Genomic DNA, 144,179 nt, shown 5'->3' on the forward strand with positions numbered 1-144,179 from the left:
AATCAACGAGCACTAGGGAGGTTATAACGGCATTGAAAGATTACTTTAGGGCCTATAGTAGGCCAAAATGCATAATTTCAGACCGGGGTAGTTGTTTTACATCTAATGTGAAGCACATCAAGATAGCCACAGGCTCACCACAAGCCAATGGTCAAGTTGAAAGGATTAACAGGAGCCTTGGACCAATGATAGCAAAATTAGTTGATCAAAGTAAAGGTGTATACTAGGACAATGTTATAGATAAAATAGAACATGCTTTAAATAATACGTTACACAGAAGTATAAGACAACTTCCGAGTAAAATGCTGTTTGGAGTAGAACAAAAAGGAAAGATTGTGGATGAACTTAAGGAAAAGCTAGAGGACATAAATGAAAATAAGAAATTAGATAGTTTAACAAAGATAAGAGAAAAAGCTGAGGCCCACCAAAAGCAAGTTCAAGAGTATAATGAAAATTTGTATAACAAAAGTCGAGTAAAGGCTAGAAATTATAAAAAAGGAGACTATGTAATGGTGAAAAATTTTGAATCGACTGTTGGAACTGCTAGAAAACTGATTCCCAAACATAAAGGACCATATGTGATTGCAAAAGCGATGCTCAATGACAGATTCTTATTAAAAGACGTCGAAGGTTTTCAAGTAGCACGTAGTCCTTATTTAGGTGTTTGGAGTGCGCAAAATTTAAGACATTGGATAAAAACTAAAAAAGCTAAAAAACAGAAATAAAAATGTAACTTATAACGAGAAAATACCACTTAAGTATCTATATATTGTAAAGATAAAATAAGCATAACTTTTAAGTCAATATGTCTTGATCAGGTGATCAACCGGTCAGGACGGCCGAATTGTAGTAGGATAAGTGACTTGCTATAAGTATAACTATGTACAACTCTGCTATGTATATGTATAGGTAACTCTAACCTTTCGATGTAAGTGTATATTAACTAGTATTTGAATGTAACGGCTAGCTATTCAATAGTCTCTAGCATCTACAAGTATAAATAAGAAGTGAAAGAGAACGGTCAAGTTTAATAAAGTTATTTCATTCGTGTAACAGTTCATACTGCTATATAAGGAAGGACGCTATAGTCGAGTGCCTAGTCGATCAGATGCTTAGAATAAAGGAGTAAAAGAGAAATGGAGATATATATCCAGCAAAGCGATATTTTAGGGGGCCTTCTACCGGCTATTTCAGTAGATGTTATGTGGGCGGCAGACAGATTTAAGCGTTTAAGCCGTTTGTGGGTGATAGAGTGGGCGTTGCAGATTTTTATAAGCAGCAAAGAGATATTATATGGCGCGACCTACTGGCTATTTTAGCAGATGTTATGTGGGCGGCAGACAGACTTAAGCGTTTAACCATGGATATGGCTACACCGAACAAAAAATCATTGAGTGTCAATTTGATAAGTGTGGTTAAAAATGACAATACACCTAGAATCAATTTTTTTTATCAATTTGATCCTAAATAATTGTTAAAAGTATACTACATCGTATGAAAAATAGTATTTAACCCTAATTAGAGTCATTTTGACCAAATCCAGGGTCTTTTCGATACCAATAATTGTCTTTCTATTTTCGAAATTTGAAATGCGCCTATCGTACAAGAAATAGTTATCGATAAGTCAATGTGAGCTCAATATTGTGTACAAGACAACAAGGAATTTAAATCGCGTATCTGGTCGACGGCAGCAAATTTATAGGATTAAAAATATTATAAAATACACATATAACTTCATTACAAAAAAAAAAAATTGTATTAAAAAAAATGAAAATAAATTATTAGAGTTTTTTGGGTGTGAAATCAACCATTATTTCGTGTCATATTGATTCTAAAATCGTATCAAGTTGACACTAGAAATGACCTTTTTTACCCCGAATGAGTGTGATATTCTTACTAAAAAATGCCAATGCACAGTGTCTTTTCGACACCAAAAAGTGTCAAATTGATATTTTCGACAATGACAGTGTCAATTAGATTAGATTAGATTAGATACTCAATAGTATCACATTGACACCTGAATAATGGCATATTGATACGATTTTTGTTTTTGGTGTATATCTTCGTAGATCACTGGAAAACAAATTTTTCCCACGATTCTCTCCTATTGTCGTCAGCGGCTACTACCGCTGTGGCCGTTCTAAACCAAAATACGTAGGTGTAATTCCCTTTGGGGTTCGCGCTTAGAAGAGCCGTGGTTCAGTTGTGGCGACTCTTGCCCGTAGCTGCCACAATCCAGGCTCGTCACCATAGTGATGTTTTTTTCGTGGCAAATCCTCGTCGTGGCTATCTTCAAGGTTGTTCCTCCGCGTCCCTGTCGCTAGCAGCTGCGCCACAAAGCCAAAGTTAGCACCTAATCTAAGGAGGAAAAAAAGGCATTAGACTCACCCTTTGAGAGCCACTGCTATTGAAAGGGGCTTAACACAATCATCACCGGATTTTACTTGAAATGGCTAGGCTGAAAATGGAGCCACTTTAAATTGGGTTAACCACAAACATTTTCCACGCACTCCGAAATGCTCTTGTTATGAGCGGCTGACGTTAGTGGGCTGCCATTTATACCCGAGCAAGACGCCACCAAACCACGATTTCTCCACTCCTCTATTTAGCCACGAAGACGGCGCGAAAATCTTTCCACTCCTTGCTCTCGATCGGTCTCTCCTAGCAACCCACACAGCCACAATTTTTCCGGACCTACTAGAAGCGCAGCAGTTGCCTTGTTTTTGGTTGAATGCCCTTTCCTTTAATCCTAAGTTGTAAGTTATCGCGTTTAAACGTCTTAATAAGTTTAATTTCGTTATTATAAACGTCTTCATCTTCTTCTCTTTGTTTTTCGTTATTAATATTAACTGCATTGGCGGCAGCCATCTCGTCTTATTATTCGTTGTTGTTGTTGTCTGCATCTCATCACCAATTTCGTCAGTAGACTTCACCTTTTCCTAATACAACTCCGGAGCAATTTCAGACGGTAGTAAAGTGGGTAATAAACTCCGAGAACAGTGCGTCTTTGTTTCCCTTTGAGGTATTTGAATTCGCCAATTTACCGCGTGAAGCCATGTTAACTGGCCTATTGCGATTTAACTTGCTTAGCTTTAGTTACCCCTTCTGAATTATAGTGTTCTAGATCTTTATTCTCTCCTTTTGCCACGCTTTTTCTCTCTTTTTCTGCTCTCGACCTCCCTCTGTTCGTACGTATGGAACATATATCATTACCTTATAGCCAGGGATAGCACAGACATATATCCAGGGACGATTATGACGATCGATGGACTCAAGAAAATACTGAAAGTATCTGCCATGGATGAAACTTCGCTCCGTGCAAAGCTTCGCCATCGGTATTAATATCCGCTTACCTATCGATCAGGCGCCGATATTGGGATCGGAAGAGTGGAAGGAGATAACCGCGAGTTCGGAGGGAATATCCCTGAGCGGGGAAGTTTGACTATCAACGGCAACAGTGAAGAGTTAAACCACGAGGGCAGTAAAGCTCATCATGGAGCTGTTGGGCGTTGAGGGAAGGATCGCAAGGTCTCAAAGACTTCAGGATACACAGGATTGTAGCCGGAAAAAAGGAACGAGCTCGTTTTCGTCACCCGAAAAATGGGGAAGTGTGAGAAGTTAGGTAACTCCATACGAATTTAAGATAGACTGTAAGGAGACCAGCCAGTTGGTGGACGCAGTAAATACGCGTAGGGAAAAGAGAGTTTGAAGAATAGAGTTGAAGCAAGTTTGGAAAGAACGAGGAAAATCAATTTGGAGAATACAGTTAAAAAGAGCTTGCAGAGTGAAGTTGAAGAGAGGACTTAGTAGAGGTAGAGAAACATCGATTTTCACGGACATGTTTTCCATGTCTTTGGCAAAAAAGATGAGAAAAAAAATTAAAATAAAATTGTTCATTATATGCACGTTCAATAGTAATTATACTCTCCTTACTTTTTTAATAAAAAGTAATCATTATCATCATGGACAAAAAATTATATACATGCTTCAAAGAAATTAATTCTTCTTAAGTATATTGTACTATCTCTACTATATTATCCTTACATTACTGTTTTTATTTTACTATCCTTACTTTACTATCCCTAACTTTGCTTTCTATATTTACATATTATTTACGGTGTTTGATTTGTTTAAAAAGAGGAGCTTATCGACAATGGTCGATGATAGCAGCGTGCGACGCTTACTTAAAAATTGTCAAGCCTGTCTGAAAACTCCTTCAGACTCACACGAAGATATTGGCATCGATGTTTCTCCACCTCTAGTAAGTTAAGTACGAGGCGAGACAGCGCTCCGTGAACGACAGGATACCTGTTGATCGCCGCTCCTTAGACCCAGTCGGCGAAAGCAGTGCGGGGGAAGTCTACAAGGAGCAAGATCGTTACGTCGAGACATCAGGAATTGAGACATCAGGAATTTTCGAATTGAGACACAGGTATCTGAAGTCCAGAAGGCGTTACGTGGCTAAATCAAAGCTTTTTTTTATAACTTTGTCACGACCACACCCTGGAGTATCGCCTGCCTATTAGGTGTCGTGGCCTGCATTTTGCGCAGTGTAGATGCCGGCTAGTCATCGACCGTCCCAGGGAGGGGAACAACCAACAATGTTGTCTACGCAGCAGACACAACAAAAGCAAAACGGAAATTCAAAACTCGGACAACGGCAATCTTCACGACGGCTTTTCCTTGAACATCTGGACTGGACAACACAGATCCTATCGTGGTCCTGGAGTCCCTCCCAACCATGAGTGTATCCTTCGACCTTCTTTTAGACACACCTCCCAATTCTGTTTTGTGGGTCGTGCTACCTCGCCTGACTAATCTCACCCCCAACACGAATTTCTATTCATAACACTTCATTTTTTTTCACATTATAATTCAGAATTACAACTTAAATTTTAACATTTAATAATCCTACCTACGGTACCGAATTTTTACAGGGAGTAAATGTATATATGAATCAATAAATAAATAACAATAAACAATGTTCCAATAGTTTTGGGTTTGTATGAATAAATAGGTTAAATTAATAAACCATTTAAATAGATATAAGTATGCATAAATTAGTTTATGCCAGTTACATAATCTGAGATATCAGTCTTAATTTTTATATATTAATTTTCGGCTTGCTGACTTGGGTTGCAGTTTGCAGTTTTCGGGAACAAGTTTTATTTTTCTGTGATAAATTAATTCTAAGGGGCGAATAAAAACCTGTGGCCACCCGGGGATGAGTGGCCAATTTTCTGGTCGAAAATGTAGATCTCCTCCTGGTGGCTGGACTTCGTCTCTCCTTACGTAAGTCTCTTTTCCTGACCCAGGCTTATCCCTCACGGAATATACTACAAATATTTATATTTTAACTCCACTCACATCAACAGGTATTTTTTTTTCACTCACTGGGTAGGAACTTAACTTCTGCTAATATTATATTTTTTCCAACAGAACCGTCTGCGACCAATTAGTTTTGCCCTCTAATCACCCTTGCATGTTTTACTTTTCCAAGCTTCTCTCCGCCAAAAACCACTCAACCTTTTCGAATTTAGACATTGGTTCATTTTGGAGTTATCCGGGTTAAGGATCCAGTTCCATAGCTTGATTAAGCTGCACGACTCCCTGAGCTCACGAGTCGTCGATAGCCGTGTATCGATTTTTCGCCTATCGTTGTCAGTCTTCATGTACACAGCTTTGCTAAATTCACAGTTTGTACAGATTTTTGTCGATTGGCACACTACGGTTTCGATGCTCGTCTTGGAACAGGAGTGGGGATGTGCGTGTGCTGCTGGTTGTACTGCTCAACGTAGGCCAGCGCCCACAACCCTGAGATTAATGCCTAGTGAGTGTGATTTGCTAGCCGGGCACTATTGTTTCAGATCCTTTGCATGGAAAACTCCCAAAGGATTGCCGCCCAAGTTTTCCAAAGCGTACAAAAAATTTCCCAACGATTTTGTGACTCTACATTTGGTGTAGTTTCTGCAAAATTTAGAATTCTTATTCTTGCATGGATTGGTTTACTCTCTCCGAAGCATTGAATTGTGGTGCTTATCTCCCCGTTTTCATGTGTGTAATCCCCTATGTTTGTAGCATGCTCTCGAATTCCTTGGAGATAAACTGTCTTCCGTTGTCCGTGTTGATGGTTTCCTGAACTCTGATTCGTGTGAATATTCCTTCTTGGAGAAATCGGATTACAGCTGTCGATGTGGCCTTCGGCATCGCTTTTAACCACACAAACTTGGTCAAGTGATACAACGCGATAAATAACATGGTATTTCCTCGGCGAGACCGCGGATACTTTCCTAGAAATCCAGGTACAACTTTTGAATGGGTCGATCTGTCCGTTCTTCCTTCCCCATAATTGGTCGCTTTATCTGCGTTGTGTGCTTGTTCTTTTTGCAGTTTTCGCATGCTGCTACAAAGTCTCGGACTTAAACTATTATTTTGGGCCAGTAACACATCTGCTGAAGTCTCGCTAAGGTCTTTGCCGTGTCGCCGCCGTGGGCTTGCTGGATTACAGTGGTCGTCAAAGTTTCCGGAATCCATAGTTTACATTCAAATTCGTCACTTTCGTCCCTATCAAATTGTGATTTCTTGAAGAGAAGTCCTTCTTCCACACGTAAGTCCGGAAATTTATCCCTTCCTTGGTCTTCAACCAACTGCAGTCTTTCCAGGTATTCAGGACTCTTAAATTCCGTTGTTTCAAAATCGAAGGACTCTACTTCGGCGGTTTCATTCGGCCGAAATAACATGTCGGCCACGATGTTGTCTTTCCTTTTCCGATGCTCTGTGTTAAAGTCGAATGCCTGTAGCGCTAACGACCACCGCGCCAGCTGACCTCCCATTCAATTACTTAAGCGTCATTAGCCATTGCAGGCTTGCATGGTCGGTAACGATCGTGAACGGCATCAACTCCACATAGGGACGGAATCTTTCCACGGCTTTTACTGTTGCGAGACACTCTTCTTCCGTTACGCTGTAATTGAGTTGTGCTCCCCTCAGCTTCGCCGAAAAGAATGCTATTGGCCGGTCCAATCCTTCTACGTCTTGCTGGTGTAATACTGCCCCAATTCCTACATGGCTGTCGTCACACTGTATCCAGAAGTGTTTTCCAAAGTCTGGATGAGCTAATACAGGCGCACAGGTAAGTGCTTTCTTCAGCGTTTCGAATGCCTTAGTTGCTTCCTCCGTCCACATAAATTTTGGGCAGTCCATGAGCGGCGCACTTACACCGGAGAAATTTCGGATGAATCTGCGATACCAGCCTGCAGTTCCTAAGAAGCTGCGTAGTTGTCGCGTATTTTTGGGCACCTCTATCTTCATAATCGCCTCAACTTTCTTCGGATCCGTTCGCAAGGCCCCTTCACCGTTTATGAATCCCAAATATCGCAAGTATTTAAAACAATATTTTGACTTGTGTAGGCCGAAATTGGCTTTGTTTAAACACTCTGCCACTTCGAAACTGGTAAAGTGGCCTTCCAGTTATTGTGAAAGTGGTCAAAGGACGACTTTTCTCATCGAGTTCCACTCGATACTGCTGATGAAAATCGTCTCATCCACCCGGCTTAAAATCGACTTAATGTTCTATAGTGGGTAAGCAACCTTCACTGTAAATGTGTTTAGCACAGCCTATTCTTTCCAGGTTTCTGTATCAGCGTCGTTCGGTTGTTCCAGGGACTTTCACTTAACTCGATGACTCCTAACCGTAGCATCTCATCGACTTCTGCGAACAGCAGTTGTTGTTTCGCCGGAGACACTGAAGAGAATCTCTCTTTGACGGGTACGGCTCCTTCAACTAACTGGATCGAGTGTTCTTCTACCTTGGTAAGTCCTAATCCTTGACTTTCGTAGGTCAGAAAACGTCCTTTTGCTTCTTCCAGTTGCCCAGTCTGTTCGGGGGATAGGATATGTGCCTCTATCGGTTCACCTCTGGTGCCAATTAACTCTCTTTTCCGACTGATTCTGGACAAAGCTCATCGATCCTCGGACGGTCTTTATACCCCCGGTGAGTTTCGAGGTTGCTTGAATGTCAGGTCCATCGAGTCTAATATTCTCTCCGCATCGTGGCATTCATGTCGGAGTTGATCCATGTTCGTGATGTATATCGGGTATATAATTCTCGAAATCTGATCCCTAATGTTCATTTTTATCACTTTTATCAGGTTGAAGTCGGAAAACGGCATCTCTAGTCGAGATCTGAGCGCTAGCATGGCCTGGATGTACGCCTCGATGGTTTCTCCTGGCTTCTGCTTCCGTTCTCGCAGCTCATACTCTCGCTCGAAGTTGTATCGGTGACTCTGAAACTGCTGCTGCAGCGCGTACCTCAGGTAAGTCAACTCTTGCTTCTCCGTCGACCTCACGTACATCCAGTACCATTTCTTGGCTTGTCCTTCCATTAATACGTGAAATTCTCTTAGGACCTTTTTCCATGGCACCTGGTACGACCTTTGCAGATTTTCGAGGCGGAATATAAATTCTGACACGGGCATGCTTCTGGGACTTCCATCGAAACTGAGCCCCCACTTCCACTTGATTCCTGCTCCATCGATTAGGAGGTTTGCCGATACCCTTCCGATGCGTGACGATTCATCTCCTGCTTCTCGGACAGCGCCCCAGATGTTGGCGGCGGGAGTCCCATATGGGGACGTACCCCTGGCATTATGATTGGCGGAGGTTGTTGTAGCATTCTCGGGTCGAATGGTGGCATCTGACTCGGATTTGCACGCGGCTGCTCTGCAATGCCTTGAAGTGGCGGTATCGGCGTCCCCGAAGAGGGTATTTGGCCCTGTCCAAATTGTTGTCCTTGGGCCTGGCGAACCTGCGTAGATGCCTGCCATGCTGCGTTTTCCTTTACGAAATATCGGCGCCACTCCGCCATACAGTCATTAATGTCCTTTATGAACTGAATCATATCCTGCTGCATCTGCTGTTTAAACATTTCGTATTCCTTCGACATTCCCACTTGGTACGTATGTTGTGCTTGAACCAGTGCTGCGTTAATCCCTGACTTTATTTCAGATGGCAAAGACTTTGGTATGGCCCCGGTTTCGCCTACCGACTGAATGCCACTAGCTTCTCCTGGACTTCTGCTTCCCATTCCTTCAGGATTCTGTCCCTTAGCGACTCCATACCTTCGGGTGCCAATATGTTCTCCAATTTCTCCTCTTGATTTGCTTGTGAGCGAGTTACTGGCGGAGTCATACCTGCTGGTCCCCTATTCCGGATGAACTCCAAACTTCTCCTCAATTTTCTTCCAATTTGAACTCTATTCCTATCACTATTTTACATATTCTAATGCCTTTCTAATTTATATTTGTTTTCCTTATCTCTTTCTTCCAAAATGTTCTAATCTGGGGGGATGAGACGTAGCTACTTACGTTACCCACTAACTTTTCTCTCCTTTCCTTCCGTTCGTGTCAATTTTTCATACTTCTTTAAACGATTTCATTAATTTACGTACTCTTCATCTTTCAGCATCAACCTGAAATTTGTCGAGCAACGATGTCACACTTTATTCACGGTGTACATGGACCACACCAACTCCAAACATAGACAACAAATTTAGATAAGTTTTTACAAATTTACTTTACCACAGACAACATGTTAAAAAGACAGTTGTTTTCTTTTTCTTTCATATACTGATGAACCTCCTAGCCCCGGTCATGGGTTCACATCTAGACGGTCTCCTCTCTCTCAACAAGGATTATGATAAGCAGAAAGGACCTTTCGGATGCCGTCCCAGGGAGGGGAACAACCAACAATGTTGTCTACGCAGCAGACACAACAAAAACAAAACGGAAATTCAAAACTCGGACAACGGCAATATTCACGACGGATTCACCTTGAACATGTAAACATCTGGACAACAGAGATCTTATCGTGGTCCTGGAGCCCCTCCAACCATGAGTGTATCCTTCGACCTTATTTTGGACACATCTCCCAATTCTGTTTTGTGGGTCGTGCTACCTCGCCTAACTCATCTTTGTTTTCACATTATAATTCAGAATTACAACTTAAATTTTAACATTTAATAATCCTACCTACGGTACCGAACTTTTACAGGGAGTACATGTATATATGAATCAATAAATAAATAACAATAAACAACGTTCCAATAGTTTTGGGTTTGTATGAATAAAGAGGTTAAATAAATAAATAATTTAAGTAGATATAAGTATGAATAAATTAGTTTAAGCGAGTTACAATTATATTAATTTTCGGCTTGCTGACTTGGGTTGCCGTTGCAGTTTTCGGGAACAAGTTTTATTTTTCTGTGATAAATATAATTCTAAGGGGCGAATAAAAACCTGAGGCCACCCGGGGATGAGTGACCAATTTTCTGGTCGAAAATGTAGATCTCCTCCTGGTGGCTGGTCTTTGTCTCTCCTTACGTAAGTCTCTTTTCCTTACCCAGGCTTATCCCTCACGGAATATACTACAAATATTTATATTTTAACTCCACTCACATCAACAGGTATTTTTTTTTCACTCACTGGGTAGGAACTTAACTTCTGCTAATATTATATTTTTTCCAACAGAACCGTCTGCGACCAATTAGTTTTGCCCTCTAATCACCCTTGCATGTTTTACTTTTCCAAGCTTCTCTCCGCCAAAAACCACTCAACCTTTTCGAATTTAGACATTGGTTCATTTTGGAGTTATCCGGGTTAAGGATCCAGTTCCATAGCTTGATTAAGCTGCACGACTCCCTGAGCTCACGAGTCGTCGATAATCGTGTATCGATTTTTCGCCTATCGTTGTCAGTCTTCATGTACACAGCTTTGCTAAATTCACAATTTGTACGGATTTTTGTCGTTTAGCACATAACATAGGTCAGAATAAAAAAAAATTCGTCAATGTCTAACCCTGTATCTGGCGCGAAGGACGAGCGGTCGATCGACTTGTCCCGGAGAAGCCCAGAAGTTCAGCAAGTCCAGAAACAACGGTCCCCCGGACCCTCAAGAGCTAGAGGCCACGATACATCACAGAAGCACCATGGGTCGAGCTTGAAGCCTAGAACCTAGAGGAAAGCCTGAGAATCGACAAATTGCAAAAGGAAGCTTACAGGATAGAGTTTAGCCAGGACTGGAAAACGGAAGCGATGACCTCGAGACCTAGCCAGTCAGTGGTGGAAACGGATACTGGGTTCGAGGATGTTGAAACCAACGGCTGTTATTCTGCTGTGCTTGCTGCAAAGTAAGTGTCAGGAGCGTCGAGTGCGGTCAACGATCGGAAAATGGACAGTGCAGAGAGGAGTTGCACAGTGCTACCTCTTCAAGCTTACTGGCAAGATAATCAAAGATAAGGAGTAGCAGTTGTCAGCAGCGGTGATGATTGGTGTGAACAGATACAAAGCCACAATCGGGTCCGGGGCATCGACAAACTTCGATAGCAGAGAACTGGCGGACAATATAGCTGCTATAGGATAGACTACAAAGACCAGACGGCGGCATAAATGCACAGCTCGAGGGTGACCCAAATTCGGAAACAAACAACTGACCATGGGCCTTGATTTTACCAGGAAAAGTGGATCTGTTGTGTTGGAACGGAATTTCCTTACACGTGTCTGAACCGAAATAAAGTTTGCTGGAGATGAGATCATAATCAAAGCAGCCAAAAACCGACATGTTGGATGGCTCGATAAGAAGCTAGCGGTAGAAGTTATTCAGTTCCTGGAAACAGATCTAACAAACCTCAATACCATGACGGGAAGACCAAATACGGCAAAGCACTAGATCAAAATGTAGGATGACGAACCAATCCAGCAGAGATTATACAAGCTTCTCCAAATGAGAAATTCAGCGATGGTGAAAAAAAAGACAGGCCAGTGGAGACTATGCATCGAGCTTAGACAAAGGTCTATTCCAGGCAAAGGTCTTTTGCAGTGTAGGGTAGTGCCGTTCGGACTACTACTCGGCGTCGGCAACCTTTGACCGGCTTTGGACCAAGTAATTGGCCTCGAAATGTAACCTCACGCATTCGCGTACCAGGAAATAAATGAAATAATAGTGAACGGACGCATGCTAAAAGAATACAAGGAAAACCAATGATAAGTGTTCCGACGCCTAAAGAAAGAAAGCCTGAGACTGAATCCGGAAATTTTTTAAAAAGGAACGGTAGTTCTTTTCCAGTTTTCCTGGGACTTTGAGAGACTAGCGATGGAAGAGGATCAGATTCGGAAAAAGTAGCCGCCATCGCTGAAATGGAACCACCCTCGATCGTCGAAGAACTCCGAAAAACCTGGAGTAACGTCGTGTACCGCTGATCCATGCCACATTTTTCCAGAATTGTCCGGAGGCGATGGCTTTAATAGCTTCAGGAGGTTACAGCTGGATCGATGACATGTGCGAAAAAATAAAGACCCAGCCGCAGAAATACCCGGACTACGGAAAACAGAGTTGTTGGAAAACCACGGCGCACCAACGGCGCGACACATATGAGGGGTGGAAACGGACCGAGAGGAAGAGCGATATATCACAAAGAGAAAAGACGTGCTTGTATTCGTCACCCGAAGAAAGGGGGAATGTGAAGACTTAAGTAACTCCAAACAAATAAAAACAAAGATCGGCTGTAGGAGGCCTGCCAGTTGCTGAATACACATACGTATATTCATATACGTATACATAAGGAATACTTCTGCGCTCCCGCATCTTCGTTTGAGTCTGAAAGAGTTTTCAATCAAGCTGTACAACTTGTAACTAAAGGTCGCACGCGGCTATAATCGACCATTGTCGATAAGCTCCTTTTTTTAAACAAAATCAAACATGTAAATAGTATGTAAATATATATAGCAAAGTTAGGGATAGTAAAGTCAGGATAGGATCAAGTATTTTTTCTTTGGACCATGTATATAATAAACAATGATATTAAATTTGTTTTATATTTAGTTTAGTTTTTATTTACAAAGTAAGGATAGTATAATATACTATCGAATTGGACAATTCATATAATGAACAATTTTATTTTGTCCTGTTTTTTCGTCTTTATTTTAAAAAATAATAATAAAATTGATCATTTTTTTGATGAAAATTACATTTTTATTTTTAAACATTACAAATTAAAATAAAGTTGAAATACACTAAACAAAAACTGCTTAATGTTTTATTTAAATCATCGATGAAACATCGAAAACCTCGATGTCCGTCAATATCCTTGTTTCTCCACCTCTAGTGTCGGCGCACTATGAGCAAAAAGATAACGGAAGAAGACTCTAGTGTAGGACCGTGGGCAAATGGTGAAAAGTGGAACGTTAAAACCGCAGGCTTTGGACCTTAAAGTGGTGTCGCGCGAAGGGATCGAAAGTCAGAGTTAAACAATAATGTAAAAATAAGGACAAGCGGTTGATCGATTGTGAGTTGTGGCGATGTCCTGGAGAAATTTAACAATCCAACACCTCAAGAGCCAGAGCCCGCAAAACATCCGGCCTGCAGCAGAGCAGGAAACATCGAGTCGAGTCCGCGATAAGGAGCAAGCATCCCAAGACACAGGGAGGAGTCAGCGACCACCAATTCAGCGCTCCAAGGGCAGCTTTGTGGGGACAAACCCACAACCTACTGAGCTAGCCGCACGACTCTGTGGGTAACAGACTTTTCTTTTATCTTTTATTTCTTTGAGAAGGTTTTATGTAAGGATCTCCTGGTTTGAACGTTTATTAAAACTTTTATTGGTATTCACCATTGCAAATATAGCATTATTATAAAAAAACACATGTAAAATAACAATTTTAAAAACTTAAGATCCTATAATTTTAGTTCTTTAAAAAAATGCACTGTGAGAGCTTTAGACATTATTTATTTTGGTTCATCAAGAGCTCCCGACTTTTTGTTTTTTTTTACTTGGGTGTATAACGAAGCCGCCTTGTAATTGATAGGTCCATAATGTTGACTTTCCAGATCGGCATAAATAAATTCATCTTCAAAGCTGTTGGCATTTAAGGGCTGTGTGTGTGAATATGGAAAAAAAGAGCCATTAGAATGACTTAAGAAATCTTTTTGATAATCCGTGGTAATGCTAAGCTAGTCATGCAAATTAAAGAGAAAAGCCCTGGTTTTAATTTATCAGTCAAGGCAAAACCCTCAGTCGGATACAGAACAAATTTATAGCATATAATAAGCAAAAAAAAATTAAATATTAAACAACAAATTAACAAGAATGATAAAATTACCTTTTTTCTAGTGGGATAAAATATTTGATCTCTTTTTAAAGGAAATTTAGTCAAATAAAAATTTAGAATATATATGTATTGCTGCTTTTATAAGGATCCTCAAAGTCGAAAAGGTGCTAAAAAATTACAATTGATTTTGTTTAGGTCAAGTGAAATAACTTATTTGTAAATAATAAAACCATGTATGTATGAGTAAAAAAAAGACTCGTGTGCCGCCAAAAAAGTGTTTGAGTTTTTATACCCTTGCAGAGGGTATAATGATTTCAGTGAACAGTTTGCAACACAGTGAAGAAAACGTTTCCGACCCCATAAAGTATATATATTCTTGATCAGCGTCGCTGGACGAGTCGATCTAGCCATGTCCGTCTGTCTGTCCGTTTTTATGCAAACTAGTCTCTCAGTTTTGAAGTTATCTTGTAACTGCAAGGGTATACAAACTTCGGGTTGCCGAAGTTAACTTCCTTTCTTGTTTTCTTATAAAACGTTAAAGTTATATTTCTTTTGCCTTTGCTTACTAAAGTATTTACTTTGATAATATTTTAACTAATATAAATGTGTACATTGGCCGAGTCAATTGGTCTATTACGGGGAATTTAATCACAAAAGGGGCGAAATTGCTGAGCAAACTTATCGTCTGAAACAACCCCTTCCACCAAACTGGAATGAAAAATACTAATCTTTTGGGCAAAACATCATAGTAGTCAACATAGATATGTAAGTGAGTTTCAACTAAGAAGGAACGCTATATTCGAGTGCGTCGACTAGCAGATACCCGTCACTTATCTTACGGGAGCAGCTCAGCAAAAATGGAAATGTGGGTGGCAGACACATTTAGCTGTTTTGGCCATTTGTGTCCGCGGGAATCTTAAATTTGGAGGCAAACGTAGCTATCGTAGTTTTGCGCTAATTGTGGGCGTTAGAGTGTGCTTAGCACCCTGCTATAAAAGTAATGGACAAGTTCACATAGCCTATAGCGCCTGACTTTCTGCAAGTGGTTTGCAATCTTGCTTGCACTTGCTACTATTCCCTATTGCTTTTTAATTACTAGACTGGTTTGAGTTAATTTTGGTTAAAAACAAAATCTAATTAAAAAATGCTTCCTCCTACGTGTTACAAAATTTCCCACAAATCCAGCATACTCCTTTAAATCTACAAGTATTAACATGTGTAGATATTATTGGTATATTTAGTTTATAATTAAAATTTTTCGGATTTTAACTCAAATTGTACCCCTAGGTATATCCCTTAGCAGGAAGAAACGGCAAAAGGTTAAAACATTGACTAATTGATAACAAAAACTTTCCGAAAAAGTTCCGAAAAATTAAACGCAGAAGTGAAGTGAAAGCCGGAGCATGCTTGCATATTGTTTTCTCTATTAAATTGAAATGTAATATTACCTTAGTATTTTTATAATTTTTCTTTTTTTTTAAAGTGGGAAATTTTGTGTATACATTGTTCATATAAAAAGGACCCACCAAAAAGAGCCCCAAAATTCGAGAAAAAAATCATCGGTGGATGATTTTTAAAGAATTTACTTCCAAAAAGAACTTGTTAGCCTTGGTTCTCCTGTAATTGATTTTTAAAGTACCCAGTTTTGCTTTATTAAACAAAGGTGTTTTTCTCATATTTTAAATTAAAGTATTTTAATGAGTTCCTATAAAATTAATTGATTTTTTATATTTTTTTTCCTATAATCCTAATTACCGTTGTAAATGAATTCCTGTAAAAATCATGTATGATCTTTTTTTTCATTTTTATATAATTTGTTTGCGAATTTCGGGTTTGAAACCCGTAATCTGGGGTATTACTAAAATACGGCTTGCCGACTTTTATAGATCATCAGGCTCACTTAAGGTTTAATCATAAGTGTCTAAAATTTTCTATTTTCTTTATTTTACAGCAAACATAGAAAACGTTTGCGTATATTACATAACCAAGATAAAAATAACACGCTTATCTTTCAGAAAATCGTATATTATCCGGACTTAATATTTTTAACATTGGCTGGTTATTTGGTGTGAAATGTGAAAAGGAAAAATAACAACATTGTGAATATTCTACTTATTTCATATAAAATGTCAATGTGGATATGTCGTAATCGGCTAGAAAACATCAGTCGGTTATATCAATTAAATTCTAAATAGTCGAATGCCTCGACTACATAAAATCTAAAGCCCGTTACTCTGTTATTTAAAACTATAAGTATTTAAAAAATAAATGCATTTCAATTAAAGCGGTACCAAAAAGTTCCTGTAATTTTTAAGAAATTTGGTATTCTTTTTAATCGAATTCGAGTATTAAAACTATTGTAAAAACTCAGCTGAAAAAAATACCTGCACGCCTTAAACCAAATTTATATTTTTTATAGTTCCCGAGATCTTACCGTTCATCCGGAAAGATATACAACTTTCAAACATTTCAAAAAAATAAGGCTCCCACTCTAAGAGTAACAGGCATAAACATTTCAACTAAAATGTGTCAAACATTCTTTAATATTGTTCGACCGACCATATTACAATTGGGATTTGCTTTCTAATAAACAGTTTTTACACATTTATTGTTTTATTAAGTACTAACTATATTTATTATAAAATACCTTGTCTGCGTCACTTAGGCTTGTTTTACTGGATTTAATTTTATATCTAAATATGAACTTCACAACTGTTTTGATATAAAGTATGCCAGAGCACCTGCATCGTTTTAAATAGCTTTCGATGTAATGTAGCTTGAAGGAGGGACACTTCTACAATTGTCCGAGGTGGGATTGTATTCATTCCATACATTCTTCTTCACAGAAACTGTATCCAAGATCTTCATCATCTTCTGCGGCTTTCATATGTCCGCATTCATTTTTCGAAACAAGAAAGTCATTTTGATTGTGAAACGTGGTATGCTGCTCTGTCGAAGCTGTCAATGTAGATATTGGTGAAATAGGCTTAAAGGCGTGTTGTTCACTTAACTCCAGCGGACCAATTGCAAAAGGTACCTCTTCTTGCTTGAGCTTAGCTCTTTCTCTCAGCTGGAGTTGCAGTAGCTCCCGCAGCTCCTCTAGCTTGCCATTGGCTGTCTGTGTGCTTTGGAAATGAAAGGTGTGATGTTTACGCAATGGTAGTCGTATAGGACGTCGAGCCATTACGCAATCATATTTCCCACAATCCGGAGAACCTTTTACGACGTTTGAAGAAATCCCGGGCACAGTTAACACTTGTTGATCGGCATGACTTCCGATCTTTCTGCTGGGAGTTTTACTTGCATGGCTGATAATTTCCATTTGCTCTGCTGAAGCTGTTTCTGAATCACCTGATTCAAATTTGGGGCCAGCACTGTGAATTTTATGGGCATCTGAACGGAAGCCTTGCTTTTCTCTGGAGCGATCACAATTGTTGCTGGGGCCTGCATATTGATGCTTTTGGATATGTTCATACGGGTTACTGATGGTTTTCCGTCGCAGCTTCCTGTTGTGGTTTTTACCGCTGACAGCGGTATTGTTTCCATATTTGACTAGAAATGGATTAATAGCCAACAATTGTTTTTTCTGCCGTTAGTATAATTGGGAAGTTGTTAAAATTCATGCATCAAAAATTCATGCATCACGTCGTGTTTATTCCATAAGTAATAAATGTCATGTAAGTAAATAAAGAGAAAAATAATAATCAAAACAAGAATTGTATACAAATATATACCTAGTGCATATATTTTCTCACATTTATACCCTAGATACCCGTTACTCAGCCAGACGGACTGCAAGAAGGATAAAGAAATGTTTAAAGAAATCTGAATTTTTGACTAGCACACCTAAAGCAACATTGAGCAACAGAGCCTTTAGGAAATTATTGATTATATATTGTTCTTTCTTTTAAATGATTTTAATCATATTGGCATGTAGATGGGTATTGACAATAAGAACACAACCTCATTGACATTTTTGTAAAATAATACAATTACGCAATAATTTCCGTTTCCCCCTTATTTCTGAAAAATCCACGGGTCTCCCTTTTGAACCACGCTATTATTTTTCGTCCAAGCGTTTGTTCCTCTGATTTTTTTTGAATTTTTCTTAACATTTTAAAATGTACAACTCAACAAAGATTGCGAAATTACGTGTTTATCGTAAATCTGTATCTTTTTTTTAAAGATATTTAGGGACTAGCTAGCTGTGCACATTACCTGGAGTAATTGTATTGAAATAGAGTATTCAAAGATTCTACACATAATTATAAAGGTAATTCCTTTAAATTTATTATTATTTAAACTAAGAAAAAAATTATTGTTCGTGTTTCCTTTGGAAATGGCTATTACTAAATTTCTCATGTCAACTGAGCTTTCAGTGCAGTCAGACCTTTACCAGGTTGGGTCTGCGCAACTGATTTTAATTTTTTAAAACGTCTTCTTTATTTATTTATATCAAAACCAGCCGGATTAGATAACTATGTGTTATAGCTCCCATAGAAATAATGAGGAAGATAATTAAAGAAATTATATCTTTGGTATTTTTTAACATATAAAAATGCGTAATAACGATTTTGAATTTGTTCAGAATATTGAATTAAATTTGGAAAAATACGGACGGCTTGTGTGCTACTATTGAGAATATTATTTTTTATATTTTTATGAATTTCGAATTCAATTTAATAAAAATCGGACGATTCTAACATAGCTGTCAACAAATGGGTTAATTTTAAAAAAAAATTTTCTTTGTTGTTTAAATGTTACTGAAGCTATTAACAAGTTAACTTCCTTTCTTTTTTACCATTCTTGATAGACTTAAATAAATATTTCACGAATTACATCATCAAACAAATTCAAATTGTGTTTCAATAAAAAGTGTTCGGGCTGTAAAATAAAGACTCATACGGGTATCCATCTTTCATTTGCTTACTTTAGCCGAATAAAGGGTATCTGATAGTCTAGGCACGCAACTTAGCGTGAAGTAAGCTATGACTCGACGTGGACTTATTATATTTAAATAACGTTGCGCTTTTACATATCCCGTACAATTTTACTATAGCCAAAAGTTTGAGAGTTGCAACTATATTTTGTTACTGGCAAAACAAAAATAAATTCGAATATTAACAAAATACTGGGAACAAGTTTGGGATAAAAGTGTTACTATATAGGAAAAACATACTTATTTAATCGATTCATTTTGTCGTTCTATTAAATACGAACCTTGTTTGGTGTTTGAACGCTGGAGGATACCGAATTCAAATAATCAAAATGTGAGTGCTGCACAAGGGGAGCAGTAGTAGTCCAGTCCTTGTACTGAGTTGATGGTGGCTGATGACGGTTGCATTGCGATGAGGCAGCAGGCTTTTTACAGTGCGAAAGCGATGTTAAATTATTAACTAACAGTACCCCGCCTTCAGAAATTTTATTTTCAGAGGACAATACGTTAGACGAATCAATGTGTGTCAATACACTTTTTGGAGCTTCCACCTTTTTATGAACATGATTTTGTATTAAAGGGTTCCCAGATCCTTTTTTGGGTTTTGATGGTCTCATTTGTGATAAGGCTATGGGGAATTGGGACTCGTAAGAGCTATTGGATATACCGGAGTCACTGCGATAAATGCTGTTGCGCTCAGCCTCCATAAGCTCTAGATCAGCAGCAATCTCGTCGTTCTTTTTTTCCTGGCTGTGGTGATGGCGGTGGTGACGCTTCTTTATTATATCATTGCCTATGTGAGGGTGCAGCTGAACAGACGCCAAGGTTTGATGAGAACGGAGAATGTCGTTGCTATCTACTTTTACTGATTCTGTACTTTGATCGCCTTTGTCGTCAACGACCCTATTCTCGTTAGCCGGCAGATCAGAGAAGTGCGTGGGCTGCGTACTCGGTTCAATATGGCTTTTACTTTTGCAAGCTAAGGAATTATGCCTCTTGCATGTTGATGAAAGGCGAACGTCAATAGCGGAGTGTATAGGTGATGTCATGGAATCTGATGATGAGTTTTTATTATATGACTGATTTTTAGGTTTGTGTCCGTATGGGAACTTTAGCGAATAAAACTTTTTCTCCAACTCCTGTGCGTTTCTTCCTTGTTTTTCACGCGGCACGCTTGCGGACAGGTCCTCTCCCATTTTATCGTATTTCTTAAAGTTGGTAGCAGCCAGAAAGGGGTTAGTGTCAATAGGTAGTGGTCGGTTTGTTCCGGTGTAACTGGGGAGATAATCCTGATCTGGGGCATTGTTTGTCTGAACGTTGGACAAGGAACTTATGCTTATCTTCTGATCCTTTGCTGCTGGAAACAGCATCAGCTGGGGCTGATATTGATGGTAATTCTCAACGTAACTTTTAGGGAAGCAATTGCTTAAGTTATGCTGAACTTGTCGATTGGAATCTAATTCAGTTACGCATTTATTATGTTGATCGTTTGATAATGTGCGGTAAATTTTTTGTTCCTGGTATAGATTTGGATGTTGGGAAGTCTGACGATCTTGATGATGGTAGATCGATTCCTGATTTATGTTCCCATTGGGTCCCTTGATATACTGAGTTCCATGTTCCGTATTTGCATTGTTTTTAAAATTTGTATGGGTAGTAGAACACTGGGATATAAATCCATTGCAGAAGCAACATGAGTTAGTTTGGGAAAGCACACGAGAAAACAGAATAACATACAAATCGAAATTAGTTTGATTGTAAGCTTGTCAGTAATATGTTGATATTAGTTAAAATAGATTTATCAAAAATAAACCAATTTGAACATTTTGTTTACAATTTTGAAGTAATTGCTAGCGAACAACAATAAAAATCTAGATAATGTATTAACATACACACTTATTTTGGTCTTAGCCTAAATAATAATATTGTTTAAACTAAAAAAGTCGCAATTGTTTAGAATAATAAAACAAATACAGAAATTAACTAACTATAGAAATACTTTTTGCTTACTTATAAAAAAAAAAATTGAAAACAATTTTTTGGCGGCAGGACTTATAATTTTGTATTACATTTTAAATGGTGTTTCAAAAAAACTAACGAAATATGCAATAGTGTAATCAAAATTAAGTATGAACCCCAATGCTCTATTTTCAAAGCAATGAAACCTTATTAAATATATAATGAAGTTGGTTATTAAAAGAAAATTGCAATGCATAATGAAAACAAAAACATAACAACTCAAAAACGAATGCTATAGTCGAGGGCTTCGACTGCAAGATACCTGTTACTCTGTTAAATAAATTCTAAATAAACATTCCTTCAAATTAAGATTTAGAATTTAGTCAAGATTACTGAACGCGTTAATTTGTTTTATAATACACTTTTTAATATCATGTAAATCAATGATTTAATTAAAATTTTTTTATATTGATCGAATTTTTTATACAGACAAAAAATAGACGGACGTTGCTCAAGGGGATAAATTTGCTCTTTAGGTCCGTGTTAGTCCTATAGAACTAAACAGTACTACATTACTTAAATTCAAAGAGAGTTCATTCATATGAAAGTCGTATCTTAAAAATTTCCAAAATCCCTGGCTACGCCGTTGACATGGTTTCTTTCAACAAACTAAAACTTTTCAACTCTACGAGTAACGCATATAGGTTTTTAATATATAAGTGTAGTTTTGTTTTTGTGTAAGTCTATTAATGTATTACATTTTTATGCTATGTAAGAAAGATCATAAATATTTTAATTATACCTTATTAGGTGCCGTTTGCAGACCATGAAATGGAAGATTCTCATACTCGCCAGGTTCCGTCAATGGTTCCCCCAGTGAAGACGACTTATCGTGTACTAGAGGCAATATGGTACGGATTTGTTGGTTTTTAAAATATTTTTCAAAGTATTTTTTTTGATTTTGTATTGGAAACAAACGAGAGAAAAAATAAACCAAATAATTAGAATCAAATGTATTAATAACTTTTTTTTAATTTTTACAACATAATTCTAAAATATATCTTTCATCGATACTTATTATTATTACTATTTTTACACACGAATTGATTTGGAAGCAAAGCAGTGCTATTATATTTAATATTGTGTGTACATGCTAGCAACACCAAAAAATAAGCAAGTTATAAAAGATTAAATGATTGATAGATTCAGTTAATGATATGATCGCTAAATTCAATGCCTATAGCTAAAAACTTACGATTGACTTAATTTTACGACCATTTTTTTTTTAAACTTATCTTACTCAGATATGTGAGCAAAAGAAGAGATATACAAGCTGCAAATCGAGATTGTAAAACGCCACCTACACGTGATTGTAATATACTATAATGTGGGCGGCAGACACGTCGGCATGGTTGAGGGTTAATTGATAGGTATTGACAATTCCAAAAGAATGAAGTTTTCCCAATATTTGTATGTCTATTGCAGGTAGTACATAAGTTGGAACGAGCCGGATCAAACATATATAACTTCTATAAGATTGATCAAAATAAATATTTAAAAAAAAAAATGATATGGAATTATATTTTCTACTCGTGGGAATACGACGACCAAATCATATATCTTCCATATGAACGATCCGATAATTTAAATCAAAATAACCATTAACTTTTTCACCAAACATATACAATGGTAAATTAAAATGGGACTTTATCTTAATATTTGTGTAATTAGTCTTTAGTGATCTAAAAATCGTAAAGCTCTCAACTATATAGAAATTTCGGCTTCCCGGCATCTTATTGTACATGTTTATCAGTGTAATTAGAGCCGATACTGTTAGAGTAACGTATGGGGAAAAGTATGTTACGACCTGTTAGGTAGTGACTAAGGCAAGGGAGCATTATGAACCATTATGGACTTCTTGACTTAATAAATAATACTTTAAATTTAATCTCAGCGATATTGTTTTTCCCTTCGACGAAATTGTGGACCATTGTTTTTGTTTTTAATGTTTCCTTTTCCATCAACTTTAAGTGACGCGCTTAAAATAAGCGTAAAGTAAGCGCAAGCTTCCGAAACTCGCTTGTACAAAGCCTGAAAATTTTTTATCACACCGGGATTTGAGAGAAAAACAAGGAAGAACGCTATAGTCGAGTGCCTCGACTACGGATACCCGTTACTCAGCTTAAGGGAGCAAAAGGGAAATAGAGATATATAAGCAGCAAAGCGATATTCTATGGCGCCACCTATCGGCTATTTAAGTAGATGTTATAAAGTATATATATTCTTGATCAGCGTCACAAGACGAGTCGGTCTAGCCATGTCCGTCTGTCTGTCCGTCCGTTTCTACGCAAACTAGTCTCTCAGTTTTAAAGTTTATCGGGCTGAAACTTTCCAAAAAAACTTCTGTTCTGAGTTTCGAATTAAAATTTATAAAAATTGGACGACTATATCATATAGCTGTCATAGCTATAACGATCGGATAATTGGTGGGAAATAATGTGAAACAAATTATAGCTTTGGGGCTTTTTGACATATTATCTTATAATATTGGGAATATAAATTTCTATATTTTTAAGAATTTCGAATTCAATTTAAAAAAATTATTGATTAATTTTTATAACTGCAAGGGTATACAAACTTCGGCTTGCCGAAGTTAACTTCCTTTCTTGTTTATATATGATTTTGACAATAATTATCCGATGGTTTCTAAGATAAAGTCATCCGATCGAAATGACCGTTATTTAAAGGTCATATATAAGTTCTATGAGAGAAATATTCCCTACGTTCTTACTCTTCGAACATATTCTGAGATTCTCAAATGACGAGGTGTGACAATGACATGGGACTGGTGGTTTACAAACAAAACTGAGTTTGGGAAATTTTGGTCTTAACTTGAAAGTTTTTATAGTTCGAGTTCAAAATATAGGTTTTATTTTTCAATCAGAAAAAAATTAAATAGTATGCGGTTTTTGACAAGCTTTAAATAATTGATCAATATTTTTAGAAAAGAATTTAAAACATAATAATCATTATTTTTTTAAAATTAAATAAAACTTGAAAGATAACCATTAAGTCCCCGACATAAAAATTCAAAAAATAATCTTACTTTCAACATGTTTAAGTTTATTGGATTGGGGCAACGTTGAATCGGGGGAACAGCTCCAGTTGACTGCATTTTGCCTATTCCCTTTTTGATATGTTGGATCCGTATTGCACCGATTGTGACAATGTCGCAAAGGGCTTAATCTCGTGCTGCATGAGGCGACATTACACGTAAAGTCTTCTACCTTCTTGGAAAAATGTGTTTTTTTTGTAACTTTTTCAGCTGCATCCTTGTTTAATAAGCGCACTTTAAGTGTCAAAGGAGAATGTGATTTACTAATACTGGGTTCATTGGATAAAGAAGATTCTCCAATTGTTGGGTTTGTCGTTCCATGAATCGGCTCTTTGGCCTTTTTGTAGGTTACTATATTTTGTTGATTGATGCAAATAATTAAGTAACAGAATAAAGATGTAACAAAAAAACGTAATAGTCGAGGCCATCGACTATTGAATACCTGTTACTCGGCAAAGAGAATTGCGATGGAAATGGAGATATGCAGCAAAGCAACTGCTTACAATTGCACACACCGCATCGGCACCATCGTTGATTTCTTTTTCGTTTATGAATTATTAATGAAAAGGCCGATTTCGATAATTTTTGCTAAACAGAAATAAATAAGAATATATAACAATGTCAGCTTATTAGATAACGAAATCTTAGCGTTTATACGGACGGACAGACAGATGGCCAGACTGACATGGATAGATTGACTGGGCTAGTGATCGTGATCAAGAATATATATATATTTTAAACGGTCGAAAGCGCTTCCATCTGTTTCAAACTTTCCGACGAATATAATTAACCTTTTTACTTAACGAGTAACGGGTATGAAAATAAATGTTATTGTGCAACTAAGAGTCACTAAAAATACTCTACCGCTTCCGCTGCATCGAATTCCTTTAAGACGATGCTGAGTTCCGAACTGCGGGGTGCTTTCATTAGAAGCCAGCCCACGCCAAAACGTCTGTAATAAACCAACATTGCTCCGCTGACTATCCCGAGTGCAATCATCCGAAGACTTTTTTAAAAGCAGTGATAAAATACGATCCAATTTGTTTCGGCCAGAAGACGATGTTGTGACAGGCAAGGCATCCAATGGAGCTGATTCTGTGTCAGACTCCTTCTCTTTTGCAATATTCACTTGAGGGGCTTCAAGTGTAGACAGCTGTAAGGCTGCGTTTTGCTCAAAACCGACAGACTCATCGGTGAGGATCGTACTATCAGATTTGGCGTGGCTTTCTCTTAAAACAGCACTCAATTGTGCGGACAGCTGGCTTATGGGGCCACCACTACTAGATTGATTCGTGTTTAACGTCATTCGATTCACAGCCAGATTTTCTTTTGTATTGCTGTTTACGTGGAGCATCACTCCAGGACGAATTGGCCAGCGCGGTGGCGATTTCGGCGGACTTGCGTTGAACGGCGCGGATGACGGGTTTGCTGAAAACTCTCCATATTTACCATGTTTTCGAAGGCTCCCACCCGTTCGTGTCTTTTCTTCCTGATCAGATAATACACTAAAATGTGGTGTGCGTGATAAAGAAATAAAAGTGCAGTTTTACGGGTTATGCGGTAAAAAAAGAATTTAGTAAAACATCATAAATGAAAATACATACGGGTACATGCAAAGGTATTTTACAAAAGTTGACAGTGTGAACACAATAAAGTATTTTGCGAATATTAATCAATTATATTCTGGTTTGCCCTGGTTTTCACTCCACTCTCGCATTTTTAATAAAATTATCGCTTTTGTTTATGATTTCGTTTCCATTTCTTATTAACAACGGTTTTGGTATTTATTAATACGAAAGATGTTGGATAAAGCAACTTTTTCGGTATCAAATTTAACGCGATATGATCATTTCTGATCCTTGATAAAAGGTTAAATGTAAAGGTGCCTGCTCTTCTGGTGGTGGCAAATTAATGTTAGTGTACCAAAGATTTATGAGAATATCAACCGACTATAGAGGGATAAGACATCGTCATGCCTCCCATGAATAAAAATCATAAAAGACCGCTTTTTATTATCTTCGTCTGTAAAAACTAATGCTCTAACAACCGTAGCTATTACAGCATTCGTTTCTATTCTGTTTAGAAGTGCAATATACATTTTTTTTTATACAACATTGCCACGTTATTGATTTTTTTAAGTTGGCTTAGTTATTGTTAGGTTGAGTAGTAGGCCATAGCATAAAAAAGTTATTTGTTTTTAAAATCAAAAAGTTTTGCATAAATAAAAAACATTTTTTGAGTTTTCTAATATAATGCAACAAATTGGGAAAGTGAAAACAAGAGTATTCCCCTAAGTTGAACTGCCATACGACGAAGAATAAATCTTTCTTCAATAAAATTTAATTGGGTAATAATAACATGAATTTTAAAATTATGAAAATAATTAAAATTTTGGAAGAACAAGAATTAATGAGTTAATTGATTATGTGTCAAGACAAATTAAAAGAAACAAATAATTTTTTGGAAGATTTATATTGAAATTACCTACTTTCTGATATGTTTACCATTGCATGATGTTCATATTCAACCAATGCATACATTGGCTGATCTAAAATTAATCTGGTTTTGACTTACCTTTTAGAACTTGTGAAAACTTCCGTAAGATCTGTACATATAAGTATAGTTGTGTATAGGTGGGATGAACGTGGAATTGTTGTAGCACCACAAAATGGTGACCATTTCATGCGTTTTATATGTTTAATGCAGCGTGCAATGATGTCGCCCAGGCATTGTGAAGCAAAGCGTACATATGTAATAGATGTATTAAGAAGTCAAGCAAACATGTTATATATGTTAATAAAAGTTAAAAATATATTAATAAACTATTGTAGCTTTCTAATGATATACTTTGACGAAAAGCTTCTTAATCTCAAACTTTTCATTTCCACGTTGTTTTTATCAAACAAAAACACCTCTTTAAGAGGTAAAAATAAAGTGATATAAAATAATAAACATAAGTTCTGACATCACGCTTCATTAAAATCAAATGTAGAAAATGGATTTATTAGTAGATCTTACAATACATGTTCTTCACAAAAGTTGATATCAGACTGTTTGTTTGTTGAAGATGCGATAGTCACTATATTTTTCCCTCTTTAAGAGGTGTTTTTGTTTGATATCAAAACTTTTAGTTTTAAACATAAATCATTAAATCCATACACTTGTGCAAAGTTCGCAGAATACAAGTTTCTTATGCGGAACTGTTTATAAGAATTTAAATAATTTCAAGAACCTTAAATAGAGTATGAATACGCACAACAAATTCAATGCTCAGGCAGTTTCAGATTTTATGAGTTGGTAAATGTTTCCATTTTGTTGACTACAACACTTTTTGTATGTCAGTTGAGAAATCCCAAGGTCAGTTTTGAATGAAAAACCTTTTGCCAATAATTTTTAGACGGTGGTATTTAGATAAATCAAATCAAATAGTTTTTCTAAAAGTAAAGATTCTGCTATTAACCTTTCTAACATAATTTTACATTTTAAGAACCTACAAAAAGTGTTTGGATACGCACAAAAAAATTAATTTTTTTATTAATAACTTTGTGCTGTATAGAACATTTTAGGACTCTAAAATAACGGTTTGGAACAAACTGACAAACAAAATTTAATTTTCATTTTGAGAGTTCCCCACATCTTGTTTTACATAATACTTTTGAACTGAACTGATTAACCTTATGAGTCACATGTCAGCTTGCTAGAGTAAAAACAAGTGACAATATACAATTATATGGGATGTACGCTTTTTCACTTTTTTTACTTTTTCTATAGGTATACTCATTTTTTGTATGGCCTGTCACATGAAAATGCCACTTGTGAAATTAAAATTATATCCAAATTATATAATAAGTGAAAACTTTTAAAATATTTAAATATTGCTTAAAATATGTATTTAAAAGATATATAAATTATCCAACCCGTGAAACCAGGCCACTTATGGCTTTTATAAACAATAATTTTAATCTCTGCATTTGCCTTTTTCTTTGCCCTTGGCTTTGAGGTCCGATCTTGGTTCCACAGCTAAGTTAAACAAATCAAAATTAAAGTAAACATCAGCTTCCGTTTGAAGCCCAATCAATTGCGCCTTTTGCGTTTCAAGTGTCCGACAAATTGCACCGGTCAGCATAATTGAATTTCACAATAAGATGCGACAGTTTCATCTTAAGCTTTAATCTAAACATAAATTAAAGTTCAAAAGTTCTTAAAGAAAAGCTCCTGGCCGAGGTTCATTGGATTAGATTCGAGATTAGAAAAGTCAGTCCAGTTTTGAAGAAGACCGCGATCGGTAATATATAGTAACGAAGAGTGTTGTCTAAAAATTGTGTTGATAAATTAATCAATAAAGGTTTATCACCAAAATAATATTTTAAAATAAAAAATAAATTTTTTTATTTAAATTTGCCCAACGTGGGGCGGCGTCTAAAAAAGTTCGTTTTAAAAAATTAGTGATAACAAATTAATCAAAACCAAACGCAACTCGCGCCGCCAAAAACTCAAAAAATTTTTAGTGGAATAAATTTAAAAATATTCCATCACCAATCGACGATACATAACATTATGACAGTGATCGCAAAATTTAAATGGAATTCAATTAATGTAATAATCCATTTAAACCCGGAAATATAAAAAAGGTGGACCGAAAGATAAATTATTAACACAAAAACAAAACAAAAAAAACTCGAAGAGAATCCAAACCAAAAATAAACAGTGACAAAAAAAAATAAAGGCCACAGCTGGCGGCCTTACAGTGGAGTTAATTAATAGATTAATAAATGTTCAGTTGAATGAAGTAAGCAGGAAAAGCAGGTTTAGAAGGTAGATTAGCCACAGATGCAAACACTGTAGAGGATTATAAAATTCAAACAATCGACCCAACTATAAAGTGCGATACAACACTTAAAGTGGTAAAATCTTTACCAAAGTTCACCGGGGAACCAACACAATATGTAGGTTGGAGGGAAGCTGCGGAGACTCCTATGAGTCTTTATAAAATTCAAAGCGAACAATACTTTATTGCTTTAACAATTTTACGAAATAAAATTATGGGAGCTGCCCATGATGCTCTTACCAATCATAGCACCGTTTTAAATTTTCAAGCAATCTTATCTAGATTGGATTTTACATATAACGATAAACGACCAATACATATCCTCGAATCTGAACTAAGTATTCTCAGGCAGGGACGAATGACAGCTACCGAATACTATAACGAAGTATAAAAAAATGACTTTACTAATAAACAAAACCATTATTACACACGGAAAGGACAGTGTAATCACCAAAGAAACAAACAAAACAATAAGGGGCAACGTTCTACGAATATTTATATCCGGATTAAATGGATCTATCTCAGAAACTCTTTTCTCATTAAATCCACCAGATTTACCCAATGCTTTGGCAAAGGTACAGGAATTAGAATCAAACAATTTCCGTGCTCAATTTGCGAACAGGTGATGGGTTTAAAAATGAAAATAAATATCAGGGAAACAACTTACGATTTGATCAAGTACGACAAAATAATAATAAAACGGGCAATCATTGGGGTAATAACCAAAATTATAACTGGCCTCAAAAGGAAAATTTTTGTCAAAACAATAACCAAAAGAACACTCAACAGCAACAAGCTGTCGAGCCAATGGATGTTGATCCATCGATTCAACTCCAAAATAAACCCAATAACAATCGGCAGCCGAATAATAATTGGAAGTCAAATAAAAATCGATGAAGATATAATAATAATTATTATCAAAATAATAATCGATCAAATTACTGTCGCCCAAACCAAAATAAAGAGCAAACTCAAGCTCAAAAAAGGGAACCAGAGGGAATTTTAAATCAGCCAGCGAATAAAGTAACTAGATTAAATAATATTAATGAGGATCATTTTTTAGACGAGACCCCTACAGGGGAATGCCTTGTTTAATTAGGACAGACAGAAAAACCAAGAAGCAGCTAAAAATTTTAATAGATACAGGAGCCACTGCTTGTTATATAAAAAAGGGAATTTTTGAAAATAAAAATGAGTTATCTATATATAAAAAGGTAACTACAGTTCATGGGTATTCAATTATTAAGTATTATCATATTATAACTATATTTGGAACACGACATTTATTTTATCTGATCTTCTAATTGGATTCAATTTACTAGGAAAAATTATAGATATAATAAATATAGCAAAGGGAGTATTGGAATATAAAGGGAAAACTGAAAAGTTATAATATTTCGATAATGAGGAAAAAAATGAAATTGAAGAAAAAAATAATATTCTTCCGTTAAAAGAATTTATTATAAAAAAATATTTTGATGATAAAAGTAGAGAAGACACAGATTCATTATTTGTGGAAAATAGTGAGAAAAGCTTGGGATTCGAAAATCCTGAGAACGCCGGCGTACAAATATCCGTCAATAAAAATACCAATATCTTGGGACTAAAAAATCCTGAGAACGCCGACGTAGAAATATCCGTCAATCAAAATACCAATATCTTGGGATTAAAAAGTCCTGAGAACGCCGACGTAGAAATATCCGTCAATCAAAATAAAAATGTCTTGGGAATTAAAAATCCTGAGAGTGCCGACGAAGATAATACCGTCAAAAATCGAATAAATAAAAATCGTTTAAAATGTAAAAATTTCAAGCCCGCCGTCGTTGAGGAATGCGACAAACAACAGATAAATAATATAGGTACAGATCAATTAGAAGAACTAAAAAAAAAATAGTTCACTATATTGAAAAAGAGCATTTGTGAATAGCGAAATCAGTAGAATGTTATCAGAAGAAATTATCAGGCCTAGCCGAAGTCCTTACAATTCACCAGTTCTGGTAGTACCAAAGAAAGGAGAGAATCAAGACGGGAGCCGTAAGTTAAGAATCGTTATTGATTATAAAAAATTAAATGAAAGCACCATACCTGACAGGTACCCAATGCAACCACCATCAGTAATTTCATCTAATTTGGGGAAAGGAAGATATTTTTCAACAATAGATTAGAATCAGGTTTTCATCAGATACTAATGAAAGAATCTGATGTCGAAAAAACATCTTTTTCAATAAATAATGAAAAATATGAATTTTTAAGAATGCCATTCGGATTAACAAATGCACCTAGAATTTTTCAGCGAGCAATGGATGACATCTTGAGAGAACAAATAGGGAAAACATGTCATGGCTACATGGACGACATTATAATATTCTCAAATTCGATTGAACAACATTATAAAGACTTAAACAAAATTGTAAATATATTATTAAATGCAAACATGAAAATCTCTTTAGAAAAATCAAAGTTTTTTAAACGCGAAACCAGTTTCCTAGGATACATCGTATCTTATAACGTCATTCCAAAAACGGCTTCCAAAAAATATTCGGGAACTAAGAAGTTTCCTAGGCCTTACGGGCTATTATAGAAAATTTGTTTTAAACTACGCATTTATAGCTAAATGTCAACAAAAATGTTAATTCAGTTGGATGACCCAGCTATTAAAGCTTTTAGCGAGCTGAAAGAAAATCTCATTGCGCAAGTAGAATTAGTTCAACCGGACTATAATAAAAAATTTACCCTGACCACCGACGCTTCGGACGTCGCAATTGGTGCAGTTTTATCTCAAGAAGGTAAACCGATTTTATTTATTTAAAAAACCTTATCCAAAACAGAACAAGTTTGTGCAACTAATAAAAAAGAACTTTTAGCTATAGTATGGGCTCTTAATTACTTATACGGAGTGATTGGAATTGAAATTCAAACCGATCATCAACCATTATCTTTCGCAATCTCTTAAAAAAATCCTAATATAGAAATGAAACGCTGGTATTCTTTCATAGAAAGTTTCACTCCAAAAGTCATTTATAAACCAGGTACCACCAATGTAGTTGCAGACGCCTTATCAAGGATTCAGATTAACAATTTAACTGAAAGTAACGAATCGGTCTCAGATCAAAACACTCAGCATTCAGCAGAGAGTAGTTTTGAAAATGTTATACAAGAAACCCGAAAACCCTTAAACCAGTTTAAGCAACAATTGCTAATAGCAACGGGAAGGTATACAATACATGAGTCGATTAATGTATTCGAAAATACCAGACATATAATAGAATTTGATACTCCCGAAAATTTGATATCAATCTTAAGAGAATACATTCCTCCTAATATAACAGTAGGTATTTATTGCACTTTAGAGGACTTTTATAGAATGCCACTTAAAGAAAATTTTATGAATAAATTTTTGTATACTAGAATATTTGTCGAAGATGTGCAAAATTCTGAAGACAGAGCACTTATAATCGAAGAAACACATTGTAGAGCACACAGGGGACTTGACGAAAATTATAAACAAATCAATAGATTGTATTATTGGCCAAACTTACTCACAAAATTAAAAGAATATATAAAAAATTGTAAAATTTGCAATGAAAACAAATATAACAGGCATCCAATTAAAATTCCAATTGGAGAAGCCCCAATCCCAAGTAAAGAAAGAGAAAATTTATACATTGACATATATTATGCGCAAAGTCTCACTTTCATAACTTGTATTGACGCTTTATCAAAATTTTTAGTAGTAAAAGAAATTCAAAATAAATTAAATATCGAAAACAAAGTAATGAAATTACTTCAACAATTTCGACAAGCCAAAGTAATAATGACCGAGCTTTACCTCGCCCCAATTTAAATCTTTTGCACAAAGGTGCGGTTTGACTTTACATTACGCAGACCCGAGGCACAGTACCTCAAACGGACAAGTTGAAAGGGCACATTCTACATCTACAGAATTAGCTCGATGCATTAAAGAAGAATTTAATTTAACTGACTATTCCGAAATAGTAATTAGAGCCGCTCAAGAATATAATCAGAGCATTCATTCATCAACGAACCAAAAACCATTTGACGTACTATACAATAAAATAGAGCACGATAATATTCCTCAAATTTCAAAAAAAACACAAGAGAAAATGTTAGAAACACATAATGAAAACAGAAAAGAAAAACAATATCATGTAGGACAGATAGTTTATGAAAAGAAACACGGGGAAAGAAATAAACTTAAAACTTCATTTTTATATCAAGTAGTTAAGGAAAATATACCTAACAAAATAATTATCAACAGTAGAAATATAATTATTCACAAAGATAATATAAAATTCTAAATATTTATATATTTCTTTTTTTTTACTTTTTCCAGAAAATGTTTTATCAGGTGCTCATACTACACCTTATTTTATTTTCAAAATCAGAAATAATTGACTATACAAGTCACGAGTACATTTTATTCAAGGACAATAAAGACGTATTGACGTATGATTCATACGCAGACTTATTTCACGTAACTAAATTAAGTTTTTATAAAGAAATATTAAAATTGGAAAAAGATAATATAAAAAGGGATACTAATAAAACAATCATCACAATGGGAAATTAAATATGACTTAGAAGTAATCGAATTAATTTTATCACAATTAATTTCAACTAGATCAAAAAGGGGAATAAATGAGTTAGGCACTGTGTGGAAATGGTTAGCTGGAACTCCGGATCATGATGATTTTATTAAAGTTTAGAATAAAATAAATTAATTAATTGAAAATAATAATAAGCAATCTATTATCAATTCCAAATTGTTTAAAGAAATAGAATCACTTTCTGATGATTTTAACCATGATTTTATTGATCAAGATTTACCACTGCGAAAACATCGCTTACGATTATTAACATTTGATTTGCAAAATTTAATTGACACAATCACACTTGCAAAAATTGACGTTTTTAATACCAAAATTTTAAACAATGATGATATCATGGAAATATTAAAAAACGAACAAAAACCAGTAATTATCGCTGACTTAATGGACATTTCTGTTTTTAAAATCGCACTTCATAAAGAACTTTTAATAATTTATATAAAATATCCAATAATAAAAAACAGATGCGAAATATATCACGCCAGAGCGATTTCTTAAATAGATGGAAAACTAGTATTAAGCAATGAAGTCGCAAAATGCGCAAATATGTTTTATGAAATATCTAACTTTAAGAACGAACTTTTTAATAATTATTGGCTTTTAATTCTGTGTGAGTTATCCAACCCGTGAAACCAGGCCGATTATGGCTTTTATAAACAATAATTTTAATCTCTGCATTTGCCTTTGTCTTTGCCCTTGGCTTTGAGGTCCGATCTTGGTTCCCCAGCTAAGTTAAACAAATCAAAATTAAAGTAAACATCAGCTTCCGTTCGAAGCCCAATCAATTGCGCCTTTTGCGTTTCAAGTGTCCGACAAATTGCACCGGTTAGCATAATTGAATTTCACAATAAGATGCGACAGTTTCATCTTAAGCTTTTAATCTAAACATAAATTAAAGTTCAAAAGTTCTTAAAGAAAAGCTCCTGGCCGAGGTTCATTGGATTAGATTCGAGATTAGAAAAGTCAGTCCAGTTTTGAAGAAGACCGCGATCGGTAACAGATAGTAACGAAAAGTGTTATCTAAAAATTGTGTTGATAAATTAATCAATAAAGGTTTATCACCAAAATAATATTTTAAAATAAAAAATAAATTTTTTTATTTAAATATTCGGGAGGGCATTAAATAAATAAAGTTTGCAAAATTAATTAAAATGTATTATATGTATATAAATACAAAAATAAATACATTTTTATTAAATTTAAATAAATAATAATAATTAAATAAAAAATAATAAACTAATTAAAATTATAAATTGTGTTTTAGATTTACTGTTGAATGACAATTATTGTTTGTTAATTTGTTTTTAACATTCTTCATTGCCTTCCCTAGACATTTGTCCGGGCAATAAGGGCATGTGTTTAAAAAAATCCCCCTTGCGGAATTGGAACATTTCATCATGCCACCTTCGGGTAACGGAACCAGAATTTTCTAAAACATCTTAAAAATTTAGGTACTTTAAACTTAGATCAACGCACAACCTCTTGCATTTAAGGTAGCACATACCTGTCATTAGTATTCTCAAAATATGTCACTTTTTATGATAGAACAAATATGTTTCGCAGCGGACTCTTTAAACAGCCTGCTGCTGGACTCACCGAAGTTTGTCACCCTACGTGCCGCAAACTGGCAGATTATAAGACGCAGAAAGAGAGGAAAATCTCTTAAGTTCTGCCTTTCCTTCACTCATAAAATTTTGTTTCTAAATACTAGAAAAATCCACCTATATGCAATTGCCCTAACAATAAGAAAAATCGCCCTAGGTATAGGAAAAATTGCCAATGCTCATTTTTCTAAAATTACACATTTACTGATATTCAAGCAGAATTTTCCCGAGAATATTCTAATAATATTTTCTCATATTCAGGGCAAATCCCCATGTTTCATAGAACAAAAAGTCATTTAAAAGCGCCTTTTGAATTTCGGTGCCTCAGCGGTCTAATTCGTTGACCTTTCAAACAGGAGTTCAATCCCACAGAGAGTTTTTAGAATTTGATTTTTAAAAAATGTTGTGTTTAAAAACAAAAAAAAAATTAAGAACACGTTATTCGTGAGAATATTTCTCAGACCCCAACAGTTTGAGATATGAACCATTTGGTGCATCGGTAGTGCTCTCGACTGCGACCGCGAAGATTTTTCTCAAAACGTAAAGTTGCTTACATATGTTCTTTCCCTGATTTTCTGTTTAATGACTACTTCCTGCTCTTATGGTTATGATTTGCAGTTTACTAAATTGCGTTGAGCGGCCGAATAATAACCTTGCCTTCTCACCCTCACCCTCTCACTTTGTTATAAAATCAATCACTAAATATTCATTAAAATAATTCCAGGAAAGGTACCGCACAAAAAGTTTGCCGCAGAACCATGTTTCTGTAAAAAATACAAAAAATCACCGTAAAATAGTTTACACTTTCTTGAATATTTTTAGCACTTGTATGATTATTGATAATAAAACCATAATCTCAAATAATAAGATTTGTGGGTCGTTTGTGTTTTTTTTTTACAAATTTGTTTATATTTTTGTGGCACTAAGGAGCTTTAAAACAATAAAAACACCATGTACAGACTAGACTAGATTCGTCGGAAAGTATGTAACATGTAGAGAGAAGCGTTTCCGACTCCATAAAGTATATATAGCCGAGTCGAAACGCTTAAATCTGTATGCCGCCCACATAACATCTACTGAAATAGCCGGTAGGTGGTGCCCTAAAATATCGCTTTGCTGCTTATATATCTCCATTTTTCTTTTGCTCCGTTAAGCTGAGTTACGGGTATCTGATATTGGAGGCACTCGCCTAAAGCGTTCTTTCCTTGTTCCTTGTTTAAAAGTAGTTTACCTATAAAAATAGCAATCTCACCGTAGATTGTGAAAAATCGCCCCAAATGTATGACCATTATATGCCAATGCTTAGAAAAATATGCTATTGTTTTTTTTCTAGTCCCCATTGAAATCTGATTTAGGGCGAATTTCCTTCTTTTTAGGCGGATTTTGCAATAAAATTCCATGCGATGAGTTTAGTTTACATAATTCACTTTTTAATCAACTTATATATACATGGAAGTTGATGCACTTCGAACAGTACGAACAAGTGGCCCAACGACACCAAGCACGTGCTTGATACGCGCGGGGCCCTTTTATCAATTTGGACACAAATGAAAATAAAAGGTACAACTAAGAATGAAGCAAATGAGTTAAAATATTCGTTTTTAATACCGGGATAAAAGTTGAAAAGCAAATTAAATGATAAAGGTTGTTATAGTTATTACATAGAATGCGAAAGGACTCGTGCAGACAAAAATTTTATGTACATCGTGGCAAATTTAGAGGATAATAATTTCGTGTTAGTCTAACAGGAACTTTGAATGTTAGGCGGTTTAAAAGATCTGCAGAATCAATTTCACCTTTTATAAGATTTTGTATAAAAATAATACCAAGCATTGTTCTACGATTTACAAGTGTAGGTAAATTAAGCAATTGTAATCTACCCTGGTAGGAAGGTAGCCTTACGTTTTGATCCCAGTTCAACTACGCATGGAAATAGGAAAAAAATTTTTTTTTTCCGGCTCAATACGGCCGATGTGCACTTGATATTGTGGACTCCGAATCGACGAACAATATTCCAAAATAGGACGGTAAATAATAATTTGGTCGTATAAGGGTTGGTCTTTTGACCAACGCTTTTTAAAGCGTCAACAGGACATATTGTGGCAGTCAAATTTATTTTTAGAGTCCAGAAGAACACCTAAATCGTTAACTGAATATATACGGTCAAGTGGCGTATTTTTAAGAAAGTAACTGATAAACGTAGGAGTACCACAATAAAAAGTCATAACGTTGCATTTAAGGCAGTTCAAATTTAAAGGTTGTACATCCATGAAAGCAATCAATATCTGACTGTAACTTAAATCCCGACGATACAATGTCAGTCTGCATTTTTTTCTTAAGTTCATTTATTACAATAGATGTCAATTCAAGAAGGTTAGTGGTGGTCGATCTTCGCTTAACAAAACTATGCTGACACGGTGATATAAGCGAGGAACATAAATCATATTTCGTCATAAGAGTGGATAGTACAACTTATTTATGCTGAATGTATGATCGCCTTAATTGTTAAAACAATATTTAAATCGGACCACTCATTAAATAGTTAGAATCAAATAATTTTCAATAATTATAAAAATCCGTCAAAAGTGCACACTACATGCATTTTTTTATATTTATATAAGTTTTTCCCTTTAATGTTGATCACCTCGACTATTAAACACCCTTCACTCAGCTAAATGGAATGGAGGGATAGAGAAATGCTTCAAACACTGCCTTGCAAATTTTTGTCTGAAATCATAATACATTTTGGAAGGGTACGTAAACAATAAACCATGATTTTACAGTATTTGTATTATGAAAGTTAATATATTATATAATATTATATGAGTCTATCTGCAAGAGACACCACAGCGATGATATTCTAACCGGATTTTTGTCTTTTGAAAGGTATTTTGAAATACTTTGTTCGCTTTCCATTTGTCGAAATACTATAGTTTAATGATTTTGACCAAAAGTTTTTTGTTCCGATATTTTTTAAACTTTGTTCCTCTTTCTCAAAAGTGGCTTGAACTATTTTCGGCTAAGCCTTAAAGTGTATACCGATAGACACTTCCCCATGTTTTACCTGCAACACATTGTTGTATTTAACAAAATTGGCTACATGTACTATTTCAGAACCTACATATAACATTGCGTGAGCGTTAAAATTTTTTTTGCATATCCACACGGCTTAGGGTGTATGCTCCACATAAGAAACTTGAATACTATTTATTTTGTGAAAGTATATTTATTATATGATTGACAAAATCGTCTTTTTTTTTAAATATAATATATTAACATTTTTTGTGTTTTAAAGAATTTCTAATTAAATTAAGTAAAAAATGGACAACTCTAAAATATAGAAGTCAAAGAAACGGTCGTAGTAATAATGAAATAATTATTAACAATTTGTATTTCATGTCAGTGGAGCTAGCAACAATCCCTAAAAATTGAACATTGATTATTTCGTATAACTGCAAGAGAATTCAAACTTCAGCTTTGCCGAAGCTAACTTCTTTTCTTGTTACTCATAACCTATGCGACATTTTATTGTTGTTTATCTGGCAGGTTTAATGCTTAAATTAAAAATGGCATGCATCTGAATGTCAATATACGAGTATATAGCATACTCATGATTAAAATATCAAAATTAAAATATAAACTTCATACTTCAATTAAAATTGAATCTATTATGATTATCATTTCAAGCTTTTTTGTTGTTCGCTTTTATTATTATGTGAGGTTGCTTTTAAGATAGCACATAAATAAAAATGGATTTTTGTTGATGACAATATATATTTACTCACATTTATCCTGGCGACGACGACGACGACAAATGCATATAATTATGCAGCATATAATAATGACGGTTAGCAATAACCCCAAGATAGCGGCCACTAGTATGATAAGTGTATTCTTTTCCCATAGCTGCCACCATGCCAGTTGCTCTACATATAAAAAGAAAAAGAGCGTAGTTAGGTATTACTTTAGTTATTTGTAAGTAAAGGATAAGTTAAATAAAAAGTTTTAGTATTTGTTTTCCACGAAACACATTAGGTATAATTTTTAAGTTAAACAGGTTTACAAATTGGGTTTTTAAATAAAATAACAATTAACTCTAATTTACAGGCAGAGAAAGAAAAAGGTGGAAAGCCACATTTTCTGTTTACTTGTGAGTCAAAGTCGCTTTGGAGAAATTCGCTCGTATTTTGCTTTCATAGTAAGAATATTTGTTCATGGTAAATTTTTTTTTCAATCTCAATCGGCTTGCAATTTTGTGTAGAAGTGACCTAGGTGACAAACTTAGATAGCTAGATATCAAGGAATTTTGTACTATTGTAGCGTACAAACTACAGGAATTGGAGAAATTATTCGGTTGCTGCATAAAAACAGGGATATTATTTTTGATACGATGGAAAGCAAAAGCTTAGAGGAAACCCAATAATGCCATGTATCCCAAGCATCTTATTCTGACCGTAAAGTACGTTGGTGGGAGTGTCATGATGTGGAGTACATTTGCAGCCTCGGGGAGTTGGAAATTTGGTATTCGTTGACGGTGTGGATCGCTTTCAGTATAGGACCAAATTAGAATATAATTTGAAAGCCTCTGTGGACAAATTAGACCTCGCTTCGATCTGAAACTTCCAACAGGATGACGATCCTGTTGATTCTTCACGATCGTGAAGGATTGGCTGTTCTATTATGCTTCCCGGCCATTATATTTACCACCGCACATCGTTCGTACACTTTATTCACTACTTTTTTTTTTGTTATTTTCTTTGTTACATTAAAAGCTGTTCATGAAAAACAAGAAACTTTTGGTTTCTGTATATTAATAACAGGAGTGGGTAAACTCCAAAAAAGGGGGTCACACGTATACTTTTTTCCGCCACTGTAAGTGTTTTGACGAAACAAAGGTTAAATAATAAATAGTTTTATTTTAGTTTTGCTTAAAGAAACTTGGCGTCAAAAAATTTAAGTTTTCCAGAGGAGGGAAAAAGCTTAAAATATAGATTTTCACACAAATTCATCCTTTTCAGTAAGCACTGAATGGTTTAAAAAAGTATTTCATCCTACAAACAGCATCGAATTTGCTTTTTCATTGATGGCAAAATTTTCTAGAAGTGAGTTCAAATTATGAGCATATTTAACTTTTGTTTCGTTAAAATACTTATGCCGAGCAATGTTTATTTACACAAATAATTATAATCTGCCCATTACTACCATTTTTTCTAATGAATTACTTTTCTTACCCCACCCAAGTTTTTCTAAAATTAAAAACAAAAGCAAAAAGCCCTCAAAATGTATTTTAGCAAACCATTTTTAATAACATTGTACAATTCTTTGAAACAGACAATTCTTAAATACGAACATCCATAGAATCAAACAGTATCACAACTCCTACACCAGCGGCATTGTGGCCTTACTTTACTAGTTAAGAAAAGTTATAGGTACCTTAACGGAAAACTTACAAGAGCTGAATAACGATAAATACAATTTACAAATATAACTTAAGAGAACGAATACTAACGACTACAAGACGTACGCATCGCAGACCCCATATGCTGGATAATAAAAAATACAATAAAATAATAATGTGTCTTCGCTAAAGAAGAGCGCGAGAGTGCTGAACGTTTGCTTTTTCTGTTGGTCAAAAAATACTTGAAATGTTCTTCTTTTGATCCTAAATCAAAATAAACTTAAATATTAAACGAAATACCCTCATTTCACTTTAGTACTCAGCTTAAAGAGATAACATTTGTACGTAAACGGTGTAAAATTAAGCCTTCATATTGTAGTTTTTCTTCCACAGCGAACGGCTTCAGCAGACTGTCACGTCCACTATAAAAGTTTTAATGCTACATTAAAATTCTATCTGAAATGTATGAGCTTCGTCCATAACCTTCGATTAATTTTAACAAAAGTGTTCCACGACCACTAGGGCTTCTTTTTCTGTAACTTCCTGGGCACCCTTATTTTTAAAGAATTTGTTAAAATTTTGTTCCCATTCGTCTATTTATAAGATGTTGAAGTTTTTACCATATGAAGAGACATATTCCTTCTTGACATGCATATAAAATATATATGTGATGTGTTACACTAGACTTACTTTTTGGCCGAACTTCATTCAGTTCATTAAGCATGAAAATAATTAATAATTTTTAGTAAGAAACAAATAGGGGTGAAATATACACATAAAGGTTAAAGCTATGTAAATCCTTTGCTGTGAAAAAGTTTGTTTGGCATTTACCTTGCCACCATATTAAAAGCGATGAAGCAGCTGTCGAAATAAAAATTAAGATTTTTAATTCAAACGTAAGATACAATTGCGTTAATATAAGCTGGCCTTGTGCTTTTCGTTTGTGTATGCGACTGTCGACATAATATGAAATCACTTTTTGAGGGATGATCTTCAAAAAGATTCACCTACGCAACGCTTTAACAACAAACGTTTTAATATAAATGATATAAAAAACTATTAGTGATTAGGCTGCAATTGCTGATGAAAAACTAGCAAACAAAGCATTTTTCAATTTTGAAGTTTCTTTTCCTAAAAATCCTTCCGTAAGGGAATTTTTTGATGCAAACAGATAACAATAGAGAGTCGAATAAAGCTTTCTAACAGCCATAGCGTACGTTTTCTACGTTTAATAGTGTTGTTAACAAGAGAGAACGACATAATCGACTGCCTCGACTATAAGATACCCATTACTCACCTAAGCGACTCTAGAAGAGTATTGACCATTCAAAACCATTGTGATTGGAATGATTATTGACATGTATGTATAAAAGTATCAGAGCTGTGACTATACGCATTTGCATTGATTTTGAATAATCTTAAAAAAGTAATGGCAATCAAAAAATTTCAAACATTAAAAAAAATAAAGACTAGCGTCACTAGACGAGTCGATCTAGCCATGTCCGTCTATCCATCTATCAGTCCGTTCTACGCTAACTCTCAGTTTTGAAGCTATCGGCCTAAAACTTTCCCAAATTTTTTTTTTAATTTTTTCCCCGATAGTTCCTATGGGAGCTATAAGATATAGTTGTCCGATCCGGCTGGTTCCGATTTATATACTACCTGCAACAGAAAGAAGACTTTTGGGAAAGTTTCGGCCCGATAGCTTTAAAACTGAAAGACTAGTTTGCGTAGAAACGGACGAACAGACGGACAGACGAACATGGCTAGACCGACTCGTCTTGTAACGGTGATCAAGAATATGTATACTTTATGGGGTCGGAAACGTCTCCTTCACTGCGTTGCAAACTTCTGACTGAAATCATTATACCCTCTGCAAGGAAATAATTTTTTTTAAGGTCACTGAAGTCAGCAACAATCCTTTTTCTGGTGATCTAGTAACAAGATGATTGGCTAAAAACGGTTTTTGATAAAAATTTGTGAAATGAGTAACCAGTATCTAATAGCATATATGTACTAGCGAGGCATTCGACGAAAGCGTTCTTTCTTGTTTTTTATAAAATGTTAGTGCTGTACAAAACTCACTTGTTGCATAGCAAGTTATAGCAATATATACATACCAGCTACTTCAATTTCACAAAATGTTCCAGGACCAATTGTATTATTCGCCACACATCTATATGTTCTGGAAATTGCATAATCCGCTTGCAATACGTAAAAACTTTTTTCAGAAAATGATTTTTTGTCACCGCTTCCCAAATCTTCAACCGTTTCATTGTCTGCTTTTATTGTCCAAGAGAAATCACTCTGCAAGATATATAAAAACATCAATTATTTAATTATTTATTTAAGATTTATAAATGAGGTATTGTTTATACATTGCAGTTTATGGTATGTTTGTTTTTAATTAATTTAAAAATTAACAGAGCAGGAAAAGAGGAAAAAATATTACTATATTGTAATAAATTATAAAAGTAAGGCATCGAAAACAAGCATTAATTTTGTTTTGAAGTCAAAAAATATACCTTTTAAGCCCGAAATGATCAAAATGTTTTAATTTTTTTATCGCGAAAAATATTATTTTGCTTAAAAGTATTACTTAAACTTATAGCAGCCCTTCTAAGCGGAACAAAACAACAAACGAATAACAAGGAAGAAAGCTATAGTCGCGACTAGTCGGTCAATAAACCTGTTAGTAAAAAGGAAATGGAGATATACATATAAGCAGCACAGCGATATTGTAAAACGTCACCCTCCCGCTATTTAAATATATGGTAATGTGGGCGGCAGACAGATTTAAGCGTTTTGGTAATTTTTGGATATTAAAGTGGTTTGCCAAACTGTTTTTAGGTCTACCGATAGGTATTGATAAGACTAATAACAGTGAAACGAACTTGCGCTGCGCATGAAGTTCACTGATCAGCAGGCACAGTCCCACTTGCTCTTATAGTGTCCAATATCTCAGCATTCATACGGACAGACGCACAAAGGGACAGAAGGGTGGCAATCCTGATCAAGAATATATACTTTAAGGGGTCAGAAACGCTTCTTCAACCTGTTACATACTCTGCGAGCAACGGGTATACAAATACTTACGGCGTTAAAGTGTTAGAAACCAGCAAGCATTATTTAAAAAATAAGAAAGGAAGTTAACTTCGTCAAGCCGAAGTTTGTATACCCTTGCAGTTATAAAAAATAATCAATAATTTTATTAAATTGAATTCGAAATTCTTAAAAATATAAAATTGCATATTCCCAATATTATAAGATAATATGTCCAAAAGCCCCAAAGCTATAATTTGTTTCACATTATTTCCCACCAATTATCCGATCGTTCCTATGCCAGCTATATGATATAGTCGTCCGATTTTGATAAAATTTAATTCGAAATTCAGAACTAATTAAAAAATGTTATACCCAAGCTTAGAAAGGTATATGTTTAAAAACACGAAAGATATAATTTTTTTTAAATTTTTTCCCCGATAGTTCCTATGGGAGTTATAAGATATAGTTGTCAGATCCGGCTTATATACTACCTGCAACAGAAAGAAGACTTTTGGGAAAGTTTCAGCCCGATAGCTTTAAAACTGAAAGACTAGTTTGCGTAAAAACGGACGGACAGACGAACATGGCTAGACCGACTCGACTTGTGACGCTGATCAAGAATATATAAACGTCTCCTTCACTGCGTTGCAAACTTCTGACTGAAATTATTATACCCTCTGCAAACTTAATAAAATATTTGGACCTTTACTTATGAAAAATTAATTTTTACCTGTCTTACTTTCGATAAATGTTGTTGTTTAAATAGTCTTTAATTCAACAGTTTGAGGAAAATTGAGAATTTTATTTGCTGTAAAGTTCAAACCCGTTTTTACCACATGGGTTAGTTTTAGATGGCAGTGGAGGAGAGTTAAATTATAATCTAATATTAGATTAAAATCTGTAACTATTTGGCAACCCTTTAAACTAAAGCTAATGAATAGTTTAACAATATAATATAATACTGTTTCTAGTGTTGCATAACGTGGATCCTAAGCAGTGTATTCTATATAATGATATCAGCTATATACATATAATGATTTCAGTCAGAAGCTTGAAGCATTGAAGAAGACGTTTCCGATTACACAAAGTATATATATTCTTGATCAGCATCACTAGACGAGTCGATCTAGCCATTTCCGTCTGTCCGTCCGTTAATAAAAATAGGACGACTCTAAGATATATATTTTTTTAATATTTTTTCTCAATATCAAGCTAGCAACAATCCTTAAGAAGTTTACATGGTGTTACTAACGTTGATTATTTCTCTTAACTGCAGGGGTATACAAACTTCGGCTTGCCGAACTTAACTCCCTTACTTGGTCATTTTCTTCTTTTCATGAAAAAGGAGAAGGCGGTTTTTTTTCAATAAATCTATAGATAATAAACACCTGTTTTTTAGCTTGTATTGTTCGGCAGCTGAAATTGTAGAACCACCCACAATCACATTATTAACGTTGTTTTAAAATTTTCGCTTAGAAAGACATGCGAAATAAGCAAAATCACAGGACAATTTTAATGTTAAACCTAAATAAAAAATACTTTGTATTGTTCCGCTTAATTTCTAAACTCACCTCTACAGGATTTCCATAAGCAGTGCAAATAAGCGTGTCCTGATCATCAATTTCTCGCCTCTCGATTTCGCAACGCGGTTTAACTATAATTAGGGAATTAATGGAGAAAAATAGTATGGACGTAAAGTTTACCTTTCAAAGCCATTATACTTACATTGCACTTCGATTACGGTTTTAGCTATACTGTTGCCATGCTTGTTATAGCTAAGACAGGTATAGGTGCCATTATTAGTTCTTTTCATTGACTTATTAATAATTAATGCATTTCCATTAGCTATTGTTTCATTTTTAAACAGCCACTTATAAGAAGGTTCTGTAGATATGACACATTATTAAAAAATACATATATGTACAAAATTGAAAAATTACCAGGATTAGCTCGGGCTTTACATATCACACGTCCTGGTATAGTATCTTCTTGGACATACACAATGTTCTCCGAAACCGTAACGTTGTCAGGAGCGTCTAATAGAAAGTTGTAAGATAGTAAAGATAGATATGCTAATGATTAAGCATAATTAGTTACTCTTACATTCAATGCCAAAATAGGTGCGACTTCTGATGCTTGTGCCAACTGAATTGCCTGTTGATACGCATGTATAGTTCGCATTATCAGCCTCGATATCGAATTTGCCTAACGGCCAACTTGGCATATTAAAGTGCTGAAATCATTCGAAAAGTCGGAAAACCTTAGACATTAAAAACAAAATTCTGCAGAATTTATTAAAACCTCTTGTCCCTGTAGTATGAAAATAAATATTGAGTTCGTTAAATAGTATTGACCTTTTTTTAAATACTTTTTTTGTTTAATAGTACGAGAAGGGTTAAAAGATTATATTTCGACCCATTGTCTATGCAGAGTATCCATGTCTTTATGTTATGTATTTTTCTATCTTTCTTTGTCTGTTCTCCCTAATGTTAGATAATTTCGATAAGAAATTGCAATCTGCATTGAAAGTTATGAAAAACTTGCACGCGTCCACTATACCGCTTATTAATTGAAATCGAACCAGTGCTCTCATTGTTTAGATTAAACCCGGACAGATGAACTAGGAAAAAGGAGGAACGCTAAAGTCGAGTGTCTCGACTATCAGATATCCGAGGGAGGGAATTGAAGCCATATAAGCAGCAAAGCGATTTTGTAAATCGCCACCTACCAGCTATTTCAATATATGGTACTGTGGGATGCAAACATATTTAAGCGTTTTAGCCATTTGTGGGCATGTTAACTGCGGCCGCTAAAGTTTTGGGCTGTTTGCGGGCGTAATGGTGGGCGTTTTTTAGCTCAAACAATAGGTATCGACGGAAACAACACAATTCAGTTAAATTGTATTTCTAACATAAAAGCTATGGGCAAATTGTGAGCTTTAATTTGGTTATGGCACCAAGCAACGAACTGGCTCTACGCAGAAAGTTTAGAAATCTGCATGTCAAGTCCCACTCCTCTAGCTTTTATAGTTTTCGATAACTCAGCGTTTATACGGACGGACGGACATACTGATAGCTAGATCGATTTTCGCCCACAATCCGCGAAAATCTGTAGCGCCTACAGTTTTTATGATAGGAACAAAATTTTAACCGAAATGTATTTTTATCACATCAATGCCTATCAGCTCACCAAAAAAGGTGCCACCCCCACTCTAACGCCCACAAATGGACAAAACACTTAAATCTGTCTGCCGCCCCCATAACATCTACTGAAAAAGCCGGTAGGTGGCGCCCTAAAATATTGCTTTTCTGCTTATATATCTTCATTATCCTTTTGCTCCCTTAAGCTTAGCTACGTGTATCTGATAGTCGAGGAACTCGACTATAGCGTTCTTCCTTGTTATACCTTTGCAGAGGGTATAATAATTTCAGTCAGAAGTTTGCAAAACAAAAAAAAGTTTGCATACTGTATATATATTCTTGATCAGCATCACTGACGAGTCGATCTAGTCATATCTGTCTGGCCGCCTGTCCGTCTGACCGTCTGTCCGTCCGTTCCTACGCAAACTAGTCTCTCAGTTTTAAAGTTATCGGGCCAATAGTCTTCTTTCTATTGCAGGTAGTATATAAGTCGGAACCAGCCGGATCGGACAATTATATCTTATTGCCTATATCTCACATAGAAACTATCGGGGAAAAATTAAACAAAAAATTATATCTTCGGTGTTTTTTAACACATAATCTCCTACGCTTGGAAATAACATTTTTTAATTGGTTTTGAATTTCGAATTAAATTTTATCAAAATCGGACGACTATATCATATAGCTGTCATAGGAACGATACGAAAATAATATGAAACAAATTATAGCTTTGGGGCTTTTCGACATATTATCTTTCAATATTTGGAATATAATTTTTTATATTTTAAAGAATTTCGAATTCAATTTAATAAAAATTGGACTACTCCAACATATAGATATAAAAAAATGGTCTGAAAAAAGAGTGAAATATTTTTATTTAATTTGTATTAGAAAATCCCTTGTCATCTAAAAAGGAAATAAATTATTATATTGTTGTTATCATTACACTCGATCTGCTCACTACAGCTCTATATACTGTGTAAGCAAAGGAAGGTATGTAAGCTTAAAATTTAACGTGCCGATTTTGATTAAAGACAAAATTTCCCATTTTTACAGTGTAAAGGAAGTTGACCCCAAATACGACACAAGGTTGAAATTTTTGTTGGGACAAATCTATCCACAATTTTTAAATTTTTAATTTTGTTGATAAAGGTGTTTTCAAATTCGGTTGATTTTACAAAATGTCTGTTAAATGCACCAGTGTATTTTACTTACCAAAACTGACAGCATGCTTTCAAAATCACCTGTGGCGGGGGATGCCTCCATGTATTTTTCCTTAACAAAATAACGAGTATCGTTTTTTTCTATTGGCTCACCGTCCTTCTGCCATGATATCTCACAGCGCGGAACGCACTCAATTCGACATGTCAAAGTTGCATTGGGCGATGAGTGCAATACTCCCGTGTAAGGCGGCAAGTTTTTAATGAAAAATGGAGGTGCGTGCACTTCCAAGTTTACTGTAGCCATAACTCCTTTGCCGCCTTCATTGTATGCGTAACAAGAATAATTCGTCCGACTGTCTAGACCAACCGGCTCCACTGTCCAGTCCTTCGTCACTATGTCTTGCAGAGGACCCCGACCGCCACGCAGCCAACGATATCTGTTGGGTTTCGAAACTATTTGAGCAACAAACGAAAATTTGCCCATTTTTCTGTAAAGGGCATAGGACGATGCGGAGGCAAGCGAATTATTTTTTTGATGTACCCCCGTGTAAAGAGTTAAAAATTGCGATTGTAGCATGTTCGTGGTGAGCGTGAGTAATGTACAATGGGAATAGTTTAAATATAAATCAATTAGAGCATGAGTTTCTTTATTTTCGTGAGCCAAGTGAGATGCGCTGGCTTCTAATGATATTTGTGATGATGCATTGAAGTGGAGTGGTTTTTGGTTTCTATTTAGCAGCAGCGCTTCGAAAGCAATGCCGACTTCATGCGGTTGCAATGCTTGGACGGTATGGAAATCAATAAATGGTGCGTGTTGGGATTTTGTCTGTTCGTGATTCTGGTTGGCCTGTTCTACAAACCTATTTGTGTCTGGATATCCAGGATCATCAACTGAGCACGAGAAAGTCACGCTCTTTTTTTTCACTGCGACCAACGGAAAATGAGTAAGTGTTGAAGGTCCTGGTTCGTAATGTACCTAATAAAAATATAAATTGGAAAGATAATTTACAACGAAATTAAAATGAATAAACTGATTTTTATTTAAACCAACCATAAGTTCCTTATCCTCACTGCGCGGACCCCAGCCAGCAGAATTGAATCCCTCACAGGAATAATTGTAGAAGAAGCCACGCCCAATACTCTCCAGCAAAAGTTTGCTTGGATCTATGTGGCATAAATCTTCCTAAAAATATATAAAATTATATTTATAGTTAAATTTAAAATAAAAAGATCTATACGAGTGCCTCGACTATCAATAAGATATAAGATATATAAGCAGTAAAGAAATATTCTAAAGAGCAACCACCGGATTTTTTGGTATATGTTATGTGGGCGGCAGACAGTTTTAACCGTTTTAGCCGTTTGGGGGTGTTAGAGTATGCGTGGCAAATTTTTTTTTTAAGTCAATCGAAAGGTTTTAATGAGACAAATACGTTTTATCAAAACAAAATTTTCTAGCATGACAATTGTGGCCACCACAGGCGACTAGTACAGCCAAACTTGAAATGCAGGCTTCAAGCGCAAGTTTGTTTCAGCGTGGAGCAATGCCCAGTCTTACGTCTACAATCCGCTTAAATCTGTAGCGCCTACAGTTTTCATGAAAGAAATAAAATTTTAACTGAAATGAGTTTGTCTCATAAATACCTATCGACTGACTGAATGGCTTACTTCTTACTTACTTTTGACTGAAATCAATATACCCTCTCCAAGGGGATAAATACAATAGTCGATCTCAAACTGTCTAAAAATTTCATTCTTAATAAGCATCAATGAATCACACTAAGCAAAAATTTGCTGCCATCAAACTAAAAAAAAAAATTGTTCATAGTTTTTACGCCACAAAAAAATGTTTACTGATATGTATTTCTCTCGTCCACGACCACCATACATTAAAAACGCTGATAGGTGGCCCGCTTTGGTGCTTCTATATATCCATCTCGCACGCACTTTCCCTAGCTAAGTAATGAGTATCAGATAGTCGATGACATCGACTTCAGCGTTCTCTCGTCTCAATGTAATTAACATTGCTCTAAGATTGACTAATGCTAACAGCATTCTTTGGAGCGATGAGAAAGACCATCTCATTGTAATGAGCTTTTGAAAATTGCCTTTAGGATTAAAAATATGGTTTTATTGTTTTCGCCTAATTATGCGTAATACTCTCCTGTTAGAGCATTTTAAAGCAATGATTTCAAAATGTAAGCGTTTTATAACGTTTTTCGGAAATAGCTCAAATGCTATCTCGAAGTTTATATCTGATTCTTCCTACGGACTGATACAGGAAGCGTCGACATGGAAAAGGTGCGTCAAAATTATAAGCAGGATGATAAAAGTTAAAAACGCTTTTTTTGGAGACCAAAAAGGCACATCTGCTAGCAGCAGAGGAAACAATAGTTGTTAAGATATCAAACTACTAAATGAGATATTTGATGCAGCAATGAACCAGATTTCTGCACCCAAAAAAATCGTCATCAATATGCCATTTAGGTGTCAATGTATACTGTTGACGGTCGAAAAATCTTTGATCCTGAGGGTTAGTGGTTCAAATACTCCCCGTGACAAATTTAGTTGTTTAGTTGTTTTTATGTGAAGTATGAAATTATTTGACCGAAAGTTTGTTATTACAATTATAGGAAAATATTAGATATTATTCTTAAATACTTAAAGCGCACTCTGCTTCGACGTGTAGTTGAACCTGGGACCTTTAGCATCGGAGACAGGCGCCTCATCAGCAGGTCTATCGCACAATGTTTTTCGCGAGCGTTAAGTTCTAATGCCATGAAAACCGATACTTAAGCAAAATTGAAGACTCGCATAATCGAAAAAAGCTTTAATCGGCTTCGAAGTAATATTTAGGGTCGAATAGGATTTTTTATGCAATATAGTATACATTTGACATTACTTAGGTTCAAATTGATCCCAAAAAATTGATCCTAGGTGTAATGTCATTTTCAACCACACTTGTGAATTTGATACTCAAAGCCTTTTTTTTGGGTGTGGTATAACTTATGCCATAGTATTATTAAAAATTGCATAATATTAGCAAATTAACAAACGCCTATTTACGTACGTGCAACGAAAAGTGACCAAAATCTTTAAAATTTAAAAAGAGAGGTATCTAGTCAGTATAGCAAGCTAAGCTGTGAAAGTCCAAAGTCTTGAATACAGTTACAAATGTAACACAACATCCATAAGACGCAGCAACTGTTTTTTTCTTTATGAATACTAAGTTAGCCAAAAGCGGATTCCCTTATTTTACTTTGGAAAAATCCACAAGCTTGTCTAAATTTCTGTCCGCTGTGCTACTAAAAGGTTATTTCATTATTTTAAACATTATATCATTATTATTATTATTATTTTAATTTAAACATTATATCATGTCCGTCCGTATGAGCGTTAAGATATCGGAAACTAAGCAAACTAGAATGTTGGGAAGCAAACAGATCTCTCAGCAGCTTAAGTTTCTGCCACCTAAGTTACACGCCCACTATAATGCCCATAAATGCTTTCTACGCTGAAATCTGCCATTGGTTTTTGCTGGCCAAATCAATTTTTAACAACCTTTATCGTGGCTAGATCAAATGGGCTGCAGACCCTTTAGAATGTACATAATTAATAGGAAGGGTTGGAAACGCCATTATGTGAGGGGTAACTTTCATGTTTTTAGGTAACGAAAACTTACTCTGGTTTCTTCACAGTCTGGCAGCTCTTTAAGGAGCGTAGAGTTGGCGTACCACCTTACTTTGGTAAGAGCTAGGGGATTAGCATCTAATACATTGCAAAAAAGGGTGACATTTGATTCATCACTTTCCTTTACGGGTCCCTCTGGTATCATTAGAATCTCGACGCTTGGGACGTCTAGAATAAAAATATAAATTATATTCATTTTTCTTTACAATTTGTACCTAAATGTAGGCATATCTTACAGTGCACGTCAAGATTAATTTTTTGATCAGAAATTCCTTTTCCGATAGTATTTGACAATTGACAAGAATAATTTCCGATGTCATCTCTTTCTGTTGATTTAATAACGAGAGCCACATTTTCAGAATTACCGCCGTTATAATGACTCGTGTCATTTACATTTACTAGATCATCATTGCGGTACCTGAAAAGGAAGCATATATTCATTTTAATAATAAATCAATAACAAATATTATTGGAAGGCATTATTTTCGTGATCAGGATCACGAGCCGAGTTGATATAGCCAGGTCCGTCTGTCCATTCGTTCGTATAAAACTACAAGAGTTAGAGCAGTGGGACTTCTTATGCAGATTTCCAAGCTCATTGTTAGATATATAATGATTTAAGATAAGAGAAATGTAATTTCGTGTTAGTCTGCATGGACTGGCTAACCTAGTCGATGCTATCAATTTCACCTTGAATGAGGTTATAAGTAAAGACAGAATACTGTGGTTGGCTGAGGGCGGTAAGGTTATAAGGAGTAATCTTAAAATGAGGTTTGCATCTTAGCTTTGGCGCCTTAAAGCAATTAGCGATAAGTTCTTCTGTACCGATTCGATATGATCAAAATTAATTCCGTGTTGTAGACTCCAGACGGAAGATCAGAGTTATTCTATCCAATGAGCCCTATCTCAGCGTGTTGTGCCAATTGAGGATTGACACGACAGAAAGTCAGTACCTTCCACTTGGAGCCATTTAAATCCAATAAATTTTTGGAGCACCATGTTTAAAAATGAATTTTATCGGATTTTAAGTCGAACTGGCAAGACGTATCCTTGTATCCATTGCACTACTGGGAAATCTTGATTCAACAGGTCTTTTGCTTCTACGTGAATTCTACGTAAAGTGCAGGCCTGAAATCTGCAGAACATATGTTTGAAAGAAGTTCGTTTGAAGAATAGAAATTTTTCACGGTAATACTTATGACCATTGCTTTATGTCGATTATAGTCCATAACCTCAGAGGTCATTTGGTTAGGGGAAAGCCATGAAACAAATATTTGTTTTTTTGGCACAACTACTAATAGAGGTTTTGGTGCGGCAGATTGTGATTCTGTAAAACCCACTTGTGCCGGCAGAATAGGATCAGAATTATCAGAAGGCCTGCAAGTACTTAATGAAGGATGAAATGTTGAGTTGGTTGCAGGCAATTCAGATTGTAGGTCATCTATATATCTACTGTGGTCGACCGTTGCTCCGTGAACGCTCTGATCGTCCGGAGGTAGCGGATGCCTACTTTTTGGATTTAATACGCTTTGAAGCACTAACACAAAACTATCTCTAGCTACGCCGAAGCTATTCATTACACCATTTAAGCCACCTTAACTTTGGCGAATAAAAGACCGCATTTCATACAGAGCTACTGGCTCTGAAAAGATGTCTCTTTGGGTACTTGTGTATTATAAGACAGATTTTTTACCCGACACAATTTCTGTTCACTTTTAGGATGCATAAGAAAATTATAGAAAAAAGTTAAGGAAATCGTGGTTATCGTGGTTAAATGTATACGCTGGATGTGATCCGGAAGAAAAAAAAATCGAACAAAGTTTATTGCAAGTTTTGCAAATGTGGTCAAATTCGAAACTTTATCAAATCAAACAAAAACACCTTATTCTGTCCGCTTCAGCCAAATATTTAAGTTTCTCGCATTAATTTTATTTTATTGAAGCGTGCCGAATAAGAACATTTTAGAAAGTATATTTATTTAGTCGAATAAACTAGTATTATTCGTCACAAAAGTCGATATCAGAACTTTTCTACGTTGATGGCGCGCAATCGCCACGACCCCTTACCTCGTTAAGAGGTGTTTTTATTTGATATCAGAAGTTTTGGTTATACCATTGCATAATAATATCTTCATTGAGAAGTTTGCTACACAGTGAAGAAGACGTTTTCGAACCCATAAAGTATATATATTCTTGATCTGCATCATAGGACGAGCCGTTTCTAAGCAAACTCATCTCTCAGTTTTGAAGTTTTCAGAATAAAACCTTCCCAAAACCATTTTAAAAATTTAAAAAGAAAATACATTGTTAGTGTCTCTCTTAATATTAACTTCTACTTTTGGGAATATCATTCTTTTATTACTTTAAATAAAATGTTTAAAAATCAGACGACTTATACTACAGCTGCAATAGGAACGATCGGCTAATTATTGTCAAAATAATACAAATGCCGTTAATTTTCATTTTCGGCAAGCACATACAGTAGTAAATTAAAATGAGACGGAATCTTACTATTTATGAAGTTATTTGTTATTTGTTCTTAAACGGCTCCGTACTGCATATCCACTGTCCGTCCACAGTGATAAAACGTCAGCATCCATTATAACTACTTTTGGATGCCACAAACAAAAAAAAATAATGATATCAAAATTTACTTACCATTCAACTTTGGTTAGAGATGCAGGATTCGCAACATATTCACAATTAAGAAGAACTACTTCACCTGTTTTGGTAATTATATCAGATGGACTGACTTTGACAACGGGGGGATCTATTTAAGAATAAAGCCAAATGTCATTAGGTTAAACTCGCATTATTATTATATTATATCATTAAGATGTAATTTAAACATAACAATACTATGTGTTTATGAATTCTTAAAGGCTTGCAAGTTAATTTACCCCTTCATTAGTGCATTCTGACGGATTTTTAAGCACGTGGATATTTTCTATTGACTTTGAATAAACGTTTAAGTATTAAACAATAAGGGAGTTTAAAGTACTATTAGGCTTTTGGTATCATTCTTGCCATGTCATAATTAACTATGTCCATCCGTCTGTCCTTGTGAACGCTGAACTGTCGGAATCTATAAAAACTTTAGGGTTCCGATTAAGAGACACTAATAATGTATTGGTTTCGTCAATGCGTATTGATTGACTCCAAAAAAGTTTGCCACGCAAGTAAGCTGAGTAACGGGCATCATAAATAAGAACATGCTCCGCCTAATTTAAGCAATGGTTTAATCCCAATCCGTATCATTGGCTGGATATTGAAGTTATTCATATGTTCAGCCTGGCCATTAACTCGAGCCGTTCGACTGCCGTTTGCTGAATTGCACTCTCAATAAAATTGGCATTAGGTTAAACTCGTGAGTGAAAAATGCAGTAAGTGACTTGCTTTTCTAGCCCATTGGAATCTGGTTATATTCGGAAGTCATCTCCAGAGTTGTTAAGTTCGAATTTCCAAAAATTTTTGCTAATTGTTCGCCTATAATTAGCACTGGATTTCGGCCCTTAACAGTGACTGCTTTGGGAGCTCTGTAGTCAATGCACAATCGACTTTCTGATTTGTTGGCTAGCATTATCGAGTCTAAAATCCCAATCGGAACGTAGTTCTTATCTCAGAGTAAATCTATGCCCATGGCAACGTCGTATATGCCATGGGGTACAATGGGGTACAATGTGAACGCGTGCAATTTCGCTGCAATCTGTTTTTACCAAGGTAAGGTATACATTCCTTAGTATCCACTATTGATCCACCAAAACCTTGCAAAGTTTTACCGATTTCTGTTGAATTGACCCATCTGGAACAGCCCCTAATAAGCTAATAAGCTTTTGATCTCTGCCAGTATCGACGAAGAGTTTTACTCTGTTCATCACTGAATCGCTTTCATTTTAGCTGCCGCGTCTACTTAAGCAGCTGATGATACCTTAACCAACGATAATATATACTACAACCACGCAACGGACATACAACGTATTTTTTGTGCGGATTTCAGATATGGAGTATCGATTTTCCTAGAGTGCGCTGTCTGTGTAAGACTCGTTCGCTGTTTTTGTCCATGTCTAATTTTTTAACCAATTAATTAAACAATGTGTTGAACAAAGATCGATATTTATATACAATCCATGTTTCAACAGCAAGAACAGCAACAAGTCAATATTTTTATACTCATCCAACTACGTCAAATATCGTTCTCTCAAGAATTAATCTTTTTTACTTTCTAAAGCTTCAATAGGTAAATCTAAGAAAAAGAATTTAAAACTGGCCTTCATATTTACACATACACAATGAGACATACCATTGGCCGTTACTTTCTCGAAAAGACCTCTTTCTACTGCCCCTTTCCGCAATTCAATGGTGCTGCTGCAGCCCGAGTTAAGCTACATGATTTCTTAGCAAATCTTTATAATTTATTGCCTAACACTAAAACAAAACACTAAACATAGAAATATTAAAGTACACAAACAAATAAATCGTAGAACATAAACGGAACCTTAAATACAAGAAACAAGTGCCTCGACTATCAGATACCCGTTACTTAGCTTGAGGGAGCAAAATGAAAATGGAGATATATAAGCAGCATTGAATTATTAAAAAGCGCCACCTATCGGTATATGTTATGTGTGAGTCAGACAGTTTTAAGCGTTTTAGTAGTTTGGGGGCGTTAGAGTGGGCGTCGCAACATTTTATTAGGTCAATCGAAAGATTTTAATGAAACAAATGCATTTGGGCAAAAAAAAATTTCTGGCATGACAACTATGGCCACCACTGTTTTGTCCGGTTTGTGGGAGTTAAAGTGTGTGTGTCAATTTTTTTTGGGTCATGACGAATCCCTTTTACTCTACGAGTAACGCGTAAAAATACATTTAATTAACCAATTTTTTAAATCGTAATGAACCCTAGATTGCAGCCGCAAATCGCTTAATGCTGACTATATATAAGCCATTTGTGTATCTGCTAGAACGTAAACATAAAAAGTCATCGGCAACGGCCGAGATGAACTACCAGGCGTGCATGCGCGTCCACTAGCGAGCTTTGACGCCGCTGCTTATGTTTTGGAACATAGACTTAAAGAAAAATATATAAAAAGGGAGTGAACTTAATTAACTACACTTATGTCATATGTGGTAGGCGGGAATATTGATCCGCTGGATTTCAGAGCCCCAATTGGCGGGATTTTCCTGCTCTGGAGAACGCTGCTGCTGGAGGAAAATAAGCGATGCGGCCTTGCCGCTGCCGCTTTCGGATCAGTCGAACAGTCGTTTGGCGACTGTCGAGGTCGCTGTCGCTTGCAGCATCCCCGCAAAGCCCAAAATTAGCTGTAACTCCCCAAGTTAAGAGGAAATGCCTAACTCACCCTTTAAGCGTCCCTGCTGTTGCAAGGGGCTTGAAACACTCCTCACGGGACTTTAATTTAAATGCTTAGCTGCAAAGGGTGCCCTATTACTATTTCACTTTTTCCCACTGGCATTCACACTTGTAAATTCACGTGCTGTGAGCGGTTGCTGCCCCTGCTATTCCACCACTTCGCCATTCAGCCACCGAGCGGCGCGAAAACCTTTGCTTTTATTGTGCATTTCCCGGAGCAGTAAGAACGCAGCATGTTGTCTGCTTCTCCTAGATGTTCCCAAGATCCATATTGCTAAGATTCCGCAAAACGAAGCCATTCGGAGGTGCTGGTCTAAGCTAAACAAGTTTGCTGGTACATGCGCCCTTGTCATGGTATATTGTGGACAGTGAGAAAATATTGTTACTGAAATTTGCCTCATTTTTACCTATTGTTTGACCTAAAAAAAGTTTGCTGCGCCCACATTACTGCTGTTTACAATATCGTTTTGCTGCTTATACTCTTCCCTTCCCATCTCATACACTGAGTAACGGGTATCTGATAGTCGAGGCACTCGACTACAGCGTTCTTCCTTGTTTTAGAGTAAGAAGCATCTTTGCCTTTTCACAGTTTGCTTCCCTCCTTGTTAAATTTATTTCATTTCATTTCATTTTTTACCGTGAAACTAGATTACTGTTTTTTTTAAATAAAATATTTAATATAGTTTCTTTATTTTTAATACATACACAAAACTTCCAGTGTAAGTGCTGATGAAATCGGTTTTTCTCGATTGATTTGCAAGACAACATTTTCAGCTTCACATCGAAAGGCGCGATCATTTTCAAAGCGAGAGGCATTAAAAATGAGCTCTGATTGAGTATGATAAGTACCATCATTCTTTTCAAACTGTTGGAAAATCATTTTAGACTTAATAAAAAACTAAACGCTAAAAAAATTTTATTTTTACCGATTTAATCCGAATTTCAGTCAAGTCATTTTCACTGGGATTGATCACGGTAGTTGAATTATACCACGTAAGGTTAACAGCTGGTCGTGCGCCGTGAATCTGTTAGGAAATACAGAGTTTTAAACATTAATTGACATGATAATTTGTTATTAATATTAATTAAAACTTAGTTACTTATAGAGAAAAAATGTACACTATATTCATCGGAAAGAATGTAGGAAGGAAGAGTTTTTGACACTATAAAGTATATCCCGTTCATATAACAATTGTAAGACACATTGAGCTTTCGTGTTATCCCAGTAGTATATAAGCATGTGTCATTTAAAAAAATCAAATATCAACGAAACTTATAACTCCGTAGCTCTACCTCCTACCTCCAGAAGTAGGGCTCGTAATACTACCCTATTCCAGCTAGCAGCTTACCTTCGTTACCCCACCCACTCGTTACGTTATCCCGACGCGATCAGTGCTTATTATTCCCTTGTCAAAAGTTGTGACCCACAATTGTCTACCTTAGACGCAAGCATCGGTTATTAAGGTCGGCTAGATTAAAAAATACTTATTTAATAACGCAATAAATATAAAGATTTTATTTTTTATATAAGAAGTCTACCTCGGAAGGACTTTTGGAGTTGATCTCTCTCCAAAGAGCATATTCCAAATCATATTTAGTAACAATGTAGTTAATAACTATTTTAATATTAAGTTATAAATAACAATATAACAAAAAAATATATGGTAATTTTCAAATTAATTAAATTTTCAGAAAAGTTAGTTTCTCCTACACCTTTATGAGATGTAGCCTGCCTGCTAGTGTGACTATACGCTAGAACCAGTTCCAAAAAAAAAAAAAACGCGCTGGAAAAAATTTGTAACGATATTGGTTATTCTTTACAAGCCAAGCGAGATTCACATGTCAGAGGAAATTAGAACAAAAATCTTTTTTGGATTTTTTTCTTTGTTGTGCTTAAAACTCTGTGCCGCTGTCGACGTTAGCAGAGATGTCGGCACCGCGTAGAAGAACAGTGGTGTCATTTCTGCTTTTTTCCCGTCAGATTTGGATTTTTTTGAAGTCTGATTGCGGGAAAAATTTGAAAACAGCGGGCAGCGGGAATTCTGGATTTTTTTTCGAGTGTGAGCAGTTTTTTTTTTATTTTGTCCTTTACTCAACTTTTTAGTTGTTTTAATTCACAAAATTGAGCGGCAGTATAATGAAATTACGCTGGTGTAATGGAAAAATGCCGATAATACTGAAAAATTTTAGAATGAGGTTCTAAAATACCGGGATTCTAGCGGAAACGGCTGGTTCCATGAATTGGAATTAGTTTCGCTACAAATGCTTTCGCTGCCTTGGTCAGATGCCGAAGTCAAGCGAGTTTTTAGCCAAGTTAATTTGATTAAAACAAAACTTCGAAATGGCATGAACGTTAAAACATTAAATTCTATTTTAAGTATAAGGTAAATATATATATTTTTATACCCTTACAGAGGTTATAATTATTTCAGTCAGAAGTTTGCAACTCAGTGAAGGAGACGTTTCGGACCCCATAAAGTATATATATTCTTGATCACCGTCACTAGACGAGTCGATCTAGCCATGTCCGTCTGGCCGTCTACCCGTCGGTCCGTCCGTCTGTCCGTCCATTTCTACGCAAACTAGTCTTTCAGTTTTAAAGCTATCGGGCTGAAACTTTCCTTTTGCAGGCATAAGTCGGAACCAGCCGGATCGGATAACTACATATATCTTAGAGCGCCCATACGAACTATCGGTGAAAAAATTTTAAAAATTATATCTTTGGTGTTTTTTAATAAGTTCTGAATTTCGAATTACTTTTTATCAAGATCTGACGACTATATAGCTGCCATAGGAACGATCGGAAAAATAATGGTAAAATAATATGAAAAAATTATAACTTTGGTGTATTTTAGTATATAACCTCCTACGCTTGGAAATAAAATTTTTTAGTTGGTTTTGAATTTCGAAACCAACAGATTAAATTTTCTAAATTTTTACTTTTACGCTTTCACCGCTCAGATTAAATTTTCTAAATTTTTACTTTTACGCTTTCACCGCTCTTTGTCATAAACCAATAAAATTCTTTAAAGTCTTGGTATCCAATTTTTACAATACCTTTCGATTGATGTATAACTCGAAACAATCGGACGATTACTGTAAAGTTTCATTTCTTCGTGTATATATAGTAGTCGCCTTCGCACACCCTCCTGGTGCGCTTCGTCACTACGTGGACTGCCGTCCACAGTGATAATATGTTACAAAATATATATGTTTCATGTGTGCCACGCGCCCAAAACTCTTAAGTCCCTACAGCACCCGCAATGAGTGTAACACGTGTTGCAATATTTTTTAAAATTTTTTTTGTTTTGATTATCATTTGTTTTAAAGGTAAAAGCAAATAAAATGTGCAATATTGGGCACATGCGCTTTCATACTTAAATATCAATATCTCCCTTGCCCTTTCTTTAGCAAAGGAACACTTTTGTGACGAAAATGTATTATACGATCTACTTCATCAAAATGAAAAAACTAAGAAAAAGCATAAAAATTATTAATCATATAAGTTTTAATAGCGAGAAATAAACATAAACCCCAAGTGCGGCAAATATTGACATTAGAAAATACTTTAAAGACTTTTTGGATTTGAAACTGTTTGTAGAAAAGATCTTAGAAATTGTCTTCCTGAAAATTTTCAGATATCCTTTTTGTAAAGCATTTGTCGTTTCGTACCCTTTATTAAATAGGGTAAGTACTACGCTATAAAGTAAAAACTTTAACTGAATTCAAAAATAACAGTGTTATACCCAATCTGGCCGCCCTGTTGAATATGCAAAAGACGTGGGTAATAACAGTTCAAGCAAACCTAAGGGAAAAATAACTTGCATTGGTTTATCCATATCTAATGTCAATGCCTTCTTGCAATTGGATACGGATTACAAGGAACCATTTACGCTTTCTCGGCACAATTTAAAAAACTGATCGATATGAACCCGATAACACCACGTAACGTTATCCATTTGTATTTCGAAAGTATTAAAAGATAAAATATTTTCGTTGAAAATTAACGTTGCTTCGGGGCATAACTAGGCACCTTTTAAAACATTCTGTACTCAATGTAAGTATTGAAATGGAAAATGTATTGTATTAGTTTTCAGTGTCCATCGATCAGACATAGGCCGAATAATAATTTATAGCATAATATGTCACCATATGAAAGGTATTAACAATCAAATCATAAATATATTTATACATATGCAATATACCAAATGGTTTAAAAGATATTTAATTTTTATCACCCTAACCAGGATATAGTGCGATGGTGAGTACTATATAAAGCCGCAGAATTGAAAATCTTGAAAATCAATCGAAATATCTCTCAAAAACTAAGAAGATTGCATACCAAGAATTTAAAAATTATTAAATTTACAACTAAAATGTAGGTAATTGGATCTTTTAACGATAATTGCCCGTGGTTATTATTCTAGTTCTTTCTACTGAGAGTACGGGTCGAAAATTAAAATTCGATGGCCCCTTAAAAAGTTATTTTAAAAATAAGAAAAGAAGTTAACTTCGGCAAGCCAAAGTTTGATTTTGCGGATAGAATTGTTGTTCCCCTGGCGGCTAAACGGCTCGTTTTAAAGTTTTTAAGTAAGTGAAGGCTAAAAAACTCTTCGCGGGGCACGCATAGATAAAGAAAAAAGTTCATAATTAATAAACTTTTTTTTGACAATAAATGGGATGTTGGGATTACAACCTCTGCAGTACACTTTTTTCGGATTATTTGCTTATATCCTTGCAGAGGGTATAATGATTTTAGTCAGAAGTTTGCAAGGCAGTGAAGGAGACGTTCCGACCCCATAAAGTATATATATTCTTGATCACCGTCAATAGACGAGTCGACCTAGCCATGTCCGTCCGTCCGTTTCTACGCAAACTAGTCTCTCAGTTTTAAAGCTATCGGGCTGAAACTTTCCCAAAGTCTTCTTTCTATTGCAGGTAGTATATAAGTCGGGACCAGCCGGATTGGACAACTATATCTTATAGCTCCCATAAGATCCATCAGGAAAAAAATTTAAAAAAAAATTATATCTTCGGTGTTTTTTAACAAACAACCTTCTTAGCTAGGAAATAAAATTTTTTAATTAGTTCTGATTTTCGAATTAAATTTTATCAAAATCGGACGACTATATCATATAGCTGCCATAGGAACGATCGGAAAATTAATGGTAAAATAATATGAAAAAATTATATCTTCAGTGTTTTCTAGCATATAACCTCCTACGCTTGGAAATAACATTTTTTAATTGGTTTTGAATTTCGAATTCAATTTTATCAAACTCGACAACTACATCATATAGCTGCCATAGAAACGATCGGAAAATTAGTTGGAAAATATGAAAAAATTATATCTTTGGTGTTCTCTAGCGTATAACCTCCTACGCTTAGAAATAGCATTTTTAAAAGAATTAAGAATTTCTCATTCAATTTAATAAAAATCTGACTACTCTAACATATAGATGTAAAGAAATGGTCTAAAAAAAAATGAAATAATTTATTTTTAAAAGCACTGAAGTCAGCAACAATCCTTAATTCCACATAGTGTTACTAAAGTTGATTATTTTTATAACTGCAATGGTATACAAACTTCGGCTTGCCGAAGTTAACTTAAAGTGTAATCGAACTCGAAAAAAATTTTTTTTTAAATAATCCTACTGAAATACATTAGATTCAATACTTACATCACATGTTAAAACCACTTTGCTGCCTTGCACTGTATGGTGTTTTACGCCATTTATATCGATACTTGTTGGACGAACTGTTAAATACAACAAAAAAAACACGCATTTTTGTAATAAAAAAAACACAAGGATAAAAGGTATAGTCGATTTCCTCGACTATCAAGTTACTGAGCTAAGGTGAGCGAAAGCGATACCTCAAATGTCTGTATTTTGTTATTTCAATAGTACACAGATGACTAACTACCTAACGTAAAATGTTCCACACAAAATTATGCAACTAGCTACACAAATGTTATCCAATGTGCTTATAATTCCCTACTAGGGGACCCTAATTATCAGTTCAAAATAAAATTAGCAACAATATTTGTTTTTTTAGTTGTATCAAACAATTTTCACATAAATCTTACTTTTAGCAAATATCTTTTGAGCCAAATAAAATATTGAAATATACTTTTCATATAAATTGTGACATAATGATTTTAAATGGCGTTTTCAGGACTTATTATGTCCGTTTCGAGCAGTTTTAAATTCAAAGAAACCTTAGAAAACTAGAGGACGGCTTAAAATTTAAGGCTAAGGCGCTATTAACTGAAGAAGTTGTGACTTTTGTCAATGTCACATTTGATAAAATATGTTTGTTATTACTCAATTTTCTTCTTTTACTTCGGTCCTCCGCTAAATATAATAATAAAAAATAAGAAAAAATCTATTCCCTTGAGATGGGAAGATTTGTGTCAAAATATCCCAATGACATTTTAAAAATATGTATATTTCTTAACCATACACCATTTTCAGCGGAATCGATGTATAACTAAGGAGTTAATATTTGTTAGACCATTTTACCTTGCAAGTCCACCCTAAATTTTGTTACAGTTGTATTTGGTATGGCAGCAGATTTGACGCGACACTCAATGTCCTGAGCAAGATCTTCGCGGGTCAACGGCCAGTCCAACTCGAGTGTAGTGGTATAAAGCCCATTGTGTAAGTCATGAGAGGGGGAATCTGTAGAAGTCAAAACTGAGATTGAACAATTTGATTTGGGTGCATAGATTTTTTTAGTGTGTCAGACATGCTTAGGTTAGTTTCCTAAAAAGTTACACAGGTTACACAGGGTAAATTGTAATACTCACAAGTTGTTAGTCGCTTGGTCCCACGAAACCAGCCGACTTCTGGTTGAGGGCGTGTGTTCTTTACAGTACATGTAGCTTTAAGGGACTGACGTTCCTGCATGGGCCCAACAGAGCTGCCGTTCTCGATTCGATCGCCTTTTGCATCCAGAATTACAACCTCGGTGGGTGGCACTAAATGCGAGTATGTTTATTTATTTGCCAATATGTGTTGTTTGTGTGTGGTTGCCGTATAATTTTAAAAGGGTAAAAATTTGTAATTGGAACTTTAATCAAATCATGAAACATATGTATTTTTTAATAATTTCCTTAAAACAGTTATTAATAAATTAAAGCCTCGAAAAAAATGTTTTTTTTTTTTTTTTGAGTCAATTACATTTTTAAATATTTTGTTAGTAAACGAAAACTCTTAAAAATAATACTTTTTTGATGTGCACAAAATTAATTTTTGAGATTTATTTACCAATGTTTTCTAATTTGTTATCACAATGATCAATGATCAATAATATTTGGAAATAAAAATTAATAAAAATTATATTTTTTTAACAAGAAATAAATGTTAGGCAAATTGAATTCGTATGTATTTAGAGTTTAATGAATTTGGTCGAAATGATTAAGACGATATAAATTGTTGGAATTGGATTAGGTGTTTTGTATTTTTGGTATGTTATTGAATCGAGCATCGGTTTGATAAAATTGATTTGTATGAGTTTAGTCGCGTGTTTATGTAAAAATGATAGAAAGAGAAAGAGAATTGTTAAGGGTAAGGTGGATGGGTGGCAAAGACAAAGCGAATAAACATATCAATTTGTAAACAGGCAGTAACATACAATATTTGATATTTTTAACGCTGAGCGTAATGTTTAAGCACATTTCACATTGGTAACATTCGTATGAAACCCGTATAAGCACATTTTAAGTAAAATTTTCTAAATATCAGAACAAATTGGTAAAAGGAAAAAAAATAAATTTAGTTTTTTCAAAACTTTCTGTTAAGTATAAACTACTTACAAGACTAATACTTAAGTATTTTTGGATAAACATTATAAGTACCACCTATTCAACATAATTAAATCACATTGAAAAATTTAAAATTTAAACATGAGAGAACGCTTTTATTTGCTCATAACTTGCCTATGGTTAGTCTGATTATTTATCATTTGGCATAAAGACGGAAAATGATAATAAAAATAAAATGGCTTTTACACTTTTACAGAATCTTCAAATGCTTTAGAGATGGTTTGGCACCCTGATGAAAAAAGCTTGCTCTGCACAATGGGAAATTAGACCACTTTTTATACCCTTGCAGAAGGTATATTGATTTAAGGCAGAAGTTTGTAACGCAGTGAAGGAGACGTTTCCGACCCCATAAAGTATATATTCTTGATCAGCATCACTAGCCGAGTCGATCTAGCCATGCCCGTATGTCCGTCCGTCCGTTTTTACGCAAACTAGTCTCTCAGTTTTAACGCTATCGCGCTGAAACTTTCCCAAAAGTCTTCTTTCTATTGCAGGTAGTATATAAGTCGGAACCGGCCGGATCGGACAACTATATCTTATAGCTCCCATAGGAACTATCGGGGAAAATTAAAACAAAAAATGTATTTGTTGTTTTTTTAACATATAACGTCCTACGCTTGGAAATTAAATTTTTCTTTAATTGGTTTTGAATTTCAATTTAAATTTGATCAAAATTGAACGACTATATCACACAGCTGCCATAGGAACGATCGGAAAATTAATGGTAAAATAATATGAAAAAATTATATCTTCGGTGTTTTTTTAGCATATAACCTCCTACGCTTGGAAATAACATTTTTGATTAATAGTTTTCAATTTCGAATTAAATTTGTTACGTACGCCCTCCATATAGAAAGACTCAACGACGAATCTTAAGTCGGAGGCAGGGGTGCATTTGACTAACCATACTTAGGCTAATAAGGCCAAAAGAAAATAGAAATTCGTCAAATTACTGGTGTCGCGTGGCCAGAACAACGGCCACGATCGACCTACTGGTAACCATACCCCGGTAGCTGGCAAAGTGCAACAGCCGGCCGTTGACTCCAAAGATATTGGATACTGAGATATAGTAACCCTAGGTGGGAACACATAGTTTATCCGCTTCAAACTGGCAGCTAAGTAAAAGCTCTACAAGGGTATTAAAGACCCTAACAATTAGAAAATGGGAGTGAATGCATTCTCGTGTCTTGCTAACGCAAGCCGCCGGCTCCAAGGAAAGGTGACCTTTCCAGGGCAGTCTACCCCGGAGTCCTCTCCTCCAGGATCAGCCACCAGGGTCCAGCAGCCCTTAAAGAGGACACCTATAGCTCAAAAGATTTTCATGTGTCGGACCATCGCCGCCATTATAATCAATGAAGGAGGGAATATCAACCGCAAGGACGACATTCGACATACTGGGATGCATATAGCCGCAGTAGTCGAAATCCTTATACGATCAGAGACTTGGTGACCGAAAAAGTGGTGGTACAATGTAAATGTGTCCATTGAAACTATCTAAGCTAAAGTGATCTTATGCATAACCAAAGGCAAATAGCCGCATATAATACAACCAAAACACAAGTGAAAATCAAAAACATGGAAAGAATTCAAAAATGCATTGAAATACATTTAAATCAAGTAGTGCTGATCCTGATAAACAATTAGCGAAGACGAGTCTCATTACAAGCGTTACGGACGACGCGTGCCTCAGGCATATATATATTTTTTGTGTTTCAGTGAATTGGTATTCTTAAGAGCAGCAGTCTTTTAGTGCACGTATATTAACATATATATCCAATATAGTATTTTGCAAATCCCAGGATCCGGAGCGTCGAGATCTCATCGCACAGGATTTAAAAGGGAGTAAGTTTCTCTGAACCCGGTTCCTTTCTTAAAACATACATATATAAATATTCGTGCAGTCCAAAAAGTTTATAGGTTGTTATTAATATTTCAGCGGCGAGTATCGGCCTTGTAGTTGTATGTACAGTTTCAAGAACCCTCTGAGCGACGTTTGTAGTCGTGAATGGTCAGCGTTTTGCTGATGTGCGCACCTTACGGGTGGTAAATTCGATACTCTCCGCTAATAAAAATAATTGTCAATTAGAGTTATGTCTTATGCATTAGCCATTATATTGCTTATCCACGGCATATGCCGACATACATATATTAAGCAATAAACTTATAATGTGAAAACGAAGCTGAAACCATGGTGAACTAGAATTTTAACAGGGGGGGTGTGCTGATGTAAGAAGTGGAGTAGGTCAAGAACAATGACATAACTTTCGACGGACAACCTTGACAATATCGTATTGCACGGCCCGCGACAATCCATTGGCACACGAATGTGTGAAGTGGAGGGAATATGGCTGTTCTGTTTGTCAGGTTGTCAAATTATCAGGCTGTGTTTATCAATAGTTATGTTTAACATTAAAGAAAATGACGAAAAAATCCAAAAAACTAAACTCTCTTACTTTTAGTCGAGAACAGAGACAACTCTGGCTTTCGGCAATTCAATAAAATTTTTAACAGCCCCGAGTTTGTTGAATTGCTGAAACTTCTAAAAGTCAACTTTATATAGAACAGCTGATTAACAGTTGACCAAAATTAAACAGTTCAGCAATTCAAAAGTTTAAGGAGTACCCTAACTGTCTTATAACGTAAATAAATTTGTCGACCTTTTTTTTCAATTTTTTTTTCAATAGCAACATTTTTAATGTTTGCCGAGTTGTAGTTTACAATACTATACTATGTATATATACTACTGTGGGCTAAAAGCAAGATGAATTTGTTTGTAAAGTGAAAATTCTTTATTTATTCTCGTGAATCAATTTCATTCCCTTCAAAGTAATCGCCTCCCGATAAAATATACTTATGCCAACGTTTTTTCAAATCAAATTGTTGGCCTATAATTCTGGTCTGAAAACTGTCATCATAACCTTGACTTTTGAACGACTTTGACGTGCTCTTTTCGGTATGGCCTCGCCTTTAGCACGATATTCGCTTTATTGGTCGGTTGTTTCAGGGTCGTAAGCATAAATCCAAGTCTCTTAGCCCGAGATTATGCATTTGAGGTTGTCCTGATAGTCAGAAAGCATTGTTTAACACACAACAACGCGATGACTTTATGGCATGAAATTGAGCGTTTTCTGTAGCAAACGAGATTTGTCTTTTCGTTCACAGATCCTTCTGATATTCCGATCATATCAGTTAGGGCTCTAATCAACCGACGATTTTTGAGCACTAAACACGTTCCGACCCTCTTTGAAGCCTTTTTACCACTTATAATCATTTTTCTGGGACATGGTAGAATCTCAAAGGCCTTCCGCAACATTCTCAACGTTTCCGCCCGCGAATTTCAAATTGGAAATTCATCTTAATTTTGCCCACAGTTGTATATAATGTATAATATTCACTTACTAGGAAAACTAAAAGAATATATTACATCACAAAAACTAAGAAGATTTAGAAATATAAATTTGATTGTGAGAAAAAGCGGTGAAATTGAAATAATTGTAGAAGGCTTTTAACTTCATTTTATTCGTACTGCGAATAGGCTTCGAATCACACCTCATCTGTTGAACGAGCGGGACATCGCTTAAAAATAATTCAAAAAACCATATTTCCTTGAAAATTAAATAAAAAATGAAGAAAATGTATTTACTTAGTAGATCTTACGTGGCAGTCGCAAGAGAAATTTACTATCGTGTAGACGGCCTCTCGTAGACGGCTACTGTCAAAATTTCAGACGAATCGGACTCGTAGTTTTGTTTTGACTGCGTGTGGAATTGGACGTGTCCGCAGATTCTAGGAAAATGAAGCTTTCTCCATAACATACTGTGATTCTATTCTTGTTTTTGGAAGGGAAATCGAGCAGCGAAATCAAAGAGCGCTGGGATGCTGTCAATGGCGACCGTCATAAATTGGTTTAACGAGTTTCAACGTGAAACATGAACCGACATGAACGGTTTTTGATGAGCCACGCCCAGGTGCCCCGAAGACGGCTACCACGGAGGATAACGTGACGATTATTGGCAGACCGCCGAATAGTTGAGACAGTAGGCATGTCAACAGACCGCATGGGTCATATCCTTTATGAAATTTTGCCGCGTTCGCTCACTCCGGACAGCAAACGTAACCTTGAGACCACTTCGCCGCCGAATTGCAGAAAATACGGCGAAGAAAAAAAGTTCTCTGCCATCGTGAGCACCGGCTCACACTTTCGCCCTCGCCAAGGTCGAATTGGGCTACGAACTGCTACCCCATCCACCATAATCTCTAGATTTGGCCCCATGTGTTTTTTTGAAAAAGTCACTCGCTGGACAGAAATTTTGCGTCGAATGAGGAGGTCGTCGCCGCCACAGAGGCCTTCTTTGCAAATCTCGAGAAAAAGCATTTTAAAGAGGTTGGAGCATCGCTGGGTCAAGTGTAACGAGCTAAAAGGAGAATATATATTTTATTATTATTATATATGTTGGAAAAAAAATCTATACTTTTCCAAAATTGTATTCTTTTTTGGAGGCTAAGTACTTATCGGACCACCTTCGTATAGTACATTTTCCTCACAAAAGTTGAACTTATGTTTGCTGTAGGTGCGATCGTCACTAGAAATTAACCTCCTTAAGAGTTGTTTTTGACAGATATCAGAAGTTTTTATCTTTAAAATCCAGTTTCTTATGTGAAACTGTTAATAACAATTTAAATTTTAAATGATGATGAAATGACCCAAAACTGACTTTATACAACAATGTGTTTCACGTAAAAAGTTAAGGAATGTCAATGTCAACCCTTTAAAGCTTAGTCCGAAATTCTTATTGACGCTTTTGAGAAATATGAAAAAAGTTTTTAAAAAATTGGAACCAAACCACTTTTGTTCGTAACTCTTAAACGATAGTATTAAGACTTTTGAAATACCATTTTAACGACATATAGAACAAGCCCAATGCTTTAGTAGATTGCAATTGAAAGGTGTATGAATTTTATGTATTTAAAGCTAAGTTAGCTAGTTTTTCCAAAAGTGGTAGAACTACTGTTTCTGTATTAAGCTGTTTAACAGTTCCAGGTCCGTCAAACAAGTTTGGATATGCAAAAAAAAAGTTCAATGCTCAGGCAATGTTCTAATTGGTAAATGTGGCCATTTTAATACCCGTTAGTCGTAGAGCAAAAGTGTGTACTAGATTCGTCGAAAAGTATCACGAAGAAAAAGCGTTTCCGACCCCATCAAGTACATATATTTTTTATCAAGATCACTAGCCGAGTCGATCTAGCCATGTCAGTCTGTCCGTATGAACGCTGAGATTTTGGAAACTATAAGAGCTAGAAGATTGAGATTTCTGGCCTCCCTGCGCAGCGCAGGTTTGTTTCAGCAGGGTGCCCACTCTCAATTTATCTGAAATGTATTTGCCTCTTAAATACCTACCGATCGCCATAAAAAAAGTTTTCCACCCCCACTCTAACGGCCACAAACCCCACCCCTTGGCAACTCTCACTACTCTTTATCACAAACCAATTGATTTGCTTATGGTTTTGGTATGCAATCCTTTTATTTTTTACCCTTGCAGAGGGTATAATGATTTCAGTCAGAAGTTTGCAACGCAGTGATGGAGACGTTTCCGACCCCATTAAGTATATATATTCTTGATCAGCGTCACAAGACGAGTCTAGCCATGTCCGTCCGTTTCTACGCAAACTAGTCTCTCAGTTTTAAAGCTATCTGGCTGAAACTTTACAAAAAGTCTTCTTTCTGTTGCAGGTAGTATATAAGTCGGAACCAGCCGGATCGGACAACTATATCTTATAGCTCCCATAGGAACTATCGGGGAAAAATTTGAAAAAAAAATAATATCTTTCGTGTTTTTAACATAAACCTTTCTAAGCTTGGATATAACATTTTTAAATTAGTTCTGAATTTTGAATTAAATTTTATGAAAATGGGACGACTTTATCTTATACCTTCCATAGGAACAATCGGAAAATTAGTGGTAAATAATATTGAAAAATTATATCTTCGGTGTTTTTTAACTTAATACCTCCTACGCTTGAAAATAACATTTTTTATTTCGCTTTGAATTTCGAATTAAATTGTATTTTTTATCTTTGGAGTAGCTATTAAAAGCGGTTGCGGAGGTTTTTTAGGCGGTTTTAAATGTGTTTTGTATGAGTTGTTTTTAATTGCAAGCGTATACTCATCCCAAAATCAGTGTGTTTGGTATTCCACGGAACCCTCCCTTTGTATTGCATTTCAAATATTGTGACCCCTCGTTATCTTCTGAGAATGAGCAGGAGAAAGTGAACGTGCGTACCCACGAACCCGAATCTCACCCCTACCCTCGAGTCCTTGCTCATGACTGCTTGTGCGCGAAGGTGTGAAATTTTAATTTTGTGAGTTTTTTTCAAAATGTGCAGTTTTTATTTTAGAACAGAGAAAATTATACCATTGGAAAGGGCTTGAAAAATGCTTTCCAATGACACCAAATTTTTTTTTTTTTTTTTTTAGTGAGGGGGTATACTATTTACGGCAGCGGAGGTCATCGTCGTTTTTTGCCTTTTTCAGTCGAGTAGTGGGAATATACGGGAGCGGCGGTTTTCGCAGCGGAGGTTTGGTCGCTGCCGAGACTGCCGCTGCGATGACCGCCGCTGCGGTCTTATACTCTAGTTTTTCTTATATGTTATACAATTCCTTTGTCTAGGAAAAATGAGCTGAAGAATCACTTTAATGTTAAAGTTGTATAAGACTTATAGGATCACTTTTTAGGGCTGAGGATATCGAAATTGTTTTTGTCTACGATAAAGTTAGACGGGGGTGTATAGAAAAGTCAGCTAGTGGAATCACTTTAAGGTTTATGTTTTAAATTTCTTATTGGGAACACTTTTTAGGGTTTATATCTAAAGGCCACCCAATAAAATTTATGTGTAGGATAAGAAGTTTAGTTTTAAGAATTTCTTAAAACGGTGCACTGAAGCGGAAAATTGTACCGAATTTCAAATTCTGCCTCCTCCCGTATATTCCCACTACTCGACTGAAAAAGGCAAAAAACGACGATGACCTCCGCTGCCGTAAATAGTATACCCCCTCACTAAAAAAAAAAAAAAAAAAATTTGGTGTCATTGGAAAGCATTTTTCAAGCCCTTTCCAATGGTATAATTTTCTCTGTTCTAAAATAAAAACTGCACATTTTGAAAAAAACTCACAAAATTAAAATTTCACACCTTCGCGCACAAGCAGTCATGAGCAAGGACTCGAGGGTAGGGGTGAGATTCGGGTTCGTGGGTACGCACGTTCACTTTCTCCTGCTCATTCTCAGAAGATAACGAGGGGTCACAATATTTGAAATGCAATACAAAGGGAGGGTTCCGTGGAATACCAAACACACTGATTTTGGGATGAGTATACGCTTGCAATTAAAAACAACTCATACAAAACACATTTAAAACCGCCTAAAAAACCTCCGCAACCGCTTTTAATAGCTACTCTTAGCTTAAGGCTTAGGAAATTCGAATGGCTGCATCGCGACATCTTATGCCAATGCTGGCCCGACTTTAACTGACCATTTATTCATATCTTGCTTACACAGAGATTGCCTTTCCTTAACCTATGTCGAAGTTGCACACCTTCGATATTTACCTACATCCAGACCCCTCCTACACCACGTTCACCCCCGGTAACTTGTTATCAATCCTTATGTTCGTTTTCCTTCTAATAACCATTCTACTGGGGTATTGGGCTGCTCCTTTTGTTCGAGAACCAATCGGATTGGTTCTAGGAGTACAACATACCTGTATGCACTCCCTGTAGATGTCAACCTGTTAAGTGAACATTCTGGACTATAAAAATGACACCACTCAAATTGCTCAGGATCAGTTCTTCAAATGCCTCAGTACTGCATACCTATGGATCTAACCGTAGAATTTATCGATTCGGAAAACGAGGTTGAGATTGACAACCCGGAATTACCACCCACGCAAGATTCTGATCTCGAAATAATCGAAAACTCGGATCTGGAACTTGTACAGGTTTCCGAAGCAGAAGATTCGGTTGATCGCCTTCTACAAAGCGTATTTCAACCGGCTGCATCGTCGACCCAAAATAGGGACCCAGGATTGGAGTCTCTTGAGTGGAGCCAGTTTCCATTGGGGACTACTACGCAGGCTTTCTTGGAATCCCTTATCACACACGAAGAAGGTGAACATGTATTTCAGTGCGCACAGGAATTTCAATTGGACGACGACCTATCCAGGACAGAAGATGAGGTTTTTCCTAACGACGACCACATCTTTGAAGAACTTATGGGACCTCAACCGCCACCGACTAACCATTATTTAACTTTGCTGGATGATGGAGATGACGACGCATTACTAGATGTTTTATTTGACCTAGATTCTTAACTTTTTAATTATAAATACACCATGCATAAAGAAAAATAAAGTAAAAACTATTTTAAAATTGAGGGCTTATAATTGTTTTTTATTTATTGAACAATTTTTCTTTGCCTTACAAATACTTTTTAGCTCTGCGTTGTGAACCAATAGACGATGCATATTAAAGTCGTATCGCAACCAAATTTTCCGTACTTTAGGACAGAAATAACAATAATAAAAGGAGGATTTAGATTTCTGATAGGCGAAGTTGTGTATTTTTAATGTGTGCCCTTTTAGACCGCTGCGAGTAGTAAAGGATTTTGTTTCTGAACACAACTCGCAATGGTACTTCACCATTTCGATGTTTTTAAAAATAAACTGACTTTTCTATAAAAAATTTATCTTATATAGCATTTGAGGGACAATTCTTACGTTATATATACTATCTTTATTTTAACGCTATTGAAAGATTTATATAAATATAAAAAGAGATAGACATACTGATATGTATTTCTAACTTTATTCTCAAGTATTACATAGTTTGAATAAGTATTTTGGTGCATATAATGAAGACATATTGTTATCTCATTTACTCCACATGAATTGATAGAAGTGTATAGTTTTTGACAAGTATAAAAGACCATGTAATTTCTGGTTAAAGAATTAGTATACAACAGTTAGGTACTAGTGCACGACGAATCCAAACTTACGCTAATCAAAAATGGTATGCATATAAATTAAAAGTAAATACTTTATCACCTAATTTTGTTGAATTTTATAGGACTTCTTAGAGACCTTAAATGACGTGAAGCCTGTGATTGGCTACACAAAAATTGAAAATCTATGTATTGGATTTAAGTATAAGATCACTGGATGTAAGCTGAAAAAGACACCATATGGAACTAAAATAGCTCTATATTTAACTGATAAGGACGATAAAGATGTTTGGATATTTCTACCTAAAAGTTATGTGAACAAATTTTCTACAAAGACACCATTTAGGAAATTAAATGAGAATGGAATAACTCATATGGTATATAAAGGAAAAGATCTGAACAGATTTAGTTGTGCTCAAATTGAATTTTTATCAGTAAATAAGTAAAGTAAATAAGATTCTTCAATAAAAAGAGCTGAGTTTTTAAATCCAACAACAGTCTTAAATCAGTCTCAAAAAGAAATAGTTGTCCTTAAAAATGTACGCTCAACAGATAGAACTATTCTTGATGCAATTTGAAGGCATGCTTTTCGAGCAACACCTACAAAGGATGGAGTTCCTAAAAGCTACTTTGGAGGATTTAGAGGAAAAAGAGTTGATCCATTCGAAGTTTGGATTCCATTATAAACTTTGTCCCTGGAGCGACGATGATGCCTCATCTGGACCAGACACATGTCAGTGTCATATGCTGCCTGCACTGAAAGAGGAAGCCCTTAGTCTAATGATTAAATATTATAAGTTAAACAAACGTATTGCTCCAAAACCATAAATAAAACGATTTAATTTTACCTAAATATATATATGTTTTTATGTTTTTTATTTTTTAAAATGGTTCTTAAACATTTTTATTATTAATTTATCATTAAATGAATAGTCGTTTTTCTTGAATTTTCTTAAAAAAGAATTTAGTGTTTTCTTTTTACTTTTAAAAAGACCGAACAGCATACAATAATGTCCGCAAGTGTTAGAAAAGTATCCCTGCAGTTGTTGCTTATTAAAACAAAATTTATAAGCGTTAGATTTTAAAAATATTAAAAATTCTTTTTTCTGGGGATATTGACCATATGAATCGAAAAATTCTGCTGACCTACGACTTTCAAAATAAAATGCAATCCAATGAGTTCCAGGTTGATCTGAAGTGTCGGTATTTGCAATTATTAGTGCGGGATACTTTAAAATAGTTTTTGGTAACCTATCAGAAGGAAAAACTCCTTTAAAAATAGATTTTGTCTTTGAATGCTTAGAAAGAAAATATTCAATTTGTAAAGTATTCATTTTAAAAGAGCGTACGAATATTTCTATGCTTATCAATATCAATCATTGAATCGTATTCACAGTATACCAAGCAAGTAACTGCTTCAGCAAGTGGTTCCGAAAATCTTCCTTCGATTCTTATAGTACCTTGAGAGATTAAATTTGAACATATAGTTGAATTTGATTGATCAGCAGTTAAGTCAAAGGCTAATATAAAACTGTTTGAATCAAACATTTCCTTGGTAATTTGTAGTCCACGATCGTAATGTTTAATTCCACATGATCTAAAAAGCATATTATAACCTCTTGAGCTCTGAACCTTTTCAGCGTTCGAGTAATCGAACTCCAGAGCCTGGGAAGGAACTTGAACTCCGTTAACCAATAGGTTAAAGCGTTGAATTTTAAAATGTTCAAATTGAAATGGGTCTAAGCCTCGGTTTCCTGAGTATGAGCGGTTCTTAACCATACAAAAGGCCAGAAAATTTGGTATTTGACCAATAACTGCGTTGTCTATCGACAGTGTGTTGTTGCCCGGATATATTGTAAATGATTTGACTTCAACCTTGCTGAATGGGTACAGAGCATTTTTTGTTTGTAAAACATGATGATGAGCCAATAAAATGCTTGGGTTAACTGTTATGTGGTTCATGAAAAGTTGTGCTTCAAGTATCTTTAAATTTGATTCAGTACCAGTTTCCATTAAATAAAACGCTGTTTTTTCAATATTGAAATTGATTCTTAAATCAACATTGTTAACAAGCAGTTTGGTTTGATTGAAAATATCTCCATGAACTTTTCCGAATAACTCAACCTTGTTACTATTTTGAAACATATTTTTAAGGGTTTCATTCGAGTCCGGATAAACATATTTCCCTGCTGTTATTCTTCCAAAATTGGGAAAATAACCTTGGGAGGCCAAGTGACTTTCAGAGGCGTCACTCCCATAGTTTAAAATTGTTTGCAAATACGCTCTATAGTGATAATTATTATCACTTTGCGATACCAGTATATTATTTAAATAAACGGACGAACTTCTAAATATTGAATGTAGAATATTGTTTACAACACCAACAGCATTTCCTTCAATGCTGTTGTTATCATTTTTTTTAAGTTGCACAACAAGTCGTAAATAAACACTGGATAAATCTCGATACGTTTCACCATTTCCCAAGCAAACAAATTCGATTGAAGAGGCACCGTCCAAAGAAGCAATTGGGTTGTATGAGACTTCTTCAGTTCTTAGAATAGAACTTTGCGTGGGGTGTGCCGCAAACAAATCTAATTCACTTTTCATACATTCGATATGCGTACTCATTTTGCTTTAGAAAAAATATCTTTAATATTTAATTTTCTTATTGATTTTTTTTTTTTATGTTGCGTTTGGGTATGTTTACGTGGTCGTTTAGATGTATAATGAAGTCGTTTTTTCTTATTACCTAGCCTTTTATTTCTTTTTCCACTTCCACTTTGAAAACGGGTAATTTTATCAATTGCTTTATTTGAAAGATTTTGTAAAGCAATTTTACTTTGTTCTTGAATTATATTTCTTAAAGGCTTTCTCCCAAATTCATTGATTACAGCCTTACCAGTCTCAGCAGCCTGATTTTTTATAGCAGTTATGCCCGAAAGAAAAAGTGGTTTTATGTAATTAAAAAGACCGCTAAAAAAATTTCCTATTCCTCGTCCTTGTTGCACTATATGCGGAGATATGTAAAGACTTCCGATGTTGCTTAAGCCCCCACCACACTGATTTACATAATAATCCTGATAAGATTTCACCATGATGACTATTTTGGTTCTAAATAAATAACATTTGGGTATGCATTATTTATAGTCCTGACCTTCTTCTTCTTCTAAAGTGAAGAGTAACAAAAATGGGAACAGCTGAAGTTTCAAATGGTACCTTATATCCATTGGAATCAGTAATGAGTATTGAGATTTCATTTGGCGACCATATGTCCAAAGGGTAATATTCAATATTTTTAAATTGAATATTTCTTTCCTTTCCATTATAATGCATTACACGAAGACATCGCGGTCTTTTACTACCTACTGACCTTGGTTTTATTATGTCAGTGTAAATAAAAATCAATCCATTTTCAGGAATATTCGTTTTAACGGATACATTTTTATACCTAAATGTTTCAGCATTTACAAGACTAACAAACTCGGTTTCTTCAACGACATTTTTATCTTGGTTAGGTGTATATTTAATGTAATTATTCAAATATATGTCTGAAATACCGACTTCCCAGTCATCGTTCATGTCTTCTGGAATGTTAACAATGTTTGTAAATGCACACTTTACGTTGTCAGGAAATACATTCATTGAGTCGTTACTTAACAATGTGATAAAAATCTCATTTAAATAACCCATATTTGATATTTATGGAAGTTAATGATACGAAATCCAATTTAATTTATTTTTACCAGTTTGTACTGGATTTTTTGTTCTAACCGATCGCATTAACCTTTCACGTCCTGTTACATATTTAAAATTTTGATAAGGTAAAGTTTCCGTTTTTAATTTTTGTAGTTTTGCTTTGAATTTGCGTTGTCGTTCATTAAGCTTCGCTTTGAGCACTGGTTTCTCTAATCCTATTTTCTTTTTATCTGTTTCACTATCTAAAAAAGAGGTATCACTCACTTTTCGTTTATCTGAAACAACATTTTCTTTTGTATTTGAACTAAAATCCTCATTATCACTTTCAGGTGGTAAATCGGGAAACTCAAATTTTTCCGGACGTGAGTGATCGTACTTTGATGTTGATTTTGATGTGCTGGGTTTTATATCAATCCAATCAGTGGTTTGGGATTCAATTGTTTTGGTTGTAATAGGATTCGCTTTTTGTTCATTTTGAAAATTCCATGATTTATTACGTTTTTTGTTTTGATAGTAACTTAATTCTTGACGAATTTTGATCCATTTATCGAAATCACTTATTTTGTTATTATTTAATATTGGTAAAAATTTTATATTTATTAATTCATTTCCTCTATCATTGTTTATCAATTTCTGATAGCTGTTAGGATGCATTAAAATTACTTTGCTTAAATTATGTTTATTCTTAATCATTTTTTAATAGTTTTCCAAAAATTCCAGAAAGCAATGAAGTTATTAGAATCGGTAGAAATCCCCCTTTTTGAATAAGGACTTTTCTCTTAGAGTTTAATGTACGTTTTGGGCACGAAAGGTAGCGCAATGCATTTTTATACTTTTTTAGAGCATTAAGATGGGATTTAGTAACTTTATGGTTTCCCTGTAATGTGTTCAATACAATCTCTACTATTGTTTTTACCAGGTCACTATTACTATTGCTTATAATTGCCTTACGTAGTCTATTGTCGGCCTTTTTGAGCACATACAATAAATGTTTGTTCGCTTTCAAGCGATTTAGGCTCTTTTTGTAAACCATTTTCATTTGAATAGCACACAGAATATTCTGAATTAAAAATGTCAGATCTAAATCTTAAGAGATCGTTAATGCCCTGAGTGAGATCAATAAGTAAATATCCGTGAGGTTGCTCCGTTACTTCTTTATATATTCTAAATAGCTCCGTGGGGTTTTCTGGGTAAATTTGTCTTGCTAAACATTGAAATTGAAGCTTATCACGAGGATTTTTGAAAGCAACAATGTATTTGGTATTTAGTGAAATATCTCTGGTGTGCGAAGATTTATGAAATATGTTCTGAGTTACCACTATTACTGATAAATTCCTATGGTGTGATCCTTTTGTAAACAGCTCACACACATTTTTATTAAAGGCTCCCATCATCAAGTCATCCAATATTAAAAGAATTGGTTCATTCGTTTCATTTTCAACTGTTTCAGGGACTCCTTTAAAATATTCAATCTTTTCGAAATTGGGCTTGGCACTCTCCTCTGCATAACACCAAATAATTCGATCTATTGAAATATTAAAAAGATCATTCTTTTTGGTGATTAGATTTTCTAAAAAGGTTGTTTTTCCCGATCCTGAGGGTCCACAAATAAGCATTGTAAAAGGATGTATAAATTGTGTAAACATTTTTTATTAAAAAAATTTTTTTATTCGGAATGAATTTTAATATATTATATTATTACTAATTGCTTATATAATGTTTTTAAGTTATATTAGGTTTTATTAATATTCACTTGATCGCGTTTCTTGGAGCAGTTCTTCTCGAAATGAGTATCAGATCCGCAATAATTACAATAAATAAGTTGCGTGTATCCATTTTTACGGGGATCATTTCCAAAAAATCTCTTAAAAGAATCCATAATAAGAGACAACCTGATAGGACCATGAATTTCTTTTTACTAAATTTTAAACACATGTGTCACCATTACTATATATTTCATAATTGGTGTTTTCTAAGAATACAAACAGCTTAAATAAATTATTTAATGAACATCGAAGTGGAAGTTTTTTCTTGTGTATTCTACAATTCGTAAAAAAATTGGGTAGTTGAGTTAAACTTCTTCCGATATCTATATCGATAATGTTTGTTGATAAATACTTGATTAAAAAATTCTTTTTAATTTCACCACGAACAAGAACTGTGTGATACTTATTGAGTGGTGTGAGTATTTCTTCAAGACTTGTGTATGGAATATCTCCAGCTGACCAATCCAATCCGTTTATGTTCTGCTGGTTAAGGTGCTGCTGCTTAAGAGCTCCATTATCCAATTCTTTTATGTTATATGGCGGTTTGAAATGGAAAAAATTAGGTATAACAGTTCCAGCAGGCATAAACGCCAGCTCCTTAACGAAAACTTGTTTGTTGTTACCAAGTACATATTGAAAATCTACTATAATGCTTGAATTACGATCGACTGTGTTCATCATTGGTTGAGATTTTTTAATCAACTGAGGGTGTGCTTGCTAGGGCTTTCTCCTTTATATACCGGTAAGACTAGAACATATTTACAGTTTATTTGAAGTAGTCTTACCTGATGGACATGTGTGTAACTAAAAGAAATAAAACTTCTCGAAAGAAACAGGACCACGAAGTCATTTTTGGATTCGAGTATTATGTTGTTCATAACTTAAAATTGAAATGTGGTCTGTCAACTACTCGAAAATTTTTGCCGATGGTTTGGATGCAGCAAAGTAAAAATAATTTCATTGGATTTGACAAAGACGAATGGATGCAACTTCTTACGTATAAGGAATTTATTCAGTTGAAGCTGGACCAGTATGACTTCTTGATGCCTGATACAATTATTGATCATCCGTGCTTGCACTCCATAAAATGTAACTTTAGATTTAGGAAATCAGATAATCAGTACGTTTTTGTGATTAATCAGTATGGTAACAAAATTGAGTTTGATTCTGAGTCCTGGAGATCATTACTAAGATTAGGCATATTTTTTACTACATTTTTATGTTGGAACTCCATATTAAGACAGCAAGTAATATATCTTTACAATAATCATATTATTCCTAAGTGTGTATCTTTACAAAAATTTGATATTCAACTATCTGATTTAGAAGGTACCTATGATAAGGATGTGCAAATAGATTTAACACGATTATGTTTTGAAATATCAAAAAAGATGCGTTCAGAAATAAAAAGGGATGTTCTTGTATATAAGCAAGCATTATTGACTAAGCAACCATCGTCATCAAATAAAAAATAATACTAATAAATCAACACCTTAAGATGAGCAAACAACAAGTTGTCGATGAAATTCATAAGGCAGCGAGAAAAAACTTCATACGGCGAAAGTTCGTTCAAAAAGGGATAAATGACACATGGCAAATTGATTTAGTTGAAATGATACCATTTTCGAAAGAAAATAAGGGTTTTAGATATTTACTGACCGTTATTGACACGTTCTCAAAGTATGCATACGCCGAAGCAGTTAAGTCAAAGTCTGCCCTGGATGTAGCAGAGGCAATGAAATCTGTTTTTAAAAAGAGTAAAAGTACACCCAAGAATATTCAGTCAGATCAAGGGAAAGAATTTTTTAATTCCACTTTTAGGAAATTAATGGATAAATTTGGTATAAATCATTATCATACTTATACGCATCTCAAGGCTTCTATATGTGAACGCTTTAATAGAACATTAAAAAATCGTATGTGGAAAATGTTTAGTATGCAGGGTAAATATAAGTGGATCCATAACATCAATTATCTCGTAAATCAATACAATAATTCATATCACCGAACAATTAAAATGAAGCCTATAGATGTCTGCACGAAAAATGAAGAGTTTATTTTAAAATCGGTATATAATATACCAAAAATATTTCCAAAACATAAATTTTTAGTAGGTGATTTTGTTAGAATAAGTAAATACAAGGGAGCATTTATGAAGGGATACGAACCTAATTGGACCACAGAAGTTTTTAAAGTTTTAAAAGTCAAGTCTACATACCCCGTAACATATGAAATACAAGATTATATGGGTACCCCTATTAATGGGTCATTTTATGAAGAGGAACTTCAAAAAGTGAAAGACAAAAATGCTTTCCTAGTAGAGAAAATACTAAAAAGGAAAAATAATCAAGTGCTTGTAAAATGGAGCGGTTTCGATTCCAGCCACAACTCATGGATATCTGTAAATGACCTGCTAAAGTAATAAAACGCAACAATAACAAGTTTAATTTTTTATCTATTTATTTACAAATTTTTATTCTTATAATATAAACATTTACTTAATAACGGGTCTAATTTTGACTACTTAATATATGTTCAATATTATAATGACCATGAGCCAATGTATTACAATTATCTGGTAAAATATATCTCTTATCATCCTTATAATTAAGACTTATTTTATTCATAATTTCAGTATAGAGGATGTGCGACCTACTTCGAATAACTCGCTGGGATCCATAAAATGTTTTTTTATATTTTATACATTCTATATAATCTTCATGATTCAGTTTTTTAATAACCGATTTCTTAACTCCTTTAATTTTTTTTATACATTCGTTTTCGTTTCCTTCCTTATCAACTAAACAAGAGTATGCCTTAGCCTTCAGTCCAGCAAAAGAAGTCATAACCCTACCTGCATGTTCATCCTTCATTTTGCCAGGTTCCCTATTATTAGCTTTAACTATATTAAATTGGTTTTCTAGTTTATAATTTGAGGTATCAAATCGTTCAGGATTTTCTTTTATAGTTTCGTAAAAGTCTTCCTCTGAAGATAAAATAAATGAATCTGTATCCATATAAATTATTTTCGAAGAAGGACTTTTAAGTAATAGAAAATTATAATAAAATTCATACATTAACCATTTAGATAATTCTAAAACAGCAACTCCTATGTATATTGGCTTATCATACATAATTTTTGATGGTGTTGATTCAATCGCTGCAAGATCTGTCCCAAATATCTCAACGCTATGGAAGTCATGTCTAGCTATGCGTTGCCTGAAGCCTGGCGAATTTTGTCTTGATTTATAATGTTTTACTAATACTATATTTCTACGCTTGGCCACATTTTCCATTGTTTTGCCGTATACTGCATTATTCATTAACTTAAAAAAATTTTTTTCAAAATCATTTTCGGCTAGTTTTCTTTGATCAGTGTTTAAATCAATATAGGGCTTTAACCAGCATGATTGTGTAAAAGACAAAACCCTATGTATTTTTTTTACAATTAAACCATGCTGTATACAAAGTTGAAGCTGTTTTAAGTGGATAATGTATTCGCTTTTATTCGATAAATCAGCTATAAGTTTTTGCTGCTTACCTCCTGGAGGAACTTTGTTTTCTGGACAGAAAGGCAAGTAGTTATGCGAGTCATGCCGATCAGTAGGATATTCTAAATCCACTTCTAATATATATCCTACATTTCCATCAGCAGAAATATTTTTGAAATCGAAAGATTCTAATTGATCATTACTTAAAAATTTAAATCCTGAAAGCGGTAAGGGTTGACTCATTGCCCAACCATATAAATTATTTGCATCAATATAGCTGAGGTAGTTATTTGGTTTACTTGAATCGAAGTTAGTTATATATTTATTATTAGCTATAGAAATTCTTTGGGTACATTGAGTTAACCCACCCCTTATCGCTCTTTTTAAAAAGTTGTACATGTCTCCGTCACTAATAAGTTCTAAATTTACATTAGTATACTTGAGCATAGCATCCCAAGATATTGACGGAGCTGTAACATAGTTAATAGGGTCAAGCTTATAAATTTTCTGACAAATTTTTCTAAAATTTTCGAAAACATCGGTCAAAATTAAAACATCACTTTCTAAATAAAGTTTTATATAATCTCTTATAGTATTACAGTTAAAAGTTTTCCAAACCTTTTGTGCAAAATTGTAATCATCTATACTACAATTTTCTTCGCTGAGAGAATTGTAAAAACTATCAATGTCAGGAAGCTGGGTATCCTCAAATTTTTCAAAACTATCTAAATAGTCGTAAGGGAAGACACCCTTCCTACGCATTTGCTTAAATTTTTCTCCCTGAAATTTAGTACTTAGAATTTTAAAATCTTTGTCCTCCATGTAGCTTGATAGTTTTTCTAAACTAGAATTTAAAAATCTAATCGAATCGATATATCTTATTTTATATCTATTTGATGCATTTATTTTAATTGTCTGCGTTAGCGCTATATAAAGCTCTTTATTACAGGGTATAGGGCTTAAGTCTCCTTCTAATTCAGTAATGAATAAATGTATGTCATATTTAGATAAGTTATGAAATACTACAGGAAAGAAGGGATCACTTAATTTGTACTTTGGCTTACAATTTTTATGAATGGGACCCATGTATTTTCCAGAAAATTGATCAAAATATTTGTCCAGATCGTCAGCGTTTATTTCCTTTTCACAGGCACAGCAATTTCCTTCCTGTTCATGGATTGTGCTAGCAATCGGGTTTTTGGGGGTCGACCAGTACATGTAAAACAAGCTCGAAGTTTTTTCCTTTAGTGATTTGCAGAATTTTTGTATGCAGTCAGCGCCTATAAAATTATACAAAATTTGAATTAGTTTTTAAAATACTAAGAAATTAATTATTTATTGTTTTTACATACCTTCATATGTCCACAATTCATTAAGATCCGGATTATATTTATGTGCTATATAAAATGATACGGCACATGCAGTATGCTTCTGCACTTTTGTTGTTGACGATGTTGAAGACGAATTTAGGCATGTTCTATAGTTTTCAAGAACAGCCTCAATATCGGCATATATCACCACCGGAGGAGATAATTTTTTATGAAAGCCCTTGAATGAAGTTGTAGTGTTTGGTTCAGGGTAAAACGAGGCCACTTTTCCGCATTCAAGTTTGTTGTGGGTAGTATTGTTAACTGTGAAAAACTGTAGACAGTTATCACAAAAATATCCTCCTGATTTTGCCTTGGAATGCTGTGAGTAGCATAATCTTTTTACACTTGTAATGTAAGCGTAATGCATACTGTCCTGGTTTACGTTATTTATTCCCAATATATTGATGTGGTTGGTTTGAATACATTTGGTTCTAAACGTTGGGCCGATAATTTTATCACCATCAGCGTCGATCTCATAAACATTTATACTGAAGTCTTTATTATTTTTCTCGAAATGGATAATCCCTTTATTCGTTATTGGAAACTCGATTCCTGAAAAATCCAATCTTATTCCGTCATATACAATTATTTCATTATTAATATTAATGTGGTAAGTTGTGGGCTTTGTCATTTTCTCTCGTGAATACTTTTTTTGCTTTGCTGTTATAAAGGTAGCACTCTCATGAGTTTTGTTAGCTATGAATGCCAGTATGCACCATTTGAAACAAAATACGTCAGTATTCTGTACGTTTATAAGTGCATTTCGGGCTCTTATATTCTTCGGGGCCTGAATGTATCCGCTAGCAGGAATGTTTTCTAGCTTTATTATAGTAATTTCAAAATAATTGAAATTTTTTATTGCCCAACCAGAGTCTTTTTCTTGAAACTCACTGCTCGATGCTAGTAAGCTATCTACTGCCTTATTAAGTTCATCGATAATGCTTTCATTTTGGTATACAGATTTATAAGATGTCCCAAAATGTTTTGTTGTTTCAACAGTAACTCCTTCGTCTGTTTGTTTAATATAGGTACCATAAACTCTTAGGTTGAATTTAATGGCTCTATATTCTATCATGCAATGCTTTATAATTTCAATTATATTTTTTTGGCAAAGCTGATAAAAATCTTTTAAATCAATAGTGTTTTGGACTGTACTATTGATTCGATATGATTTAACAGGAAAAACAGTTTGAGAGTTAAGAAGAATTATGTTTTCATTATTTTTTACTTCTCTGGCTGATGCATTTTTATGCTTATCGGTCAATATATGTTGACGTTCCCTTGATGCAAGATATTTATCACCACAAGTAGGACATAAAAGTTCTAATTTTAAATCATTTGTATTTTCGCTAATCTTAGCTTTTTTTCCTTGTTTGAGTACTTCCTTACCCTCATCCATTCTCATCCGTTTGAGAGCATTTGATGATGTTGTGGGATGATCGTCCAAATTATTTTGCCTTCTGTTTTGGGGTTGCCGTTTTTCAGCATTCATTAAAACATTGAAGGCATTTATAGGTCCATTACAATTTTGATAGTGCTCGTCAAATTCATAATTATGAACTAAGGTAGAGCATAAGTCACACCTTATTTTTGATTTACACATTAAAACCTCGAAGGCATTCCGAGGCTTTGAGCACTGAGCATAATGAGTTTCAAACTCACTCATCTCCACATTTTTGGTGCACAAATCACAAGCAACGAATGACTCCATTTTTAGGGTTTTGGTTTTAATATTTGTATTCAAAAAATATATTGTTATATGTTGTAATGTTGTTAACAATTTTCACCCACTCGTTTAAAAGGTAAAAAGCACGATTAGAATTGTTAGGCGCGATTGCAAGGACCGATGTGGATCTAATTATTTTAGAATACAGTACTGAGGCATTTGAAGAACTGATCCTGAGCAATTTGAGTGGTGTCATTTTTATAGTCCAGAATGTTCACTTAACAGGTTGACATCTACAGGGAGTGCATACAGGTATGTTGTACTCCTAGAACCAATCCGATTGGTTCTCGAACAAAAGGAGCAGCCCAATACCCCAGTAGAATGGTTATTAGAAGGAAAACGAACACAAGGATTGATAACAAGTTACCGGGGGTGAACGTGGTGTAGGAGGGGTCTGGATGTAGGTAAATATCGAAGGTGTGCAACTTCGACATAGGTTAAGGAAAGGCAATCTCTGTGTAAGCAAGATATGAATAAATGGTCAGTTAAAGTCGGGCCAGCATTGGCATAAGATGTCGCGATGCAGCCATTCGAATTTCCTAAGCCTTAAGCTAAGAGTAGCTATTAAAAGCGGTTGCGGAGGTTTTTTAGGCGGTTTTAAATGTGTTTTGTATGAGTTGTTTTTAATTGCAAGCGTATACTCATCCCAGAATCAGTGTGTTTGGTATTCCACGGAACCCTCCCTTTTTATTGCATTTCAAATATTGTGACCCCTCGTTATCTTCTGAGAATGAGCAGGAGAAAGTGAACGTGCGTACCCACGAACCCGAATCTCACCCCTACCCTCGAGTCCTTGCTCATGACTGCTTGTGCGCGAAGGTGTGAAATTTTAATTTTGTGAGTTTTTTTCAAAATGTGCAGTTTTTATTTTAGAACAGAGAAAATTATACCATTGGAAAGGGCTTGAAAAATGCTTTCCAATGACACCAAATTTTTTTTTTTTTTTTTTTTTAGTGAGGGGGTATACTATTTACGGTAGCGGAGGTCATCGTCGTTTTTTGCCTTTTTCAGTCGAGTAGTGGGAATATACGGGAGGAGGCAGAATTTGAAATTCGGTACAATTTTCCGCTTCAGTGCACCGTTTTAAGAAATTCTTAAAACTAAACTTCTTATCCTGCACATAAATTTTATTGGGTGGCCTTTAGATATAAACCCTGAAAAGTGTTCCCAATAAGAAATTTAAAACATAAACCTTAAAGTGATTCCACTAGCTGACTTTTCTATACACACCCGTCTAACTTTATCGTAGACAAAAACAATTTCGATATCCTCAGCCCTAAAAAGTGATCCTATAAGTCTTATACAACTTTAACATTAAAGTGATTCTTCAGCTCATTTTTCCTAGACACACTCCTCAAAAGGAATCGTATAACATATAAGAAAAACTAGAGTATAAGACCGCAGCGGCGGTCATCGCAGCGGCAGTCTCGGCAGCGACCAAACCTCCGCTGCGAAAACCGCCGCTCCCGTATATTCCCACTACTCGACTGAAAAAGGCAAAAAACGACGATGACCTCCGCTACCGTAAATAGTATACCCCCTCACTAAAAAAAAAAAAAAAAAAAAATTTGGTGTCATTGGAAAGCATTTTTCAAGCCCTTTCCAATGGTATAATTTTCTCTGTTCTAAAATAAAAACTGCACATTTTGAAAAAAACTCACAAAATTAAAATTTCACACCTTCGCGCACAAGCAGTCATGAGCAAGGACTCGAGGGTAGGGGTGAGATTCGGGTTCGTGGGTACGCACGTTCACTTTCTCCTGCTCATTCTCAGAAGATAACGAGGGGTCACAATATTTGAAATGCAATAAAAAGGGAGGGTTCCGTGGAATACCAAACACACTGATTCTGGGATGAGTATACGCTTGCAATTAAAAACAACTCATACAAAACACATTTAAAACCGCCTAAAAAACCTCCGCAACCGCTTTTAATAGCTACTCTTTGGGGCTTTTTGACATATTATCTTATAATATTGGGAATATAAATTTTTATATTTTTAACAATTTCGAATTCAATTTAATAAAATTATTGATTATTTTTTATAACTGCAAGGGTATACAAACTTTGGCTTGCCGAAGTTAACTTCCTTTCTTGTTTGCAATACCTTTCGATTGTTGTATATGTCGAAACTATGGACGTACATTTTCATTTCTTCGTGTATATATAGAAGTCGCCTTCGCACACCCTCCTGGTGCGCCATAAAATTAATATAGTATTACGTAGGTTTTTATTTAATTTTTTGTTTAGTTTGGGTTAATACTGAAGAAAGGTTGCAAATTAAAACAAATTCTATAATAATGATTTGGAAATGTACAAAATGTATTACAATAAAAAGTTGGTAAGCTTACCTAATACTCTCAATGCGATTCGATATCCATTGAAGTTATCACACGTTTCTTCCGGTATAAAAAATGTAGTATCACATAGATAAATATCTTCATCAGCTATTTTTAAGTCTCTTATAACTAGACTGTATGGGTTTTGCTTAACAGTCACCCTATATAAATAAACATTTTAAATTAAGTTGATTTGATTTTAACCTCCTACCTTTTGTCAAATTCTTTATCAACACTGGTCACATTACTTTCTCCAAGGAGCATTGCTGCAATGCGATCATCGCCTTTGAACCAATTTAATGAATGGAGTTTTCCGCACTTATCTACATTAACGGGACATGGCAACTCAACTGAAAGACTTTCTTGTCTGCTGATGGTGGTATCTGAAAAAAAAACAATATTTGTATTAAATATATATTAGAATTTAAATATATATGGGCAGAAGTACTTTAGCTTCCAGCGGCCGTTCTTTTTTTGAGTACTAATTTTAGTATTATATGCTAGCTTTAATTTCTTAAAATAAAATAAATAAATATATATATATGCATTTAAAAACAAACAAGGAAGAACCCAATAGTCGAATGCCTTGACCATCAGACACCCGTTACTCAGCTTAAAAGAGCAAAAGGAATGTAGAGATACATGAACAGCAACGCGATATGGGAAGCGTCACCTACCCGCTATTTCAATATATGGTAATGTGGACGGCAGACAGATTTAAACATTTTGGCCTTTTGTGGGCGGAAAAAACTTTTTGTAAGTCAATCAATAGGTATTGATAAGATCAATACATTTCGGTTAAAAAAATTCTAGCATAAAACCTGTGGTCACCACAGTTTTGGACGGTTTTCGGGCGTGGCAACAAGTTTTTGACTCAAACGATAGGTACCGACGATACCAATATATTTCAGACAGACGGACATGGCTAGATCGACTCGCTAGTGACCAATGTCTTGGAGTCTTAGTTACCCGTTACTAAGCTATGTTGAGTGCGAGGGACATGGGGATATGCAATCAGCAAACCGACTGTTCTCTACATATTCCTCTCTTTGTATTGGATGGTGATCCTGATCAAAAATAAATGTCGGAAGCGCTTCATTCTACCTGTTACATACTTTTTATAGAAACTTGTACTCTCCCAGAAACAAGTTAAATAATGCAAGCGTAGTGGGGAGTGTTATATTTGAATAATATAAAAACAATAAACTCAACTACTTCACATTTCCTTCTGTTCTGCTGCTTTTGTTGTTGGTTGCCCAAACATCCCGATTATAAACATTATGCTAACGGTCAAGTTACTCTATTAAAGGGAGTAAAGAAGGGATGCATCAAATCAGCTGTTTTCACCAACACGCTAGCTCTTATCAACCTTTTTATTCAATAAGTAAAGGGTATAGTTAGCACTCGGATGAAATAAACATGCGCTACGCAGAAAGGAAATTTGCTTGCCTAAGCCCAATTTTAGAGCATTTATAGTTTCTCGGATAACAGTCTTCAGTTACACTTATTTAGAATACTATGCTATATTGACGCCCCGTGTGGGGGCGTTAGAGTGGGCAAGGCGAACATTTTTTAGATCAATCGAAAGGTTTTAGTAAGACAATTTTATTGGTCAATCGATAGATTTTGATGAGACAAATACGTTTTAGCACTATTTTGGGCGGTTGGTGGGCGTCAAACTGAGCGTGGCACATTTTTGTTGAGTCAATCGATAGGTAGTTATGAGACAAATATTTGTCAGTTAACCTTTTTATTCTATCATAAAAACACCCCGCTGTAACAAAGAATATATATACTAAAGAAATATATATACTTTTTGGGGTCGGATACGCTTCCTTTTACCTGTTACATACTTTCTGACGAATCTAGTATACCCTTTTACTCTACGAGTAATGGGTAGAAAAAAGTATATATTTTAGACAGGACTGAACTTTGAACTCCGAGAACTGAAAGTGTCTGGTTGCACCTCTTGTGCAAAGTACCTTTGGAAATTATAAAATATAAAATTATAAAATATTAGTGCGATTGCCTAATTGGTAAGCCTGGGAGAAAACCTCCACAAAATATTATACTATATATAAGCTCAATGTTTTATAGTGAGTAGGATTATTTTAGATCTTATCGAAATTGGCTTTATAAGTTAAATTACAAAAAGTCATTTCTTGGTCGGTTTCAGATCAGTGGTGAGATCCAACAGAGTTGATGGTGGCAGAACGCATTCATATGAAAGCTCTCCCAAAACGTTGTAGAGCGGTCGAGCGTGAAGTGCATTAAGAACCAATTTCAGCCAACCGGTCAACATTGTAGGCATGTGGGTCAATTCAAAGGCAGTGTCTAGGAACCGGAAGTTGCCAGTAGCTGTGCTACGGAGTTTCACAAACTTGTGAAACTGACGGCAAAGTAGGGCTATTGACGTTATATAGTCTCTGCGATCGTCGAAAACGTAGCACTCAATCCGATAACGCGGTTCCGTAGTCGACATGCAACCTAAAAAGGTGTACTCGCGTCTTACAAACATCTTGAAGTCAAGTATTCCAGCCAATTGAAAAAACGCCATCAAGTGCTCGTGGCGTGGGCAAGTTTGCTCGTTGATTCGCTCGACCAGTCGTCCGAACTTAGAGAATGCTTGCTTAACACTAAGATTGCGCAGCTTCTGCTCCAACTGCAGGCATGCGTCAAGTGAGTAGTTTGTCGGCACCAAAGCAGGACCTGCCAAACGAGCAAAGGAAGTCGAGGACTTGTGGATCAACGACTGAATGCTCGGGATCATAGACGGCAGTGGAATTTGTCCTACCGATTCCCGAAGTTCATTTGGCTCTCTGAATATATGAACTCCACTTCGGCCCCTTTTAAAAACCTGACTCAGAGAGTCATTCTTGACGACTTCCGAATGCACTGAATTTGGTAGAGGCATTTCATCGCTGCGATCTAAAGGAACTCGACTCCACCTCATACGAGGGTGTTCAAAGGGAAGTCTTTTACACAAAAGGTGCGCTTTTTCAAACGACTTGGTATTGGCTTTAAGGATGCCTGGCACTTCGCGACGACTATACCTATAACAAGCACTTTTGGTTGTTTTGGCCTGGTTCTTTGGTTCGGATCTTCTTTTAAAAGGCATTATCCTCAGATCGTATAGATGCTTTGTTTTTAAACATTTATCGATGCTTTGAAATTGCCGGTGCATGTGTACTGGTATCATGGACTGCTTAAGACATGGCACGCCAATTAGCTTTTGATTAGGACTGACGCACCGGTAAAAAAAGCTGACGGTATTATCCTGGTAGAAGGTCTGATTTGCAGTATGAGAATGTTTCCGAACTGTCTCAAAAATTTTTGTTTTAAAGGACCTATTTCTGACGGCGTCCGCCAACTTGATATAGCTTGTACAGTATACAATCGAGTAGTTATCCGTCCTGTGATAGCTTTCGATAAGCTCCAGCTCTTCGGAGGTCACGGTAGTCGCTCCTAGGTGGTGTTGGTTATCTAGGCAGTATAAGTGTAGCGTATAGCGATTGCGATATTCAGACGTGGACATAGGAGTAATAAATAGGAGAATGTTGTTGAGATCTTGATGGCCGCTCAATTTTCGAAGAACATTCCTGGCAATGGACCTAGAATTGGGCGCTTTCGACAATTTCAGCCTAATAAATCGTTTTCTGACCATAAAGGAAGTAGATAAAGACACTTTGGTAACGTAACGACCGGAGAAGATGTGATCAACGTGTTTTTTAGAGCCCGAGGATTTTATGTGAGTTCTGCCTTCCCCAAGTGATCCCGTATCCTCCGAGAAAATAGTTCGAAAATCACTGGCAGATCTTTGACCGTAGATTAGGTTCAAGGTCTGAGTCACATCATTGAATAAGTGATCTTCCGATTTATTATTCGAGAAATCTTTGGTTGAATGCATTGTTCGAACACATATACTTATAAATACAACGTTCATTTACGCTCTTACTACCAAATTTGGAATAAATATGTGATTGAAACATTTAAAATGGTTGACAAAATCCGCCTAGCCTCTTAATACAAATGTATTTTTTAAAGCAATCATTCACACTTATTATTTACACTTTCATTTACCCCCTTAAACTGTGGCGCCCACAGCTTTGATGCTGTAATGCAACTTGAAGGAGAAAATAATTTTTAGTTAACGCCTACCAAATTCAAGCTACTAAAATATCCTCTGTATGAGTATCTTTTCCTCCAGCTGTCGAAATGCAATTAATCTCTGAACGCCAAGAAAGAAAGTAAATTTCGGCAAGCCGAATTTGTATACCCTTGCAGTTATATAAAATAATCAACTTTAGTAACACCATGTGAAATTTTTAAGGATTGTTGCTGACTTCAGTGATATACAAAAAAATTATTTCATTCTTTTATACCCTTGCAGAGGGTATAATGATTTCAGTCAGAAGTTTCCAACGCAGTGAAGGAGACGTTTCCGACCCCATTAAGTATATATATTCTTGATCATCGTAACAAGACGAGTCGATCTAGCCATGTCCGTCTGTCCGTCCGTCTGTCCGTCCGTCAGTTTCTACGCAAGCTAGTCTCTCAGTTTCAAAGCTATCGGGCCGAAACTTTTCCAAAAATCTTCTTTCTATTGCAGGTAGTATATAAGTCGGAGCCAGCCGGATCGGACAACTATATCTTATAGCTCCCATAGGAACCATCGGGGAAAAAATTTAAAAAAAATTGTACCTTCGGTGTATTTTTAACATATACCCTAAGCTTGGATGTAACATTTTTAAATTAGTTCTGAATTTCGAATTAAATTTTATCAAAATCGTACGACTATATCATATAGCTGTCATAGGAACGATCGGATAAATAATGGGAAATAAAGTGAAACAAATTATAGCTTTGAGGCTTTTTGACATATTATCTTATAATATTGGGAATATAAATTTTTATATTTTTAAGAAATTCGAATTCAATTTAATAAAATTATTGATTATTTTTTATAACTGCAAGGATATATAAACTTCGGCTTGCGAAGTTAACTTCCTATCTTGTTCTCAGATCATTTTTTTCCACATTTATTTGTTAGAGTAGTCCGATTTTTATACCCCTGCATAGGGTATAATGATTTCAGTCAGAAGTTTTCAAGTTTGGGATAAAATTAAAAAAAAATTACATCTGAGAGACTAGTTTGCTTTATGAGTTCGGAAACGTCTCCTTTATTGCTTTGCAAACTTCTAGCGCTTTGAAATAACATTTTTTAATTGGTTTTGAATTTCGAATAAAATTTTATCAAAATCGGACGACTATATCATATAGCTGCCATAGAAACGATCGGAAAATTAGTCGGAAAATATGATAAAATTATATGTTTTTGTGTGTTTTTAGCATATAACCTTCTAAGCTTGGAAATAACATTTTTAATTAGTTCTGAGTTTTAAATTCAATTTTATCAAAATCGGACGACTATATCATATAGCTGTTATAGGAACGATCGGGAAACAGTTGATTATTTCCTATAACTTCAAGGGTATACAAACGTCGTCTTGCCGAAGTTAACTTCCTTTCTTGTTTTTTATTTTATTTATTTTAGTGTTAACTTTTCTCAACGCTACAAGTAAAATAATACTTATAAATTAGTACACTTCTTTACTATGGTTCTAATATAAGACATTAAAGATAAGACATTTGACATATGAAACATTGAATTTTTAAGGACTAAGTTTCGTTTTAAATAATATACTGTTTTGAAGATGTGTGTGGAATTTCGCTACATTGTGATGGCTAGGAGCATCACAATTTCGAGACTTTGACTCCATAGAATAGCAAGCTTAGTTTTCGCAATAAGCATTTTTAAATTTATTGGTCAACAGGTTTTCGTGTCGGTAAGTTGTCTAAGTATGCCATACATTTTCCCAATCGTACAATTTACGTGATTACTTTAGGATAGAGTGGAATTTATTGTAAACCACAAGTTGCTCGCTCTGTCTACATAGCTTACTTGTTGACCATTTTTGGAAAGTTTTTACAGATGATTATTTCAATATTTCTCTGTCCGTTTCTTTGACAGCAATATTTCAGAATTGTTCGATTTTTGTTAAGTTTAATTCGAAATTCTTAAAAATATAAAAAATTATATTTTTAATAAGATATGTCAAAAAACACCGAAGCTATCATTTGTTTCATAATATTTTCCCACCAATTTTCCGATCGTTCCTATGATAGCTATGTGGTATAGTCGTCCGATTTTCAAAAAATTTAATTCGAAATTCAGAAGGTTATAAGTTATGAAACATCAAAGTTATACTTTAAATTTAAGTAGAAATTTAAAAATATCCAAAGCCCAGGAAGTTTTCTAAACTAGTAAGTCGTACACATTCCAAAAGACATTTCTAATAACAAAAAGATTTATAACTTCAGAAGTTACTTGTGTAAAAAATTGGGCGAGTTTTCTCGCCAAACTAGCTAGCTCTGAACTGGAAAATGTGGCCATTTCTGGTAATACATAACTTTTAAAGAATGTGTCGTATGCCAAAAAATTGAGGAATCTCAATATTTGAAATTTGAGGAATCTCAATATTAAAAAATCAAAAAAAACATACAAAAAAATCTAAATAAAAAAACGTTGTCCCATATTTTTTAAACGGTGGTATTAAGGGAATACATAGTTCTTTGAAGTACGTTTCCAACGACTAGCTTCAGTACTTCACAACTTACGGGTAGATGGTAAAACTAATGTTTCTTATATAGAGCTTTTAAACATTGTCTAAAATTTTAAGGGCTCTAAAATAAAGTTTTGGGACAAACTGACAAGTTGACCCACTGGCAAACTGACAAACAAAATAAAATAAAAATTTTGAGAAGTCCCCCAAAATCCGGTTTTGCGTATTACTTTTGAACGGGGCATCCGATTTTAACAGTTGAGATGTTATTCGACGCGTATTTTAAGTGAGAATACAACAGGGTAGGGGGCGGCATTTATCCCCAACGGCCCCCACAGATTAAATTTTCTAAATGTTTAGCTTTATACTTTCACCGCTCCTTTTCCCAAACCAAATGATTTTCTTTAAGTCTTGGTATGCTCTTCTTTTTAAGTTTTTGCAATATCATTTGAATATTGTTTAACTTGTAACAATCGGACGATTACTGTAGATTTTCATTTATTTGTGTATTTATTGTAGTCGCCTTAGCACAATTAGTGCGCTTCGTCACTACGTGGACTACTGTTTACGGTGATATATACTTCATGGGGTCGAAACGTCTCCTTCACTGTAAACTTCTGACTGTAATCATTATACGCTCTGCAATGGTATAAAACTATAAAAGAACGCTGTAGTCGCGTGTGTCGACTATCAGATATCCGTTTCTTAGGTACAGGGAGTAAAAGGGAAATTTTAAAATGCCTCCTAACAGCTATTTCAATATATAGTAATGTGGGCGGCAGACAGATTTAAAGGTTTTGTTTGTTGTGGGCGTTATAGAGACCGTGCCAAACTCTTTTTGGGCAAAGGATGGGTATTTGCGAGTCAAATACATTACATTCCTTTTTTAAGCAAAAAACTGCGCTTTGTGATCGTTAGAGTGGGCGTGGCACTAGGTCAGTAGACAGGTATTGACGAGAAGAATACATTTCGGCTCAAGTTTTGTTTATAGCACTTAAACTGTTTCTGTATGACAGAATGGGCGTGGGACATGGCAGGATCAACTCGGCCGGTCAGGATCACAGATCAAGAATATATATACCTTATGGAGTAAGAAACGCGTCATTCTACCTGCAACACTTTGCAATTTTCTTTACGTTCAAATACCCTACACTTATTTACTGAATAGTATACGTTAAACAGTTTCAGGCAAATTTAAAATGTGACCGGCTTGTGTTCGTTTTGTAAAACAGCGAGCTATATGGTAAGTAAAATGCATTAGGTTAGCAAAACAACTTTTAATATATGTATAAACTTTTTTCGAATTGACAATTTGCCGTTATTTATATGTAATTATTCGTACAAGAAAACAATTTTGTTGCTTAATTTTAAAAGTAGTAAGATGTTCTGCTAAGTTGCTAGTACGGATAAATAACGGCAAAATACCAATTAAAACACTTTGAAAAAGTTTAAGCTTAAGGAGTTGTACTGCTACTTTGATATCAACTTAACAGAACATCTTACAATTTAAAAAAAAATTAAGCGTACAAATTTTTTTTCTTTCACGAATAGTTTACGGACTAATAACAACAAATTGTCAATAGGAAAAAAGTTTGGATATCTAAGATGTTTTTCTAACATTATGCATATTGGTAAGTGAGAGGCAGAGAATAAGGTGTTATTAGCATTTGTGGGAGAGGCCACCTCTTCTTCAGCTTAAACCCTATACATTAACGAGCCTAATACATTTCCGCATTATTGAGCGGTGTGTGGGCACCGGAGTGGAAATCCCAACTCCCTAGCTCTTATAATTTTCTAGATCCTCGTAAAGGCCGAAGACAGACGAACATAGAAGATCGACTCGGATGTTGTTCAAGAATATAAATCATACTTACATAGTTTGAAGCTAGAGAACATAGTTTTCCGATCCGACTCATTGTTGGTAAAATGTTTGCCTCTATAACAGTTAAAAACCCTCCGACTAATGCGAATTGCGTGGGATAAGCACTCAGTTACCTCCCCACCACACACAATACTATTAGGGCCTCGTAAATTTCTCTTTCTCATGCAACCAACCATGGTATTCTAAGACAAACTAGCACACAAAGGTGGGAAAATGTTGCCTGGAAGTTGATACAGTAAACATTCCGCAAAGGTTTCCCATGAATGTAGAGAAGACCAACAAAAAGGAAAACATTTTGTATGCAGTGCCGAACCTCATTGTTGGCACTTATTATTTTGAACTTGACGTCTTTTTTTTCCTATTATTATTATTACAACATATACGTGATCAGGATAAATGGCAGGATAGATCTGGTTATTTATATCCATTTAATTGCCAAAAATGTTTTAAATCGGACCATACACTAGGGTGCGCCCTGGCATGGTGTGCAATCTTAGGAACTCAACAGCCAAGTTGACCTGATCGTTAATATGGTAGCTAATGATAAATCAGATAGAGCTAGATGATTCTGGTATATGAAACGACCACCGGAAAAGTAAATTCGGTGCAGGGCTGGTACTGGAATCAGAACCGTAATGCTGTATTGCTTGATTCCCTGAGTTATAATAGTCAAGACTTACCAACTTGGGCACTGGAGCGTCCAACTAGGCCAAAACATATCCAGAGCGCTAGCCATGAGGATATGGAAGCACTCAATAACACTCGCACCATCTTTGGAAAACCTTTTCTTGAACGTTTTTCCACCATTTTCGTCAACTGGTCGGATGTTTTTAAGAGCTTATTTTTGACGCTGTGAACTTCTTCTGAATTTAGCACATTCAAAGTTTCAGCTGTAAATCTTGAATTTATCTTATTTATTTTTATTTATTTTTTTTTTATCTATTCAATATTGATGTTCATTCATTTGAGTCCACACTTCATTGTACTTCTGCAGTTTTGTAAGCCATAGACATTATTCGTTATTCTATAAGAAATGGATGAAAACAACATTATTTTTATGATAATTTAAGCAATGGTTTCAAAATCTACCTTAATTGCTTAATAAAAATAATTCCATTACATTATATAGTAAGCTCAGTCAGAAGTTTGCAATGCAGTAAAGGAGACGTTTCCGAACCCATAAAGTATGTTATTATTTAATACTATTAAGATGAAACCTTCAACCTTGCTTTTATTGGTAATATGTAAGTTGGAACGAACCGGATCTAACAACTATATCCTATAGCTTCCATAGAAATAATAAAAGAAATATTAAAAACAAAGAAGAACGTTATAGTCGGGGGCCTCGACTATGAGATACCCGTTACTCAGCTTAAGGAAGCCTAAGGGAAATAAAGATATATAAGCAGGAAAACGCTATTGTAAAGCCCCGCCTACAGGGTATTTCATTATATATATACAAATACATTTTTCCAAAAAAAAAATGTTTAAGCATGACTGTGCCACAATTTTGCGCGGTTTGTGGGCGTTAGGTTAGTCGATAGGTATTAATGAGACAACTATATTTCAGTTAAAATGTTGTTTCTATCATAAAAACTGGAGGCGCTACAGATTTTCGCGGATTGTAAGCATCCTTGCCTTGCGCTGCGTTTGAAGCTCAGGAATCTGCATGCCAAGTCTGATTTTTCCAGCTCTTATAGTTTCCGAGATCTTAGCGTTGATGCGGACAGACAGGCAGATGGACATGGCTAGATCGACTCGGCTAGTGATCAAGAATACGAGTATATATACTTTATGGGGTCGTAAACGTTTCCTTCAGAGTCTCCCATTTCTTTTAATCAAACGAATTTTTAACAAAGCTGCCAGGGGAACGATCGCACAATTAATACCAAAATAATAAAAAGACAGTTGTATTTCGTTTTCGAACACGTATTCGGTAGTAAATTGAAATGGAACATTATCTTAATATTTTTATACCTTTGCAGAGGGTATAATGATTTCAGTCAGAAGTTTGCAAAGCAGTTAAGGAGACGTTTCCGACCCCATAAAGTATATATATTCTTGATCAGCGTCACTAGACGAGTCGATCCAGCCATGTCCGTCTGTCCGTCCGTTTTTAAGCAAACTAGTCTCTCAATTTTTAAGCTATCGGGCTAAAACTTTCCCAAAAGTCTTCTTTCTATTGTAGGTAGTATATAAGTCGGTACCAGACGGCCAACTATATCTTCTAGCCCCCATAGGAACTATAAAAAAAAATTTTTTTAAATAAAAAAAATTTTATATCTGTTTTTTAACATGTAACCTCCTACGCTTAGAAATAACATTTTTTAATTGTTTTTGAATTTTGAATTAAATTTTATAAAAATCTAACGACTATGTCATATAGCTGCCATAAGAACAATTGGAAAATTTGTCGGAAAACATGAAAGAAATTATAAAAATCTAACGACTATGTCATATAGCTGCCATAAGAACAATCGGAAAATTAGTCGGAAAACATGAAAGAAATTATATTTTTGGTGTTTTTTTTAACATATAACCTACTACGCTTGGAAATAACATTTTTCAATTAGTTCTGAATTTCGAATTAAATTTGATCAAAATCGGACGACTATATCATACAGCTTTCGTAGGAACAATCGGAAATTTGGTGGGAAAATAATATGAAGCAAATTATAACTTTAGAGCTTTTTGACATATTATCTTATAATATTGAGAATATAATCTTTTATATTCTTAAGAATTTCGAATTCAATTTAATAAAAACCAGAATGGAATAATTTTTTTAATATTACTGAAGTCAGAAAGAATCCTTAAAAATTTCACATGGTGTAACTAAAGTTGATTATTTCTTATAACTGAGAGGGTATACAAACTTCGGCTTGCCGAAGCTAACTTCCTTTCTTGTAATTAGTTTTACGTTAACTGCAATGCACCCACGGAAGCGACATGCAAGGGTATAGAAACAGCGGCTTGCAATTCCTTATCTTTATCACAATTGTAAAATTTTTGTTTCAGATTTTTTTAAATATTGAGAAAAATTACATTTGCTTAATGCGATATGTGCGAATTTTAAAGCTGAGAAACGGGTATGTGATTGTTAAGACACTCGACCATAGCGTTCTCTCTTTTTTTTAAGCTAGAAATTTATGAAATTCATATTTTTGAATTATTATTTTTCTTAGCTAAGCTCATAAAAACGAACATTTATTTATCTTATACGCTTCAAAACGATTAATATTTCCTTTAATATTTCCCATCCTTTTATCGTTTCCGACAAACTTCCTGAAAACAAGGAAGAACGCTTTATTCGAGTACCTCGACTTTTTAATACCCATTACTCAGGGAGGCGGATTCCCGTTACTTAAAAGGGAGAAGGAGATATAAGCGTTGTGGTCGTGGGAAACTTTTTTAAGTCGTCACAGTTTTTCGCAGATTGTCGGCGTTAAAGTAGGCAAGGCAAACTTTTTTGGGCTAATCAATAGGTACTGAGGGAGACCTACACATTTTCCTTAAAATTGTCATCTAGCATAAAAACTATAAACGCAGCTTTTGGGCTGTTTGAGATAGAGTGGGCGTTTTAAACTGTAAGATTGAGCGTGGCATGTCAAAGAGATACGGACGGACAAACAAACGGACTTGGCTAGACCGATTCGGCTGTTGATGCTGATCAAGAACATATACAAATAGCTTTCTTCTTCATGTTACCTACTTTCTGACGAATCTAGAATAGCCCTGTACTCTAAAAGTAGAGTGGATAATGTTTGATCTGATCACTTTTCCAATTCTTACCTATATATATAGATGGATATCAACAGGCCATACCTAAAGTACCTTTACATACACTTATGCATACATATATAAATGTTTCTTTTACTAAGACAAAATAAATAAATAAGACAAATTCAAATGAAAACTATTCCTAAAAACGGATTCGGACAATGATATAATTTCCTTAGCCCGACCTCTGCATTGCCGGCACTGATGTAGTTATATATATCGTCGCACACTCGCGATATATGTACATATAATTATAAATGTACATATGTTCCGCTCTATGTATACACGCATAGGTATAAAAAGATTCGCTATTTTAAACTTTTGCTCATTTCAAAAGTATGCACATTTGTTCAATATTATGCCTTGGACAACTTTTTTTTTTAATTCCCTATCACTTATGGTTGACGAATTACTTGTTGCAGCAACAACTCATATGGCTTTAAAGATATAATTATTACTTAACACTGTTGCAAAACTCATTTTAGCGAATCTTATAATATTTTATTATTGACCATAGATTATCGTGGCAGTGGATTCGACTGCTTACCATCTTTTTAGCTAAGAACAAACATTTTCTCTATTTATATTTTATTTTCCTTCTCATTTTCTCAAAAGTAGTAATTATGTCAATTTTACTTTAATCAAGACAGCGATTTCCTCTCTAGCCTTAATTTTTACTCTCACATTGCCTTTTGGTCGGTTTTCTCACTTTTTTCTACTAATGTAATGCTCAGGTTATAAATATTTCGTTATTCCTCTGTTCACACGCGTTTCAATGGCTTCAGTCCGATTCGTTCAGCAAACCGACAGCAAGAGCGGTACCTCGACGTTCTCGGCGTTCGACGTTCAAACTGAAACTAAAAGAAACTTAAAGGCAGGCAGCTAACGCTAAAGAGCCAAACGGCGAGACTGGGAAAACAACCCCTAAAGTGGCGTCGGCGTTCGGCTGCTTTGCAGCTGCTGGTGTTTCGGACAAGTGTTTGGGACATATGCGTCAGCACACGTCAGCCGGTTCTGGCGGACTTTCAGCGGCTGTTGCTGTGAGTTAGACTCGGAATCTGAGGTTGCGATTTCCCACGACTCTTTCCCGACTAGTAGCAAAAATATTGTTAAAATGCTACACATATGTACACTGTACATTGAACTTCGAATGTGCTTGCCTTCCTTTAACATACATGTTTCATCTTCGTGGACGTTACTCCACATAGTGACAAGGGGTTACAGGAGAGTGTGCGACTAGTATATATAGCAGTAAAATTAAAAACCTGATGGTGCAATCATAAACGTGATCCACATACCGCAAGGTATTGCAAATACTTAAAAGGTTGCTTACCAACACTTTACACTCAGAAATGGGCTGACAATATCAATTCAAGAACCTTTTACTACCACACTAGCATTCCTTAATTTAAACCATGCTTTTGATCTAAAAATTCATAATGCTTAAATTAGGTATGATTTCTACCCCAAAAAAAGAGTAAATTATACAAATAAAACTAAGAACAAAAAAAAAGTAATTTTTTAACGAATGAATTTTGTATTAAATTTTTTTCCAATATAATCGGATTTTCATTAACCATGTCAAGGTTAAGCTCAAATGAAGAATGTCCTTTTTTACGCCATTATTAAGTATGGCTATCTTTGTAGATTGCTGTGTACCTAACTGAGTTCAGAGCAGTTGTGTTAAGTCCTATTAGCATAATAATTACTTTTTTTTATTTACGAATTTTTAAACATATTTTCTAAAAAGAATTACAAATTACAAACAGCGCAGTGAAGCGTTTCCCTATGAATATTCTTGTGTTCCAGTTTTGAAGCTATTTTATGCATTATATTTCAAAGATTTAGAAAAACACAATATTTATTAATTACACCCAAAAGTAATAAATATATTTTTATACCCTCGCTGAGGTTATAATTTCAGTAAGAAGATTGCAACGCAATAAGGGAGACGTTTTCGACACCATAAAATATATATATTCTTGATCAGCATCTCAAGATGAGTCGATCTAGCCATGTCCGTTTGCCCGTCCGTTTCTACGCATACATAAGTCGGAACCAGCCTGACCGGACAACAACAATCTTACAGATCCCATAGAAAAAAAAAAAAAATTTAGTTATATCGTTGGTGCTTTTAACATACAACAACATTTTTAAATTGGTTCTGAATTTATATTTAAATTTGATTTAAATCCGACGATGTTAGGAACGATAATAATATAATATGAAACAAATTATAGCTTCGGTGTTTTTAGACATTTTATCTTATAATATTGGAAATATCATTTATAAATTTTTATTAATTTCGAATTAAATTTAATACAAATCAATCGCTCGTCTAAAAAACGGTCGGAGAAATAATGAAATATTTTTTTTAATATCACTGAAACTAGTAATAATCCTTACAAATTTTACATGGTGTTATTAACATTGATTATTTCTTATAACTGCAAGGGTATACAAACGTCAGCTTGCCGAAGTTAACTTCGGTTCTTTTTTAGAATTTTTTTGGTTGGTCGTTAGTTTTGCGATAATAGCTGTAAAATGGACTAGCTTCTTGACAATGTATTTAAAAATGAAAATAAAATCATGTAACACCTAGATATACACATTTTAAAGCTATTTAGATTCAAAGATTCAAAATTGCAACTTTTTTTGGTAGCAGAATAATAATCACAGCACAAGGCTTAAGAAGATTTATAAGCAGAAAAACGATATTGTATAGCGCTATCTACACCCTATTTCATTATATGGTAATGTGGGTGGCAGACAGATTAAAGCGTGTTGCACATTTGTGGCCATTCTATAGGTATTTATAATACCAATACATTTCAGAATGAAAAAGAAATACGCAATATTCGAGGGCCTTGACTATCAGATACCCGTTAATCGCACATTGTAGGCGTTAGAATGGGCCCAGAAATCTGCATCTCCAAGTAACGAGTATACATATAGAATAAAAACTGTGACCGGCAACGATAGGTATTGACGAGACCAATTCATGCATTTCAGTTAAAATTTTTTTCTAGCATTGAAGCTGCAGGCGCTACAATCTTTCGTGAATTGAGGGCGATAGAGTGGGCGTGGCACCCTGCTGAAACAAACGGACAGACAGACATGGCTAGATCGACTCGGCATGTGATCCTGGTCAAGAGTATGTATATATATTTTATGGGGTCGGAAATTTTCTACCTTCCACATACTTTCTGGCAAAGCTATGTACTATATAAATACCAATGGTGGCAAACGTAAACGATAAGTGGAGATGTAGGCGTGCTGGGTAACAGATATCTAATAGTCGATGCCATCGACTATAGATATTTAAATATTTAAATCGGACCATTCAATAATAAGTTAGGCCCAAATAATGATAAATAGTTCGCAAATACAATAGAATGCGAGAATCAAATAAATTGGGGAACTAACGCTAAAGATACTAAATTCAGAACTCTACAACGAGCATTGGCAGGTGGAAGAGCTCCAACTCTTGATCGAGGGTCGTTTGGTAGGAAGAAGGTCAGTTGATTGCGTGCTCACCTGCCCGTAACAGAAACAACCCCCATTCTCATCGTTTACGAACGCGGCATTGCCACCCCGACCGTTTGCATTTCTTTAACTTCTCCAAGGCACAGCTGACGCGCCATGCCTCAACATAAATACTCTGTATAAGCCAACACCCAAGCGAACAAATAATTTTTAAAGCGACAGAACTAAAAGTAACGTAATGACTAAATTCTAAAACAAGGAAGAACGCTATAGTCGAGTGCCTCGACTATCAGATACCCGTTACTCAGCTTGAGGGAGAAAGATAAAAATGGAGATATATAAGCAGAAAAGAAATATTCTAAAGCGCCACCTGCCAAATATTTTGGTATATGTGGGCGGCAGACAGTTAGTTTGGTGGCGTTAAAGTGGGCGTGGCAAATATTTTTTTTAGAAAAATCGAAAGGTTTTAATGACACAAATATGTTTTAGCAAACAAAAATGTTCTAGCATGACAATTGTGGCCAATTTGGGTGGTTTGGGCGTTAGAGTGGGGTGGCACATTTTTAATTAGACAAATACATTTCAGTTAAAATTTTTGTTCTATCATAAAAACTGTAGGCGCTACAGATTTTCACCGATTGTGTTTAAAGTGGGAGTGGCACCTCGCTGAAACAAACTTGCTCGGCGCAGGAACCCCAGGAATCTGCATGCCAATTCTGACGATTCTAGCTTTTATAGTTTCCGAGAGCTCAGCGTTCATACGGACAGACGGATAGACGGACATAGCTAGATCGGCTCGGCAAGTAATCCTGATCCAGAATATATATACTTTATAGGGTCATGTCATTCTGTCCGTCTGTCCTTTTGTCCGACCGTCTGTCTGTCCGTTTCAACGCAAACTAGTCCCTCAGTTTTAAAGCTATCGGCCTGAAACTTTCCCAAAAGTTTTCTTTCTATTGCAGGTAGTATAAAAGGCGGAACCAGCCGGATCAGACAAATATGTCTTATAGCTCCCATAGGAACTACCGGGGAAAAAAATTATTTCTCCGGTATTTTTTTTAACATATAACCTTCTAAGCTAGAAATAACATTTTTTAATTGCTTTTGAATTTCGAATTAAATTTTATCAAAATCGGACGACTATATCATATAGCTGCCATAGTAACGATCGGAAAATTTGTTGGAAAGTAATATGAAACAACAACAGATTAAGTGTTTTTCGACATATAACCTCCTACTCTTGGAAATAACAATTTTTCATTAGTTCTGAATTTCAGCAACAATACTTACAAATTTTACATGGTGTTAATAAGGTTGATTATTTCATATAGCTGCAAGGGTATACAAACTTCGGCTTGCCGAAGATAACTTCCTTTCTTGTTTTTTTATTAAATTTACTTAAATTTAAATCTATTAACTCAGAATGTAATGTGTGCCCAATCCAATTTCTTTCAATCTTCACTCAATTCAATCACTTTAAAAACTTTGCTTGAACAGGCTTGTATAACAAAAACTAAAAATATGTATTTATTCCCTTAAAAAGGGTATTATAATTTTGGCAAGAAGTAAAGGAGACCTTTTCGAACTTATAAAGAAATCCATTTAGCCATGTCCGTCTTTCTGTCTGCGTTAATACCTTTTGCAAGTTTAGTTTAAATGCTAGCGATCAGTCTACGCAGTTTTAAACAGACAACCTGGGATTTTTTTAACGTGTACTATTTGTTAAATAAGTATACACGTGTATCAGGACTTAAGCGAAAAAAAATTTTTTAAGTTGTAACTAAAATAATATAATAATAATAATAATATAATTATATAATAATATTTAATATTTAATATTTGTAGTTTATGGCAAGCGAAAGTAAATTGAAATGGGACGATATCTTGATATTTAATTGATATTGTAATTAGTTTTAAGTTTTGTAAACATCGGAAAGCTCTTCACCTACGATGTTCCAACGGGAACGATCTTCTTGTTACAATTAAGTTAAGGTAATTTGTTTTATATACGAAAAATAAAATTTGATTGATTCAGTTAGCAACAATCCTTAAAAATTTAACATGGTTTTACTAACATTAATTATTTCTTATACCTGCAAGGGTATACAAACTTCGGCTTACTGAAATTAACCTTTTTTTGTTTTGTAAATAATAAATTATTTCTCTGATCGTTTCTTTGGCTGTTATATTTTAGAGTCGTCTTATTTTTATTAGATTTAATTCGAAATTCTAAAAAACACAAAAAATTATATTCCCAATAATATAAAATAATATGTTAAAAAAACACCTACGCTGTAATTTGTTTCATATTATATTTCCCTGAAATTTCCGATCGTTTCTATGATAGCTACATGTCATAGTCGTCATGAAATTAAATTAGAAATTCAAAACTGATTAATAAGTGTTACTTCTAAGCGTAGGAGGTTATATGTTATATATATATAAGATATAGTTGTTCGATCGGGCTGGTTCGGGCTTACATACTACATGCAAAAGAAATAAGACTTTAAAACTGAGAAACTAGTTTGCGTAGAAACGGATAAACAGACGGACGGACAGACGGGCAAGGCTAGATCGACTCGTCTAGTGATGCTGATCAAAAATATATATACTTAATGGGGTCGGAAACATCTCCTTCACTGAAAATGATAATACCCTCTGCAAGGGTATCAAAACCTAAAAGAACTGTCGCAGCAAGGAATCCAGCTCGTAACGTTTCTTACAAATGTCTTAGTCCTAATGCCTCTAACAGCTGAAACACACTGGTAATTACTATTTTCGGATTGCGTTTTTTAGTTAAAATGTTGAAAACAACAACAACATACAAATATTCCCTCGCTAAATATAAAATATTTACCTTCCATTATAAGGTCCGAAACACTTCTTCCCCCTTATTACTTTTCTCCGGATACAATACTCTACGAGTAACAGTACACTACAAGCAATAAAAGAAAATAAGGTCGGAAGGTTTAGGTCTATGGAGTAGATCTTTCATATATTGCAGTAACATTCAGATACTTATTACATTTTTACTTATATGGTAAATACAGAGCGTTAATCGTCCATATTATGAGCATTGTTTTTGCTTTATTAGGGATAAGCACTAGGGATCTCAGCAGTCGAGTTGGCGGCCATTTGGTTCCCTTCACTGACATATGTCGAAGGGTAACTCTTTAATCCCAATAAGATCGTTCCATTAAATTGCGTGCTGCTAGGTGCTATCAGGTCAGTTTGATTAGGCATCAGGCTTAAAGAAGTACTTCCTTGAAATCCGTTGTCAGTAGAGCTTTTTGGAGAAAAAGTCTTCTTGCGAGTAGCATTGCCATGACCTCTCTTTTTATTGTTCTTTTTTGGCGCGGATTTACCCCTATCGTTGTGTTTAACTTGGCTGGGTTTTGCAGGTGATGTTGAAATAGTCGTTGTTACGGCCTTAAAGAACAGTTCTGAGGGAGACACTGTTGTTGTGATCTTTGGCTTTGTGCCCGGAGGCATTTTTGGCTTTGACCTCAAAGATGCCACGTTATAAGAGATAGGTTGGGCTTGAAATTCCTCAGGACTGCCTAGTACTAATACGAAAGAAATAAAAGAAATGCAAGCCAAGACTAAAATCGGACGCATGATTACTAGGCGACGCCCAACGGTAGTTTAACAGAACTGAACTGGTTAAAGTTGCTTAATTTCCCCCTTTTATACGTAGCGCACTTAATGAGATAAGCAAAAATTGCGGCAACTGTAAAAGCAAGCGGAACAACTGTTTTCAAACTCATACAGCTATTCCAACATCATAAAATAATATCTGCCACCCATTAATCACTAACAATTATATAAGCACTATTCAACCGACTTTACAATCTAGTATACTTTCAGCAGCAACCACCAACAATATGAAATCTTGGGGCATCTGTGCTTTCATCTGTATTACAGGAGTATACGCGCAACTTGAATTTAATATTCAAGTGCCTAAGCATGGGGACTTAATAAGCTTGACGCCCGCTGTTGGTCTAATTCGCAGCCGCCGTTATGCCGAGATCCCTCAAATGAATTTCCAGGGATTAGCTTACGACAACTTGCTAAATAATGTGCTCAATACGACCACCGAGGAGCCAACAACGGTGTTCACTGAACATACTAAAACAAAAGCATCCGTTAAAAGTGCGAAACGGCCCCAAAGAAAATTGCGAAGGTTGAAAACTATGTCTCCAAACCCAAATTAAATAAACAATAACTATGCGTATTGGATATATTTTAAAAAATAATACAATTTGTGTAAATTGCTTTCTGGTCTTAATTTTTGATTGGGTTAAGGTTCATACTCATACGAAAGATAAAGATCTTTTGTTTTCTTACTGTGATTTTTTGGTTTTAGCAAATCTAACATATGTTAAAAATCATAATTTAGACGATCGTCAAAATACGGATTTACCCAATGAGACTTAAGTCGCTTCTTATTGGCTTTATATGGTATGCTGTAACAAAAGTAGCTATTACAATTCTGGTTTTATTCTGAAATACCTGTTTTATTTGTGGTATACAACTTTTTTAAGCCCATTTAAATTTGAACTTGGAAATTATCACATTAGACAACACTGGACCCTCATGAAACAAGTTAAAACGTTTCTACGATCCAGCCGGATCGGAAAACTTTATCTTATAGCTCCAATAGGAACTATCGAGGAAAAAATTAAAAGAAAAATATATATTTGGTGTTTTTTAACATATAACCTCCTACGCTTGGAAATAACATTCTTTAATTATTTTTGAATTTCAATTTAAATTTGATCAAAATCGGACGACTATATCATATTGCTGCCATAGAAACGATAGTCGTCCGATTTTGATCTATTTTAATTCGAAATAAAACCAATTAAATTTTCTTCCCCAAGTATATATATCTATAGATATCAGTACTTCTATTTGTCGAAGGTGCGATCATTTGACCTATACCTTGACTTTTACCTCGTTAAATGGTGTTATTGTTTGATATGAAAAGTTTGGGTTTTAAACATCAATCATATTATTCATCTACTTCTCTTAACCTGTTTAAATCAGCGTTTGGATACGCATACACAAAATTTAATGTTCATGTAGTGTTCAACAATGTTGAATGTCAAGGCCTTTAGGATTTTAGCCTAAGCCGTTTTCGACAAAAAATGGTCAAATACGCCACTAACGAAATAGATACCTTGGCATTTCTTTTACAAAACTAGCGGATTCGCAAAATAAAATGTTTTCATATTCTGATTTTTATACCCTTGCAAAGGGTATAATAATTTCAGTCAGAAGTTTGCAACGCAGTGAAGGAGAGGTTTCCGACCCCATAAAGTATATATATTCTTGATCAGCGTCACAAGACGAGTCGATCTAGCCATGTCCGTCTGTCCGTCCGTCTGTGCGTCCGTTTCTAACTAGACTCTCAGTTTTAAAGCTTTCGGACTGACTTTCCCAAAAGTCTTCTTTTTATTGCAGGTAGTATATAAGTCGGAAACAGCCGAATCGGACAACTAGCTCCCATAGGAACTATCGGCGAAAAAAAAGAAAAAAATTATATCTTCGGTGTTTTTTAACATATACCTTTCCAAGCTTGGGTATAACATTTTTAAATTAGTTCTGAATTTCGAATTAAATTTTATCGAAATCGGACGACTATATCATATCGCTGCCATATTAACGATCGTGTGATTGGTTTATATTATCTTATAATATTGGGAATATAAATTTTTATATTTTTAAGAATTTCGAATTCAATTTAATAAAATTATTTATTATTTTTTATAACTGCAAGGGTATAAAAAATTCGGCAAGCCGAAGTTAACTTCCTTCCTTGTTTTAAAATTTTATTTTTTGCGCAATTAAGTAAATACGTTTTTTAAGAATTAGCCGAAAAAATTTATTTTGTTTCGTATTCTTTAAAGTTGTTAAGAAAACACATTTTTTCAAAAAGAACCATCTGATTGCAAATTGATATCTCCATATTAAATAGACTTAATTTATTTTGTATAAAATTCTCTGAAATCTTTTAATTTAAAATTTACAACGCTTTTCTTCCAAACCCATTCATTTTTTAAGTCCTGGTAAGCAATCCTTTTACTTTTTCCGATACCTTCCGATTTATGTATCATTACTCTCAACTATCAGACTATAATAATAGATTTTCACATCTTTCTTAACCAAAATGGAAAAAAAAAGAAGAAACCAATATCCTTACAAACTTGTTTATATTTCTCATTAGTGTATTTTGATTATTAATATCATCATGGACAAATGTTATGAACAAATAAAGAAAACAACGATAGGTAAAGCCTTTGTAGGATGTGCAAGTGTAAGCAATAGCTTCGCTGCAAATCTCCATCCATTTGATAGCCTATGGCATCGATTACAGCCTTATCTCTTGTTATCTTTCAGAACCGCGAAACAATGATGGGCACACCAAGGACTGTAATGTTTAAACAATAAAAGGACAACAACAATTGTTTGAGCTGAAGTGAAAAGGAAGCCCCGAAGCAGGTCCGATCAAAAATTAAGTGTATGCTTAAATATTGAATTAAAAAAAAGTTGATAATAAAATAATGTTTCATGTATGCTCTGGAAAAGCTTACAGATATTTCGTTTTTTACACCCTATAGGTTCATTTCTGAGGGGAGCTACAGAAACTTTCACCAGCACACATATAAAATTAAAAAGTAAAAAAAAATTTAAAAAATTGGAGTTTCTGGAGTAGGTGGCGATAAATACATCGGCTTTTAACCAAGTTTTATCCTAAAGGATTTGTGAAAATCTGATGTCTCTTTCAGAAGTAATTCCAAATACAAGAATGGCTTAGACGACGTAGACTGGGTTTTAAGCGCGAGCGCTGGAGACAGCCCGTTTTTTGTATAATCGTGCTCAAGTCGCGTGGCTGCAAGTTAAACAAATTCATTTTAGAGCATAAGCCCCAAGAACACAAAAAAAAACACACAGGCATTTTAGAGGGTTTGCCCAGATACTCGTAGCGGGAACAGTTCCTCAGATAGGTGGCATTCCGGATGTGCAAACTTCGCAAGTTCGGCTGAAAATTGAAATTAAATTGTAATCCTTACTTTTGAAGTGTATGAGCACGTATTGGTTTTTGTGGGTGCGCAAACAGTAAAGCCGACAGGAATGCAACCGCTAAGAACCCGCTTCCGGGTGGACAGATATAAAGTAGGAAACTTATGTATATGTTGTGCGGAAGATGTGCGTGTGTTTTTTATCACAAAAAGCTGCTGCTCTGAAACTTCCCAAGAAAAAATACTTATTTTTTGTTAAATTAATTTATTTTATTATAGGTAGATATTCTTTTAATTCTTTAAATTATAATTTATTGAAAAGCTTCCTAAGTTACATTTTCGGCTAACACGTCTTTTTTTAATTTGATCACAGTTACTGTTATATGCTTATGCCCTTGCAGAGGGTATAATGACTTCAGTCAGAAGTTTGCAAAGCAGCCGAATCGGCCAACTATATCTTATAGCTCCCATAGGAACTATAGGGGAAAAAATGTAAAAAAAAATTATATCTTCGGTTTTTCTTAACATATACTCCTCTAAGCTTGGAAATAAACTTTTTTAATTAGTTTTGAATTTCCAATTAAATTTTTTTGAAATCGTACGACTTTACAAAGGCCTCTAACATTAAATACCACAAAAAACTCATCTGTGAGAACACTCTGCTCTCTGCACTCTTTAAACCCATTCTGGCAGAAACTACGACCTCATGGCTTTAATCTTAACAGGAAGAAAATGTTTACTTAAATGTAAACATTAAGAAAAAAAACTTACCTAGAAGTCCTTCTCACCATTTTTAATATTTTGTTTGACGACATCTCATCTTTTATTGGAAAATATTTCGTTGCGCTTGTGTCTTATAGTCGTTGCTGTACCAGTTATAAAACAATAATTTTTTGCTTCGCAAGAGAAAGAATTATTTCCCCAGGATTTTATAAAAGTATTTAAAATTCGGTTTAAGGGCATTTAGCAACGAAAAAATATATTTTAAAAAAGCATAAGTGAAACAATTATTTAAAAACCATTTAACCATTTTACATTTTTTAAACACAAAAAAATTTTTTGATCGTTATAGCTCAAAAAAAATTTTTTACGTTATAAATTTTACACTTTTAATTTAAAATTTTTTTTATTTCCGCAATTTGCTTATTGACTTCGCAACAACTTGTGCACAATGGGTTGTAAAAGAGGTTTGTCTGAAATAGAAAACGAATGTACTTTACGTAACAAATTCGATCGTAATGCGATTATACCTACCAAAGGAAAAATCTGTGAAACTGCGCTTTAAGATTTTCGAAGCAGTAACTTCGTCTAATTCTACAATTTTTTTTTTTGAATTCCTGTTGAAAACTAAAATTATCAGGTAACTTACAAGTAAGCGTCCACCGTTTAAAAAGACACTTTTACCTAAAATGTTGGCATATTCTTGAACTATGGTGGTTCATATATTTGTTAAGATAAAGTCCTGTGAATTTGCTTGCAAAATAAATGTCGGTTTTTTACCATTTTTGTAGAGATTGTAGATAACTGTCAAAGAAATAGCAGGATCTAGGAAATCTTTTAATATTTTACAAAATACCAACATTTTTAACAAAATAGTTCAGCACAGTGTAAAGGAAGAAATAATAAACATCATGAAGAACGCCATTTTTAAGAGCAAATGGAATAATGGAATGGAATGAATATAATAAGAATTTACTAAATTCAGCAGCCTTCCAATCATTAAGATCAAACTAACGATCTGGACTTTCTAGCAAACTCATTAGGAATTAACCTACTTGAAAATGTATATTTCTCTTTAGTGGAAACTATAAGCGAAATGTCCCTTTTAAAAATTTCTCCCACATTTAAATTTGGTTAAGCTGGTTTCATTGAAAATACTCGATGTGGTATTATCTCGATATTTCCTATCTAATAAGGTTTCCTGATTCTGAACAATAAGTTAGCCTATCCACTATTTTTATCCCTGGGTACATTTTGCACAACCGTGTCGGGAAGTATAACCTAGTCTTCCAATAATTAAAGCCGTAGCAGAAGCATCCACACAATGATCTTAATTTTATACCCGTTACTCGTAGAGTAAAAGGGTATACTATTTACGTCAGAAAGTATGTAATAGGTAAAAGGAAGCGTTTCCGACCCCATAAAGTATATATATTCTTGATCAGGATTACTAGCCGAGTCGATCTAGACATGAGATGAGATCTCGGAAACTACAAGACTTAAATATTCATACTTGGCATGCAGATTCCTGGGCGGATTCAGCGGGGTGCCAGGCCCACAATCCACAAAAATCTGTAGCGCCTACAGTTTTTATGGTAGAAACAACATTTTAACTGAAATGTACATATTTGTCTCAAAAAAAGGTGCCACGCCCACTCTAAAGCGCTTATATCTGTCTGCCGCCAACGTAACATCAACTGAAAAAGCCGGTAAGTGGCGCCGTAAAATATTGCTTATCTGCTTATAAATCTTCGTTATACTTCCGATCCCTTTGTGAGGAGTCGCCCCCTCATAAATAACGCCTAAAACATCGCCAACAACAACAGCAGCCAGCGGCAATAGCAATAGCAACAACAGCCACCGGCAATAGCAACAGCAGCTAACAACAAAACAAAACCCTCGCGCATAACTTTGTAAAAACTTTGTACAGTTCAGTTAATATGTAAGCTTAACCAATAATTGTAAGATTTGTAGTTATATTAGTACCAAGAATTATTACTTCTCGAAGTGTCGCCGAAGTGGCACATTTCTTCCCGACGGGACTGACTTTCGCGATCCGAATGCGATATCACGGACGATAGTCACTTAGAAGTGTGTTCCGCGATAGAAAATGCTTGCAGGGACGAAAAGTGCAGTGCCACACAGGAGCAAGCTAGAGAGGACAAGAAGTACCGAAACTTCGACAAGTGGAAAAAACCCAAAGCCGCCGAAAACTTGAACAAAACGCGGCGGCAAGGCTTGACTCGGTCTTCTTTGGAAAACGCGGCGCACCGGACCAGAAGTGCGAGCAGAGCAAATTCATATGGACAACAGGAGTCTTTTTCCTTCGGAGTGCGAAAAGTGGTGCAGTCGAGTGACTGGTGCCAAGTGACCCAGGAAGGAGTTTACCTAGACGACCTCGAGGAGAGTGTGCCGGCCCAGGACCAGCGGCGGAGCATCCGGAGTCACGCGTGTGTGTGTGCGTGAGAGCGAGACGGGTGAGTGATTGAAGTGGACCGCATTTCGGCCAGCGAGAGTCCCGTGCAATGAGAAATTTATCGAAGGCCTCGATGCGGCTTCGCCCAGAGTAGGCTAGAATTTATAAACCATGACCTAACCTAACCCGTTAATTGCGAGCACTGAGAAAAACATGAACCAACAAATAAAATGCTCTAATAAATATAAAATATTTCTCGCCTGATTTTAACACAACTCGTAGGAAAAGAATACAACCAAGCTGGCCACGCATAAATACAGATATTCGAAGACAAATGCCTAGATTTTAGGCCATAAATTCTGCCCTAGGGAAAAGCTGTCCCCATAATCGATCTCCTCTCTCTCGGCCTTCTCGTAGCGGATGCTATGAGCCAGGCCCAAATGCGCGTTACCGCTGACCCCTTTCATTCTGCTACAGACACACTCCATACCCCGGTGGCTGGCACTCTACATCTCACGCCAGCAAACCGATTTTCGACCTAGACCTTTTTGTCCCATATCTTTACAAATATTTTCGGTAAAGAGACCCTGGCGGAACTGAGTATATCCCAGCCTACGAGACTTCTTTACACCTTAAGCTGAGTAACGGGTATCTGATAGGCACTCGACTATAGCGTTCTTCCTTGTTCACTTTTATAAAAGTCACATTTTGTTCTATGCCAGTCTCAAGTATTCCAGGCAATTATTAAAACAACGGAATAATGTGTTCTTTGGCGCATTCGGGAGAGACTTTGGGCAATTAGCGAGGCTTGACATTTAACAAACGACTATTTTGCAATTGTCAGAATTTTCTAATTCGTTTGGCGGTTTCTTCCTCCTTCTCCTCTTTTACTAATCGACGTATGTATGTATGTGCCTGTTGCTGTTCATGGCTGAATATCACATGTCATTAGGTATTTCACTTGCACAACATAAGTGACAACATAAGTGGTGGTTGTTGTTGACGACACTTCAGAACAAAACAAAAGATAACAATTCAAATGTAGTTAGAAAATTAATAATGGTAGTAATGGCACTACGTTTCGATATCGAATAATTGATAGAAATAAACATATTTTGCTAATATAATTTATGTTTCTTTATATTTATTTATATATATAGTTGGGTAGGGGAGTGCAGGGTAAGGTGACGAACGATTCGTTTTTATACCATTGCATATACCTTCATTTCAATCCGAAATTTGCAACGCAGTGAAGGAGACGTTTCCGACCCCATAAAGTATATATATTCCTGATCTGGATCACTAGACGAGTCGGTCTAGTCATGTCCGTCCGGCCGTCTGTCCTTTTGTCCGTCCGCCTTCTGTCCGTTTCTACGCAAACTAGTCCCTCAGTTTTAAGGCTATCGGGCTGAAGCTCTTCCAAAAGTCATCTTTATATTGCAGGTCGTATATAAGTCGGAACCAGCCGGATCGGACAACTATATGTTATAGCTCCCAAGGGAACTATCGGGGAGAAAATTAAAAAATAATTATATCTTTTTTACGCTTGGAAATAACATTTTTAATTGGTTTTGAATTTCGAATTAAATTTTATCAAAAGCGTTCGACTATATCATATAGCTGCCATAGGAACGATCGAAAAATTGGTGGGAAAATAATATGAAACAAATTATAGCTTCGGTGCTTTTTGACATAAGCTTCTAGTCTTAAAAATATCATTTTTAAATCAATTCTAAATTTCGAATTAAGTTTTTCCAAAATCGGACGACTATATCATATATCTGCCATAGGAACGATCGGAAAATTTATGGGAAAATAATATGAAACAAATTATAGCTTTGGGGCTTTTTGACATATTGTCCTATAATATTGAGAATATAATTTTTTATAAGTTTAAGAATTTTGAATTTAATTTAATAATAAAAATCGGACTACTCTAACATATAGATGTAAAAAAATGGGCTGAAAAAAGAATGAAATACATATATATATATACTGAAGTCAGCAACAATCCTTAACATGGTTTTACTAAAGTTGATTATTTCTTATCACTGCAAGGGTATAAAAACTTCGGCTTGCCGAAGTTAACTACCTTTCTTGTTTCAATGTAACTTTCCCAAAAGTCAATATTTTTCAAAGCAGAAAGTTGCTTACGTCTACTGAGCATATTACTTTAAAAGTACCATTAGAAATTCCAACGGATCTAAATCCTACAACTTTTTGCGTAAACACATGGGCAGCAAAAACGGTGACCCTCTAAAACAGCGCAAAATAAAAACACGAATGGATTAAGAAAATAATTGTATCATTCAAACGGCATTTCAATTACCAATTCATTGATTCAAAAAGTTAAACGAAGCAAGATCAAGTTACGAGTATACTTAACTTTTGTTTTGTCAAAATACTTATGGCGACTAGTGTATATATATATTTATATTTTTGCACCGCTTTATTACTGCAGATAAATTTATTTATATTTATATAAAATAAACAAAATATACAACTTTATTAATATTATTCGTTTTTAAATTAACTATATACTTGCCAAAAATTTTATTTTATGATTTTTATAATTCATAATGGAAAGTTCACTCTCCTATAACTCTTGTACACTTGTAAAAAATCGGTGGTCGATCCCTTTTCTACCCCAAAAGGGCCATCGGCCCTTCGAGATGTAAAGGAAATATATTAAAACGAGAAAGGAAGTTAGCTTCGGCAAGCCGAAGTTCGTATACCGTTACAGTTATAAAAAATAATCAACGTTAGTAACACCCTGGGAAATTTTTAAGGATTGTTTGCTGGCTTCAGTGATATCAAAAAAAAATAATTTCATTATTGCTCTGAATGTTTTTTTGAAAGCTATATATTAAAATCGTCTGATTTTTATTAATTTGAATTCGAAATTCTTAAAAATAAAAAAAACATATTCCCAATTTTATAGAGTAATATGTCAAAAAACACCGAAGCTATAATTTTTATTTTCTCACCCATTTTCGCATCTTGGCAGCTATGTGATATTGTCGTCCGATTTTGATAAAATTAAACCCCAAATTCAGATCTCATTAAAAAAATGTTTTAAATGTTATATAAATGTGTTAAGATATAATTTTTATACCCTTGCAGAGGGTATAATGATTTCAGTCAGAAGTTTGCAACGCAGTGAAGGAGAAGTTTCCGACCCCATAAAGTATATATATATATAGCCATGTCCATCTGTCCGTCCGTTTCTACGCAAATAATAAATATAAATTTGTTTCAATTTTTTCCTCGAAAGTTCGTATGAGAGCTATAAGATAAGATATAAGACTTTTGAGAAAGTTTCAGCCCGCTGAACAGAATATATATACTTTATGTGACCGGAAACGTTTCCTTCACTGCGTTGAAAACTTCTGACTCTGCAAGGGTATAAAAAGCTTTGTTAATGACCGAAGACATTTGTGCAGTTCCTTTTATGACTCACTGCTTTTTCTCCCAAACCAATTGCAATTTCTGAAGACTTGGTATGAATTCTTCTTGGCTTTTGCAAAAACTTTTGATCCGACCATAACTGCAAATTTTGAGTTCAGCGGGTTTATATAATAGTAGCCATTGCACACCCTCCAATGGTTCTTTCAGCTTTTATTTTCTGAGTTATGCCATACATTTATTACATTTTGTTATATTTTTTATTTTGATGTATATCTTCGCTATAGGTTTATCTTTATTTTCTGTTGCCATGGGACAGATCAACAGTTGTATTCGATGCTGGAGCTTTTGTGGACTCAAGCTCAACCGTTGAAGCAGAAGTATCTGCAGAACCTTCCGTTTTATTTGTATCTGCAGCTGCCATTGCTTCCTGCGAAACAGTAGAATTCTGAACAGAGAGAACTCCATTTACTGTCACCATCGCCTTAATCGTAGTCGGTGGAAGATCAGTTGTGTTTTCCGCCCTAGATTCGGTAAGTGTCACTGCTCCTTTGTTTTGGGTCCCTGTGGTCCAATGGATAACCTCGATGGAGGTGCCTATATCCTTGCCCGGACCAGCGTGATGAGCATGATTAGCTGGAGAGGCATCTGTAGAAACGACCAGGATGATCAAGGCGAATACTGAAATGGCATGCATGTTGTGCCAGAGAAAGTCGAATTGCTCTAAGCCGTTCAATGCTTGAGTAAAACTGATTTGACTTTTCAGTCAAGCCGCCGGGCTTTATATACCGTTCATCATTAAAATTAATAAACTCTATAATCTCCATTTCGTATCATGTTGTATAAGTTCCCTGAATTTCATTAAAACACGTGGGTGTAATAAGTTAAACAGAATGCAAGGCAGCTGGATCGCAGTAACAACAGTTAGTTTTAAATTACATGTTTATAGAATAGCAATCACTAGCGCGTCTTGTATGCGCTTTAGGAATTTTGTATCAGTTACCAGGGCCAACATTTTTAATGGGTTTAAATCAACAATCAGCTATATTACAAAGTGGGGTATATTTAAATGTTACGATTTAAATGTTATGAGCTATCAACACTTAAACTGCTAACTCGTAGAGCAAACGGGTATTTTGTGTTTAAGGAGAGCTCCCAAGAAGTGTCCCCATTTTACTAGGTGTCTAAAACAGCAGAGAAGGAAACTAGCTTGAGCAAGCCGAAGTTTCTACACTTTTGCAGGTCTTTCCCGTGGAAGCACTGTAGGTCAGATTTTTAGATATCTCAAAACATATATATTTGCCGAAAACGAAACAGTTCGGTATTTGTATTATTTCGACATTAATTAGTAGGTAAAGTTGTCTTATTTTTTTTTAATTTTTATTCAAAATTCTAAAATAATAAAATAATGAAGAAGAATATATATACTTTTTAGGGTCGGAAACGTCTCCTTCATTGCGTTGCAAGCTTCTGACAATAATGAACATATATTCTTGATCAGGATCACTAGACGAGTCGATCTAGCCAAGTCCGTCTATCCGTATGAACGCTGAGATCTCGGGAACTATAAAAGCTAGAAGATTCGGACTTGGCATTCAGATGTCGAGTTGCATGCGCATATAGTCGAGTTCCTAGGGGAGACTACCACCCTGCAAGCATTTTCTACCGCGGAAGACACTTCTAAGTGACTTCTAGAAGATGAAAACTATCGTCCGCGATATCGCATTCGGATCGCGGAAGTCACTCCCGTCGGGAAGAAATGTGCCACTTCGGCGACACTTCGAGAAGTCACTTCGGCGACTCTCATTGAAGTGTCTTCGGCTACACTTCCAGAAGTGATTTCGGCGATACTTCTGAAAGTGTCGCCGAAGTGACTTCGAGAAGTGCCGCCAAGGTGGCACATTTCTTCCCGACAGGAGTGAGTTCCGCGATCCGAATCCGATATCGCCGAAGTCACTTTTGGAAGTTACTTAAAAGTGACTTAGCAGACGCTTGTAGAAGATGCCAGAAGGGCCTTTCCCCATTGGAAATCTTGAATAAAAAAACTTGTTTTTACATGTTAGGCAATGTTTTGCATTTATTTTTTCCATAAGTTCTTTGAGCACTTGTAGACACGGTCCTTAGCATATTGGAAGTGCTGCTTATTTATGCCCAGCTCCGTTCACATGAGAAATTTAATAATAACCATTTCTTAAATAAACAAAAGCAAAATTTTTTTTATATTTAAAAAAAAATAAATTTGGAGGAATTACCTTTTATAATTAGGTGGAGAATCTTTGAATGCTTATTTCTCTGCAATCGAGCCAGGTAATGTAAAAATATCTTGAATAATTGTACAGCTTCACGTAAATTCGCACTATTCGTTGAGTTGGACATTTTAATGTATTCCACAATTTTAAAAATTCCGAAAAACAAAGCAACACACAAATTTTATAAAAAAAACTAGACTGATCACAAGCAAAGTGCGGAATAAGCTGACGCTCTTTCAAAAAACCACAGCGTAGGTAAAAAGGGAGAGGAATTTTCAGAAATAAAGGGTAACGGCACTTATCGTGTCCTCCTTTTTCCAAGTAACTTTGTTTTTGTATCGTCTAACTATCGTCCAGAAGTGTCTCAGAAGTTACTTCTTTTTGTTTTTGTAAAATGTGTGCTATCTTCTAACTATCGCTCAGAAGTGACTTAGAAGTTACTTCTACGCAATATGTGTACTATCGTCATTCTATCTTCCAGAAGTGACTTAGAAGTGATTTCTGGACGATAGGCGATAGAATTATCGCCCTTTTGCTTGCAGGCAGGTACGCGTTACTTAGCTTAAGGGAGCAAAAGGAAAATAAATACATATAAGCAGAAAAGCGTTATTGTACAGCATTGTACACCTACCCGCTATTTCCATAAAAAGATAGATTTTCTTAACTAGGTAAAAATCTAGCGTCGATCGCACCTCCAGCAAACTTAAATTCTGATATTAAGTTAAAAAAACCTTAAAAACCTAATTAACGCATCTCTTCATAGAGATAAGCAAACATCAAAGCCTCTTTTTTCGAGATGGCAAGGCGTCACCTAACATTAAATTAAATATTTATTCATAAGTTTCCTTTTCATATATCGAGTAAATAAATGATGCTTTTTCTCTAAGTGTACAAATCCTTCTCGCTTTACATTTCATCAGCACTAAACAACTCATCACGATGACAAAAATTGGCACGGGGTGTATGAAAGTAGAACGAAAGTCACATTTTTTAACACTTAATGACAACACCTTTTGACATTAAATCATTGAAGCACTTTGTAATTTGCATTTAATTAGGTAATTTTGTACAGCAGTCGCAGACGCTAGAAAGGGTGGCGCAGCGTTAAGGAGACAAGGATCCACAGGTGAAGGCTTTAGGCTTGCTTAGTCTAGTGACTAAAAGTAACTATAAGGACTTAAAGTAACTATAAGGATTCTCAAAGAAACTGCTACTTCAACACAATTATATGTGCAACATATGTTATACGTTTTCCCTTTAAATGTTTGACTTGCCCCGAAGAGCCCAGCCAAAATCACGGAAAAAAAGGGAGGAATCTCGTTTAAGATGCCTCTTTATCAATGATAAGAAGAAATTAAGTTCTAAGCCGCCCGTTTTTATGGGTCAGTGTTGTGGAAAACAGGTTGGAATTGGTTACCTGACCTCATGCTTGATGAAAGCTCTTATGCTGACAGCTTAATTGAAGTCCTTCGGGTACATGTTAAGTGAATTTGTTTCGGTTAATGGAATTATTGAAAATTACTAAAAGTATGTGAAGCGTGTTCGATTTGGTTACACTTCTGAAAGTGTATCAAGAAATTTTTCTTTTAACACATTTATTGCCAGTTTTTTTTATCAAATTTTAAACGAAAAGTAGATTTCAAGGTTTTTAAATGCTAAAAACTTTTCCATTAGTTAAACATGCGGAAGAAAAACCGGCCGGGAAAGTAAATTATTGCATAGTGTGCATATTTCTAGGATTTTGTAATGTAACTGCAACATGTATTCTAATTTTAAATTCGTAATTTTTTCATTTGGCACGCTGATATTAAATGTACTTGGGTTTAGCTGTAAAACTGTATTTACGTCGTATATCGTACAATACATTTTCGTCACAAAAGTTGATATCATTAGGTTCTTACCTTGTCTTTTTGTTTTATATCAGAATTTTTTTTGTTTTAAAATCAATCATATAATTCAACTACGATCCCAAAGAACTCAAGTTTCTTATGTGGAACTTTAAAAACAATTTAAATGAGTCCAAGACTCTTAAATGGATAAATCACCAAAAAAAAAAAGGTAAGCTCAGGCAGTGTTATTATAGCCTTGCAGATAATATAATGATTTCACTCAGAAGTTTGCTACGCAGTGAAGGAGACGTTTCCGACCCCATAAAGTATATATCTTCTTGATCAGCGTCACTAAATGAGTCGATCTAGCCATGCCCGCCTGTCCGTCCGTCTATCTGGCCGTTTCTACACAAACTAGTCCCTCAGTTTTAGAGCTATCGGGCTGAAACTTTCCCAAAAGTTTTCTTTCTATTGCAGGTAGTATATAAGTCAGAACCAGCCGGATCGGACAACTATATCTTATAGCTTCCATAGGAACTATCGGAAAAAAACTTTAAGAAATATATATGTTTGGTGTTTTTTAACATATAACCTCCTTCGCTTGGAATTAACATTTTTGAATTAGTTTTGAATTTCGAATCAAACTTTATCAAAATCGGACGACTACAACATATACCTGCCATACGAATGTTGGGAAAATAATATGAAACAAGAAAGGAAGTTTACACTCGCAGTTATAAGAAATAATCTAAGTTAGTAAGACCCTGTGAAATTTTTAAGGATTGTTGGTAGATTTAGTAATATTACAAAACAAATCGTTTATTATTTCTCTGACCGTTTTCTTAACAGCTATATGTTAGAGTAATCCGATTTTTATTAAATTTAATTCAAATTGTTTAAAATATCAAACATTTTGTTCAAAATATTATAAGATAATATGTCAAAAAACACCAAAGCTATAATTTGTTACATATTTTTTTCCCACATATTTTCCGATCGCTCCTATGACAGCTATAGTCGTCTGATTTTAATCAAATTTATTTCGAAATTCAGAACTAAATAGAAAATGGTATTTCCAAGCGTAGAAAAACACCAAAGATCTAATTTTCTCATATTATTTTCCCACCAATTTTTAGATTGTTCGTATGCCAGCTATATGTTTTAGACGTCCGATTTTGATAAATTTTTTTCGAAATTCAGAACAAATTAAACGTAGTATTTCTAAGCGAAAATATAAAATTTTTTTCAGTTTTTATTATTTGCTGCCTTTCTCGGTTGAGTTTATGTGTGAGTTTTTTTTAGTGCATGGCATTGGTAATTTTATGATTTTTTTGTCGGGGTAAAATAAAAGATTATCACTGCAGATGAAATACACTTTTAAAAAGTCTGACTCAGACAATGACTATTACTTTTGCTCAATTTAAAAGCTTTTTTATAGCAAATCTTTTTTTTCATATTAAATGTTTTGACTTTTCTAGTACACCTCAATATCGCTTTGTGGTCAGTTAAAATTTTATCTATATATATATGTATGTTTACGCCAATCAAAGACCCATAAGGAAAAATTTTATTTACCATTGTTTTTAAAAAACTATTTAGTTTTATTTAAAATACTAAGAATCCGGAGTGTCAAATCTTTTCCTAAAAATTTTTGGAACTTTCTAAGGACTGGTGCAAAATCCTGTTCTTCTTGCTCAACGCAAGTTTGTTTTAGCACGGTGCCACGCCAACAATTCACGGCAAGCTGGTGCGCTTATAGTTTTGTGCTAGAACCAAATTATAACTAAAATGTATGTGTGTATAGGTCAATGACCTAAAAAAATAGTTAGCCACGTCCACAAACGGTCTAAACGGTTAAATCTGCAACGCAAGTTTGTCTCAGCAGGTGCCACGCCCACTTAAAAGCCCACAATCCGCAAAAAACTGCTACGCTAAACTATGCTAGAAATTTTAACTGAAATGTATTCATCTTAAAAATATATATCGAATTGAAATGTATTAATTTATTTAAAAAAAAAATTTGCTAAGAGTGATACATTAATAGAAAGGTATTGCAAAGAGTTAAAGGATTGCAAGATCCAAGACCTAAAGAAAATCAATTGGTGTAGGAGAAAGAGCGGTGAAAGTGTAAATGTAAAAATTTGGAAAATTGGATCTATTGGATCTTAGTTCTAAAGCTGCAAGTGCTGTATGTTAACAGAAAGGTATTTTGAAATGCTTTCGTACGGCTGTCTATATACCATTTTTTTTAAATTATGGGAAAAATATTTGACACCCAAATATGTTACTAAAAAAAATTGTTTCAAAGAGTTACCCTTCAAAGTTACCCTTTATCTACTAAATAAATACACCTTTTTAATAATAAAGCGTTCCGAATGTAAACAAGAAAGGAAGTTACATTCGACTAGCCGAAGTTTGAAAACCCTTGCAGTTAAATGTTTAAGGATTGTTGCTAGCTTAAGTGATATTAGCAAATAATTATTATTTTATTACTTCTCTGAATGTTACTTTGATAAATTTGAATTCGGTCATGTGTTGAAACACACCAAAAATATAATTTTGTAAATTTATTTCGTCAATATTCTTATGGGAGCAATATGATATAGTTGTCCGATCCGGCTGTACTACCGGCTATACTAATTTCGAGAAAAAGAGGACTTTTGGGAAAGTTCCTTTAGCTTTAAAACTGAGAGACTAGTTTGCGTAGAAACGGACGGACAGAAGGGCATGGCTAGATCGACTCGTCTAGTGATGCTGTTAAAAAATATGTATACTTTATGGGGTCGGAAACGTCTCCTTCACTCCGTTGATAACTTCTGACTGAAATCATTATACCCAATGCAAGGGTATACAAATGTTGAAAGTGTATTTATTTAGTATATCGTATATTACATTATATATTTTATACATTATATTTTTAACTTGTTAAGAGGAGCTTATGTTTGAATAGAATGTATTACAGCTAACTTGAGTTCTCCATTTTTGCTGTAAAACAACATTTTAAATCAAAAATATTAAGCATATTGGAAGTCCCTGGGCGGCAGTTGGCCAGTGAGCGAAAATTTGAAAGATTTTATCTAAGTAAGCTTTGTGTAAATAGTTGTAATTGTTTCGAGCCGAAATATACTTTGCAAGAAGTGTGAGTATATGTCAAGAAAACAAAATTTCACCAGCAGAAACAATCTGTCCAGAAGTAGTGAACCTAAATACAATGGTTTTAAAACTATAAGCAAAAGTTTTTTAAACCTTTATTTAAATATTTTGTTTACCGTAAGCAAAACAATGACCTATTTTACTAGGTAACAACAACTAAAGCTGGCTAGAAAGGAATTTTGTTTGCGCGTACTCCAACTCTATTTTAGGGTCATTTAATGATTCAGCTCTACGACTTTTGGAAGTAACAAAAACTTCTAATATCAAATAAATAAAATATCAGCAAAAATCCTTAAAAATTTCACATGGTCTTACTAAAGTTGATTATTTCCTATAACCATAACTGCAAGGGTATACAAATTCGGCTGGCCGAAGTTAACTTCCTTTCTTGTTTTTCATTAGTATTGCCAAAATAAATTAATTAGTACGCATTCATGTCATGTCAAAAAGGTCTCTCAGGATTTAGCTGGTTGGCGCTGAAAGTGCGCGGTTAAAGTTTTATTCGTTGCATTGGAAAGCTCTTATCACGTGCTAAAACGTGTTTGATTGATTGTTGTTTCTTTTTAGGCGTTTGTGCATTATAGCGTCGCAAAAGTGGAGAATGATAAAGAGAAAATACGGAATAGCCGCCAAGAAAATTTAAACTCAAGTGCAATTTTTTTTAATTCGGCCCATTTGTTATGAAGCTAATGATTAATATATTCTTATATAGCCTTTAATTGCGATGTATACGGGGGTGCGAGAGCTTTGCGTGTGTACTGCTAACTTTCAAGCACTAAAACTCAAATATAAACATAAACACCCTGTCCATAAGAGAACGACGTCGAACTAAAGCGAAAAAGCGCTAAAAACGCCTATGCTGCAGAATACACAGCAGGGAGCAAGCAGTGGGAGGAATTGAAAGCATCGTGAACATAAGTTTGCAACACTTGCTAACAAGAAGTGTTTGGCGGTCACATGACACTTTTCGATACAAAACAGGGTATTAAGTTATAGTCGACGGTCTCGATTACCAGGCATCCTTTACTCATATAAATGGAGTAGGAGAAAAATATATTTTGCAGGCAGCACAGCGATTTTTCTGAGACTGCCAAGCGCATCGTAGCAGCAATTCAACTTTTCGCCATAACCTAATAATTAATCAGAACATTTAATCAGTTTTTGGCATGTACTATGAAGAATATAAAATTCAACAAATTATAGGTGCAGAAAAGCTTCCTCATATTTGTTACATCATTCCCATAGAATCTAATGTACCGTTTACTCCTTGGGTGACGGGTGTAACTATACAATGGAGGGACAAAAGCCTTTAAGTGCTATTGACAAATTTTCGGTTTGACTTCGATTCCTTATTTCTAAAAACGAATGGGAAGCGAATGCTTTTGAAAAGCGAAACCTTTGACTCAGGATTTGAACAAAAATTCCATGTGCGGAAAGGCAACCATTTATATTTGTAAGGAGATATAAAGCAGACAAACTCGTTTATAGCGAACTCATTTCAATTAGTAATCAGTATGTTGGCCATTTTGCTTGATTCGTTCAACTTTTGTAGATGCCTTCCCTCACAACTGAACGACCCCGAGAAGTCGAATATCCATTGTCAATCGAGGGGACCGCTTTCGCCGCCAAAAATATAAAAAGTGCAAAAAGGCATTATCTGCGCACAAATACAAGAGTAAGAAAATTAGATTCTTTGTTTGGACTCGTTTTCTCTGAAATCATCAGTTGAAATCTTACATAAGCCCCAAAAATGAAGAACGGTGAATACTCGTCAGCTGCAAAGCTGACCGCAACGCGGATTAAGCTAATTAATGCAAAATCTTACCTGAATTGTTCTAAGTGGGTTCAGGTAGGATGTTCAAAATATAAAGTACCAAAAAGTGTTGCTAAAGACCTTGTTTATATTTTTTTGTCTTGATTTTTCACAAATTTTTTCGCAGGCACTGCTGAAAGACAAATAAAAATAATAAGTGTTTTATTTTTGCTCCACCTTTGTACTCGAAACAGGGAAGAACACTAATGTCGAGAGCCTCCAATACCAGATACCCGTTAATCAGCTTAAGAGAGCTAAAGACAAATGGAGAAATATAAACAGCAAAGTTATATTTTAGTTAAGTGGGCGGCAGACAGATTTAAGCGTTATAACCGTTTGTGGGCGTTAGATGTCGCGTGGCCTAGCACCCTGCAGGAAGCCCAATACAGAGGCCAAATAAGTGTGAGAAGAATTTTGTATTTTTAACAACTAGAAAAAGTTGGCTTCTGTCCATGTAGATACTGGAATGAAGGCAACCCCAAAAAACTTGCACGAAACGGAATAATTTATTTCCTTGAGGGCATTAAAGCATTTTAAATCATACTTTTTGGGCGCTCACAATCCGATGACCAGAGGACGACTTAACATATGAATTTCAGGTACGCCCTGATTACTGTAGAAAATATTTTTATGGTACGTTTTGATAAAACCCTTTGAAATAAAACCCTTATCTCTTCACACTCTTTTTTTAATGTGGTGATAGGGAAACTAAGTTAAATAATCTTACAGCAGTTCCTCGGAATTGTATTGCAAAATCTTGACATTTCCAATAGTCATTAGTGTTATACAAATGTTATTTTGTGTTCTTTTTTGGCAAAATGTCCCATTATTGTGTTTCCCAACAACAATTAAAGGGGAGCATTGTTGGGGGACTTAGGATTTTTAATGTAACTTCCATCCACACAAAAATTTCATGTGCGTGTGCTTCTATCATTTTGAGATATCCGTAATTTCTACTATACCTCGCAATGCCAAGCCCTCAAACTCATTTATAAAGAAGATTGTTGATTGTTGCTAGCTTCAGTGATATTAAAGAAACATTTTTATAACAATAATTATATCATAAATTCTCTTACCGTGTCTAGCTATGTATATATATATATATATATATATGTCGACCGATACAAAACACCTAAAATTGTATACCCTTGAAGGGGTACGCCACCTACCGGTATACTTTATGTGGGCGTAGACAGTTTTAAGCGTTTTAGCGGCTTGGGGGCGTTAGAGTGGGCGTGGGATATATTTTTTTAGGTCAATCGAAAAGTTTTAATAAAAGAAATTTATTTTAGCAACAAAAAATGCATAGCACGACAACTGCGCCCAAAACCAATTTTTCAAAAATATTTGGAATTGGTTTGACTATCAGAAAGGATTGAGATAACATTAATCTCCAATGTTACTAACAGAAAAGTATAACAGACAGCACCACTGTTAAGAGTCTGTTAAAGTCTTTTTTTATTTCAACGAGGTGGCAGCTCTAGTAAATATCCAATTATTCTTAAAAGTTAAAATGGTTAAAAAGTGTAATACTAAGCAATGGACTGCCGTTTTTAAAATGCTATTTATTCAGAGGAGTTAGTAACTTGTGTATTTGACCTTAATATTGTATTTATCTATTGTGGGCCTCTTATAATCGTGTGTAAGTTCTAACCTAAAAAAAAAACCAAATCTTTAAGTTAATTTTTATTTTTAAATAGAGCTACAAAGTGAAACCTTTTTTATCTTGTAGAGTTTTTGCGAACTTTCTCTAAAATTTGGCTTTTAAGACCCCTACCTATTACTGTATATTTCTTGGATTTTGTCTGGTAAGCTTAAAAAAAAACGCAAATTTTTTTGTTATTAAATATTAATTATTTTAAAAATATTTTACATCTTTTCACGTACTTAACGTATATATAAAGGATTTTAGTATTTTTTAAAGAATTATGATGGTAATAAAAATAAATATGCTATTTCCTTTAAAAATGGTGGAAAAAATACCAATATATCGTTTTATTTAAAGTTCGATCTTGGAGAAAAAATTGTTTTTTCTTTTTATTACAAAAAAAAACAATTTTTAAAAAGGCGGGACCACACACTTATTTATTTTTTTATTTTCTTTAAATTTTATATACTCATACAGCACCTCGCTGAAACAAACTATAACAAACTACAATCTACATGCCAAGTCTGATTGGTGACTGGTACATACTTTCCGCCGAATCTAGTAAACCCTTTTACTTAACGATGCAGAAAGAGGGCTCTTGGAGAACTTTTATAACTGCAAGGGTAAAAAAACTTCTACTTGCCGAATTTAACTTCCTTTCTCGTTTTATATTATTTTCCCACCAATTTTTGATCGTTCGTATGCCAGCTATATGTTATACTCGTCCTATTTTGATAAAGTTTAATTCGAATTCAGAACTAATTCAAACGAAGGAGGTTATATGTTAAACAAGAAAGGAAGTTAACTTCGGCAAGCCGAAGTTTGTATACCCTTGCAGTTATAAAAAATAATCAATAATTTTATTAAATTGAATTCGAAATTCTTAAAAATATAAAAATTTATATTCCCAATATTATAAGATAATATGTCAAAAAGCCCCAAAGCTATAATTAGTTTCACATTATTTCCCAGCAATTATCCGATCGTTCCCATGCCAGCTATACGATATAGTCGTCCGATATTGGTAAAATTTAACTCGAAATTCAAAACCAAATAAAAAATGTTATTTCCAAGCGTAGTAGGTTATAAGTTAAAAAACACCGAAGATATAATTTTTCAATATTATTTTACCACTAATTTTTCGATTGTTCCTATGTTAGCTACATGATATAGTCGTCAATGTTATATCCGAGCTTAGAAGGTTATATGTTAAAAAACACCGAAGGTATACTTTTTTAAAATTTTTTCCCCGATAGTTCCAATGGGAGCTACGACATATAGTTGTCCGATCCAGCTGGTTCCGACTCATATACTACCTGCAATGGAAAGAAGACTTTTGGGAAAGTTTCAGCCCGATAGTTTTAAAACTGAGACATGTGTAGATCGACTCGTCTTGTGACGCTGATCAAGAATATATATACTTTATGGGGTCGGAAACGTCTCCTTCACTGCGTTGCAAACTTCTGACTGAAATCATTATACCCTTTGCAAGGGTATAAAAACACTAAAGATATAATTTTTTTAATGTTTTTTTTCCCGATGGTTCCGACTTATATACTACCTGCTATAGAAAGAAGACTTTTTGGAAAGTTTCAGCCCGATAGCTTTAAAACTGAGAGACTAGTTTGCGTAGGAACGGCTAGATCGACTTGTCTAGTGGTGCTGTAATGGATAACGTTTAAAAATAGGTATCAGCACGACTTATCTTTCCGGCTTTACTGGCTCGTCGGCAACTGGGAATTAGGAATTATTTAATGAAAACGTGTAAAAACGAACCTAAAAATGCTAGACCGGGCGGAGAAAAAATGTTACCCATAGAAGGACATACAAAGAAGTATTCCCTTTTTCAATTATTCATGGCCCCTTTTGTGTTGAGGGTTAGGGGTTAATTAGCGGTAGTAGGTATTTACGCAAACAATATAATAATTTATTACAGACCAAATATTACAATATAAAATTTCATATCTTTCTTGGGTTTTTCTTTCAATAGTATTACTTTGTAAATTAAATGTAATTCTTTAATTATTTAGGTTTTAAGATATACTTTTCTCGATTAAAATCTTCACGAAATTCAAAACAACAAATATTTCGGCAAAAATTTGTTCTAAATTTAAAAATGTAACAAGTTCCACTCATTCGGTTCCAACGTAGAAAGCGCTTCCCAGAGGTTGTTGCTGTTTTTGCTTTTTGGGGCGCTCCCAAAAAAAATTATATTACATTATAACTCCAAGTCATTATAGCCAATGGAAACAAGGAATTAAAGAAGTATGTTGCGAAAATAAACGCTAAATTATTTGCTAGGCTTAAAGCCCTTTAAAAAAAACTATATATATATAGTGACATATCATAGTTCAACGCACTCCCACACATACACACAGTCACCCTCGAGACACCTTTTAAGAAAAAAAAATCGAGTCACCCTCTAAGAAATAAGAATCCAAATTTAATTGTAAGCAAGCCACTGGAAAATTACCAAGCTATAAACAAGCCACAGGAAAATTACAATAACACAAAAGCCTCAGCTTGTAGACTAAACAATTAGAACGAGCCGCTGTTCAGACTATCGGCACATTCCCACAATTCAAGATACTCAGATTTCGGGACCCAAGTCCCACTCAATAGCAACAAAACCCACTCACAAAAAGCTCTAAAGCTCAAAGCCGAGGTATGATCGTAAATTAAGTAGGAGTTAGAGAGCGAGTTCAGTTTGAGATTTGTCAATAGCAAGTCGGTGTTCTTGAAATATATAAATTGTAACCAGTTTAAGAATAAGAAATTAAATTAAGTTCTTTTTAACTTAAACTTATGGTGCAATTATGGTAGGATCTCAAAAGTCATTTAAAAATCATCGGTACTGGTGAAAAGAAGGATTCGCAAAAGAATTTATGTGTAAATCATTCGCACGCAGAACTTGAATAAAATCCAAATCGGTCAGTACGCGCTTAATCTAAAAATTAAAAGTGCCTATATTGAAAACAAAAATAAAAACTAAAAACAAAAATCCAAATCGGTCAATACTAAGCGCGTGTTGTTTTTCTAAAAATTAAAAGTGCCTATATTGAAAACAAAAACAAACGACAAAATGGCTAATCCATCAGCGCTACCACAGCTGTCCGAGATTCATTTGAATCAATTGATCGGGAAAATTAAAGAATTGCCATACTTTGATGAAAACCCAGCAGAGCTAAGCCGGTATATCGCCAGGGTTGAGTACCTCCTACAACTATACCCTACTCAAGATGCCAGACAAACTCACATTATATATGGAGCCATCGAAAGGTCCATTGTCGGCTCAGCGCAAGCAGTCATCGAAGAAGAAAAATCTAACGCTTGGGAAACTACAAAAGCAGCTCTAATCAAGGCCTTCAAGGACCACAGGCCTTATGAAGACTTCATCCAGCACATCCGGGACACCCCATACCAAGGAAGCATCAGTAAGTTCGTAAATGAACTTAAGCTTAGATCTTCAAAAGTACATAACAAATTAGAATTCGAGTCAGACCCAACAGAAAGATTACTTTATACAAGCTCATTAAATAAAACTATTAAGGATTGTAGCGACAGAAAACTTCTTGACAGATTGTATACTTGTTTATCAAAAAAAGAAACTCTTGCTATCTTAAAAGAAGCAGCAATGATTCTAGGCCATTGGGATGCAGACCCATTCGATAACTATAAACCTAGATGTCTTGATAATCGAAGGTATTCGGGAGGTTCACATAAAAATTATAATTATCAAAAATTCAATTCTCAATCACAAAATTATCCAAAAAAATCACAAATTTCCCCACTAGGAGCCAAGGTAACTATCACCAGTTTAAGAGAACCCTAGATGAGGGTGGGGTGCAAAATCCTTTAAATTTCTTGGCATCCACTTAAAATATTTCTCCTAATGCACCTGTTAAGAGACAAAGGGAAACTGACAGTGCACCGAATAAGATGGACGTAAATTTTCAGCAAACTGCCTCGGACACAGAAAGTGTTGCCCATATGTCAGAGTAATGATTAAGGGAAAAGGGAATAAAAATTAAAAGTGTATACAATAAATGGATCAATGGAATTGAATAAAAGGGGTTATTTAAAAGAAAGTAAAGCAAAAATAAATTATTTAGGGGAAACAGTGATGTTAGGAGATACGTTACTTTATATAAAGTATGGAGAAAATGATATGGAAAAGGATAAGACCGCAGTAAATAGCCTTAATCCAGCATCGTTTGAAAAGAAAATTGAAAAGGATAAGACCGCATAAGAATGCCGTAATCCACTTTTGTCAAATGACCAGTCATTTAATTTTGCCATAAAGAATGAATTAAAAGAATGTAATGAATACAGTTAAGAACACTTGAATGAGAAAAAAAAGAACATTTAAAAAAGGTTTTATTTGAATTTAAGTACAAAGAACTTGAAAAGCGTAAAGGAAGCCATATAAATACCCTCAAACTTTTGATGAAGAAGTCAACAAACAAACAAATCAAATGATTGAACAGAGAATAATTCGTCAATCAAAATCTCCCTATTGTTCACCAATTTGGATAGTTCCAAGAAAGAGCAATGCATCAGGAAAAATAAAATTCAGATTTGTGGTAGACTACAGAAATTTAAACGAAATCACTATCAATGATAAATTCTTAATACCCAGAATGGATAAAATATTTGACAAATTGGGAAGATGTCAATATTTCTCAAACATTGATTAAGCCGAAGAATTCCATCAAATTCAAATGGAACCAGAATCAATAGCTAAAACAGGATTCTCAACAAAACATGGTCATTACAAATATACTCGAATGCAATTTGGCCCTAAAACCGCCCCCGCTACTTTCCAAAGATGTATGAACAATTTATTAGAAGATTTAATCTATAAAAATTGTTTGGTATATCTACACGATATTATAATTTTTTCCACTTCATTGGAAGAACACATTCTAACATTGAAATAAGTATTCCAAAAACTACGAGATACCAATTTAAAATTAGATAAATGCGAATTAATGAAAAAGGAAACCGAATTCCTAGGTCACGTAGTAACCACTACAGGTATAAAACCAAATCCAAAGAAAATAAATGCCATTATAACTTTCCCCACACCAGAGACCCCAAAAGAAATTAAATCATTTCTAGGACTGTGTGGATTTTATCGGAAATTTATACCGAATTTCGCAAATATTGTAAAGCCAATGACTATGAAATTATAAAAGAGTGCAATAATTAATATTAAAGACAAACCATACGTAGAAGCATTTGAAAAAATAAAAGTCTTAATTACATCCGACCCGATTTTAATTTATCCCGACTTTAACAAACCATTTTCTTTGACTACGGACTCAAGTAACCTGGCGATAGGAGCAGTACAGTCACAGAATCTTAAACCAGTTTCTTATGCCAGCAGGACCCTTAACGAACACGAGATAAATTATGCTGCGATAGAAAAAGAACTTTTAGCAATCGTATGGGCTCTATACTTTAGATCATATTTATTCGGCAGGTCTTTCCAAATATTAAGTGACCACAAACCTTTAGTTTGGTTAAATAATATCAAAAAACCAAATATGAAATTACAAAGATGAAAAATAAAATTAAACGAATTCGACTATCAGATAAAATATTTAGCAGGAAAAGAGAATTACATAGCCGACGCATTATCTAGAACCAAGATAGAAGAAACCATGTTTACGGACAATGTTGAACAGGACATACAAGACGAAACAGATAGTAACGCAGACGCAACAGTGCACAATGCACAAGAAGCCAATCAAAACTATATTTCTATTACCGAGAAACCATTCAATTATTTTTCTCGACAGATTTGATTATAGGAAACGAAGATTCGACAGAAGTCACAATATTTTCATAAATGAAAAATTAAAATTATTTATAAAGAAATGACAGAAACTTCAGCGAAAGAAATAATTAAAGAGTATTTATGTTCCAAAAAGAGTGCAATTTATTTCCATGACGACTCAGATTTTATCATATTCCAGAAAGCTTATGTAGAAATAATAAATCACTTAACGAAACTTGTGAGATGTACAACAAGACTCGAAGATATTCTGACGTACACAGACTTTAAAGAAAAAATTCTAAAACGACACAAAGAACTTCTACACCCAGGAATTGAAAAAACTTCCAAATGGTTCTGAGAAAAATATTATTTTCTGACTATCAAAAATTAATTCAAAATATAATAAATGAAATTTGTAATATGGCTAGAAACGGAACATAGAAATACTTAAATGACATTTGAAAATACCCCAGAAATTCAGAATACTCGTATAAGGGAAAAATTTGTAATGGATTTTTATATGGTAGGCAACCAACAGATTTTATCATGCATAGACGTATATTCCAAATTTGCTACTTTAATGGAAGTAACAGGTAGAGATTGGTTACAAGCTAGAAGAGCAATTATGAAAGTATTCAATGAAATGGGAAATCCCCAAGAAATTAAGGCAGACAAATATTCAGCATTTATGTGCGTAGCTTTACATAATTGGTTAAACTCAGAAGGAGTTCAAAGCAGTTCATTTTCACGTGGAACACTTAAAAAATTCATTGAGGAACAGATTGGCAACTCAGTTGAAGAACTAGTGCTATGTCCCTTTAACAGCAGTCGGGTTTCTGGGCATATTAACGAACTGCTGTGCAATAAGCAATGGCTTAGCAGGAAGTGGCAAGCCTCCAGAGAGCAGCTTAAAACAGCCAAATGCCTTCTACGTAAAACCCTAGAAGATACAAAATCGATCCCAACTATCCTGTGGAAATCGAATGTGAGTCGCCACTATACACACAAAACAAGTGATAAGATTGATAGGCGTCCAACAGAAAAATAAAGTGCCATGACAATTAAAGCTTAAGTACCCAAGGTGGCGTGCTTGAACCAACGCTGTATATAATTTTCACAAAAGATCCTCCGACAACCTGTCTTACAACAACCTCAACATTTGCTGATGGTACTTTAATACTAAGACATCTCAGGGTATTAGAGAAATAGCTAGCAGATTGGTGCATAAAGAGTTATGAGCAAAGCGCTTTTCTCAAAATTAAATTGTGATGAAAAGAACCAATAAATAAAATCACCGTAAATAAAAAAATACGATGAAACGATATAGTCGATGCCATCGTCTATCAAATACCCGATAATCAGTCAATGAAGCCATGGAGATATGCAACAAGGCGACTGATGACAGTTGCACACCCCAACCATGGCCCCCAGCAGCGATTTCTTTATTTGCTGACAACTCAATAATGGATAATTCATTCCGACCATTTTTGGCATAAAGAAAGATTAATAATTAAAATGAAAATAAATTTAACCCTTTTCAACATTTTTAAATTTGAAGGTGCGAAGCAAGCTTTAGAGTGGGCGTATAGGCGTTAAAGGAGGCGAGGCACTCTTCTAAAATAAACTCAGAAGCTTAAGAATCTGCATGCCAGTTCTCAACCTTCTACCTATTATATACTATATAGTATGTACGAGTAACGGGTATACAAATGTTCATATAAATTAAGCGATCGATAATGACTTTTTTGCAGTGATTGACTGCTCAAAAAGTAATGAACGATACTGCCGGCAGGTATAGAGAATTGACAAAAATAAGATGATTTGTATTATAGCGGATTTTGTGACCAACGAGACCGCCTTAGAGACTTGTTGACTACTGACTAGGATCTACCGTCTGACGATTGGTCCTCCGACGTTCCAACTTCCACCCAAGGCGACACCTCATATTCCAGCTTATAGCTTTTTGAGCGAAGGACCACATCTATGTCAACTTACTTTATTTTCTTTTTATTTCTTGTTCTTAAAGTTTTAGTGTCCCCTTTGTTTTAGGTTATCCGCCGAAAGGGCCGCAAACTGTCCTTTCCCCTTAATTATCCCTACCCCACTCTCTTCTACTTCGAAAAAGAATAAAACCTATTATTAGGCCCTAAATATATTTCGGCATCTCAACTTTGGGTATGTGTTGTAATTTGATCGATTTTGGCCTGACACTACTTTTGACAATATTCATGTCACTAAATTTTCTATAAGCCTTTACACATATTTCGTTATACTCTCAAACAAATCCTGCTCGAAGACCTTAGCTAGTGTCTTTTTGCACCCTTAAAGCATTAGTATCTTGTGAATGTATTTATTAACAGAACAAAGCACCTTACCGTTTTTTTTTAATGACACGATTCAACAAACTGTTTCCAATCTTATGAGGGTTCTCTCTCTGCGTTTCGTCACTATTTATTTTGGTTATGATTCTTGATTTTCATCGCGTTGCTTTTCGGATACTAGAAGTGTACTTACAGCTTCGCTTGGATTTGTCCGCGCTACCAGAGTGAAAGGATACCAACATGTGCCACTTGGCTCCCCTTTCGATATTCACAGCGCTGCATGAATGCATTGGGCTGCAGCGATGCACCCACGGAGTTATTAGAGCTTTCTTTCGACTTTATTTATTTAGTGGATCGAATAAACCTGTAGCTTTAATAGTTCACAAGTCAAGGCTGTATGAATTTTAACAATTTATAGCTGTTTTTCCGCCAAACTAGCGAGATTTTCCAAAAGTGGTAAAACTAAAGTTTTTTTTGCTAATCTGTTTAACATCATCAAATTTTTAGGCAGTGTTTTGCTCTGGTAAATGCGGCCATTTTCTTGTATTAATAACTTGCAATGGGGTCTTTTTACAGGAAAGTGTCTTACGTCAAAAGTTGAGGAAAATCAAGAACTATTCTATTATTACTGCTTAATTTTAAATCGTTAGAACCGTTGTTGAGCAATCAGAAAAATCGGAACAATAAAATTCTTTTGACCATCATTTTTATACCCTTGCAGATATAAAGTATTCGGACACCCCTGATTTTCAACTTGATTCATTAATAACTGAACAAAAACGTAAGATAAACAAACATTTTATATTTCATTGTGAAGACCAACTTTCTTACAGTCTATTTTAACAAAAACAGAAGAAATTTTTAACATTAACATAAGGTATTTCTTCAAAAAAACAAAAAAGTCAATATTTTATGCACAAAAATTATTCGAACACTTCATTGATATACCAAAAAAAAACATATTAGTTTTTGTTAGGGTGGTCTTAGTACTTGGTGGGTGCTCCCTTAGCATCTATAACAGCTTGTAAGCGTCGACCCATGCTTTTGACCAAGTTTTCGGTCTCATTCGCGCCAATTTGGTCCCATTCAGTCATCAATGCCGTTTTTAAGGACTCCTTCGACGAAATGACATGCTTCCTTGTTCTTTTCTCCAGAATATCCCACACATGTTCTATCGGATTTAAATCCGGTGACTGGGGTGGTGTTTTTGGCTGTTTACAGTAATATATCAGCCACCCTTCACCAAATATGACAAATGTTTCGGGTCATTGTCTTGCTGGAACAAGAATGACTTCGGATTGAGACCAAGTTTTAATACACTGGGGATCAAATTTTGGCTTAAAATGTTCTTGTACATATTTTTGTTCATTTTTTCATCAATGAAGACCATTTGACCGACTCCACCTGCAGCTACACACCCCCAAACCATTACATTGCCGCCACCATGCTTAATAGTTGAAATCAAGTTCTTCTCTTTCAAGCCTTCATTTGGTTTCCTCCATACTTTCGAAGGGCCGTGTTGTCCGAAAATGTTAAATTTCGATTCGTCACTAAAAATAACGTTCTCCCAAAACGAATCCGGCTGGTCAACATGCAGTTTTGCAAGACTGTAGACACAATTTTTCGTTCCTCGCGTGGTGTTAGAATCTTAGGCCTTCCAGAATTTCCGTGATTTGCACCTAATTCTCCAGTATTTAGGTATTTTTTGATCACACTATGTATTGTGGAAGGTGATTTGCCAATAATTCTACCGATTTCACGATAACTTTTATTCTCCAAATGAATTTTTAATATAGATTTTCGCAAATCTAGCGATAAATCTTGACCTTTGCCCATTTTGTCTAGTCTTATCAAGAGACGCGCCGAAATTAACCGAAAAACAGAAGAAAAAGCACACCGAAGCCTGATCTGAACTAATTCCAAGAAAAGTACCAGAAGGAGTCGGCGATTACATTTGCATTCAGAAATATAAGTCGAAAAATAAGAAATGTCCGAATAATTTTTGTGCAGTATTTTGAGCAGTTTTTTCGCTTTCCTTTCCATATTTTCGTGCGTATTACAAATAAAAAAATATTATCGGGGAAAAAATTGAAAAAAATTTTATATCTTTGGTGTTTTTTAACACATAACCTAAGCTGGAAAATAAAATTTTTTAATTAGTTCTGAGTTTTGAAATAAATTTTACCAAAATCGGACGACTATATCATATAGCTGTCGTAGAAACGATCGGAAAATTGGTGGAAAAATAATATGAAACAAATGATAGCTTTGAGGCTTTTTGATATTATCTTATTATATTGGGGATATAATTTTGTATATAACATATAGATGGGGATCAAAATAAGAATAAAATAATTTCCCGTTTTCCTAATCTTTTCAATTGTACATAAACGTAGGGTATTTATGGACATTTTTGACCACGAAAATCGTTATATAAATTTATAAATTATATTTTATATATTTTAGAATATTTGACTATGCCCGAGTTGCTGGCTGTTCTGCCGACTTCGTGATGATTCAACGCTTAAGCTGAATTCTGGAACTGCAGGTACATATATACTGCGTTTATGAGATGGCTATTTCACTCTTTCATTTTTTGAAATGGATTAACTCGAGTGTGCATAAACTCCGTTTCATTCAACTTTAAAGTGTGAGATGGTGACAATTAAACTCTGGTAACTCTGTATAAATATCGAAGCTATCATGTTGCTAGAAAAGCAATAAAAACTTTTTTTACAAGCTGTTTTTTAATTCACTGGAAATTGAAATTAGCTTATGTACACGTTTTATTTGTCGACAGAAAAAAATAACTAGCGGGGTTGGTTTGATATCTTCAATAATCGCTAACTCTTAAGAAGAGAACAAACTTTTGTCCTAAGAATGTGGTCGTTTGATATTAAAATCAATTTTTCAGTACCCGAAAATTCTTTAGAATTACACATTTATCTTCTATATATTAAGTGGAGTATATTCCACTTAATAAAATACATTACAAAATACTGGTATATACAGTATGTCAATAAACTCTTTACACACTGAAAAACAAGCATATGTTTTTACTTTGCACGCAAAAATGTCTTTTTTCTTTTTCAATATTTTATTTAAATTATAATTAAGTATGTATAAAAATATAATCAAAACAACGAAAGGGAAAATTTTAAAGCAACAAAATATAAGTTTACACATTTTATTTTGTTCTATTCTAAGGAAAAACGTGACTTTACCATTATTTATGCTTCTGCACTATGCGTTTTGTTTGCCTTCCTTTTCATTTAATTGGGAAACCTTGCTGCACAGGTGTCAAAAAGCAAATTTTAAAATTATTTTACATGCCTGGAGCTAGATTGACTTATGAAGTTACCCAATTGATTTATTATAATCACCAAATTGGAAAATCAGTAGCTGAGCTAGTGAAGCTGTTTTGTGTATCGCGAAAAACAATTTATGGAGGAGGACTGGAGGCAAAGTTTGAAAGTGGACGAAAGAAGAAGATTGACGAGAGAGCAGACTTATCATGCGTAAGGTCCGTCAAAACCCCCAAATTTTGACTAGAACCCTTGCCAAGGAGTTGGAAGAAGACTGTGGCACGGACGTTTCGCATGAAACCGTCCGCCAACAAATTCTGCGAAACAAATACTCTTCAAGGGTTGCTCGTAAAAAGCCGCTGCTTTCAAAAGTAAATGTTGAAAAGAGCTTAACTTTTGCTGTCAACATGCACATCATGTCGGGCAACTATTGGGATGACGTCATATTCTGCGTGAAAACCAAAATAATGATGTACTACAATGATGGACCAACTAGGGTATGGCGCAAGCCCTTAACAGCTCTAGATCAGCGCAACATTATTCCGTCAGTAAAATTTGGCAAATTGTCCGTGTTGGTTTGGAGATGCATTAGCAGCAAGGGTGTGGGAGAGCTTGCATTTATTAAAAACACTTTGAATGCTGTGCAATATCTCTCCATTCTCAAATCAAATTTAAAGTAAAGTGCAGACAAATTTGGCTTTATTGTCGATAATAAGCTAAAATTTAAGTTTTATCAGGACATACATAAGGAGATCACTGTACGCACATGGCTCCTTTACAATTGCCAAAAGGTCATAGATACACCTCCTCAGAGCCCAGACCACCACATTGAAAATTTTTGGGATTATCTGAAGAAAAATAGTGACAAAAAGGCATCCCAAAAAAAACGCCGCCTTAAAAGCAGCAGTACTGGAAGATTGGCATAAAATTCCGTTAGAATATGACCTACAAAAGCTGGTCAGTTGAAGCTTAGTTTTAGTTAGTTTTTAGTTTAAGATAGTACAAGCTGATAAATATATTCAGTAAACTGTAGTTTAAGTACTTTGTGTAACACTTTCTTGACAGTGTCAATGTTTGCCCCATTTTTAATTTACCTAAGGAGAGACACTTTTGGGATCATTTTGTAGATTTATTTAAACATTTTTAAGTTATCGGCAAGGTGAAGCCGAAATATAAAGTCTCAAAATAATGATTACATTTACGAAATATTATAAAAATCACAAATTTAAAATGTCGATCCGAAGTGGATGATAAAAAAGCCGAACAATAAACATCAGTTACATTCCCTAAGAATATAAAAAATCGTAAAAGTAAAAAAAAAATTGTATTACGGGCATTACCGGTTTTCAAAATGCTTTCCTTTCTTACCTTTTCATCCTTTAACCATTTATTTTCTACTTTCGTTTTCTAAAATTTCACACTCTAAATTTATTCTACCTAACACTTCCTCTTCTAAAATTATACTTATTATTAATTTCTTAGCACTTTCCCTAAATACTAGTTTAGCACGACAGAATTTTAAATAATTGGGCGTGTCACGACTTCGTCAGAATTTTGATGCCCAAAACTGCCACTTCTGCCGCCTTTTGTCGGTTAGCGAACCGTTACTTGCATTGGTATTTCGTTCTTGCCTGTTCTCGAAATTGCTTTAGCGGCACACAGTGTGGCGTACAGTGGCTGAAAACGTACAGCGAGAAAAATCAAAGTTTCAGTCTTAAATTTGCGAAGGAACATGTGGTACACTACCGTTTTGGAATGACGAGTCCAAATTTAATATTTTGAGGTCGAATTAAATGAAATATGTGTGGCGTCAGCCGAATGCCGTGCTTCGCAACGACAAATGTAATACACATTGATTCGGAAGTTGAAATTTAAATAAAGTTCATTTAAAAATAATAGTTTACAGCTATCCGTCTGTGCCTTTAACGTCTATCTAACGTTCAGAAGTTCTCAGAAGTTCCTTTTTTGCGATCACGACCCTTTTTGTTTTTGTAAAATGTGTTCTATCGCTCAGAAGAGGAATATTTATTTTGTTTTTGTAAAATGTGTCCTATCGTCTTTCTATCATCCAAAAGTTACTAAGAAGTGATTTTTGGACGATAGGCGATAGAAATGTCGGCTTTTTGCTTGCAGGGGTAGTCCTTTCCGCAGTCTTCTTATAAATTTTTACGCTTTTCGCTGCACCAATTCATATCCTCATGAATATGTACATTTATAATAATATCAAACATATCTTAACCATAAACCAAATATTTAATGTTTTCCCATTAAAGGAATATTATATTGATATTTTTAGAAAGTGTATTAGTCGAATTAAAAAGCCTAAAAGTAAATACAATTGTGGACATAAGTATTTTGATTTATATAAAAGTGTTATCTACTCGTAACTTATACTTGCTTCGTTTAACTTTTGGCATCAATGAAAAGGTAATGTATATGCCGTTTGGAAGATGCACTACTTTTCTAAACCCTTATTGAAAATTCCGAAATTGTGTGAAAATCTACTTTTTAAATTTTTTTCGCGTGTTGAAAACTTAAATTTTTTGATGCAAAAAGTTTGTTGAAACAAAAAGTTTTAGTTTTTTAATGCTTCCCTTTTAATTAAAAAATATCTAATAGGAATTTGTTCTTGTCAAATCACTGTTGCATAATTTTGGGCATGGAAGCAAGCGTTGCTCTTTTTATCGCCTAATATCTCCCAAAACGTAATTGTATGACAAAAAGTGTTATATATAAAAAGTTGAGTAATCTCAAGGGCTGTAATATTTAAAATTTAAAAAGAAATTGTTCGGTTCAATTTTGTGAAAATAGTCAAATAGTCAAAAAAAAACTTTTCAGAAACATATAACACGTCTCCGTAGCATTAGTTGTTTACAAACATTTAGCATTTTAAATGTAGCTTTTTTTATTTTTCGCCAGGCTGGCGGGATTTTTTAAAGTCGTAGAACAAACGTGTTCTATATAGAGATACTTTATACACCCATGGGGTCCCCAAAACCCTAAAACTAAGATGGGATGCATACAAACCCACAAACAAAGGGACAAACATTTTCATTTTGGGAAGAAGAAAATCAGATTTCAAGAAATGATGCGTATTCTCTGTAAGAATAAAACTAGGTTAAAAGCCAGGGGCATTTATCCCTACCGTATCCAGCAGATCCAATTTTCTAAATTTTCACAATTACGCTTTCACCGCTTTTTCTACAAAACAAATTCTTATTTCATTCTTATATTCATTTCATTCATATTCATATTTCATTCTATATATTGATTAGGATCCGGTGTCCGGTTCGGATAAGAACGCTCTGGTCTTGAAAACTATAAGTCAAAATCTGCAAAGTGGGTCACCCCTGTTCCAAAGGTCAGATTTACATCTTATTCATCCAGTTCACAATGACAAAATAAGAACTTAATTTAAACAGTTTAGCGAACAGTTTAGTTTTGTGTTTTACTGGAGTCAAAATATAGTGTTTTTAGCCCTTTTTCGAAAAAGTTGCACTTAGTCATTATTCTATAATTTCGGAATTGTTAAAGATATATTTCTGGTGTTCACTAATCAACTAATAATTATTATGGCTATCATAAACAAATTTAAACAAATTTTAATCTAATTTCGTATTATTTATTTAGGTTTTTATTTTTTTAGTGTTTCTTATCAGCTATTGGGTTTATTGGGTTTGGAAATAAAATTTCATTCATTATAAAAAAGATAAAAAAAGAGGGCCCGAACAAAATTTTTTCGCAATATGGATTTTAAATCATTTTAGGCCATATATGCACTAAAAATGGGATACTTTTAAAAAAACGTTAAATGTTCACTCCTGATACTTGAACTTGAACTTGCGTAACTTGTTGCGATGGCCCAACTGGTAAGGAATTTGCCAATAATGCGAGAGTTCCGGTCCAGAGCAGTCAAAAGTTTTGAGGAAACAATTTACATCTTTTCCTAGCAATTTAAAAAAATACAGGAAAAAACGCTATATTCGAGTGCCTCGATTATCAGATACCCTTGACTTACTTATTATAAAAGAAAAAAAAGTAAATGTGTTTTTGGGCAGGACTTGAACTTCTAACAACGAGAACAAAATAGTTTCGGCAAGCACCACTTGTGTCCCTCAGCCAAGTCCTCATGTTTTATTTCGTGGCAAAATGCTTATGTAAACATAAGATACTATATATATATATTAATTTTGTGCAGCCAGAATGTTAATAAAAGTTAAATATATATTAATAAATTATTGTAGCTTTCAAATTATATACTTTGACGAAAAGCTTTCAATCATTTTCATTTCCACGTTGTTTTTATCAAACAAAGTTGATCTTACAATACATGTTCTGCACAAAAGTTGATATCAGACTGTTTGTTTGTTGAAGATGCAATCACTATACTTTCCCTCGCTAAGAGGTGTTTTGGTTTGATATCAGAAGTTTTTGCTTTTAACATAAATCATTAAGTCCATACACTTGTGCACAGTTCGCAGAATTCAAGTTTCTTACGCGGAACTGTTTCTAAGAATTTAAATAATTTCAAGAACCTTAAATATAATATGAATACGC

The 144,179-nt window shown here is 34.8% G+C and overlaps 2 protein-coding genes and 1 long non-coding RNA gene across 13 annotated transcripts; 1 reads left to right on the forward strand and 2 right to left on the reverse strand.

Moving 5' to 3' along the window:
* Positions 1–4,888: 4,888 nt before the first annotated feature.
* LOC122819053 (uncharacterized) lies at positions 4,889–10,786 on the reverse strand. 2 transcript variants are annotated; one of them, XR_006368496.2, is made up of 3 exons: positions 10,482–10,786; positions 5,395–10,423; positions 4,889–5,336 (listed from the first exon to the last, which is right to left on the reverse strand). XR_006368496.2 is itself a non-coding variant. In XM_050885969.1 (2 exons), the coding sequence occupies exon 2, from the start codon at positions 8,823–8,825 to the stop codon at positions 7,983–7,985; it is 843 nt and encodes a 280-aa protein (XP_050741926.1). In that variant the 5' UTR covers positions 8,826–10,423; positions 10,482–10,786; the 3' UTR covers positions 4,889–7,982. The 2 variants fall into 2 exon arrangements, 1 of the variants encoding a protein (XP_050741926.1); XM_050885969.1 differs by having other exon boundaries at positions 4,889–10,423.
* A 2,820-nt stretch (positions 10,787–13,606) lies between these two features.
* Positions 13,607–101,331, reverse strand: LOC108030804 (B-cell receptor CD22). Of its 10 annotated transcripts, none has more exons than XM_050886586.1 (28): positions 101,018–101,330; positions 97,371–97,714; positions 88,397–88,568; positions 88,198–88,346; positions 63,788–63,958; positions 63,501–63,659; positions 62,658–62,734; positions 57,903–58,001; positions 57,682–57,841; positions 54,265–54,376; positions 51,844–52,025; positions 51,600–51,775; positions 48,969–49,100; positions 48,778–48,893; positions 47,970–48,354; positions 45,718–45,847; positions 45,555–45,650; positions 45,340–45,498; positions 45,186–45,268; positions 42,690–42,876; positions 41,401–41,430; positions 38,957–39,097; positions 26,686–26,716; positions 24,976–25,616; positions 24,103–24,462; positions 21,799–21,893; positions 19,322–20,701; positions 13,607–13,925 (listed from the first exon to the last, which is right to left on the reverse strand). In XM_050886586.1, the coding sequence occupies exons 2-28, from the start codon at positions 97,495–97,497 to the stop codon at positions 13,779–13,781; spliced, it is 5,697 nt and encodes a 1,898-aa protein (XP_050742543.1). In that variant the 5' UTR covers positions 97,498–97,714; positions 101,018–101,330; the 3' UTR covers positions 13,607–13,778. The 10 variants fall into 10 exon arrangements, 8 of the variants coding, with proteins under 8 accessions (XP_050742543.1, XP_050742544.1, XP_043951327.1 ...); XR_007763785.1 differs by lacking the exon at positions 19,322–20,701 and adding an exon at positions 14,153–14,268 and having other exon boundaries at positions 13,762–13,925; positions 101,018–101,328; XM_050886584.1 differs by lacking the exon at positions 13,607–13,925 and adding an exon at positions 16,751–17,687 and having other exon boundaries at positions 101,018–101,331.
* LOC122819062 (uncharacterized) lies at positions 101,326–108,230 on the forward strand. The gene is made up of 2 exons (XR_006368513.2): positions 101,326–101,510; positions 107,813–108,230. It is a non-coding gene; the product is annotated as an uncharacterized LOC122819062 (long non-coding RNA).
* The last annotated feature ends 35,949 nt before the right edge of the window (positions 108,231–144,179 follow it).

The sequence above is a fragment of the Drosophila biarmipes genome, chromosome 3L (assembly GCF_025231255.1).
Source record: "Drosophila biarmipes strain raj3 chromosome 3L, RU_DBia_V1.1, whole genome shotgun sequence".
Taxonomy (NCBI): domain Eukaryota; kingdom Metazoa; phylum Arthropoda; class Insecta; order Diptera; family Drosophilidae; genus Drosophila; species Drosophila biarmipes.

What these genes read in the sequence shown, in the direction of transcription:
- LOC108030804 (XM_050886584.1), bottom strand. Translation starts at nt 97,497, where the DNA reads ATGGTGGAAAAACGTTCAAGAAAAGGTTTTCCAAAGATGGTGCGAGTG. An exon ending in ACTTACACTGGAAGTTTTGT is followed by an intron (nt 54,377 to 57,681) that starts GTATGTATTAAA and finishes ATTCTTAAATAG; the next exon opens with ATCCCCCCGTTGTCAAAGTC. An exon ending in AAAGCATGCTGTCAGTTTTG is followed by an intron (nt 45,848 to 47,969) that starts GTAAGTAAAATA and finishes GAATGATTTCAG; the next exon opens with CACTTTAATATGCCAAGTTG.
- LOC122819053 (XM_050885969.1), bottom strand. Translation starts at nt 8,825, where the DNA reads ATGGCAGGCATCTACGCAGGTTCGCCAGGCCCAAGGACAACAATTTGG.